Source organism: Zingiber officinale, chromosome 6B (assembly GCF_018446385.1).
Source record: "Zingiber officinale cultivar Zhangliang chromosome 6B, Zo_v1.1, whole genome shotgun sequence".
Classification (NCBI taxonomy): domain Eukaryota; kingdom Viridiplantae; phylum Streptophyta; class Magnoliopsida; order Zingiberales; family Zingiberaceae; genus Zingiber; species Zingiber officinale.
The window spans coordinates 70,595,579-70,739,757 of record NC_055996.1 but is presented as its reverse complement, the minus strand read 5'-3'; the positions used below and the strand labels follow the sequence as shown (position 1 = coordinate 70,739,757).

Sequence of the window (144,179 nt, the reverse complement as noted above, 5' to 3'; positions counted from 1 at the left end):
AGTTAGTTTCTTGTTACAGAAGTCAATTTTCCAACAAAATCCTCATACTCCCCATTTCATAGTGTTCGATTGTTCCTGTGTCGTTCCAATTTATCAAGTACTTCTCTCTACATGTAGAAATAGAGTCGTAATTCTTAAAAATTAAATAAATCAATTGTAAGGTCAAAGAATAACAAACCCTGAACACCTGTTTCATGTAGAAAATTTCAAACCCTTTCTTGTGACTTTACTTTTTCATTATTCTCATGTAACAATCAATGATTTCCCCTCTAACTGGATTACAAAATAAAAAACCACAGAATTTGAGTCCACCGAGTACCACATTATCTTCCTCCCACACAACAGCACTATCAAATATGAAAATTTATTTTATATTACACTAGAAATAAATAAAATTTCAGAAAAAGGAACCATATACAAGATTAACATCAACTTATCTCGAGAAAGATACTCTGTTAACATTTTTCGCTCTTCATCCGTTGCTTCTTCATGTCCACAAAAATCTGCTTTTCTCTAAATTCATTCATCACATCCTCAATAGCATTCCTTCATATTTTAGGTGTGTTGGTGTCTTCCTACGTGGGAGATAGATTTAGGAACATAAGAAAAAAATAGAAACATGGTTAGCAACAAATAAATAAAATTAACTCTATTTTACTGATTCCACCATTATAGTGTCAATGAGCGATGCTAAAACCTCATTGCCCACCTTTCTCCTACGTTTTGGCGTTGTACTTGACGACATAACAAACATTTTAGCCTTTTTTTTAGCACGGTCTACCCTTGTCATTACAGTCATTGCAATAGACAACGAGAAATGATTGGTCTTGCGCGTGACTAGTGAACTACCAACAATGCTCCCTGAGTCGCTTTCATCATTAGTCCTTGCACAAAATGCTCTGCTGATATAATATTCTTTTCCATAGGCACTTCAAGAAACTGATCAATCACATTCACCATCAACCTTAACTTCAAATATCTTGTTCTTTATTCTCCAACTGATATCTTCACTAGATTCATCTTTCTCGTTGCTTTTACACTCACTCGTATTACTTTCACATTCAATCTCTGGCTCATGCTGTGACTCACCATCAATGTATTTTGTTATTGATCCACTATTCCACCAACTTGTACCATTAATGATTCTGCCACACTTTGTACATTCTGGGACTTAAAAAATTTGATTCATGTAGTAAATAAATGTTTTGTCAATTTCATTTAACAAAATATTTAATTATTCATAATATTACTGAAAAGCATCCTCGATTTTGATGAAAAATCTTCATCTGAAAATGGTACGATGAACAACACTTTTTCACAATTAAATATAAATGGTCACTGATCATATTTGAATATATCTATTAAAAAATATGAACTTACTTTAGTATAGTCAATGCATTTCAATAACTTCTCAAACGAATCAGCTTTTTTAGGTATCTTATTTTCACACTAACGGAGCAATCGGGGAGAAGTACGTAGAGAACGCAGAACTCCAAAAGAAGGAATTTTTTCATATAGTCATGCCTAAATAAATAAATATTTTAATATAACAATACAAAACATAATAAAAGTATACTTAAAAAACTCACCATCAAACTAATAGTTGAACCATCTAAATACTTCTTTCTTGGAACATTTTCTTCACCCTTTCCAATATATTTTGAAATTTGGTAGTTCAAAAATCTATATGTCTCATCTCCCCATGAATAAGCAAAGAAGGTTGTCAGGTCATCAATGTATGACATAATGAATCGAGGTGTTGAGCAGTGGCCAACAGGAAAAATGATACAATTAAACACAAAACAAATAAACATCCTAATAAAATCATCAACATCTGAGTTATTCTCTGATCCAACTAAGGAGGGAAGTCTCTCATAGATCACAATTCTGCTAATATTGTCAACTTTTCTTGAGAAATGCCAAGCTACAACTTTAGATTCTAGATTGACATCTAGATCAACTAGTTGCCCTGAATAACGCAATCCAAAAACTATGGAAAACTCTAGCGATGTAAAGGGAACAACAATATTTTCACCAAACACAAATGAACGAGATTGCAACTGGAATCTTTTTAAAATTAGATCAACTCTAGAATTGCTGATGGGCAATTTGAGCATCTTCAGCCATGTACTAAGTGGGGTGTTTTCAATACTCTTTTTTTTTACTTATCACTCATTTTTGGGTCGACTTTAGCCATTACAAGTCTAAAAAAAGTTGGCGAACAACGCAATAGAGCTTTTTTAGCGCTCTTAACCTCCTTAACTTCTTTGCTACTCTTAACCTCCTTTGCTTCTTTGCTAATCTTAACCATCTTTGCTTCTTGCTTCTTTACAACCCTTAACCTTCTTTCCAACCTCAAATTATCATTTCTTAAATTTCTTAAATTTTTATACCATTTCTACACCAAAAACATAAAACAAATATCCAACACAAATTTAGCATTCAGATCATAAAGTAAACATTTGCATACTTACAAAAAATAAACATTCAATTTAATAGAAAAAATTAAATATCTAAACATGAACAATTTACCAATTGAAGAACTTTAACTCCCCCACTTCTTGACGGTTGATACTATACTAATGGAACTCATTTCTCACATTAATCTAGACTAATCTCTCTTAAAACATTTATTATTCAATTGAAGAATTCATAGGTTTATAATAATTAGATACTTCATTTATCTATAAAAAGGATACTAAAATGTAAAAAAAAACCACCACCAAATAGCACAAAATATTGCACAAACCATACAATGACCTGTTGAAAATCGAGAAGTCAAAAAATTCAAACAATAACCAACAGCAAACAAATAATGTAATGTGAAAATCGAACAAAATGGGACTAATCGATCAAAACTGCAAATAGCGAAGAAACTTACTATTATTTGAGGTGACTGGTGACTTCAACTCTATTTCTTTCGTCGTTTGCTTTAGTCTCCTCATCAATGGGTTTGGTCGGTCAGTGGATCTCGACGATAAGAGCTTTACATTGTCATCGGTGGGGATTAGCGGACAAATGACTTTATTTGGTTACGGTTAGAGCTTTTCCTTCGTAGGGATGGATTGATGGATGTGGCTGTGAAAGAAATGGGGGAGAGGTGAGGATCGACATGCATGGTTAGGGTTAGGGCTTTTCTTTCACATTTATGTTTGATGGATGTGGTGGGAAAGAAATGGGGGAGAGGGAAAGGAATTAAGGAGGGGGTAAATTTGTAAATTGATGTATTAGGGAGTAAAAAGAAAATTTTGGGAGTGTAAAATAAGTTTTTTTTTTATAGGGGGAGTGGACATAAAGAGATATTTATGAACGGGGATTTTCTATAGTTTACCGTAATTTTATTTTAAATTCCATCAAAATTAACTAATTATTAATATAGAATTCATATTTTTAATAAAATAGTAAAATACTACTGATGATTATGTTCTTTTTCAATGACAATTTATCAAAAGATGTATTTAGATTTTTGAATTTATCAAAAGATACATGTTATTTTGTTATTTCTCAAAAGATGTACCTTTTTACAGTGCTCTTCCCATTCACCCTCTTGATAAATTTGACTGTTTTTCTTTTTATTCTTTCTGTCATCTCTTCTCTTTCCTCCTATGCATGCAATATTTATTCTCTTTCCTCTTTTTTTTTTCTTTACACTCTTTTGCACGTGGATTATTCTAAAAATATTTTAACACCTCTCGAGAAGGTAAAATAAACAATAGATAGTATATTTGAACTCCTTACTATTGAAGGAATCTGTGTATCCTAGGTTTTAATGTTTAGGTAAAGGTTTATTGTTGTATTTGATATAAATTGTGAGTGTGCAAGATATAAGTACAATAAGGAAAGTCCAAGTGTGATCTTGACAAAGGAGAAAAGCCCAAGGGTGAGTCTTGGCGGTGTAAGTTCAAGCATGTAGTCTTTGCAACGTAAGTCCAAGTGTGACTTGGCAATGGATGAAGTCCCAGAGGCACGACCTCTTGGCAAAGGAAGACCCGACAATAATGACAAGGCCGATGGAAGCTCCGAGGGATGCGAGGCTAATGAAGGGGGCTAGAAGGCTAGATTTAGGTTGTGCGGGCAAAGATGAGTGTATGAGAGATTGTACTCAGGGTAAAATCCTAGGTTTAGGGTTTTACTGGAGCAGTTACTGCAATAGTACTGTAACAATTGATTGGTATTTTCATCAGTCAACTGGTAGCGAACAGAATGCCTCTGTTCGCTCAACAAATGTGGTTCAGTCAATTGGTGTTTTCATCAGTCGACTAGTATTGAGTCGTTGGTCTGTAATGCTTGAATTCCACTTACGACTAGTCGATTGGTATTTTTACCAGTCGACTAGTGGCATGAAAACAACTTAGTGCTTTCCTTCCGAGCTCTATTAAAGAGAGCTCGGGGTGCTTGGGCATGTTTGACAAAATTAGTGGTGGTTAACCCTAATTAGAGTCTACAAGTGCTCGGATGTCTTTTTCTCTTCTTCATGGACTCTAAATAAATCTTGTCGTTTCTTCTCCAATGTCACATCTTACCACAAAAGTAATATGAGTCCTTTGGAGTTAGCCAGGTCAGTTTGTTTGTTTCCATAGTTGAGCACAAAATCAAAGAAAACATCCTAAATCTAATAATCTAGAAATATATAATCGAGCATGTTTAAGAAAGATGATTTTATTTCGTAAATGTAAACAATTTACATATAAATACGAAATCCACTTACTTTTCGAATTCAACAACCCTTACTATGAATTCGGGAGATAGAAGGGTTTCTCCAAGTGGCTGATATCCACTATAGATAAGAATAACCTTGACTTTGGCCAACAAGTCATTCTTAGTTATAGCGGTAGGTAACAAGTTTACCGATTGCATATCACTTATATGCAACTATCACATTATGCTAGCAACCGATTGATTTTCGCATAAACATCATATTGTTAACACATTAACAAGTATACATCAAATTCATATCACCCAACTTCACTTTTATCCACATTGATCATGTCTTTGACACAACAAATCAATGCTTTAAGTTTAAAACTGACCCATTAATTATGAGAATGTATCTCTATGATTTGAACATATTTAATTTCAGGTTGAGCTTGAGTTTGACTAACAACTCAAACAAGAACTTAAACTCTGATTCTTACCATATTAACGGATGGTGTATGTTTTAATATTTTGATATAAGAGATTTAGGTCTCATCATCATCATACAAATCTACTAACTACATGACATCACATGAATGACATAAATGATGACATGACACATCGCACATATGACATAGCATGACACATTATACATATAACAAGATCTAATCACATCGCACACATGACAAAATCTAATCATATCATAATTAATGTAGGCATAAAATATGACATGAACATGACATAAATTTACATATGTTATAATTTTATTTTAGAAATAAAAATATATTATAAATCTGATTCTAATAAATCAAGATTTATCTAATTAAATTAAGAAACTAATTTCTAAATTTAATTAATATATCTTATTTAGAATCTTTCTATCAATTAAGAATATTTAATTATTTTAGAAATAAAATTTTAAATTAATTTCCTAACAATTTAAAAAAGACTTTGAGTAATAATCCTAACGAGTGGTCATAGGGTATACGTCTCCTCGCAAGAAGCGGTGAATTCTCTGTGGATTATCCAAACACTTTCGGATACTTCAACTTATACCCAATCATCCGGGGTCTACACCTCAATGAGATGCTTACTTAAAATGTCAAAAGTATAAGCTTCCATGACCAAAGTGACTTATATACCTCAAGTCGAAGGAAACTTACACTCGAGTTGCAGTAAGAGTTTCATTGACATATTTATATATGTAGAGAACCATATGAAGTCTTATAGCAGGTCACTCCAATAAACTAGTTACCATAACTAGCATCCACATTTAACTCTCGACATCTCAATGTCTCTAGCCTGTGAGAAAATACATGCTTGGTCGAACAAAGTAGTATAACCCGTGCTAGTTTATCAAAATCGATGATGTCCAAACTCATCAATTCATCGACTAAGGAATATTTCAATACATTCATAATTGCACATCAAGAGATACTCACAAGTTGTGATCCAATCACAAATTCTCTCATAGTACATGAATTTAAGATTCAATCATACACATAAAGAATGTGCACCCAAATAGTGAATATATATTTATCAAATAAATAGTAAAAAATCATAAGCCGATTGCTTTAGGACATCCCTCAAAATCCAACATATGTATCATATCAGACCCAACGTTGGCCTAATATGATTTCATATCAGGCCCGAATCATATTAGGCTCAAATATCAGGCTTACGTTTTAGCAATTCTTCTTTATTATATTTTAACACCTTTGAGAAGCCAAAATAAACAATAAATAGCATATTTAAACTTCTTGTAATTCCAGAAATCCACAGGAACTGAAATGGATATAATCTGAGATCTCTAGGTCAATTAGTGGATTTTGATCGAAACCCACTATTAGACTTAGAAAGTTCCGATTGCATCTATTTCAGTTCCTGTGAATTTCTGGGATTATAAGAAGATCAAATATGCTATATATTATTTATTTCGACTTCACAGAGGTGTTAAAAATATAATGTAATAAGGAAGAATCGTTTGGGCCTGATAACGTGGAGAATTTTGATGATTCTTTCATATTATATTTTAATACCCTCGACAAGTCGAAATAAACAATGGATAGCATATTTGAATACCTTACAATCCTAGAAATCCACAAGAACTGAAATGAGTGCAATCGGAGTTCTCTAGGTCCATTAGTAGGTTTTGGTCAAAACTCACTGATGGACCTAGAGAGCTCCGATTGCACCCATTTCAATTTCTGTGGATTTATGGGTTTACAAGGAGTTCAAATATGTTATCCATTATTTATTTTGGCTTCTCGAAGGTGTAAAAATGTTTCCGTAATTTACCAAAAGATCTATTTAGATTTTTGAATTTACCAAAAATGAATGTTATTTTGTTATTTACCAAATGACATTTTTTATAGTGTTTTTCCCATTTTACCCTCCTCACAAATTTGACTGCTTTTCTTTTTATTTTTCTATCATTTATCTCTCTTTTCTTTTCTCCCATGTATGCAACATCTATTCTTTTTCCTCTCCTCTTTTTTCTTTCCTCTCTTTTGCACGTCGATTCTTCTAAAAATATTTTAACACCCCCAAGAAACTAAAATAAATAAGGGATAGCATATTTAAACTCCTTTGCAACTCCATAAATTCACAAGAACTAAAATGGGTGCAATTGAAGCTCTCTAGGTCCATTAGTAGATTTTGGTCAAAATTCATTAATGGACCTAGATATCTCAGATTATATCCATTTCAGTTCCTGACCAAAATCTACTAATGGACCTAGAGAGCTCTGATTGTACTTATTTTAGTTCCTGTGGATTTTTGGAGTTGCAAGGAATTCAAATATTCTATCCATTATTTATTTTGGCTTCTCAGAAGAGTTAAAATATAAAAAGAAAGTCATAAAATTCTCCACATTGGGGCTGATATTCCGACATTGGGCTTGATATGATTCCATATCAGGTCCACAGATATGATATGATGCATATCAAGTCCAACATGAAAATTTTTGATGATCCTTGCTTATTACATTTTAGCACCCCTAGAGAAGCTAAAATAAACAATGAATAATATATTTGAACTCCTTGCAACTCAAAAAATCCACAGAAATTGAAATAATTGAAATCTACTGTTGGACTCAGAGAGGTTCGATTGCATCTATTTCAATTCCTATAAATTTCTGGAGTTACAATGAGTTCAAATATACTATTCATTATTTATTTCAACTTTGCAGAGGTAATTGTTCGTAGAGGTGTTAAAATATAATGTAATAATGAAGAATCGTTTGTGTCTGATATAGAATCATATCATACCCAAATCCACTAATAGATCTAGAAAGTTCAGATTGTACTCATTTCAGATTTTTAGAATTACAAGGAGTTCAAATATATTATTCATTGTTTATTTTAATTTCTCGAAGATATGAGAAAAAGAAGAAAAAAATGATAAAAAAAATAATCAAATTTATCATGAAGATAGAATAAGAAAACTACTATTAATAAAAATACGTCATTAAATACCTCATAAGTAACATACGTTTTTGTTTTTTTTTTTAAATTCAAAACTTAAATATACCTTATGATAAATTACCCAATATTTTTTCAATGCAGCACTGTAACAGTTGACGATAATGATGGCCGGAAAAAGTAAAATGAAAAATAAATGCGCCAATCTTAAAGTTAAATATATCCTTTGAAAATTCCCCATTCCAGTTTGATAAAATCCATAACGCATGATAAATGCCTGTGGCGTTTTATTAATCACAAATGTACCAGAAAGATCTTAAATTAATTAATAAACTTTAAATATTTTTCTTATATGCAAACAGGACGGCAGAATCCACAGACATCCTTTTCATCTCGACTCACAAACCATCCTTTTCATGTAAAAATCTATAGAGATGCAACTTACAATTAGTAGACAAACCAGACGCCATCCAATTAACAAAACGTAAACACTTTCTAGTTCCTCATTAACATGCATAAATCAACAACAGAGTAGAACACCTGAAAATTAACACAGCGTACGTAGCTTGCAAGTCTAGTGCATCTTCTTCTCCTTCAATGGAAGTCTAGGGATCTTGCTCATGACCTTGGCATCGAACAAAGCATACCGCTTCTTTAGTTCAAACATGCCTTTTTCGGCGTACGCGTCGAGCTTGTCTTCGTACTTCTCGTAGAGAACTGGCACAGTGTGGAGTGCCAAGAATACTGATTGATGTGAATTGAAGGATCAGATGTAGAGTACTAGTAGACGAAACAGATTGAACATGGAGCACTTACGTAGGTAGAGCAGTGTCAAGAAGTTCAACGAGGTGCCAACGATCGACAGCAAGTAGAGTCCGGCGATCACCTGCAGCGAACGGTTTTTTGTTACTACAAAATGCCTTGGGAAGTTATCATCAAAGAGGAGAACTTACAATGATAAACTTCTTTAGACCCCGCCCAAGCGCAATCTCCCTGAGAACAGCGAAAGCTCTGTTGATCTCATTCCTCACGGCGAGCGCGACTCTCACAGTTTGGTCCTCAGGTATCCTCACCTCTGGAATGTGAGGCGGAGATCTGAAAATGAAAAAGGAAATAAGCAAACAGTTCGCTGGTGAACTGAGACCAGAGGAGAGCTCCAAGTGCAGCAAAAGAGTTCTTCTACTTGTTAATAAACGTCAAGGCCTTCGACCACAGGAAGAGCATGAGCAAAGAGATGATGAGGCCATGGGAAATTAAAGGAAGTAGATGGTAGCCGACGAACTCGAACATAACCCAAATAGCAGTGGCATCAACGAGTATTCCAGCTGAGATCTTCTTATCCCTCCATAGAATCAAATTAGCAGCTAAAATGGAACGCTATAAATCAAATTGATGAAGCAAAGAAACAATTGTTTACTCAGGACAATGAAATGACCTATGGCGTCCTTGAACGAAAATTTTAAAATGGTTTGCCTTGAACGATGCAAAATACGATCGAGAATTCACAGCCGAAGTAGAAAAGTACACGAGTCCTCTTGGCATGGCGTCGTTCTCTGACGCGCTCCCCACATATCGTATAATCCCTAAAAACTTTCCGCAACTGGAAACCCAGCCATTATTATACTAGCAACGAGCATAGCGCTGCCCCTCGAAGCAAATAAACAACTACGAATCAAGTGCAGATCCGATCTACACGATTTCAGACAAAATTTCTGCCAAAAAAATCCAAACATCGACGAATTCTCGCCCAAAAGAAGACAAAGAAATTAGATTTTCGAAGGAAAAAGTACGATGAGGATACCAAAATGAGTTGGATCGAAAGGTACCTTGGCCACCGCCGAGGACGTGGTGAACGGGCTTCTCCCTGCCGAAGAGGCGGAAGACCTTGGCTTTCTCAGCGGACGCCGACGGCTCCGGCCTCTCCTCCTCCGTCCCCGAATCGAACTCTAAGGAGGAAGGCGAATCTCGCGGCTTCACCTCGATTTGCTCCGCCTCACTCGGCTCCTCGTGCTCCGCCATGAACGATGAGTTCCTCTCTCTCACAACTCGATCTCTTTGTCCTTCTTCGCCGAGTGATAAGAAGAGTCCGCGGGTTTAGTTTTGTAATAGTTCATTCGAATGCCAGATGGAGCGGGAGAAGGAACCAGGGCCCCCGAATGAAGACGCGTGGCGTCCGCAGGCGCACGACGTCGGCTGCGTGGCAAATCGAAACAAAAGCAGAGAAGAGAAGGTAGGTGATTTTGAACCGCCCTGTCTGGTCCGCGGCCAGTTCGATTTAGCTCCGGAATTTGGTTGGACGTTAGATATGGGTTGAAACTAACTCATTAACATTCTCTTAGCCCATGTCTTGATGTCTCGCTAGAGCTCAATTCAAAGGTTAGAGAAGTTCTACGGCAAATAATAATAATAATAATAATAATACAATTAAAAGATTATACAAGCATAATATAAATTATAATAAAAACTTTTTATAAAAATATTCACCTGAAAGAATAAGCAGACGCACGCATTTGAGTCAGCTGAATAACAAGCAAGAGCATAACCCTACTGTGAAGAATAAGTCACCTTGGAAACAAAAACATTACAACACAATTTATGGGTGTGAAGTAACAAAAAAAGATTACTTCCAAAGGCTCAGATTCTGGAAGAACGGCACTAATGGGCAAAAGGTATCATAATTCTTGAGATGGGCCGCCCGGAGATCCATCGGTACAGAATACTTCGAAGTAATGTAAGTTGGTTGGTGCCAATGTGAGACCTTAAGTGACAGGTAAATATGTTATCCGGGTATCAGAGATAAATAGGACTTAAACCAAATCCATAGTCGAGAGAATGGGATAGGATCAGTTTAGAATCTTGCCTTGCGATATGGCTGTGCCATATGAAAGAATCCCGTCGATGAAATTATATACAAAGGATGAAGCATTGCGAGGATTGAAGAAGGTTGCTTTTGTTGGTGGATCAGGATGAGTTCAGCCTTGTAAGGCTAGAGTAATCACCCACATTAGCGATGAAAAGGGGATCCATCTCCTCCACGGGTTTTGACTGATTGCTCGCTTGCTCCAGCTCATTTGTTAGGTCTTCCATAGTCTTCTTCAAGTGCGTTCTGTCCATGTGCCCTTCAGACATGGAAATGCCGACCATTGTGATCTTTGGAAGAAGGGGATTCTGTGGTGGTTTGCTCGTAGCATCCATTCCCGACCTAGGCAGAGTTGAATTCATGATCAAAGATTTGACAAAGATGGGGACCAAAAACGCAGAAAAGAAACAAGAACAATGTCTAACCTTGGATTCAAGTTCACATGCTCATCAAGATTTTTCTGTTCCTGATGTTGTCTTGTCCAGGGATTTTGAAACAATCCATGGAATGGAAATTTAAAATTACTTTGATTTGACGATTGATCATGCGTTCCTCCTTGTAGGTCATTATGTAAACCAGGATCATTATGTAAAACAGGATCTGGAGCCCCAGGTTGCTTCTTATCAGAACCTTCAATCCGCAAAGAGGACCTAGCAGATGAAGTGGCACTCCTGAAAATATAAACAGTCATAAAAATTAAAAATCAATATATGCTGCGGTATAGTAGCTAAGATCACCAAGAACTCTTGATGTAAATATGAGAATTACCAAGATCAGATGAATGTAACAAAGAAGAGTTCGTAGGTAGCCTAAGTTATAACTAATCAGAGTTTCAACCCAGCAATTTGTTTTCCCAAGTTAAATTAGTCCTAAAAGAAGACAATTAAAATCCACAAAAATCTCATGAATCAGCATGAGAGTTTTCAGGCGACTAAAATAATCACATTAAATTCACCATTACCTTTTGTACCGAACATTTCAACACTAGTATAGATATAAAAAAACCACATAATTACTGTTAAAACAGGAACACGGGGCTACTTCATTTCTCTATCAACATCATCATTAAGCATACCTAAAAATTGTATAAAAACAATTCCACATTTGGGTGCAACATAATGTATAAAAAAATTGGCAGAATAATGAAAACAACTCCCACTTAGGATACCACATAATCATTTGTTAGGAAACTAAGAGCAGATCAAGAACCACTACTATCCATCTAGATGGCATAACGGTTAGCCTACGAATAATTTACATCGGCTGGCTGAATTGTCAATTAAACCACAAGCATTCCTGAACAACTTGACACACAACCAAAATCAATGCTTGATGACTAAAAGCAATCCTTGTTAGAACCAAGGTTTAAATACTCGACTTGTGCTGAAATTTTGGTTCTGGACCGGAATGATACAATTTCGATTTCGTATCGTGCCGATATGGTTTTGATATTTTTTTAAATATAAAATATATTAATTAAGAATAAAAACTAATCTAAATATTTAAAATACAAAAATGAAATATATATATATATATATATATATATATAATTTTACTATTTGAACAGTTTTGCTCGCGAGACGAGTCTGCCACAGCTGCGAGGCTCGCACGATGAGTCCATCGCAGTTGCGGGGTTCAGGCGACCACTGCAGGGCTCGGGCGACCGCCGCCGGGCTCGAGCAACCGCCGCGAGGCTCGAGCACCACGGCTGAGGGGCTTGTGCGACAAGTCCACCGTGGCCACAAGGCTCGCGCGACAAGTCCTCTGCCGCCACGGGGCTCACGCAACACCTCCTCCGCCACTGCGGGGCTCATGCGATGCCTCTGAGGCCAGCCGTGGGCCTCGAAACCTCTGGAGTGTCATTGCCGATTTCGGTCTGTGGGCAGAACAGTAAGTTCTGTCCATTTTGCAGGGCAGGAAACAGTTTTTTAAACCATGGTTGGAACTCAAAAACTAATGCTCATCAACAATGGACTCATTAATCTTCATCCACCATCTGATGAGTTGGAAAATCTCAACCTTATGACTAAAATCAAATAATAAAAAACCAATAATATGGAAAAAGTCAACTCCAGCAAACACGGTAAGTCAGATGGGAAATCTCAGGAAAATTGGTAGCTGTAAAATTTTACCATAAATCAGCATAAACATATTTCTTGTCCTTCAATTTAAAAATTAAATTGTCTCAAAAAGTGATCCACTAGCTATCTGTACAAAAGTATAATGAATTTACTGTTTCATACACAAATGATTAAACCAATTGATGACGGAATATAGAAACAAAAACTGTAACCGAGCTACAAAACAAGGATAGGGAGATGGTCTAATGTCTGTTGTTTTCATTTAGTAAAACTTATTTTGGTAAAGGACATAAATTACCATTTCAAATGAAAATAATTGTGCCTTAAACTTTCATGGCATTGATGTCTTATATGTTGTTTAAATACTAAATACCAAATCTACAAACCTTTCTTCAAATGAGTCCACCAAGTAAGGGAACTTTGGCTGAATACCAGTGGCTTTCCTCAACCACCTGTTTCCTAAAAGCACTTTATCAACAACATCAAGAAGTTGAATCTCCGCAGCTTTTGATATGACACTTAGTGGTATTCCATATTGCCCCATTTCATCCATCATTTCTTGAACCTATAAAAGGAAAGGTACAGATTTCATATATTTGAGCATCAATTCAAGAGTTCCTTATTTAAATAAATACAAATTAATCAACAATGGAAGCACCTCTGGAGGCTCAAATAAGCTATCACTGTATTCCTCAATTGCATCTGCTGTCAAATTATCATCAACAGCATCTCGGCGTCGTTTCTTGTGGCGATTTTGGATCATAGTATGGAAGTGTTGATCAATTGAAGCTTCAAGAATATTATCTAGTAAATTTTTGTCGAAAAAATATGGGATGTACCTGGAATTATGAGCACGCAGAGTCAAATCAGATATTGAATCCATGTAGAAGAAAATGTTAACAGTAAGAAAAATGTGGAAGTCAATAAACCTAGGTGACACCTGAAACAAATTAACATTGACACATAAGGTTCATAGATCTGTCATCAGAGTTTGTGAAGCAGTAGCACGATTATTGAACAAGTTCAAGAGTTACCTTTTATTATAGATTCCTAACCAACCATTTCTTTTTCCCTTGCAAAGAAGTTTCCATGAACATATCCAGTTAAGCCAACTAGAATAAGATCAGGTGAGCTATAACCTAGTGAAGCTCCAAAAACCAAAGGATTGTTTACTATTCCAATTATGTAATATTCAAATCCATGTCTAAGCTTATGGCTTATGGTGTAATAACAGTCAATAGAGTAAAGACACACTTATCATCTGCAGAAAGGAGAACCTCACAAATCTTAACAAGAGTAAATAATTTAAGTGCATTTAGTAAACATGGGTCATGTAAAGCTACAATTGCACGAGCTGGACTCAAAAGTAGAATTACATAATACAAGAAACAACTGCCAATCTATGTTACTCGGTGTCATTATTCTCAATAAGAATGATGATTATGATTGAATACATATATTGCTTCAATAAAATAGAGAGGATATATTTGGTAAAAAAATCAATTATTAACCAATAGGTATTAAAGCCCTTACTTTGTTTCCCTAATAGCCAATTATCGAGAGGATTACTGGGCCAGAATCAGATTTAAGCATACTGGAATATCTTAAACTAGAATATTAAGCAAATCTCCGTACATGCTAAAAAAATTAGAAAGCAGATTATGCTGCTGTAAGCTTATGTAGCAATTCACTAATCTAATGTAAAATTGGCTTTTAAAATGAAAGAATAGAATTAAGCTAAAACAAACAAAATTGAAAATATGACTAATCACAATCTCAACAAGCTCTATGTGCTTCTTACCACTTTAGTCCATCATTTGTTGCTATAGCAATATTTAAATTATGGGCTGTAAAAACAGGAACGCCATCAACCTTTCTTCTGCCATGTTTTCTAGGAATTTGCTTAAGCAGCTCATTAGCCGCCTTTACCTGAGAAAAATGCAGATTGCTAACTGATTATGCATAATCTTTAATAAAAATAAATAAATATATCTGTTACCTGTTTCTGGTTAGGAACAAACTGGAACATATGTGGTTTTTCCTGCAAATGGATGCTAAAACCTCAAATACAAATAAAAAAAACAAAATAACATCTCAAATAGTAGAATAGGAAAACAAAATTAGAATATATGACAAAAGAATTGAATTCTGAAGTAGGTCAGAGTAAAGGCATGATGTGGATGCTATATACAATTAAAAATGATTTTCACATCAATGCAGCTCCAAATTTCATCAAATAGCAGCTATTTGCAGTTAAATCTGACAGAAATACTAAACACTCAATAATTAACATAAGACTGAAGAATATATAAACAATTTAGGCCAGAGTTCTGAGGGGGATTAAATACAACCAACAACATTTTTCAGCTTATAATATAGTAACTATTGCATTAAATGAGAAATAGGTAGCACCAGTTAATCCAGTTCTGAAAATGAATAGATCTGAATTCAGATTCGATACAGCTAATTCAGATTTAGTAGAATGTGCATCCTGTCTACTGTATATAAACATGGACTTAGATTCAAATGTCAACAAGCAAGTAAGATATGCAGACAACATTTGTATCAGCAGAATTATGTAACATGGTACATTTGAACCAATTCAGAATACAATGAAAATAACAAAAACTAATAAAGGTTTAGACTTGTGCATCACAGAGGCAAAAGTGTGAAGCTGATTTTATGAATTAATTGAAATCCTCACCTTCATAAACCAAGGTTAAACGTAGGTTTTCTGTCAATAGCACTTACAGCACAATTATTCTACTGGCTCAATGATCAGTCACGGGACAGTCTTAGCCTACTCTAGGAATGGAATCATAAAGAGAAAAATTCAGTATCTATGTATTTTGATTTAGTAGAACATACCTTGAAATGCTCATATGCTACATCAAGGCGGCAAGCACCCACCATACCAGTTGGAACATTGAGGTGTTTAACATACGAAACTAGAAAAAAGAGAAGTACGTCAGATGGTCCTTCAAACGGTGGAGGAGAATATCGGCATGTGCATACTTTTAGTCACTTGTTCCAGTTTCTTCCCTTACCTGCATCACCTAAATCCATGAAAAATCGGAAAACGGGACCTTTTTTATCTGAGCCAGTAATCGACTCTAGCATTTTTTTGATCCACGCAGGAGCTCTGCACAGAAAATGATAATTGACATGACGATTAAAATATACCAAATGATGACACATTTTTCCTTCATGATAGTGCGAAAAGTAGAATTATTCTTTCATGAATTAAATATATACCATTATTTTATCACCAAAAGAGTAGAATTGTTCGATGATAATTGGTAAAAATGACTTCGAGGATCAAAATTGCTTCCTGACCATAAATCCTAAAGTCGTGAAGTGATAGAGGAAAGGGAAAGTGTTTGACCTGTTTGTGAGGAAAGGGATGTCGAACCGAGTGGTGACCGCCATGAGGCCATTGCCGGAGGGATCAAGCATGCTAAAGACCTGTCCCACGAAAGCCGGCCCGCCTCCACCCTTGGAGCTCGACACCAACCCCTCAATCCTCACCCCCGAAGCAAAGCTCCTAATAGCCGAGCCCGACGGCGACGTTGTCCCCTGGTTCATGGTTCCGTGAGAAGAAGATCCGGAAGCCGGGAGGAGAAAGGGCAAGGTCATGGAGCGAGATCCGTTCGTCCGAGACGAAACGGGGGCCGTCACTGCCTTCGCTGCCGGGGTAGCGTTGAAAGGGGAGAAGGGGAGGAGGGAGAGGACGCTGGCGGCGAGGGAGTGCGCTGAGGTAAAGAAAGGAGGAGAGTCTCCGCAACGTGGTCGCTCAGAAACGGATGGGGCCATCGCGGAGGCCGCGGGATCGGCGGGCACTCCGACGATGAGTCGACGCCGTCGTCGGGCGGAGCAGGGGAAGTCACGGGCGGTGGGATTCCTCGGCTTCGCACACAGCTTTTGCTTTGGATTTTATTGGGCCACGGCCCATTTAGAGGAGACTTCAAGTCACTTCATCCAGTGGAAAATTAATTAATCAAAAAATTAAATACTCTTTTTACTTAATGTTATTGTCACAAATTTTAATATCACGTAATTATTTTTTCTAAAAAAATATATATTGAACAATTTATATTTATATTTTATAATAAGAATTTTAAAAGATTATAGTGATATCTCAAATATCAAATAAATAAGATATATTGAATTATAATTAGCAAAAGTATCATAAGTGATCACTATAAAAAGTATAGCAACTAATATATTAGCTTTATATTTTAATTCTATAAGCCTTTAATAAATATATAATATAAATGTCCATATATTTTTAATTAGAATTTTATTGATAATTTTGATAAATTTATTTCTTAAAGGTATATTTTGGGACACTTGTTAAAATGCACAGACAATAAATGACAAAACATAATAGTCTTTGATCGTTTGAAAAATGATAGAGATGATATGCTAAATATGATAGATCAACAGTTGATTTAGATAAGATTCTTTACTTTACGGAGAGGTTCCTTTTTAATCTTGTGCACACATAGATAAGTCAACAAAATATCAGTGCCTAGAAATTAAGAAGAATCCTTGGCGAAAACCCTATGACGCTTAAGTTTGTATCAGTCTGGATGGGTGAATGAAGAACAGTAAGGAATATGCGCTTGAGAGTAGAATTCATATGTTCAGTGAATGTATCCTGTCAATGAAGAAGTCCTTTTATATACCATCTCTCATAACTTTCACAATCATAAGATGGCAAACTGTGTTAGACATTGTTAGATAAAGGAAAATATACAATTTGGACAAATGCAATAATTGTCCAAAGAATCTTCCGTTCATCCATACGTATGTCTCTTTTGTCGTTTATAGCTTATGCCTTTACTGAGGTTGTTGAAGGAATATGCTGTCATAAGTGGTCGGCTGATAGGAGACACAATAATCCTTGAAAAAGGTTTCAACAGAATATTCTCTGACTATTGTGCGTTACACAAGAGACGAAAGGGTTCGTCCCTTTCGCTGCCGCAAACGGCAGTTTGCTGGAAACGCCAAGGAGACGAAGGGGCGTCCTTTCCCCTTCGTCTTCCTCAGCCTTCTTATTAAAGGTGCGTCCAAGCACAGATCCGGGGCATGAAAAAGGAGAGGTTGATGCGAAGGTAATCAGCGAGACTGAGGCACGAGGTGATCAGTGAGCAAAGAGAGAACGTCTAGGGACGAGATTTGGTTTGTGGAAGAGTCCGAGAAGGTTCCGTGTGGTGATCTTCTCGGCGACAGCAGCAGCGACGTCTCCTGCGGTTCATTGGCAACTTCATCGACCGGCGTCTTCAGTTGCGGTTCTTCGGGAGATCAATGTGAGTGTTTATGGTTTCCGCATTATTATTTTAATTACTTCGTTTTAGTTTTCATGCTCTCAAAACTACCAACAATGGTATCAGAGCATGTATAGTTTTGAAAGTATGGAAATCGATGCGAAAAAGCTCGCGTTTTTTCTTCTTCTGTTGCGAAAAAGAAGATAACGCAGTGCAATTGAATCGATTAAACAATCGATTCAAAAATCGCATAGATTACTTGATCGATTCATGGATCGATTGAACAAGAATTAAAAAACACGAACAGTGCACATTTTGTTGTTTTAATCGATTACTCAATCGATTCATGCATTTTGAATCGATTGAGAAGGAAAATGAATCGATTAGGTTCACGGGACAGTGAATGAATCGATTCATGAATCGATTAGAGAAAAAAAAAATCACGATCGTTTTCTTTGGCGAAGCTATTTTTGAATCGATTGAATGAGTTTTTGATCGATTCGAAAATGCTGTAGTGAACAGTGTGTTTTGTTTAAAAAAAAAACAATAAAATCGTGTTCGTTGCATGCAACACTGTTTAAAGATTTAATTAATTATTATTATTAATCTGATAAATAAACAAGTGCATGAGTTAAACTTTAATTAAATATATTTATTAATTAATTAAATACATAAGAAAATGTATTATTAATTAATAAATATATATTTAATTAATTTATGGTTCAATTTATCAAAAATGGAACCAGACCAACTTGTCCAATCAAATCCAGGTCTGATTTAAATTATTGATTGATTTAGGCAGACCAATTTGATTCAATGATACCTAAAGCTGGTTTAAATTATTTATTGGTTTAACCAGTCCGGTTTATTATTGAATTAATTGGGTATTCTTGATTACATAAGTTGGGCTGATCAAATATGACCGGATTAGTTCCGTTGTGTCAAAATTTGATCAGAAACATTGGATTTGTTCTAATGAGTCAGACTTAATCCAATGGGCAATTGGATGAGTCAAACGAACCTGAGTTTGATTAATAAGTCTGTGATTGACTCAAATGGGCTTAAATGAGAATAGAACATATGTCCAATTAGATTAGTTCTAATGAGGACAATAGACTAAGTTTAACATCCAGACTCCTGATTGACCGGTCTAATGGGTCAGTCGACTTAAACTCCTGAAAATTGAGAAGATTTATTTTTCTTGATTTATAATGATGGTATGCCTGTATAAATTGAATTAAACTGGTTTTGTACTGGTTAGTCGGTTTTGTACTGACTTATTTAAATTCAATTTTTCAGATGGCACGGACGATTACCTCATTGACTCGTCGTGAAGTGCGGCGAAACCAGCTCTGAGAGGAGATTCAGGAGATAGAGTATAAGTCTGCTTATGGAGTTGACGGACATGTTAGACGGCTGGATAGACTATTTTGGAAACTTGAGCAAGAAGAGTTTCCAGTCCTGGACAGTTATAGGATCTGGGCATTGATGCATTCATTGCCAGAGTATCCCAGGATAATAGCAGACTATGTATGGGGGCATCATCAAGGGCGTGTCACATATTCAGTACTGTGTGAGGAACTACTTCACCATATGGGTGAAGAAGTGTTGGTTGCTACCCGAAAAACCTATAGGTTCCACTGTAAAAAAATTTTGTACAAAGGTCTGAACCTTTTCCTAGCTACCATGTGTTCTTTTAAATTAAATTTTGGATCGCCTGTGGAACTTAACACGTTTGATCCAAAACTTAATCTATTTGTTCTTTTAGGTTTTGACTTGGATCTCCTGCGGAACTTAACACGTTCGACCCAAGTCTCCTTAAGTTATTAATTCCATTAAATATTAATTTCCATAATTGGTTCCCAGTACTGACGTGGCGAGGCACATGGCCTTCTTGGATATGGGAGCAACCACCACCGACTAGACAAAACCTTTTATAGAAAGATAATATTTAATTTCCTAAAATAACTTTAGGTTAACCAAAGAGAACAATCAAATCACAAGGAAAAGAAAAAAAACAAATGAACACAACTTCGAAAAAACATATTCGAAATTCTAGAACGTAAGCATCTTGTATTTGGTATTATTTCCATAAATAACTAGCATGATGCGGAAAGGAAAAATTACTAGTTATACCTTGTAGTAAAAACCTCTTGATCTTCTACCGTATTCCTCTTCTAACCTCGAACGTTGTATGGGCAACGATCTTCCGAGATGAGAAACCACCAACCACCTTCTTCTCCTCCAAGCAAGGTTCGGCCACAAAGGAAAAACTTCACCAAGGAGGAAAACCAAAATACTAACCAAGCTCCAAGAGATGCTAGCTTTCTCTCCTTCTTCTTCTTCTTCTTCGAGTAGTATCCGGCCACCACAAGAGCTCCAATGGAAGAGAAGGGTTCAGCCACCACAAGAGGAAGGGAGGGAGAGGATGGCCGGCCACACCAAGGAACAAAAGAGGGAGAGGAATAATAGATGTTGTGTCTCATGAAGGCACCCTCACCCCTTCTTTTATATTCCTTGGCCTAGGCAAATTAGGAAATTTAATTACAATAAAATTTCCTCAATTTCCTTGACATGATTTAATTGAGAAAAATAAAATAAAATTTCCCAAATTACAATCTCATGGCCGGCCACATCATTGGAGAACAAATTGGACAAGTTTTAATCAACAATTAAAACTTCCTAATTTGTTTCCGGAAATTTTAAAAAATAAAATTTCTCTTTAAAATCTCTTCATGGTTGATAAAAGGAAATTTCTATAATTTTAATTTTATCAACATGTGAATAATTTTTAAAGAGAAAATAAAACATCTCTCCAATCTACAAATAAGGAAAGAGATCTAATCTCTTTCTTTAATCTTTTGTAGATCTTTTACAAGAGAGATATTTTAATTTTAATTCTCTTTAAATTATATCTTCCACATAATAATAAAAATTAAAATTAAATTTCTTTTTTAATTTAATTTGGCCGGCCCTACTAGCTTGGGTTCAAGCTAGGGTCGGCCACCCAATTTTATACCTAGGCCTACCCTAGCTTGTTCCCAAGCTAGCTTGGCCGGCCCCTATTGGGTGGGTATAGAAGGTGGGTATAGGTGGGTATAGAACTCTATAAATAAGAGGCTACGATAGGGACCGAGAGGAGGAATTGGTTTTGGTCTCCCGATAAAATTAAGCATCCCGCGCCCAACACACAACTTAATTTTATCAATGATAATTCATTCCACTAGAGAACTATCATTGAACTACCGCACCAATCCCAAATTACATTTTTGGGCTCCTTCTTATTATGAGTGTGTTAGTCTCCCTGTGTTTAAGATATCGAATGTCCACTAATTAAGTGAGTTACTGACAACTCATTTAATTAATATCTAAATCCAAGAGTAGTACCACTCAACTTTATTATCATGTCGGATTAAGTCCACCTGCAGGGTTTAACATGACAATCTTTATGAGCTCCTCTTGAGGAGATTATCAACCTAGTATCTCTAGGACACAGTTTCCTTCTATAATCAACAACACACACTATAAGTGATACCATTTCCCAACTTATCGGGTTTATTGATTCATCGAACTAAATCTCACCCATTGATAAATTAAAGAAATAAATATCAAACATATGTGCTTGTTATTATATTAGGATTAAGAGTACACACTTCCATAATAACTGAGGTCTTTGTTCCTTTATAAAGTCAGTATAAAAGAAACGACCTCTAATGGTCCTACTCAATACACTCTGAGTGTACTAGTGTAATTATATAGTCAAGATAAACTAATACCTAATTACACTACGACCTTCTAATGGTTTGTTCCTTTCCATTTTAGTCGTGAGCTACTGTTTATAATTTATAAGGTACTGATAACATCATCTTCTGCATGTGACACCACATACTATGTTATCTACAATATAAATTATATGAACAACTACAAACAAATGTAGACAATTTGACCAAATGTGATTCTTTATTCATAATGAATGTTTACAAAGCTTAGGCTTTCAGTATACACTCCAACAATCTCCCACTTATACTAATGACTAAGCTGCCATATCTTCTACCATACATCTGATTCTCATTCCTCCACATGCCGATCAAAAGCTTTGAAGGGCCTTAGTGAAAGGATCCGCCAGTTATCGCCGATGCAATCTTGGCGATGACAACTTCTCCTCGCTTCACGATATCTCGTAGGTGGTACTTACGCTCTATATGTTTACTTGCCTTATGAGCTCGTGGTTCCTTCGAGTTTGCAATTGCATCGCTATTATCACAATAAATTGTGATGATTTTGGGCAAATCAGAATCACATCTAAGTCCATTAGAAAGTTCCCGAGCCATACTGCTTCTTTAGTCGCCTCGAGGTGCTACATACTCGACTTCCATGGTTGAGTCCGAAACGTATTAACACTCCTCCATGAAATGGCTCCACCTCCTAAAGTAAACACATAGCCCGATGTAGACTTATCATATCCCTATCGATTGGAATCCCTGTAACCCACAGGGAGCAGATCGTCCGCTTGGTAAACTAGCATATAATCTCTAGTCCTTCTCGTGTACTTTAATATATGCTTTACCGCATCCAATGTCCTTGTCCAGAGTTACTCGATATCTACTGACCATGCCAAAACAGATATCAGGTCTCGTACATAGCATTGCATACATTAGGCTTCCTACAGCCGAAGCATAAGGAACTGCTTTCATGTCCTCTATCTCTTTCGATGTCTTTGGAGACATCTCTTTAGATAGAGTTACTCCATGTCTAAAAGGTAAGAAACCTTTCTTGGAATCCTGCATGCTAAAATGAGCAAGGATTGTATCTATATATGAAGCTTGGGATAGACACAACATTCTTTTCTTACGATCCCTTATAACTTTGATCCCAAGAATGTGTGCACAATCTCCTAAGTCCTTCATATCAAATTGTTTGGACAACCATACCATTATGTCTGATAATACCTTGACATTGTTGCCAATTAACAAAATATCATCTACGTATAGTACAAGAAATACCACCACGTTTCCGTTACACTTCTTATATACACAAGACTCATCCGGACTTTGAATAAATCCATATGACCGGATTACATCATTAAACCGGATGTTCCAAGATCTTGAAGCTTGCTTTAATCCATAAATGGACCGATTGAGCTTGCACATTAGATGCTCTTTGCCTTTTTCAATAAATCCTTCTGGTTGCTTCATATGGATGTTCTCTTCAAGACTTCCATTAAGGAAAGCTGTCTTGACATCCATTTGCCAAATCTCATAATCCATATGAGCAGCAATAGATAAGAGTATCCGGATAGACTTAAGCATGGCTACCGATGAAAAGGTTTCCTCATAATCGATTCCCTCTTTCTGAGTGTACCCTTTCGCTACAAGCCTAGCTTTGAAGGTTTCTACCTTCCCGTCTGTCCCTCTTTTCCTTTTGTAGATCCACTTGCATCCAACGGCTTTTACACCATCAGGTGGTTCTACAAGCTCCCAGACCTTATTAGAGTACATAGACTCTATTTCAGAATTCATTGCCTTTTGCCAAGATGCTGCATCTATATCTTGGAGTACTTCGTCATATGTTCGTGGATCAGGTTCATGTTTACCCGGGATCAAGTCCGAAGACTCTCCCAAAAACATGAATCTTTCAGGCTGCCTTACAACCCTCTCACTACGACGAGGCACTGTCTGTGGTTGTGTATCTTGTGTGACACGTGTTGCAGTCTCTTGTGGTACTTCATTTTGTACTGTTGGTACTGAAGTAGACATGTCCTCTCTAAGTTCTTCTAAAACAACTTTACTACTGGGCTTGTGATCCATTATATAGTCTTCTTCTAAAAACTGGGCATTGATGCTAACAATGACCTTCTGGTCTTTAGGACTATAAAATAAACCACCTTTCGTTCCTTTGGGATATCCTACAAACACGCGAACTTCTGTACGAGATTCTAACTTATCAGCATATGGTTTCAGCACATGTGCTGGACTACCCCAAATCCGAATATGTCTTAGACTGGGTTTTCGCCCATTCCACAATTCTATGGGAGTAGAAGAAACTGATTTAGAATGTACTAAGTTCAGAACGTATACTGCTGTTTCCAGAGCATATCCCCAAAATGAATTTGGTAATTCTGAATAACTCATCATCGATCTAACCATCTCCATAAGAGTCATATTCCTTCGTTCTGCTACACCATTCTATTGGGGTGTTCCAGGTGCAGACAATTGGGATTGAATCTCAGCTTCTGATAAGTAATTCCTAAACTCTCCTAAGAGGTATTCGCCACCACGATCAGATCGTAGTGTTTTGATACTTTTACCTAATCGTTTTTCCACATCAGCCTTGTATTCTTTGAACTTATCAAAGCACTCGGACTTGCGGCGCATTAGGTAAATATATCCGTATCTTGAATAATCATCTATGAAAGAGACAAAATATTCAAAACCTCCTCTTGCCTGGACAGACATAGGACCACACAAATCAGAGTGAACCAATTATAACACTTCTTTGGCTCTATACCCCTTGGCCTTAAAAGGCCTCTTGGTCATTTTACCTTCCAAGCAAGATTCACAAGTTGGAAAATTTTCCAACTCTAATGAACCCAAAAGTCCATCGGCTATAAGCCTCTGAATCCTACTTAAGTTAATATGACCAAGCCTTAGATGCCAAAGATATGCTTGGTTCATTTCTGAAGGTTCTTTTCTCTTATTTGAGTTAGAAGATGAATTATAAATTTCCATGTTTTGCTTTGTGGAAGAAATTGGATTTAAAGTATACAAATTGCCAACTAATGCACCAGAACAGATAATCACTTTATTTCTTTTAATAACTACATCGTTACTGAAAGAAACTGAATATCCATCTAAAAATAGTTTAGAAACTGAAATTAAATTCTTTCTAAAACTGGGTACATAAAGACAATTTCTTAAAACCAAATTTTTATTTCTACTAAAAGATAAGTAGACGTCTCCCACTGCAACAGCTGCCACTTTAGTAGCATTGCCCATGTAGACGGTAATCTCCCCTTCAGATAGTCGTCGGGTTTCCTAGAACCCCTGCAAGGAATTGCAGACATGATCAGTGGCTCCCGTATCTACACACCAGGTGCTGGTAGATAACACCGCTAAACATGTTTCAACAACTAGAGCATGAGATATACCTTTGTTTTGGTTCTTATGAGGACAGTCCGCCTTCCAATGAAGCACTTGCCCTTCGGCTTCTTCACTCCAGCTTTAAATCTCATACTCTGAGATTTATTCACTTTCTTTGCTGAACCAGATTGTTTCTTCTTCTTCTTTCCTCTCGGTTTAGAAGTAGAACCATTTTCAGCATAGTAAATTTGAGAATTGTGACGAAATAATCCTTCTGCCGCTTGAAGTTCTGTCAGTAGTTCCCCTAATGAATAAATCCTCTTATTCATATTATAGTTTAGGCGGAACTGCTCAAAACTTCTAGGTAGCATTTGGAGGATCATATCGATCTAGGTTTCCCCATCAATTTCTCCTCCAAGGATCTGTATCTCGTTCAGATAAGTCATCATCTTTAAGATATGATCCCTTACAGGAGTACCCTCTTGCATGGTGACTGTCATTATCTTTCTCATAGCTTCTTATCTAGAAGCCCTATCCTGATGACCAAAGAGTTCCTTGAGATTGTTCATAATATCATAAGCTGTTGGTAAATCTTTATGCTGATGTTGCAATACATTTGACATTGAAGCCAAAATGTAACACCGCGCCATCTCATCTGCCTTTACCCATCTCTTATGATATTCAATCTCCTCTTGGGTAGATTCACTAGTGGGTGCATCAGGACAAGGTTCAGTCAGTACAAATTTATAGTTTTCAGCAGTCAGAACAATGTCCAGGTTCCTTTTCCAATCTATGTAATTAGGTCCAGTAAGTCTATTTTGCTGAAGTATGATGGACAGTGGGTTGAAAGTCATCCTAAGAATCACAAATAACTTTTGGTCAGAACTCTAAATTTAGAATAATATTGATTCCTCAAACAATACTATTTTAAATTAACCAACACCTCATCACACCGTGAATTTTGTATGCCACGTTAGTGTGGACGTATACAAATTCAATATTTGTAAAAGGAGGGTTTTAACCCATTAATTTTATTATCTTGTCAACCTAACTTTTTGACAAATAAAATTAATAGTTGGTATTCTTTGGTCACACAAATAATAATAGTGACTCCGTTGGGGAGGATACTATTAGATGTGTCTAAGTGTGTACCATTACTTGACACTAAGTCCATTAATAAGATTATGCCCCTTCCGTTGGGGAAGAACACACGCTCTTAATTAATTTCCTATAGTCATCCAAAAATGGAAGTCTGTTCTAGTGATCCACAAACAAGCTCATCCGTTATGGAGGAAGGCACTCAGAGCCAACGCGCAAGCTTGTTTGCATCACTTACAAACCAGTAATGGAGACCATGAGATTTATTTAAAAATCCCTCTCCCACTTAGTTATTTATAAATGAGGAATTTTAACTATGCTAGCCTACTTAATACTTGTAAACTAACATGCACACACAGTACAATATAAAAGCAATAAATAGAAAATTTAATTTTCAACTATTATGGCTTTTATCTCTAATTGTCCTCCGTGTGTTATCATCCCAAGCTGCTGCCATATTTGGCCACCGCCTCCGGGTCTAGCTATCGCATCCATCTTGCTCCTAGTTCCGCTGCGCCTCTGGTCCTTAGAAGGTTCCACGCTTTGCAAGATTCGATCCGCGACATAAATAGAATTTTACATTTTGATCCTATATTCCATAAAAGGAATGTACATGTATCTAGATCAAAAATAAAATCCTAATAAAAACTAAATACAGCTCCTGCTTTATTTAAATACAATCATGCACACATATCTTAATGCCCTTGACATGTCCAAGGGTCCAATCACACACATAATAACTAAAAGGCATAATAGTTGGATCCTGCATCCACAAAGTTAGCACATCCTACTATTATCCTGCCTAAATTATGTATGACATGTGCATAATTAAACTAAATACCAAATACACAGAGGCAAAACCCTAGCTCTGATACCAATTGTTGGTTGCTACTCGGAAAACCTATAGGTTCCACTGTACAAAAATTTTATACAAAGGTCTGAACCTTTTCCTAGCTACCATGTGTTCTTTTAAATTAAATTTTGGATCGCCTGCGGAACTTAACACGTTTGATCCAAAACTTAATCTATTTGTTCTTTTAGGTTTTGACTTGGATCTCCTGCGGAACTTAACACGTTCGACCCAAGTCTCCTTAAGTTATTAATTCCATTAAATATTAATTTCCATAATTGGTTCCCAGTACTGACGTGGCGAGGCACATGACCTTCTTGGATATGGGAGCAACCACCACCGACTAGACAAAACCTTTTATAGAAAGCTAATATTTAATTTCCTAAAATAACTTTAGGTTAACCAAAGAGAACAATCAAATCACAAGGAAAAGAAAAAAAAACAAAAGAACACAACTTCGAAAAAACATATTCGAAATTCTAGAACGTAAGCCTCTTGTATTTGGTATTATTTCCATAAATAACTAGCATGATGCGGAAAGGAAAAATTACTAGTTATACCTTGTAGTAAAAACCTCTTGATCTTCTACCGTATTCCTCTTCTAACCTCGAACGTTGTGTGGGCAACGATCTTCCGAGATGAGAAACCACCAACCACCTTCTTCTCCTCCAAGCAAGGTTCGGCCACAAAGGAAAAGCTTCACCAAGGAGGAAAACCAAAATACTAACCAAGCTCCAAGAGATGCTAGCTTTCTCTCCTTCTTCTTCTTCTTCTCCGAGTAGTATCCGGCCACCACAAGAGCTCCAATGGAAGAGAAGGGTTCGACCACCACAAGAGGAAGAGGAGGAGAGGATGACCGGCCACACCAAGGAACAAAAGAGGGAGAGGAATAATAGATGTTGTGTCTCATGAAGGCACCCTCACCCCTTCTTTTATATTCCTTGGCCTAGGCAAATTAGGAAATTTAATTACAATAAAATTTCCTCAATTTCCTTGACATGATTTAATTGAGAAAAATAAAATAAAATTTCCCAAATTACAATCTCGGTCACATCATTGGAGAACAAATTGGACAAGTTTTAATCAACAATTAAAACTTCCTAATTTGTTTCCGAAATTTTAAAAATAAAATTTCTCTTTAAAATCTCTTCATGGTTGATAAAAGGAAATTTCTATAATTTTAATTTTATCAACATGTGAATAATTTTAAAGAGAAAATAAAACATCTCTCCAATCTACAAATAAGGAAAGAGATCTAATCTCTTTCTTTAATCTTTTGTAGATCTTTTTACAAGAGAGATATTTTAATTTTAATTCTCTTTAAATTATATCTTCCACATAATAATAAAAATTAAAATTAAATTTCTCTTTTAATTTAATTTGGCCTGCCCTACTAGCTTGGGTTCAAGCTAGGGCCGACCACCCAATTTTATACCTAGGCCTACCCTAGCTTGTTCCCAAGCTAGCTTGGCCGGCCCCTATTGGGTGGGTATAGAAGGTGGGTATAGGTGGGTATAGAACTCTATAAATAAGAGGCTACGATAGGGACCGAGAGGAGGAATTGGTTTTGGTCTCCCGATAAAATTAAGCATCCCGTGTTCGCCCCGAACACACAACTTAATTTTATCAATGATAATTCATTCCACTAGAGAACTATCATTGAACTACCGCACCAATCCCAAATTACATTTTTGGGCTCCTTCTTATTATGAGTGTGTTAGTCTCCCTGTGTTTAAGATATCGAATGTCCACTAATTAAGTGAGTTACTGACAACTCATTTAATTAATATCTAAATCCAAGAGTAGTACCACTCAACTTTATTATCATGTCGGACTAAGTCCACCTGCAGGGTTTAACATGACAATCTTTATGAGCTCCTCTTGAGGAGATTATCAACCTATTATCTCTAGGACACAGTTTCCTTCTATAATCAACAACACACACTATAAGTGATACCATTTCCCAACTTATCGGGTTTATTGATTCATCGAACTAAATCTCACCCATTGATAAATTAAAGAAATAAATATCAAACATATGTGCTTGTTATTATATTAGGATTAAGAGCACACACTTCCATAATAACTGAGGTCTTTGTTCCTTTATAAAGTCAGTATAAAAGAAACGACCTCTAATGGTCCTACTCAATACACTCTGAGTGTACTAGTGTAATTATATAGTCAAGATAAACTAATACCTAATTACATTACGACCTTCTAATGGTTTGTTCCTTTCCATTTTAGTTGTGAGCTACTGTTTATAATTTATAAGGTACTGATAACATCATCTTCTGCATGTGACACCACATACTATGTTATCTACAATATAAATTATATGAACAACTACAAACAAATGTAGACAATTTGACCAAATGTGATTCTTTATTCATAATGAATGTTTACAAAGCTTAGGCTTTCAGTATACACTCCAACAAGAAGAGCCTGAAGAGTCTGAAGAGGACCAGGAGATGCTCAAGGAAGATCCAGAAATGGATCTAATGGAGAATCCTGAAGCTACCCCATCTGAGATTATCCCAAATGAGTCTAGGTTAATAGGGATAGTGTTGGCTGCTATACTAGTGTTTGTCCTAGTGGGAGCAGTGCTGGCCTATCTAGTTTATTAGTGTTCTATTTGCTGTCGTTATGTACGAGCAATGTTAGCTCATCTAGTTTTTGAGTCATGTAATAATTTCTGCTATTTTGTACGAACAGAATTATATAATAAAAGTTATGTTATATGTTAACTAACTTGGAAATGATTAGTTCATTTCATGATATGATTAGTTCATATAAAATGATTTGTTCATTAGTTGGGATATGTGTAATATAATTGATTAGTGTTGATTAGATTAGAACATACAAATGATGAGTGGAAACAATGTTATCACTTGATTTTGTAAACTAACTCTAATTTACACTAAGTCAATAAATAGTTGCACATATATGAATTACACTGAAATAATAAATAATTTGTTTATTTATGTAAATCATGGCAACTAAAAACATCATAGCTGAACTCAATAAGGGTGAGAAATTATATGGGGATAACTACAAAATCTGGCACCTCAAGATACAATATGTTCTTGAGGAACAAGAAGTTCTGGAGGCTGTAAACCAAATTATGGAGGAACCGGTTGATGGTTCTTCAGCACAGCACAGACGTGACCTTGATGCCTATATAAGGCATGGAAAAGGAAGGACTCCATTGCTAAGGACATATTGATTAGTTCAATGGTGGATGACCTGGTATTTGAGTATGAGTCATTACCATCGGCTCATGCAGTCTGGGTAGCCCTTAGAGAGAAGTACAGTGGAGTCGGTCTGAGTAAGCTCTGTCAGCTAACTATCAAGTTTGATAGTTGTAAAAAGCGCTCGAATGTTACCATGGCCCAACATCTTAGGGAGATGGGTAACATGATTCGAGAGCTTAAGACTGCTGGTTATACGTTGACCGATGAACAACAGGTTCAGGTAGTTATCCGTTCCCTTCCTGATTCTTGGGAAACGATGAAACAGAACCTGACCCATAGTGAGAGTATCAAGACTTTCACTGATGTCTCACGCCATGTGGAACTTGAGGCGGAGAGGATTGAATCCGCAAGGATTTCGGGTCAAGCTTTTGTAGCTGAAGGTTCTGATTCCAAGAATAAGAACAAGTGGTTCAAGAAAGGAAAGGGGAAAGGAAAGGAGAATAATGTTGTTGCTGCGAAAAACCAAATCAAGAAGAAAGGAAAGAAATATGGACAAAAACCTAAGAGCAGGTTGACTTGCTTCAAATGTGGCAAGAAGGGCCATTTTGCTCGGGATTGTACTGAGCCTAAAAAGGTAGATCCATTTTTGTCTTCTTTCCATGAGCAATATGTTGCGAGTACAGTGTTGTTAGCTGATTCGTATCCTTTGTGGATTGTAGATTCAGGAGCAACGAACCACGTAGCTCGTGATCGAGCTACATATGTAGAGTACCGTCGGTTACTAGCTGGCAACAAATGGATATATGTAGGAAACAATGCAAGAATTGAAGTCAAAGGAATTGGCACTTGCAAGCTCAACCTACGTGGTGGAGGCACCTTGTTTCTACATGATGTCCTATACGCTCTTGAGATTCGACGGAATCTGGTTTCCGTTATTTGTCTTCTTGATTTAGGTTACAATGTAAATTTTTATAACCGTTGTGTCGAACTTCGAATTAACTCTGTGTTAATTAGATATGGTTATGTAACAAATGATTTTATGGTTCTTGATGTAGAATCAAATAATAATAGTTGTTTTTCAAACATTGCTCTTACTAGTAATGTTGATGTTAATGATGAAATTTAGCATGCTAGATTGGGACATATAGGACAAGAACGAATGAATAGATTAGCTAAGGAGGGCCTTTTAGGCACTCATGCTAAGATTAACTTGTCTATATGTGAGCATTGTCTTGCTGGAAAGACGACTAGGAAACCATTTGGTAAGGCTATTAGGGCTGATTCACCATTGCAATTAATTCATTCGGATATTTGTGGTCCAATGAATGTGAAGGGTAGAAATGGGAGTTCTTATTTCATTACATTTATCGATGACTTCACACGTTTTGGTCATGTGTATTTGATTTCTCATAAATCTGAAGCATTGGATTGCTTTATTCGTTACTTGAACGAAGTTGAGAATCAATTGGAACGTAAGGTTAAAACCTTGCGCACTGACCGTGGAGGAGAATATTTGTCTGATCAGTTCAAGACAATGTGCAATGAGAAAGGGATTATTAGACAGCTAACTGTCCCTGGAACTCCACAGCAAAATGGGGTTGCTGAAAGAAGAAATAGGACTCTTCTTGAAATGGTTACGTCTATGATGGCGCAGGCTAATTTGCCAATCTCCTATTGGGGAGATGCATTATTAGTTGCGGCCTATATACTTAACAAAGTGCCTTCAAAGTCAGTTCCATCTACCCCCACATGAACGTTGGACAAGCAGAAAGCCGGATTTGAGTAATCTGAGACCTTGGGGGTCAGCTGCCTATGTTCATGATAAGACTCACGAATATGGAAAATTAGGACCCAGAGGTAAGAAGTGTATCTTTATAAGGTACTCTGAGACTTCTAAGGATTATGTTTTTATTGGTGAGCGACAAGATGGAACCATCTCTGAGATAGAGTCAAGAGATACTACTTTTCTAGAAACTGAGTTCCCAACACGAGGTGAAGTTGATAAGACAATTCCTCTATATGAGATAGAGGAGGAGGATAATGTTCCTTTATCAACAAATCAGGAGATGTCTGAATCTAGTCAACCGAGTGGGAGTAATTTGTCACTAAATGAGTCAGTTTCTCAACAGTCTAACCTTCGAAGAAGTAGTCATCAGATTATTCCTCGGAGAATGTTTGATATTGAGAATGAGGCATTGATGGTTCTCCCAGTTGATGACGAGGAACCTCGAACAGTTGAGGAAGCTTTGAGAAGCTCAGTTAGAAAAGAATGGAAAATTGCAATGGATGAAGAAATGGAGTCAATGAGGAAGAATCAAGTTTGGGATTTAGTCGATCTTCCTCCGGGCCAAAGGGCTATTGAGAATAAGTCAAAAATATCAATCAACAAATCAACCATCAACTATAATTGGATAATTTCTAAGCAAAAGTCCAACCAAGATTCCTTGATTGGAATATATGAGTAAGATCAAGGAACCAATTACACATGAATTATGTAATGGTGTTCCCCATACTCAATTAATGTCTCTTCAACCTAATTATTCAAGGGATGCATGATACATTTTGAATAATTTGGTTGTTCCTAGCATCTCACCCCATTTCTAGCAAACAAAAATATTTTGTTAAACCTTATAGTTTGTGTGAGATGTTCCCAAGTTGCCCAAAATCATTCCCAATTACTCTAGTCATTTTAATAGTCCTTATTGATCATGGTGTAGTTCTAATGACCTAAGGAGCCAAACACATTCCCAATTCCCTCCTTAAATGACTAAATTCATTCTCCGGAAGGGGTTTGGTGAAAATATCAGCTAGGTTTGACTTTGACTCCACATATGTGAGCACAATGTCACCCCTAGCTACGTGATCTCTAATAAAGTGATGACGCACTTCAATATGCTTGGTCCTTGAATGATGGACTGGATTTTTAGTTAGGTTGATCGTGCTAATGTTGTCACATAGCACTTGTACACCCTTATAAGAAAGTCCATAATCCTCTAGGGTGTGTATCATCCACAACAATTGCGATACACTCTCTCCCATGGCAATATATTCGGCCTCGGTCGTGGAGAGAGCAACACAATGTTGCTTCCGACTTGACCAACTAACTAAAGATGAACCTAAAAATTGGCAACCCCCACTAGTACTTTTCCGATCCAATTTGCACCCAGTATAGTCGGAATCGGTATAGCCTATCAAGTCAAAAGACTCTGTACGAGGGTACCATAGACCTACTCGAATTGTGCCCTTAAGGTATCTCAATATTCTCTTAACTGCAATTAAATGAGATTCCTTGGCACAGACTTGATATCTAGCGCACATGCCCACAGCAAAAAGTATGTCTGGTCGACTAGCTGTGAGATATAGAAGACTACCAATCATGCTTCTATATTGCGTTAGATCAATTGGTTTTCCACTCTCATCATTGTCAAGGCGAGTGCTTGTCGCCATTGGAGTGGACACTTCCTTAGAGTCACTCATATTGAATTTTCTAAGCATCTCTTGAATGTATTTTGCCTGATGGACATAAATTCCATCTCGAGTTTGTTTGATTTCAAGTCCGAGGAAGAATGTCAACTCTCCTACTAGACTCATCTCAAACTCACTTTCCATGTGAGAAATGAATTCATTCAAATAACCCTTGTTATTTGAGCCACAAATTATGTCATCGACATATACTTGGGCTACAAAAATGTTTTCACCATCTCTACGCAGAAATAGTGTTGGGTCTATTTGGCCTCTTACGAAACCCTTTTCTAGTAAATATGTTGACAACCTTTCGTACCAAGCTCGTGGTGCTTGTTTAAGCCCATAAAGTGCTTTCTTGAGCTTGTACACGTGGTTTGGAGCTTCGGTACTTACAAACCCCGATGGTTGTTCAACATAGACCTCTTCTTTAATGAAACCATTTAAGAAGGCAGATTTAACATCCATTTGATAGAGCTTGAAACCTCTATGTGCAGCAAAAGCTAGCATCAAACGAATGGACTCTAATCGGGCCACGGGAGCATAAGTCTCATCATAATCGAGCCCTTCGACTTGACTATAGCCCTTGGCTACAAGTCTTGCCTTGTTTCTTACAACTTCTCCCTTTTGGTTTAACTTGTTTTTGAAGACCCATTTAGTTCCAATAATGGTGGTCTTTTTCGGTCTAGAAACCAAGTCCCACACTTGGCTCCTTTCAAATTGACCTAATTCGTCTTGCATAGCTATGATCCAATCAGGATCGTGCAATGCTTAATCAACTAGTCTTGGTTCAATCTCTGAAATCAATGCAACTTCATTAGACTCATTTCTAAAGAATGACCTAGTCCTAACCCCTTGTTGGATATCTCCCACAATTTGGTCTTGGGGATGACTAGTGGTTATCCTAGATTGTCTTGGTGTTGGTGGTGCCTCATGAATGGTCTCACTAGGCACAGGCAAGGACTCAATATCAGGCAAGGGATCAACCGGAGCCCTTTGTTGCCTTTGCTCATCGTCATCAGAGTCAACCTCGACTCTTTCTTCATTTTGATCATTCAAACTTAGATTTCTAAGTTCAAGTTGAATTTCTCCTACATCCCTTGATTGTTCATTTGATTTAGGGATTTCTTCAAAAGCTATATCAGAGGACTCTTCAATCAATTTAGTCCTATTGTTGTAGACTCGATAGGCTTTGCTGGTGAGCGAGTACCCGACCAGTATCCCTTCATCAGCCTTGGTGAAAATTTTCCAAGATGGTCCTTGGTGTTCAAAATAAACACCTTACAACCAAACACCCTAAGATGTTTAATTGTAGGTGGTTTCCCAAACCAAAGTTCATGAGGAGTCTTTCCTAAAAACCTATGTATCAGGATTCGGTTTTGCACATAGCAAGCTGTATTCACAGCTTCAGCCCACAAGTAACTCGGTAGTGAGTACTCATTGAGCATGCTTCGTGCAGCCTCTTGTAAGACTCGGTTCTTTCTCTCCACAACCCCATTTTGCTGTGGGGTCCTTGGAGTTGAAAACTCATGTCTATACCCTTTTGCTTGACAAAATTCTAAGAACCTATGGTTTTGAAATTCACCACCATGATCACTTCTAATGGTTTTAATTGTTGTTGATTTTTCATTTTCAGTTCTTCTACAAAAAGAAATAAAAATATATATGGTTTGATCCTTAGTTTTCAAAAAGAAGGTCCATGTATATCTAGTAAAATCATCAATAATTACTAAACAATATCTACTACCATTCAATGAAATAACATTGTTACAATCAAACAAGTCCATATGTAATAAGTCTAAGGCAGTAGATGTACTCACAATGCTTTTACCTTTATGAGATGCTTTTGTTTGCTTACCCATTTGACATGCATCACATAGTTTGTTCTTTTGGTACTTGATGCTTGGTAAGCCTCGTACTAGTCCTTTGTTGGCCAACTTCCGAATGTTCTTCATGTTTACATGTGCCAACCTTCTATGCCAAAGCCAAGACTCTTCTTCTTTTGACATGAAACACTTAATCAAAGCATTAGTAGCACTTTTAAACGATACTTGATAAATATTATCAACCCTTGTGCCTACTAGTACCGTGTCAAGTGTGTCAATGTGTTTAACCAAACATTGACTTGAATGAAATTCAATTGTGTAACCCGTATCACACAATTGACTGACACTTAGGAGATTAAAAGTCATCCCCTTGACTAGAAGAACATTCTTGATGTGGAGACATTCGGATATATGAATGTCTCCAACCCTATAACCTTAAGACTACCATTATTGCCAAAAGACACATTACCTCTATTTTTATTTTGTATGGTAGAGAATAGTGACTTGTCCCCTGTCATGTGCTTGGAGCATCCACTATCAACAAACCAAGTTGATAGACGCTCCCCCTCGACCAATGCCTACAAGACACGAAAGACGGATGTTTTAGGTACCCAAATTCTGGGACCTAATGCATCTACAATGAGAGACTTAGGCACCCATGCCTTAGTCACCTTCTTCCTAGTCTCATGAACCCTAGAAACATGTGTTCTATGAAATTGGGTTCTTGACACTAAAGAAATAAAGCTAGACTCCTTAGGTTGGTATCCTAATCCAGCCTTGTTGTAAACCGCCCTTTGGGCATTTAGAATCATGTCTAAGGTCTTAGAGCTGGTTGAGAATTTCTCAAGCATTTTCTTGAGCTTCTCAATTTCACCCTTCAAGGTTTTGTTTTCATCCTCTAGGGCCTCTTGATAAAGGTCATCGACCTCATCTTCCCTAAGGGCCCTTAATTTCTCTATTTCATCTTTTAGCAGTTTAGTTTCTGTTTTTTATTTTTTAAGGGAAGTAGACAAATGTGCAATTGTTTTATAACACTTTTCTAAATGGGGAGATGTTACCTCTTCATCATCCGAAGATGATGAAGTCGCGGCTGAAGAGCTTGAGTCCTCACTCTCGGACTCGGACTCCTCTCTTGCCATGAGGGCTAACTGCCATGTACTCTTCTCCCTCTTCTCTTCCTCAGATGAACTTGAAGAAGACTCATCCCATGTAGCTTTTAGAGCCTTCTTCTTCTTGACTCTTTCCTCCTTCTTTTTGGCTCGTTCCTCCTTCCTTTTTAATTTGGACACTCGCTCCGATAGTGTCCCTTTTTGCTGCACTCATAACATGTAACATTAGTTTTGTCAATATTTTGTTCACTAGGTTTACCTTTCCCTTTGTATCTTCTGCTCCTTCTCATGATTCTTCTCACGAAGTTGGCCATCTCGCTTGATGATGATTCACCTTCATCATCGGACTCGGAGGAGGATGAAGATGAAACAATTTCTTTCTCCTTCTTCTTTTCTTTCTTCCTTCTTCCCTCCTTGCTCTTTTCTTCTGCAACCAAAGCAATACCTTTCTCTTTTTGCCCTTTGTTAGCAAGTTCATGTAATTCCATTTCACAAAAAAATTCATCTAACTTAACAATGGAAAGATCCTTGGATACCTTGTAGGCATCCACCATAGATGACCACAAGGCATTCCTAGGAAAAGCTTTTAGAGCATACCTTACGAGGTCACGGTTTTCTACTCGTTCATCCACCGAATGGAGACCATTGATGATCTCCTTGAACCTTCCATGTATCTCACTTACAGTTTCATTTTCCTTCATGACAAGGTTCTGTAGTTGGTTTAGGAACAAATCCTCTTGGCGATCCGAGAGTCTCGAGTCCCTTCTTGGAGCTCGATGAGCTTGTTCCATAGATCCTTCGCACTTGTGAAAGGACCAACCTTGACAAGTTGATCCTTGGCTATCCCACATTGCAAAGTGACAACCGCCTTGGCATCGGCTTGTCCCTTGCGAGTTTGCTCGATTGACCATCTCGATGAGTCAAGTTCCTTACCTTCTTCATCCTTTGGAGGTGAGAATCCCTCCTTGACGGAGAACCACATGGAGATATCGGTCTTGAGGTAATACTCCATGCGGCTTTTCCAGTATTGAAAATCTGCTCCATCGAAATAAGGTGGACGGTTGGTGCTGAGTCCCTCCTTCATGGCCATTGTTTAGCTCTTTGGGTTGTTAAGCCGTAATGAAGAGCACCAGGCTCTGATACCACTTGTTGGGATCTTAGATGGCTAGAGGGGGGTGAATAGCTCCTTTAAAAACTTAAACGAAAACTTCTACACAGATAATCGTTAGCACAGCGGAATTGGACAACTAAAGGAGAGAAAAAACACAAGCACACTAACACTAGGATTTACGAGGTTCGGGGATAACTTGCCCCTACTCCTCGGCGTGTCCGTAAGGTGGACGACTCCTTGATCTTCGGTAGATCGCACCCCGGATAAACTCCGGCTAAAGATCCTCCTTCTCGGTGGAGTAACCTCTCCACAAAGATCACAAGAGTAGATTTGAAAGTGAAGCACAATTACTTACAGAGTGTGGCTAAAGGATTGAACAGTTTAACTTACAGCCACGAAGCAGAAAAACAACGACAGGAGGAATCAGCCAAGAGCTCAACAAAAACGCACAGCCTCTTGCTTGAACGACAGAGAGAGTTTTTCCAGACTGTTCGCGATCCTCTCCTCTTCCTCCTTCTTATTTCTCTGCTTTCTTCACTGCGTTTGCCTGCATCGAATCACTGCAAACCAGTAGCGTATCACTGTCGCCAAACCAGGCGTCGCCAATCACGCTTCTTCCTCATCTGAACTCACACCAATACCATCCTTGGTCTTCACTGGTGTCTCTGAGCTCGAACCAATAAGGAAGAGTCAAGCTGATCGCAACCAGTGAGCCAACTGAACAAGCCAGTGAACGTTGACCCTTCTTTTGCACAATTTGCAGCGATAACCAGTAGAAAAACCATTTTGTTTTATTCCTTTGATAGTCATTGATTTGAATTCAAACATCACCATGGTACCTGCAGCCTGTAACCAGAAAAAAACTCACAAGCAGATGTTAGATCAGATGCATCAGAAACGAGTCAGAAATCTCAGAGAAGTAGCAGGAGACATGCGACATCACTGTGGATCGGTCAGCAGACCGATCCATAGGTTTCTGGACCGATCAGGAGATCGGTCCGGGAAGATCCTAATCGGTCTGTGGACCGATCAGACTATGTGTGGATCGGTCCACAGACCGTTCCACGCTTTCTCAGCGTTTCTGATCACTTCTTTCTGATCGGTCTGTAGACCGATCAGATACCCCACAGAATGCTTCTGTGTGGTTACTGATCGGTCCACAGACCGATCAGTTAACCCACAGAATACTTCTGTGTGGTTATTGATTGATCCACAGACCGATCAGTTAACCCACAGAAAGCTTCTGTGTGGATCCTGATCGGTCACCAGACCGATCAGATAGCCCACAGAAAGTCTGTGTGGTTACTGATCGGTCACCCGACCGATCAGTGATCTTGGAGTATCACTAGATCGGTCTGCAGACCGATCCAGACGACCAAGGTATCACTGGATCGGTCTGCAGACCGATCCAATGCTACCGAGTGAGTTTTGCAGCTTTCCAGCCCGAAACCCTGAGGTCTTCCTGGTCCCGAGACCGAGCTACCGAGCCCTCTCTGACCTAGTCCGGAGAACAAGCTACCGAGCCCTCTCTGACCTCATCCGGTCCAGAGAACGAGCTACCGAGCCCTCTCTGACTTCGTCCGGTCCAGAGAACGAGCTACCGAGCCCTCTCTAACTATTCCGTGCCAAGTCACCATACTTGGACTTTTCCCGTGCCAAGCTCCCTGCTTGGACTTTTTACCAGATGTCTGGTCAACCTTGACCCATCTGGATTTCCCTTGCCTGACTTCACTCACCAGGACTTTCCCTCCCAACTGATCAACCTCGATCAGTAGTCATTCTGAGTTAAATTAATATCTGATACAAACTTAAATCAGTGTCAACATCAAAACAACAGCCAGGTCAGACTGTATCAACACTTTCCCCTTCGTCTTCCTCAGCCTTCTTATTAAAGGTGCGTCCAAGCACAGATCCGGGGCGTGAAAAAGGAGAGGTTGATGCGAAGGTAATCAGCGAGACTGAGGCGCGAGGTGATCAGTGAGCAAAGAGAGAACGTCTAGGGACGGGATTTGGTTTGTGGAAGAGTCCGAGAAGGTTCCGTGTGGTGATCTTCTCGGCGACAACAGCAGCGACGTCTCCGGCGGTTCATCAGCAACTTCATCGACCGGCGTCTTCAGTTGCGGTTCTTCGGGAGATCAATGTGAGTGTTTATGGTTTCCGCATTATTATTTTAATTACTTCGTTTTAGCTTTCATGCTCTCAAAACTACCAACACTGACAAGTTGTTAGGATTCTCTACTCATATTACTGTCTGAGTATATCCCGACTAGCCTATAAAAGTCGTCTGTTTTTATGTCTGTCCTCACGTTAAGCTGCTTAGTTATGTTCTAGGTGTTTTGGAAATCCATTTGATAACTTGTGCATGTTGGGCGTATAATAATTTGGAGGTAAAAATGTACCTTAAATTATGGTCGAATTTGTAATGGAAACTATCTTACCTTTGTTCATATAAGGGGTGGGCATAGAACTCTATATACCCGCTTGATTTTATTATCGACTGGATACGATGTATTGTCGTGCAGAAACCAATAGGGACAATTAGTAATATGCTTGACTGGGCATGTATAGAGAGGCTTGTACGGAGTAAGGAGTTTGACCCTTCTCTCGCCCGACTCTATGACTAGCCGATTATGAGGTGAGTCAGAAATTCCGATTGATCTATCCTCGGCTATTGAATGATCATACATGTTATCTTATCGATTCAAGAGGAAAGCATTAAACCCCTTAGGTTTGATCGACTTGAGAGTCAGTCGGTCTAACCCCTTAGGTTCGACCAGTTTGAGGGCCGACCGATCTTAGCCCGAGTGGTCTGTAGTCCAGTTACACTGGACCCAAGAATCTTAGCGCTAGACGACTACCCAGACCAAGTAAGGAATATTCTTTTCCATTAATTTTAATTGGCACATCATCTTGAAGGTTTATTCGTTACAACATGTATCAACCTTAAAAAAAAAAAATCGATCTAAAAAATAAACCATAATATATACAAAATTAATAAGAAAATACAAATTAACACGTTGAATTTAATGTATAAAATTTATGACATTAAATGAATGTTTATGTAAGATTTAACCTTTTTCTTTTTTGCCACAAATAAATTGATACTTTTCTTCGTTAAATAACTTTATAGATACGTTTCAAAACTTACATCCTTAGGCAATACCTTTCTTGTCCCTACATTCTTTGATTTAATATACACTATCTAAAATTAATTAAATATTTATTTTTAAAATAATGAATTGTAGCTAACATTCAATATCTGTAATTTTAAAAATGTAAATTTTTCTAAAATTTAGTTTTTAAGAAAACTAACCCTCGCTCATTTTTCAAAAACACCCCAAAAATTATCTAGACTATGATTCCTTGAGAGGAAAGAAAGAGGATAAAATTTTGAATTTATAAAATTGAATGTTAAAAATTGGAAAACATAAAATTGCACTTAAAGCATTTTTCTTAGCAGAAGGGTCATGAGAAAAATGTTTCCCCCAAATGCTTGTCTTTCCGTTGTAGGAAACAAGCCCTTAAATAATTGTTCATCCATGACCATAACTTCATTTTGAAGCTTATTCTCCATTACAAATATGAATGGAGATTCAACAAATGAAAGCTTAATGTACAATCTGTTCAAACAATTACGGTATGCATTGGCTCTCACCTTCTCTTTTGTCATCGTCCTCATCTGCGCCCTCGTCATTTGTCGGCAAATGATACATTGTTCATACAAGCTTAATTATCAAACACTAACCTTCTTTTGTCGAACAGAGTTGAACTGATGATGACTTATTCCAAATGCAACAATCTAGAGAACAAATGAGCAAGGCAAAAGCTAACATTGTGTTCGTGATGGCGGTCGTGACGCAACCAAGAGTTGCAAAACAAGAATGAGCTGAGTAACCGATCAATGACGCAACCAATATCTGTAAACAAAAGTACAAGAGGAGGAGATAGCATGGACAAAGCAACTAGATATAGCAAAATATCCAGATGGCTTAGCTGCAAGGAAGCAACAGATGAAAGGTCACAACCAGGTAGTACTTTTTCGCAAGCTATTTCACAAGAACAGTTGGTAACTTGTATCAAAATTATGCGAAAACTCACCACTACACGCAATTTTGTTACATAAATGCTATATAACAACTAATTGGCATGTAAGTCGAATTTGGCACAATTTTGACACAAAAATTTGTCAAATGAATAGTAGAAAAAAGTTATTTAGTATAATACGTGAGACGACACTTGAATTGGGTTTCTTTTTATAATACGAGGATCCAACTCTGAATTCTTAGTTAACAAGAGCCATATCCGGTGAGGAAATAACAACTAAAAGTAATCCCACAGAGAAACTCACAAAGCAAACAAAATTCATGAAATCAAAGAATATATGGAGGACTCAAACCTTCTTATAGAGCAAAAATCAAGGCCAATTCCTGTGAAAGATATAATGTTTTTTTCCGAAAAACTTGAGACAACTTCTAAAAATTTAACAAACTTGTAAAAATTTAAAGCCACAAATTCTAAAGTCCAATCTCTGATTTTGAACAGCAATGTTACTAACTTTGTCTGAGAAGTATCTAAATGATTGCATGCAGGCAGCAAGAGGCAAATCTCAGGGAGACAAACTACAGATTCTAGAGGAAGAACAATTGATTCCATGAGATTCTAAGGAAAAGTTGATGCATGGGAGATGGCTAAATTGGATAAAATAAGAAAAAGGTAGGTTATTAGAACTTTATTATCAATTAAAAAAAACGTTCATCAGAACTGCTTTGCAGGTATGAAAAGATGAAGATTACTATTCTTGAATGGGAGAGCAATAAGAAGTCCAAAGCCAAACAGCATTTGGAGCGAAAACAGGTTAGCAATTACTTACTTTTCTTTACCATCATTGTCATCATCATCAGGTCGTGTCATCAGTTGGCTTCTTGGTCTGAATTTTGTAGGGGGATCCGGATTCTGGAACGCAGACAAGCAAGAGCATTGAGTGAATACCGTGATGAGGTACTGAGGATCGACAAATTTGCTGAGGAAGCAAAAGCCATTATGGAGGAAAGGAAGAGAAATGATGAGCTGGTGGTGTTGGAGAAAGAGAAGAGGATGAGATCCATGGGGAGAGTTCCACGTCGATGCTTGTGTTTCTGAAAATTTAATCAACAGAGAAGAAACTCACAGCATCAACACAAGTTACAGGAAATTTGCTTGCAAACATGATATCGATATTTGTATGAAGAATACTAACATCTCCTCTAACTTGATATGTATTTGCTTTAGAGTACAAGTTATCTAACAAAAGAATATAACAATGCAGTAATCAGAGACAAACTTTAATATCTAGCTCCTCTGTACTGGAGTGTTTGATATTGGATATCGCACTCATATCCGAGTAAATACATGAGACAAAGAGTTTGCAAGAAATTAGAGTTTGAACACAAAACACAGGAAAGCTACAAAAGGATATCTTCATGCTTGTAGAGCAGAAGATAGTCCCAAGTTCTTCTGTGAGTTGATTAGGGATGTCAAGAACCGAATTCAAATAATAAATTGAATCAAGTCCATCTGAAAAATTGATTTCCTAGATTTCAGGTTGGATTTTAGAGATGATTTTTTTATATAAAACCGAAATTAATTATATAAATCTATAGTTATAAACAATTATATACTATATAGTTATTATTTATACAGTGGCAAAGAGTCACAAAAATAAAAATTGATTGTATTTTCCCCACATTATAAAATGGCTAAGATTTTGAATAACTTGGCAAGATTAAAATCCCAAAGAAGATTCATAAAACATGGAAAAACAAGAACTGAAATCAGAACTAACCTGACCGAATATTTAGGATTCAAGGATTTAAGTCAGGTTCAGACACAATCAAGAGTCAAATAATATCGCCAATGGAAAAAACTTGACTGCAGAGCCAATTAATATAAAACCAATGGAAAACACTTGGCTATACCTTTGTAGGGTGACTTGCATCTGGCATTCAATACTAAGCCTAGAATCTTCCTTCTTATATTTGGAAATCAATCACACAATCATAGAGCTTCTCAGCTGCTTCAATGGTGCATAATATACCATATGGTTCTTTAGTTTTGCCATTGGCTAAACATTTGTGAGATTTTGTAAGGGTATTCTCCTTAAAGATTCCTTTGTGTGGGACATGATTCTTTGCTACAGCATATGGTGCAGGACTGCTCGTCAAATCTGTTTGAGAGGACAATAGATGACTAAGTTGGATATGAATTTGTAAAACAAGCATTAGTTGCTGAAAACTAATTTCTCTAAATATAACTAGAATTTCATAGACCAAAACAGGATCTTCCATGCATAATAGCAGGCCTTTTGGTTATATCTTATTTGCCTTCTTTCTTTGCATAAGTTCTACCAATGAAGATTGAACCATCGCAACTGATGCATTGGGACCACAAATAAATTTAAAAAAAAAAACACATTTCAACCATTTCTTGTTCACAAACCCAAGTAGCTAATGATATTGTTGCTGCTGTTTAGGGTTTTGGGATCAAATTCCACCTTAATGACTTGGGTCGGTTTATCCTTCACTTGCTCTATAGAGAAAGGATCTTACTTTGTTCATGATCTTTCAATATCCTGATTCCTGTTACTCACTTTGCTAAATTGCTTAACTTCTCCGGACAATGAACCATTAACATTGATAGTTTTTTCACATCAATATGCAGGATCTTACGGACTCAGTTTTTTAATTCCTTGGCAAGTTTCATGCTTTTATGCAATATTTTCCTTGATAGTTTTGAGGCTCAACTTTTTGTTGATAGTCCAATACTGCAGCATGAGCTATACTACAAATTTTTACAAAAGCATGGGCTAAAAGTTTGAATCTATCAATTGTCATTGATAAGTAAATAAATAACTAAGAATCATAAACAAGCTATAAGTACACACGCATATCATACTACAGTAATATATATACACAAACTGACAAAGTTCAGGCATTGAATAGATTACTAATGCTATGTGCAATAAAGACCAAAACATTCATAAAATTGAGTGTCGAGAATAATAATAAAAAAGCCATATTACCTCTAAGAGTACTTGATGTTGCTTCTTTTACATTGTGTAGGTTGTTGCGTGTCACACATAGCCAGGAGTGTTTCCTCTCATGCTCTTCTTTTATTGAGATTGGAATATGCCAATGGCCTCTCTCATTTTCCTGATAGTTCCAGAAAAGCAACCTTGCCTATTATGGCTACATATCTTTAGGAATGTTTATTTTTAATCGCAATAAAAAAAAAGGCAGCCCGGTGCACGAAGCTCCCGCCATGCAAGGTCCCGGGGAAGGATCCATTGTACGCAGTCTTACCCTGCTTTTTTGCAAGAGGTTGTTTCCAAGATTCGAACCAGTGACCTTTTGGTCACATGGCAACAACTTTACCGTTGCACCAAGGCTACCCTTCATTTTTAATCATAATCATAGTAAATAATGACTTAATTGCTAGGCGAGTGTACTCCAATCACATCTTAACTTTTGAATCCTTATCCTAGTCTTTAATTTCATCCCATGATGCTTGCATATTAAGATCATATTTACCTTCCAATATCATGTGTGCATAGGTAGCGTATTAGAAGACAGATCCTACAAATGATGTGGACAATACTACCACATCATTGTGTTTCAATAATGTTCATCATTGAAAATGAATGCACCTACAACTTCTCAATTAATTAAGCAATAAAACATGCTAGTTAAAGATTCTTTAACTCTGTTATTACCTTTTCTTGAAAATTTCTAACTATTAACTCAGTTACTGAAGCATACCTGAATAATAATAGAACATGGAGGTGGCATATGAAACTCCAAACTTCCATTATGGAAAGTGAAATGCACCTGTCATAGGGGCAAGTCATGAGTGACACCTTCACAATGAGATTTAAAATTGTTTCTATTATCAATAATATAGTTCCCTGCTAGGTTATCTTGGAGATGTATCAGAAATTTGAATAAGAAATAGCATACCCTGTCTTGTCATATTACAAGAGTGGAAAAGTGAAAAGAAAAGGCTAAAAGGATGTATGCATGAAAATTTCACAATATATAAGATTTCACATCCACAAAATCATGCAACGTCGATTGCAAATGTACAACTAGGAACAATTTGTAACCCATGTATTGAGGTTTCTTTTCCTTTTAAGATTTCATGATATGTCAATAGCATTTATTAAAGAATATCAGAATTCAAATAGTTCAGGAGTATTTATATTTACCTGATGTCTTTCTTTCCATCTTGGAATGAAGTTATTGCCTAAGACCTGGAATGTGTGGTCTCTCATCTCGTCATTTGTCACAATAAGGCATTTAAATTTTATAGCTGCATATAACCAGTACCTGGACAATATGTTATTATCCATGATAACATACTTTTAAGGAATATCAGATAATATCTTAAGAAAGGATAATATCTTAAAAGAAGATAGAAACATTGAGAAAGAAAACTTTTCGACTCCATATTCTCCATGTCAGTGCTAGTAAATATGTTGAAATAATTTGCTTTTCTCCAACAATACTGAGTTATGTCAGGCAATGTCCTTGTTCTTTCTCTAATTCGTTATTTTAATGCATGACATACACAACTTTTAAATATGTTGAAACAGTTTGTATTCTGTATTAATCAGATAGAATTCCATGTTCTTTAACAGTGAACTTTAAAAAAACCAAGAAAAGAGTAAAGCCCGCACCAATCATCATTAGATCCAGTAGGAGTTTCATAAAGCGCATCTGCATTCTTCCATTTCTCCAAATACTTCATGTTCATAGGATCTTTCATCTTGTTTCCAATGAGTCGTTTATTATGTACAATAATAAGTGGGCATCTCTTCATAGGTAGTTTCTGCCGTATGGCATTAACAACAGCACTGACCTAAAGGGGGAAAAAAAAACTCAAGAGGAAGATTAATACAACAGGAACACTAAATAAAAGCAAAAGTTCAAAGTATATTTGTCAACATTTTCTTGATGCACACCTTATTAACTGAGAACCGCTTCTGACTATAGAGAGCAACATTTGCTGCATCTACAACAGCTTCAAAAGGGCCATAGTAGTCCAACCATTTCTGTAATAAAAAATCGAGTTGTTAGTAACAAAACAAAATCATGCAAATTGCTGGTGAAAACAATTAGACATAATTTCGAAAATTGCAATTGACTGAGCATTATAGTCAACATTTTGCATGTTTGAAATGCATGAACTAAATACTCTCTCCACATTACTGGACAGTGATTTCAGGAGGAAGATCATACTTGAAACTTCTGAAAATTTGAATTCCTTTCTCTCTTGTTGGCCAGTGATGCAACAGACTTGGCAAAGCTTTCTGTCTCAACTGGATCAAGATCGATGGTTGCCAATTTGTGACCACAAGACATGCAGACACCATCTGGATCTACTGATGTGTGTGCCACACTCCATTTCCCTTTACCGAGCCAACCAAGCCCATGCCACCCCCCTCCACCATTCTCAATTGCCTCTGCTAATTTTTTCACATCCCATTTCCTTTTCCCCAGTCTTGACGCAGTCGAACTCTTGAACCAAGCCTCAATCAGCTCTGCTGTGGATGCAGAGACCTGTCTCACATTAGTTCTAAGCTTGTGTAGCAGGTAATACACCTTGTCACCTCTGCGAGCCGCAATGCTAATTCTTAGAAGTGCTTCCAACTCTGGTTCTTCAGGTTGGATGCCATTTTCCGACATGTGAGCTTCAACTTCGAATGCCTTATCAATGTCGCCTCTGTTGCAGAAGGTGAACAATGCAGGACCATACGACCGCACCCTTGCAGTTATACCCAAAAGCTTCATTCGCTTAACACAATCAAAGGCCATGTCACCATCGTCCATGGACATTGCTATTCGAGCCACAGATGTTAGAGCTGCTTCGCTCATGGCAATCTTCTCCAAGCACATTTTTTCATATATCTCAAGTCCTCTGGTTCGAGCATAGTCTCTGATGTCATCGCTTACTAGAATCGGAACAGAAGCTCTTCTACTTCCTTGGTCTGCATCTGCAACCAAATCTCCATCAATATGCCAATCTGGATCGGATTTAGAATTAACACTACCACTTTTAGCAGGATGAACGATGCCAACCGCCGCAGAAGAGCAAAGGTAAAGCAGCACATTGTAGTGGTACTGCTGCAATTTTATTCCTTGGCCGACCGCGGAGTCGTAGACGGCAATGGCTTCCATGACATCACCAGTTTTGGAGCAGGAATCCAGCTTAATTTTCATCTGCTTTCCAGAAACCCTAGCCTCGGATATCTTGCCGTCCTTCTTCATCCACCTGTCGACTCCATTTTCACTCACGCTTCTCGCCAAAGGTTCCGCCTTTTCACCTCTCGGCCACAAATTACCCTTCCTAGGTTTAGGGATTGCATACTCCACAAGAATCTTCTCCTGGGGCGGCCGTTCTCTGTGAAGTGCTCGATGCTCGGTGTGGGCTCCATGAGCGTTGGCGCAGGAAGAGAGATCGGAGAAGGCGTGGACGACGGTGGGGGTGAAGGGGGACGACAAGTGGAGGAAGAGGAAGCGGGCAAAGAAACGAGCTTTGAGAGGGAATCGAGACGGTGAAGTGCAGAATTCCACAGAGAAGGAAGAAATGAGGAAGTCGCTATGCACGGAAGCCATGCAGCGACGGAGAGACTTCAAAATGGAAGGATAAGATTCTTAAAACAGATTTATAAATATAAATATTCACATAATATTTTGTTTCACCCTTGAAAATGATTCCTTTTTAAAAATGCCCTCTAAATTGGAAGGTCTCGAAAACAAAGGAATTTTAAAAAAAAATCAGGAAATAAATTATGAAATACTAATGATATTTTTGCGTTTTAGAAGGTAAAGAAAGGAATTTTATGTTTTTTAATTTTTTCCGTAAAAAAATAAAAAAGTTTTTTTTATTTATCATTAAAATAATATTTTATTCTGCTACCATATAAATAACTCAATTTTGATTATATTAATAATAATATATTATAACAACTATAAATATTATAACGAATATCTTGGTTCTTGAACGATAAAGTTACAAGTCAATACACAAATTCTTCTTTAAATATTTTTATTGATAAACAATATTATTAGAATAAATCAATAACTTTATTATTTATAATTCAAACAATGTTATAAGGCGCTAAATAATCATTCTAAAAATTAATACTTTATTTAATCAAATAATTACATAGTCACTTAACTAGTAGCTAGCCCAAAAGTAAATTAACATAACTAACAACTTAACAAATAAACATAGTGATTACTAAAGGACCTTCAAGATCTCTTCCGCACCAGATATAGTGAATTCTCCCCCTTCTTCAATGTTCGCAACTGTCACCACAAGGTTGTCGACGAGAAGAGCAAACCTTTGCGATCGAGTGCCCAAACCCTCATCGGAGAGGTCCAATTCCAACCCAAGGGCACGAGTGTAAGTGCCTGAACCATCAGCTAGGAATTTGACATGCCTGTTATCAGGATACGTCATAGCCCATGCCTTCATCACAAATGGATCATTAACTGCATAGCAAGAGATAGAGGAGTTTATGGATTTTGCTATAGTTTTCTAAAATATAACAGTAACTCATTGATAAATTTGGCCAGAAAGATACTGAAAAGTTTTGCCACAAAAATTTTGTAGTAACAAGCAAATTGATAAATTGGAAATTGAAAAAAAAAACTCAAATAAGAAGATTTGTAGAAGTCGAAGGCCAATGGGAAAACAAAAATACAAAAAAGAGGGGGAAATTACCGCTGATGAGGAGGATCTCGTCGACGCCTTTGGATTTGAGTTCCTCCGCACTTTCAATGAAACCGGGGAGATGTATCATGCTGCGAAAGCCAAAAGGAGGTAAAATCATCTCAGAACCAACGAGGAAGCACCAATGAACATGATAAAAAGGAGATTAAGCATAATTCATAATCAAGCGTCGTAAACGCAAGTGCTAGTGCGAGATCTTGATTAGCCGATACTATTTTCAGTGATCCGACGAGTAGATTCAAAAACACCAAACAAAGTTTTGCATTCGCATAAAACGAAAAGGAAAGGAGCTCGACAAGAAGCAACGTTATTGATCTCAAAGGATCTTTCCTTGTCTGTGAACGATATGGTAACGAGATTCAGGGAAAAAAACTTGAAAAGTTTGGGTATTATTCAAGTAGAACACCCAAATGTGCAATCCAAAAGGGTAGAAAAGCAGATCATTGCCGTAGAGAGAGAAAAAGGAACTCGCATAAAACTTTTAAAAAGTGCAATCTAAAAGCAGCATTAACGACGTGTGTGACCGATCTGATCGTAAGATTCGAAAAAATCTAGAAAAATTTAGGGGTTTCAATGAGAACCCGAAAGTAAGAGATCCAAAAGGGCGGAAAAACAATATTCTTGCAAAAGAAAGCGAGAGACAACGGGGATTAATGACATCGATTTGGACGGCTCGAGGAGAGAAGAAGAGTGAGAGAAATTTACCTGCAAATGGGTGTGAAAGCTCCGAGGACTGCGAAGAGGGCGACCTTCTTGCCGGCGGCAAGCCAGTGTACGGAGATCATCTGCAATTGGTTGCTCTCATCGAACCAAGCCAATTCTCCGTCCGGGAGAACATCGCCGACAGTGATCGAAGCCATCTCTCTCTGCGGAGTAGTGGAGGTAAAAGATGATGTAGCTTCTTTTCCTTATAAAGTGATGGGATTAATAGATTTTTCAACAATAAAAATACCCTCAAGTTTTTATGGAAAAAAATCTTTCCGTTTCAACATAATAATATGGTAACATTTAAAAATAAAAGGAAATAAAGGAGGACTTTTTTGCAAAATAGCAAAATTGTCCATATAAGTCAAAAAAATCACAATTAAAGAAAAGAAAATTATTTTTATTAAGAAAGGTATTGAAAAAACATATGGATTAATTTTTTAAGTGAAAAAGATATATATAAAAATAAAGGAAATATTTTATTTTTACTTATTTTTATTAAGTTAACAAATTTTTAGAGAGAGCATCCATTTTGGTTCCCTTTTTTTTCATAATTTGAATTAATAATTTATAAGAATTACCTTTGTAATTTCATACTAATTTTAAATTATTGAATTATCTTAGTATCGCAAATTAAATTAAGTTAATATTTTTTTTCCTTTTTTACCATTAAAATAATTTTAAAATTTATTAATGATTTTAAAATTTATTAATAAGTTTCTTTAGTTAGAATTAACAACACTCTTACCGATGATTATTCATATATTATATTAATATGTGTACACATTATTACATATTCAACGCATTAATTAAATAAGAAATAATAATATAGTCAAGTTATTTTGGAAATCTATCGTCCCTGAACACTGATATATGGCATTAAAGGAAAGAAAATTATTTTTCTTAAGAAAGGTATCGAAAAAAACATATGGAATAATTTTTCAAGTGAAAAAGATATATATAAAAATAAAGGAAACATTTTATTTTTACTTATTTTTATTAAGTTAACAAATAGAGAGAGCATCCATTTTTATTCCGATTTTTTTTTATAATTCGAATTAATAATTTATAAGAATTATTTTTGTAATTTCATACTAATTTTAAATTATTGAATTATCTTAGTATCGCAAATTAAATTAAGTTAATATTTTTTTTTCCTTTTTTCCATTTAAAATAATTTTAAAATTTATTAATGATTTTAAAATTTATTAATAAGTTTCTTTAGTTAGAATTAACAACACTCTTACCGATGATTATTCATATATTATATTAATATGTGTACACATTATTACATATTCAACGCATTATTAAATAAGAAATAATAATATAGTCAAGTTATTTTGGAAATATATCGTCCCTGAACACTGATATATGGCATTAAAGGAAAGAAAATTATTTTTCTTAAGAAAGGTATGGAGAAAAACATATGGAATAATTTTTCAAGTGAAAAAGATATATATAAAAATAAAGGAAACATTTTATTTTTACTTATTTTTATTCAAGTTAACAAATCTTTAGAGAGAGCATCCATTTTTATTCCGATTTTTTTTTCATAATTCGAATTAATAATTTATAAGAATTACTTTTGTAATTTCATACTAATTTTAAATTATTGAATTATCTTAGTATATCAAATTAAATTAAGTTAATATTTTTTTTCTTTTTTTTCACTTAAAATAATTTTAAAATTTATTAATAATTTTCTTTAATTAGAATTAACAACACTCTTACCGATGATTATTTATATATTATATTATACATATAATATGTGTACACATTATTACATATTCAACGTATTATTAAATAAGAAATAATAATATAGTCATTAGTCAAGTTGTTTTGGAAATATATCGTCCCTGAACACTGATATATACCATTAACACCGATTTCGTTTTTCCGCAATCTAACGTTGTATTGTGATATAACGTTTTAGCGGCTTTGACGAACTGTCGCATCGCATTAGGGTTCCTGAACACTGATATATACCATTAACACCGATTCCGTTTTTCCGCAATCTAACGTTGTATTGTGATATAACGTTTTAGCGGCTTTGACGAACTGTCGCATCGCATTATCCTTTGATCCGCTTCGAGATGAAGCTGAATCAGCTCGAGGGCCTCCTTGGCACTCTTCAGCAGTTCTCCCACCCAAAGGTTCTGTGTTATTCCTAGCAATTGAGTGATTCCATCACTCGTTTACTGATTTGTGCTCCTTTGATGGATTTCTTTGGAATAGAAATGGGAAAGGTAATACCTTTCTTTGTTGATTTATTGGGAGATGATCTTTGTTTCTGGCTGCGCAGATAGAATTGGAACAATATCCCACAGGAATCCAGCTTAATTTTCATCTCCTTTCCAGAAACCCTAGCCTCGGATATCTTGCCGTCCTTCTTCATCCAAAGGTTCCGCCTTTTCACCTCTCGGCCACAAATTACCCTTCCTAGGTTTAGGGATTGCATGCTCCACAAGAATCTTCTTCTGGGTCGGAGGTTCTCTGTGAAGTGCTCGATGCTCGGTGTGGGTTCCGTGAGCTAGCAGTGGCACTGGAAGAGAGATCGGAGAAGGCGTTGACGACGGTGGGTGTGAAGGGGGGCGACAAGTGGAGGAAGAGGAAGCGGGGAAAGAAACGAGCTTTGAAGGGGAATCGAGATGGTGGAGTGCAGATTTCCATGGAGAAGGAAGAAATGAGGAAGTCGCTTTGCAACGAAGCCATTCAGCGACGGAGGGACTTCGAAATGGAAGGATAGGATTCTTAAAAAGAAATTTATAAATATAAATATTCACATGATATTTTGTTTCGCACCTTGAAAATTATACCCTTTTTTTAAAATCCCTCTAAATTGTAAGTTCTCGAAAACAAGGGAATTAAAAACAAAATCAAGAAATAAATTATGACCATAATACTAATGATTTTTTGCATTTTAGAAGATAAAGAAAAGAATTTTATATTTTTTTCAAGATTTTTAAGGGTAAAAAAATAAAAAGGTTTTTTTATTTATCATTAAAATAATATTTTATTCTGCTACCATATAAATAACTCAATTTTGATTATCTTAATAATATTATATTATAACAACTATAAATATTATAACGAATATCTTGATTATTGAAGAATAAAATTATCAAACTGCTCTTTAAATATCGATAAACAATATTATTGGAATAAATCAATAACTTTATTATTTATAATTTGAATAATGTCATTTGGCGGCGCCAAATAATTATTCTAACAATTGATACTTTATTCAATCAAATAGTTGCATAGTCACTTAACTAGTAGCTAGCCTAAAAGTAAACTAACATAACTAACAACTTAATAAATAAACATAGTGATTTCTAGAGGACCTTTAGGATATCTTCCGCACCGGATATAGTGATTTCTCGCCCTTCTTCAATGTTCGCAACTGTCACCACTAGGTTATCGATAAGGAGAGCAAACCTTCGCGATCGAACACCCAGACCCAGATCAGAGAGATCCAATTCCAGCCCAAGGGCGTGAGTGTAAGTGCCAGAACCATCAGCTAGGAATTTCACATGCTTGTTCTCAGGATACCACTTAGCCCATGCCCTCATCACAAATGGATCATTAACTGCATAGCAAGAAATACATGAGTTCATGGATTTTATTATAGTTTTCTAAAATATAGCAAGAATTCATTGTTTTACAATTTCATATATTAAATATAAAAAAATTATTGTTTTGGTTTTAAATTTATCATCCAAGGCAAGAATTCATAGTTTGTAATGTTTTTCAAGAGTTACACATCTGGGAATACAAGCCAGAAAGATACTGAAATTGATAAATTGGAAATTGAAAAAAAAACTCAAATAAGAAGATTTTTAGATGTCGAAAGCCATTTGAAGAACAAAAACATACACAAAAGAGGGGGAAATTACCGCCGATGAGGAGGATCTCGTCAACGCCTTTGGATTTGAGTTCCTCCGCACTCTCAATGAAACCAGGGGCATGTTTCATGCTGCGAAAGCCGAAAGGGGGTAAAATCATCTCAAAACCAATGAGGAAGCACCAATGAACAAGACAAAAAGGAGATTAAGCATAATTAAAAATCAAGCGTCGTAAACGCAAGTGCTAGTGCGAGATCTTGATTAGCCAACACTATTTTCAATGATCTGACGAGTAGATTTAAAAACACCAAACAAAGTTTTACATTCGCATAAAACGAAAAGGAAAGGAGCTCAACACGAAGCAACGTTATTGATCTCAAAGGATCTTTCCTTGTCTGTGAACGATATGGTAATGAGATTCGAGAAAAAAAACTTAAAAAGTTTGGGTATTATTCAAGTAGAATACCCAAATGTGAGATCCAAAAGGACAGAAAAGCATATCATTGTCGTAGAGAGAGAAAAAGGAATTCGCATAAAACTTTTAAAAAGTGCGATAAAAAAGTAGCATTAACGATGTTTGTGACCGATCTGATCGCAAGATACGAAAAAATCTAGAAAAATTTAGGAGTTTCAATCAGAATCCGAAAGTGAGCAATCCAAAAGGGCAGGAAAACAATATTCTTGCGGGAGAAAGAGAGATACAAAGGGGATTAATGACATTGATTTGGGCGGCTCGAGGAGAGAATAAGAGTGAGAGAAGTTTACCTGCAAATAGGTGTGAAAGCTCCGGGGACTCCGAAGAGGACGACCTTCTTGCCGGCGGCAAGCAAGTGTACGGGGATCATATGCAATTGGTCGCTCTCATCGAACCAAGCCAATTCTCCATCCGGGAGGACATCGCCGACGGCGATCGAAGCCATCTCTCTGTGCGGAATAGTTGAGGTAGAAGATGATGTATTTTCTTCTCCTTATAAAGTGACGGGAAACTTTTAGTTCACCCCCTTCCTTCATAGATTTTCCAATAATAAAGATACCCTCAATTTTTTATGGAAAAAAATATTCCCGTTTCAACATAATAATATGGTAATATTTAAAAATAAAAGGAAATAAAGGAGGACGTTTTTGCAAAATAGCAGAATTGTCCATAGAAGTAAAAAAAAAATCATAATTAAAGTAAAGAAAATTATTTTTCAGAAAGATATCGAAAAGACATATAGAATAATTTTTCATATATATAAAAATAAAGGAAACATTTTATTTTTAGTTATTTTCATTAAGTTAACAAATTTTTAGAGAGCGCATCCACATTTTGCTTCCGATTTTTTTAATTAATAATTTATAAGAATTACGATTGTAATTTCATACTAATTTTAAATTATTGAATTAAGTTAATATTTTTTCTTTTCTTTTTATATTGAAAATAATTTAAAAATTTATTAATAATTTCTTTAGTTAGGATTAGCAGCTCTTATTATTCATATATTATATTACATATGTAATATATGTACGCGTATTATTACATATTCAACGCATTATTAAATAAGAAATAATAATATAGTCAAGTTATTTTGGAAATATATCGTCCCTGAATACTGATATATGCCATTAACACCGATTCCGTTTTTCCGCAATCTAACGTTGTATTGTGATATAACGTTTTAGGGGCTTTGACGAACTGTCGCATCGCATTAGGGTTCCTTTGATCCGCTTCGAGATGAAGCTGAAGCAGCTCGAGGGCCTCCTTGGCACTCTTCAGCAGTTCTCCCACCCAAAGGTTCTGTGTTGTTCCTCTTGTCGTCGAATATGTTCTCTTTTCACTCCCACTCTACTTTATTCCTGGCAATTGAGTGATTCCATCACTCGTGTACTGATTTGTGCTCCTTTGATGGATTTCTTTGGTATAGAAATGGGAAAGATATTACCTTTCTTTGTTGATTTATTGGGAGATGATCTTTGTTTCTGGCTGCGCAGATAGAATTGGAACAATATCCCACAGGACCACATATTGCGTCTCGGTTGCTTTATACGGTATTCATCTGTTCTTGTTGGTTTCCGAATTAGTTTATTGCGAAAAGAACTTGAAATTGATAATGGCAATCGTATAGGATATCAATTTCCTCATCTTCTTTTTTTCTTTATCTATCAAAGGCTTGCACCATTTGGTTGTGCGTCTTGCCCGTTATGGCAGTGCATTTTACAGCTCAGTTTGTTTTTTGAATCTACTTAGAAATTAGAGCTTATCACTCACAAAATTCATTGCTTCTGTTTCAACTTGCCATGTCATTTAGTCTGTTCAATTAAAAAAGGATTGCTTTTTAAAATTCTTCTAATGTATTTCAGTCTCACAATGAATTTGGAACAGTGATCCTCTAGTAATTCCGTCGTTGTTTTGCCTTTTATCTTTGCAGAGATTTTGCTTCCTCAATATTCCATTTTGGTACAGATTTGTTAAATGTTAACTGTTGAGCTTTGGAAAACAAGCACTTGGCAATTCCGGCATCAAAATAATAAAGTTTATCTATTTTTATTTCTAATACTCTGATTTCTTATACTTAATTGTGACACCTACAGTTTGAATGTTGGTTTGGTCTTTAAAATTTTAAAATACTCTGAAAATCCTTTAGGCTGTGTCTCTATAAGAGAAAGAAACAAGAGCAGGAAGGAAACAATTAAGAGTCAGAAAATTGAATATTTCCTTGGAGAAACTACAAAGCTAGGTAGCTGAAGGTCATGGGATAAATGTTTTTCTTTCTCTCCAAATTTATCCATCCAGATCTGGTAGAATTATCCTTGCAACTTCTTGTTTTTGCTTCCAGTCTCCTCTGCCTCTAAGGGCCCTCCTGATATTTCTTTAGTCTTTTGCACCCATGTCCACCTTTGGTAGAAAATGAGGTTATTATAGAAAATTAGTTTTTCCTTCTTACTTCCCTTCCCTCCAACCCAAACACACAACATAAATTTCATTTTTCTTTACTTAAAATTTTAAATCCCTACTTTCTTCTTTATCCTCTGTTGTATTTTCTACACTTGAGCTAACATACCCTTTAGATGTTTTGATGGATGAATATGGGTAATGAGGAGATAGTGTGGTTGTTAGCTTCTATAATTCATTCTGATTGGCTCATTGATTCAAAATAGTGGTTGGATATCTTGCTTTCATAAGCTAAGTGTTTTATTTAATTTCTAAGTAATGTGCGTTAATTTGGGAGGATCCTTTTGTATGTTAAGATGATAGTTTTAATATTTAAAGCAGTTAATCCCTAACAAGTTCAGTCCATGCAAGTTTTGTTGATATATCTTGCTTTTGGGTTACTTTTTTCTTTTTATATTTTGTTGATGGTGAATTCCATTAAATCCCCTTACGATCTATTACTTCAATTCGTTGCTAATCAAATTATCCAGAACTACTTCTAAGAACAATGTTTCTATATTTCCTTTTTTTCATTATTTTTAACAGGCAGAAAATACATATGGAGATAGATATAAGTGGCAAGATTGTAGCTGATTTTGGTTGTGGTACATTAGGATTAGCAAGTGCACTTTTGGATGCAGAGTAAGCATCACTTCTCACATGTTTGCTAATCTCTCACACTGAATTCAACCTTTTAATTTGGTGCAAGCTTTTAATGACTTACATTGTTAAATATTTTTTTCATTATATATTGAAATATGTTGATAGAATATAGTTTGATGGTTCTGATTGATATATCTATTTGATAATGCATATGACTTCTGTTACATGCACAGGCAGGTCATTGGCATTGACATCGATCCCCAATCTCTAGAGATTGCTTCAGAAAATGCTGTAGATCTGGAGGTAACTTTATTTATATTCTAAAGTTGTAATATGTCATCACTCCTTGCAATGACATTTTGGTACTTGGTTTCATGGTTTGTGCAGTCTGAATTCTAAACAAATAAAAGAATGCCTACTAATTTTAGAGGTGACTAGCTAAAGTGTGTATTAAATGTGATATAAGTTCTAAATTTTCAATGTTGGAGATTGTAAGAAACTGATTTGGGATCTTCTGTACTAATTGATTCAGAATGCTTTCCATTATGAATTTTTTTCCTTTCTAATTGTCACTATCAATTCCTTATTTTACCCATTTTTGTTTTTCGTGGGTTTACATATCACATGTGCAGAAAAAGGCTAACTCGAACCTTTTGGTTAATATATGTTGATGCAGCTGGAAATGGATTGCATGCAGTGTGACATTAACAACTTCAGATGCAGCATTAACGACGTTTGAGACCGATCTGATTGCAAGATACGAAAAAATCTAGAAAAATTTAGGAGTTTCAATTAGAACCCGAAAGTGAGCGATCCAAAAGGGTGGGAAAATAATATTCTTGTGGGAGAAAGAGAGAGACAAAGGGGATTAATGGCATTGATTTGGGCGGCTTGAGGAGAGAAGAAGAGTGAGAGAAGTTTACTTGCAAATTGGTGTGAAAGCTCCGGGGACTTCGGAGAGGACGACCTTCTTGCCGGCGGCAAGCCAGTGTACGGGGATCATATGCAATTGGTCGCTCTCATCCAACCAAGCCAATTCTCCGTCCGAGAGGACATCGCCGATGGCGATCGAAGTCATCTCTCTTTGCGGAGTAGTTGAGGTAGAAGATGATGTAGCTTCTTCTCCTTATAAAATGATGGGAAACTTTCAGTTCACCCCCTCCTTCATAGGTTTTCCAACAATAAAGATACCCTCAAGTTTTTATGGAAAAAAATCTTCCCGATTCAACATAATAATATGGTAACATTTAAAAATAAAAGGAAATAAAGGAGGATTTTTTTGCAAAATAGCAAAATTGTCCATATAAGTCAAAAAAATCATAACTAATGGAAAGAAAATTATTTTTATTAAGAAAGATATCGAAAAAACAAGTTAATATTTTTTTTCTTCTTTTTTTTACATTGCAAATAATTTTAAAATTTATTACAAATTTTCTTTAGTTAGGATTAGCAACACTCTTATTAATATTTTGTTTCACCCTGATACGGTGATAAGAAGAGGCCCATCTTGGGAAAGGTCATCGCCACAATGAAAGTCAATGTGCGGTTAATGCTCCCTATCATATGCTGGGCGGGTGAGTGGTTCGTCCGATCGAGATATGAAAGGCCCGATTCGACATCGTCACTAGCCCGGCCACGAGCCGCTCAAGATGGGAATGAACGCCAAATGTTTGCAGAAGCAAGCCGAGCGGCTACCCCGCTTGGCCTTACATCAATACTCAGATCAGCAGAGTATAGTCATAGTCGAGCAGACCACGCATGAACAACGCTAACACAGCCGAGCGGCTATCCCGCTCGGCCAAAGTGCACGCATAGCAGCCAGATAGTGGAAGTATCGGCCGAGCGGTTACCCCGCTCGACCAAGTAATATATTCAATAGCTAGACAACGGAGACTCCAGCCGAGCGACCACCCCGCTCGGACCTGCAATGAACAATACTGGGACAGGGAACTTTTAGCCGAGCGACCATCCCGTTCGGCTGAGCAACAGACACCAAGGGATTTCCTTCAACATCCTTTTGGGAGTTAGTGCCGTCAATGGGCGGCATGGTCAGGCAGAAGATCGTACGGTGGAAGCTTTCACTTTCATTTCAGAGATATGCTCGACCCGTTAAGGTACTATGTCAGGGACACTTTACTGACATGTTTCTTCAGGGAAAGTTTGGGATTGCGTGCCCGCTTTAAGAAGCATGTACACACGCTACAGGAGCCCTATATAAAGGGGGGGGGGTCCAGTCATTGACGGAGGTATGCTTTTCTCACGATCTCTACAATTGCGCTATAATTTTCGTTGCTTCTTGCTTCGCCGAAAACTGACTTGAGCGTCGGAGGGCCATCGCCGGGGATCCCTTTCCTGGCTCAGCACTGACGCTGCTTGTGTTACAAGCAGGATCAAAGTTCATAGGAGGTCAGTAGGAGTGCCACGTCCTCAGCATCCACTTCCCCAACTTTCAGACAGGATCATATTTGGCGTCGTGGAACGTCACCTGAATCCGAGCCGAGGAAATGGAAGATGCTGGATGGCTAACCACCGTGACACTCATGCAAGAGGAGTTAGAAATGCTCGTGCAAGCATGAGCAGCAAAATGATGTAGCAGCAGCAACAGCAAGCGATAGCCGATCCTCTAACACCGCAACCAGCGACCTCAGCGGCCGATCGGCGAGCAGGGCAAGAAGACCGAGCGGAATAGCTCTCCGTATGGGGACAGAACAGAAGGCCGACCGACACCCAAGGGGAAGCGCCGCCTGCGCCAATCCCCTTCCACCGGGCTCTGTTCCAAACCCCCTCGGAGATAGCCCAAGCGCATCAGGAGCGGGGATCAAAGTCTAGCTAGGTCGGCATGCCGACCGGATAGCTGAAACGAAGTCCAGCTAGGTCGACGGGCCGATCGGATAGCTGGCACGGAGTCTAGCTAGGTCAACGGATTGACCGGATAGCTGGCACAAAGTCCAGACGGGCTGACCGGATGTTTGGCAAAGTGGTAATATAAGGTAAGTCACTGGAGGAGAGTGACTTAGTGAGGATGTGTTCCCCGTTTGAGGGAACTGGGTGTCGATCCAACTTAGATCCATTTTGAAAATCTAAGTTCAGATCGTGACTAGATTCTGGTCTCGAGAAGACAGAATCTAATTACTACTGTGTTTTCATTATATTTGTGCTAATTTTTGTTTTGCAGGGTAGTATAATGTTTATTGGCTCGGACTAATCTTTTTCTTGCAGGAAAAAACTATTGCTGGAAAAAGTGGTCCGGGCGCCCGAAGGGGGCCTGGCCCTCGGAAGGGATCCAGGCGCCTAGATCTGGTCCAAGCGCTCGGAATGCAAAAGTTTATCTCGTCACAACATGGAGTGCGCTGATTGGCTGGGTCGACGTCACGGTCCAGGCACCCCGAGCTACCTATATAAGGAGCCCTCCACCTAGAGCAAATACAAACAACTTCCTTCTACGATTACTTTGTTGTGCACTGCTCCTGCGATGCTGCGAAACTCCTTTGACAACCTGCAACTTAAATTCATTTCCCTTGTTGTTGGTATTCTTTTCAAATTCTTGTACTAAATTGTGTAATACTTTTACGAATTATTAGTGATTGTCCAATGAAAGCACTCCCACGTGCGGACCTTGGAGTAGGAGTCGACGAAGGCTCCGAACCAAGTAAAATTGATTTTATTAGCGTTGTGTTTATTTTTCTGTTTCCGCTGCTTACTCGATAACAAATTTCGACGATCGTTATTCACCCCCCTCTAGCGAACTTTACGATCCAACACATAGTGATATCTCAAATATAAAATAAATAAGATATATTGAATTATAAATGTATAATATAAATGCACATATATTTTTAATTAAAATTTTATTGATAATTTTGATAAATTTATTTCTTAAATGTATATTTTGGGGTGATCGGATCCTCTATCCCAAAAATCTTCTATCATCGTATTCCACTCATCACCCCAGCCTACCGTCGGTGGCCTCTAGCCATCGGCCCGATCAGGAATATACCCTAGGGGGAAGGTGAACCCAGGGGGATCACCGCCGACACGATTGACATTAAAATCCGACTGAATTTGAGTAGACTTTAATTTCCTCCACCGTCGATCTAAGCCCTGCTCAAATTCGACCAAATTCCTATGGTGTTGATCGAGCCAGTAGTCGGAGGTCGCCGATAGTGGATTGGGGCAATGAGTGAAATACAGGGACAGAGAATTTTAGTGACAAAAGATCCGATCTCATTTTAACACACCTGTTAAAACACAATAGTCTTAGAAAAAACTCGAGCTAAAAAGTAAATCATAATATATACAAAATTAATAAGAAAATACAAATTAACACATTGAATTTAATGTATAAATTTTATTTTAAAATTTTCTAAAATTTAGTTTTTAAGAAAACTAACCCTCACTCACTTTTCAAAAACACCCCGAAAATTATCTAGACTGTTATTCCTTGAGAGGAAAGAAAGAAGATAGAAATTTGAATTTATAGAATTGAATGTTAAAAATATTTTTAAAAATTGGAAAACATGAAATTGCACTTAAAGCATTTTTCTTAGCAGAAGGGCCATGAGAAAAATGTTTCCCCCAAATGCTTGTCTTTCCGTTGTAGGAAACAAGCCCTTAAATAATTGTTCATTCATAACTTCATTTTGAAGCTTCTCCATTACAAATATGAATGGAGATTCAGCAAATGAAAGCTTAATGCACAATCTGTTCAAACAATTACGGTATGCATTGGCTCATTGGCTCTCACCTTCTCTTTTGTCATCTTCCTCATCCGCGCCCTCGTCATTTGTCGTCAAACGATACATTGTTCATACAAGCTTAATTATCAAACACTAACCTTGTTTTGTCCAACAGAGTTGAACTGGATGATGACTTGTTCCAAATGCAACAATCTAGAGAACAAATGAGCAAGGCAAAAGCTAACATTGTGTTCGTGATGGCGGTCGTCGCGCCTGCATATGCTATTAGATTGATAGAAGAAGAGTTGCAAAACAAGAATGAGCTGAGTAACCGATCAATGACGCGACCAATATCTGTAAACAAAAGTACAAGAGGAGGAGATAGCATGGACAAAGCAACTAGATATAGCAAAATATCCAGATGGCTTAGCTGCAAGGAAGCAACAGATGAAAGGTCACAACCAGGTATTACTTTTTCGCAAGCTATTTCACAAGAACAGTTGGTAACTTGTATCAAAATTATGCGAAAACTCACCACTACACGCAATTTTGTTACATAAATGCTATTTAACAACTAATTGGCATGTAAGTCGAATTTGGCACAATTTTGACACAAAAATTTGTCAAATGAATCATAGAAAAAAGTTGTTTAGTATAATACGTGAGACGGCACCCGAATTGGGTTTCTTTTTTTAATACGAGGATCCAAACTCTGAATTCTTAGTTAACAAGAGCCATATCCGGAGAGGAAATAACAACTAAAAGTAATCCCACAGAGAAACTCACAAAGCAAACAAAATTCATGAAATCAAAGAATATATGGAGGACTCAAACCTTCTTATAGACCAAAAATCAAGGCCAATTCCTGTGAAAGATATAATGTTTTTTCCCGAAAAACTTGAGACAACTTCTAAACATTTAACAAACTTGTAAAAATTTGAAGGCTACAAATTCTAAACTCCAATCTCTGATTTTGAACAGCAATGTTACTAACTTTGTCTGAGAAGTATCTAAATGATTGCATGCAGGCAGAAGGCGGCAAATCTCAGGGAGACAAACTACAGATTCTAGAGGAAGAACAATTGATTTCCATGAGATTGCAAGCAAAAGTTGATGCATGGGAGATGGCAAAATTGGATAAAATAAGAAAAAGGTAGGTTATTAGAACTTTATTATCAATTAAAAAAAAGTATATCAGAACTGCTTCGCAGGTATGAAAAGATGAAGATTAATATTCTTGAATGGGAGAGCAATAAGAAGTCCAAAGCCAAACAGCTTTTGGAGCGAAAACAGGTTAGCAATTACTTTTCTTTACCATCATTGTCATCATCATCAGGTCGTGTCATCAGTTGGCTTCTTGGTCTGAATTTTGTAGGGGGATCCAGATTCTGGAACGCAGACAAGCAAGAGCATTGAGTGAATACCGTGATGAGGTACTGAGGATCGACAAATTTGCTGAGGAAGCAAAAGCCATTATGGAGGAAAGGAAGAGAAATGATGAGCTGGTGGTGTTGGAGAAAGAGAAGAGGATGAGATCCATGGGGAGAGTTCCACGTCAATGCTTGTGTTTCTGAAAATTTAATCAACAGAGAAGAAACTCACAGCATCAGCACAAGTTACAGGAAATTTGCTTGCAAACATGATATTGATATTTGTATGAAGAATACTAACATCTCCTCTAACTTGATATGTATTTGCTTTAGAGTACAAGTTATCTAACAAAAGAATATAACAATGCAGTAATCAGAGACAAACTTTAATATCTAGCTCCTCTGTACTGGAGTGTTTGATATTGGATATCGCACTCATATCCGAGTAAATACATGAGACAAAGTAGAATATAGAAAAAGAGTTTGCAAGAAATTAGAGTTTGAACACAAAACACAGGAAAGCTACAAAAGGATATCTTCATGCTTGTAGAGCAGAAGATAGTCCCAAGTTCTTCTGTGAGTTGATTAGGGATGCCAAGAACCGAATTCAAATAATAAATTGAATCAAGTCCATCTGAAAAATTGATTTCCTAGATTTCAGGTTGGATTGTAGAGATGATTTTTTTATATAAAACCAAAATTAATTATATAAATCTATAGTTATAAACAATTATATACTATATAGTTATTATTTATACAGTGGCAAAGAGTCACAAAAATAAAAATTGATTGTATTTTCCCCACATTATAAAATGGCTAAGTTTTTGAATAACTTGGCAAGATTAAAAACCCAAAGAAGATTCATAAACCATGGAAAAACAAGAACTGAAATCAGAACTAACCTGACCGAATATTTAGGATTCAAGGATTTAAGTCAGGTTCAGACACAATCAAGAGTCAAATAATATCGCCAATGGAAAAATCTTGACTGCAGAGCCAATTAATATAAAACCAATGGAAAACACTTGGCTATACCTTTGTAGGGTGACTTGCATCTGACATTCAATACTAAGCCTAGTATCTTCCTTCTTATATTTGGAAATCAATCACACAATCATAGAGCTTCTCTGCTGCTTCGAAGGTGCATAATATACCATATGGTTCTTTAGTTTTGCCATTAGCTAAACATTTGTGAGATTTTGTAAGGGTATTCTCCTTAAAGATTCCTTTGTGTGGGACATGATTCTTTGCTACAGCATATGGTGCAGGACTGCTCGTCAAATCTGTTTGAGAGGACAATAGATGACTAAGTTGGATATGAATTTGTAAAACAAGCATTAGTTGCTAAAAACTAATTTCTCTAAGTATAACTAGAATTTCATAGACCAAATCAGGATCTTCCATGCATAGTAGCAGGCCTTTTGGTTATATCTTATTTGCCTTCTTTCTTTGCATAAGTTCTATCAATGAAGATTGAACCATCGCAACTGATGCATTGGGACCGCAAATAAATTTAAAAAAAAAACACATTTCAACCATTTCTTGTTCACAAACCCAACTAGCTAATGATATTGTTGCTGCTGTTTAGGGTTTTGGGATCAAATTCCACCTTAATGACTTGGGTAGGTTTATCCTTCACTTGCTCTATAGACAAAGGATCTTACTTTGTTCATGATCTTTCAATATCCTGATTCCTATTACTCACTTTGCTAAATTGCTTAACTTCTCCAGACAATGAACCATTAACATTGATAGTTTTTTCACATCAATATGCAGGATCTTACGGACTCAGTTTTTTAATTCCTTACCAAGTTTCATGCTTTTATGCAATATTTTCCTTGATAGTTTTGAGGCTCAACTTTTTGTTGATAGTCCAATACTTGAGCATGAGCTATACTACAAATTTTTACAAAACCATTGGCTAAAAGTTTGAATCTATCAATTATCATTGATAAGTAAATAAATAACTAAGAATCATAAACAAGCTATAAGTACACATGCATATCATACTACAGTAATATATATACACAAACTGACAAAGTTCAGGCATTGAATAGATTACTAATGCTATGTGCAATAAAGACCAAAACATTCATAAAATTGAGTGTCGAGAATAATAATAAAAAAGTCATATTACCTCTAAGAGTACTTGATGCTGCTTTTTTTACATTGTGTAGGTTGTTGCGTGTCACACATAGTCAGGAGTGTTTCCTCTCATGCTCTTCTTTTATTGAGATTGGAATATGCCAATGACCTCTCTCATTTTCCTAATAGTTCCAGAAAAACAACCTTGCCTATTATGGCTACATATTTAAGGAATGCTTATTTTTAATCGCAATAAAAAAGGTAGTCCGGTGCACGAAGCTCCCGCCATGCGGGGTCCCGGGGAAGGATCCATTGTACGCAGCCTTACCCTGCTTTTTTGCAAGAGGTTGTTTCCAATATTCGAACCAGTGACCTTTTGGTCACATGATAATAATTTTACCGTTGCACCAAGGCTACCCTTCATTTTTAATCATAATCATAGTAAATAATGACTTAATTGCTAGGCGAGAGTACTCCAATCACATCTTAACTTTTGAATCCTTATCCTAGTCTTTAATTTCATCCCATGATGCTTGCATATTAAGATCATATTTATCTTCCAATATCATGTGTGCATAGGTAGCGTATTAGAAGACAGATCCTACAAATGATGTGGACAATACTACCACATCATTGTGTTTCAATAATGTTCATCATTGAAAATGAATGCACCTACAACTTCTCAATTAATTAAGCAATAAAACATGCTAGTTAAAGATTCTTTAACTCTGTTATTACCTTTTCTTGAAAATTTCTAACTATTAACTCAGTTACTGAAGCATACCTGAATAATAATAGAGCATGGAGGTGGCATATGAAACTCCAAACTTCCATTATGGAAAGTGAAATGCACCTGTCATAGGGGCAAGTCATGAGTGACACCTTCACAATGAGATTTAAAATTATTTCTATTATCAATAATATAGTTCCCTGCTAGGTTATCTTGGAGATTTATCAGAAATTTGAATAAGAAATAGCATACCTTGTCTTGTCATATTACAAGAGTGGAAAAGTGAAAAGAAAAGGCTAAAAGGATGTATGCATGAAAATTTCACATCCACAAAATTATGCAACGTCGATTGCAAATGTACAACTAGGAACAACTTGTAACCCATGTATTGAGGTTTCTTTTCCTTTTAAGATTTCATGATATGTCAATAACATTTATTAAAGAATATCAGAATTCAAATAGTTCAGGAGTATTTATATTTACCTGGTGTCTTTCTTTCCATCTTGGAATGAAGTTATTGCCGAAGACCTGGAATGTGTGGTCTCTCATCTCGTCATTTGTCACAATAAGGCATTTAAATTTTATAGCTGCATATAACCAGTACCTGGACAATATGTTATTATCCATGATAACATTCTTTTAAGGAATATCAGATAATATCTCAAGAAAGGATAATATCTTAAAAGAAGATAGAAACATTGAGAAAGAAAACTTTTCGACTCCATATTCTCCATGTCAGTGCTAGTAAATATGTTGAAATAATTTGCTTTTCTCCAACAATACTGAGTTATGTCAGGCAGTAGTCCTTGTTCTTTCTCTAATTCGTTATTTTAATGCATGACATACACAACTTTTAAATATGTTGAAACAGTTTGTAGTCTGTATTAATCAGATAGAATTCCATGTTCTTTAACAGTGAACTTTAAAAAAACCAAGAAAAGAGTAGAGCCCGCACCAATCATCATTAGATCCAGTAGGAGTTTCATAAAGCGCATCTGCATTCTTCCATTTCTCCAAATACTTCACGTTCATAGGATCTTTCATCTTGTTTCCAATGAGTCGTTTATTATGTTCAATAATAAGTGGGCATCTCTTCGTAGGTAGTTTCTGCCGTATGGCATTAACAACAGCACTGATCTAAAGGGGGAAAAAAAACTCAAGAGGAAGATTAATACAACAGGAACCCTAAATAAAAGCAAAATTTCAAAGTATATTTGTCAACATTTTCTTGATGCACACCTTATTAACTGAGAACCGCTTCTGACAATAGAGAGCAACATTTGCTGCATCTACAACAGCTTCAAAAGGGCCATAGTAGTCCAACCATTTCTGTAATCAGAAATTGAGTTGTTAGTAACAAAACAAAATCGTGCAAATTGCTGGTGAAAACAATTAGACATAATTTCAAAAACCGCAATTGACTGAATTTTATCGTCAACATTTTACATGTTTGAAATGCATGAACTAAATACTCTCTCTGCATTACTGGACAGTGATTTCGGGAGGGAGATCATACTTGAAACTTCTGAAAATTCGAATTCCTTTCTCTCCTGTTGGCCAGTGGCTTTCTGTCTCAACTGGATCAAGATCGATGGTTGCCAATTTGTGACCACAAGACATGCAGACACCATCTGGATCTACTGATGTGTGTGCCATGGAAACAGACCGATCGGGCAGGTCGGAACGTGCAAGCCATGGATTACAGTAAACGAATGCAGGTCAGGAAACAGACCGGTCGGGTAGATCGGAACGTACAAGCTATGGATACCAGCGGATTGAAGCAGGTCAGGAAACAGACCGATCGGACAGGTCGAAACGTGCAAGCCATGGATTACAGTAGACGAATACAGGTCAGGAAACAGACCGGTCGGGCAGGTCGAAACGTACAAGCCATGGATAGCAACGGATTGAAGCAGGTCAGGAAACAGACCGATCGGGCAGGTCGGAACGTACAAGTCATGGATAGCAATAGATCGAAGCAGGGCAGGATGCAGACCTAAAGTCTAGGCACTTTTGGGCAAACAAGCCAAGGAATCGCAACTGCTCGTCAGAAAATGTCAGAGAATCATCAGTGTGTCAAGGAATATGCTAACAGTCGGTGATCATTCCAACTTCGGTTCTATCGCCAGTCTATCAGGAGAAGCCACGTGTCATTCACCGCCAGACAAAGCCTGACAGCCGACATTCCCTGACACTTGCCAAGTCCCAGAAGCATCAGTTGCAATATAAAAAGGGATGCTTTGTCCCTTATGCGGGTACGCTCACTCGTCATTTCTCACTATTCTTTACTTTTTCGTCCTTTCTCTGTGTTTTCTAGGGAAAAAGTACCTGACTTGAGCGTCGGAGGGCCTGACCCGGGGACTTTTTCCTTGGTTTCTGGTCTCTAACGACTCGTGGGCTCGTCTGAGTGTGCGCAGAGTAGCAGCGTCATCGTCCTGGTCATCATCCTTCGTCAGCCGCTCGTGTAGACCTTTCCAGGGGGTACCAGGTAGATCCGACGCCTCGGCAACTTTCCGACAACTTCCAGTACATCAATGCATGTCTCCGTCCGACTCAGCTTCCAGACGAGATCAATATATATTAATATTAGATAAAAAATATTGATATTAAAAAATAAAAATGATGATATAGCTTTAATATAATATTTCTCTAATCTATTTTATACTAAAATAACTAACAACTATACGATTTGTAATTCTCTTGTAACCTAAAGTATACGTAGAAAAATAATTATTTAATATATTTTTATTTTTATAATTTTTATCATTTTTAAATAATTTTTAAAATTAATTGATAATAATTTTGAATCGTATCAAATTACGCGCCTTTTTATTATTTTTTTTAGGTTTTCTTTTATATATAAATCTTCCCGCAGATTGGTGAGAGTGAGAGTGAAAGAGTCAGAGCGGCCGGCGACGATTCCTTGAATTCTTCCGACGACGTTTTGCATGACGACCTCCTCGCTCGACCACTGGCGGGGCTTCACTACAAAAAAATAATAATTTAGGGACGAAAGTTTGGGACGAAAAATTTTCGTCCCAAAATCGCAACAATTTTGACGACAAACACAAAATTTGATCCAAATTAGAAACGAAATCTGCAACAAAATATTTTCGTCGCAAATTCCCAACGAACATTATTTTCGTTGCAAAATTCATCCCAGATTCTGGGACAAATCCAGGATTCGTCCCAAATTCTGGACGAATCTAGAATTCGTCCCAGATTCTGGGACGAATCCAGGGTACGTTCCAGAATCGAAATATATTTCAGAAAAAAATGAAAAAAATGGGTCAAAATCTGGGACGAATCTTGGATTCGTCCCAGATTTTGGGACGAATCCAGGATTCGTCCCAGATTTAAAAAAATTAAAAAATAATAGAAAAATCATTCGGAAGGCATAAATATGGACATAATGATCTCGAAATTTCATGAAACAAGTTTCTATGGATTCCTAATTTTCTCATGATCATAAAATATCCTAAATTTGAAATTTAATCTAATAAATTAAGTGTGGTGATTTTTTAACATGAATATGACCTAATTTGTAATAAAAAATTCACCGCACTCAATATAATATGTTAAAATTATGGATGAAGATATTTTTAAGATTATAAGAAAATTAGGAACCTATAGAAACTTATTTCATGAAATTCCGAGATCGTTAGGTTCATATTTAGTGAAACATAGATAGTTTAGTATTAATTAAGTATGTTAGCGTTTAACACATGCTTGAATATGTGTTTAAAACTAAAAATATAGATCTACAAATGTCAGAATTTCATGAAACAAGAGTCTATAAGTTTCTTATTTTCCCTTATTCATAAATATATCCTCTTCCTTAATTTTAAAATAATATATTGTGTTTCGTGTTTTTTTACCTGAATTAGGTCAAATTCGAGTTAAAAAATCACCACGCTAAATATATGAGATTAAAAGTACGGATGAGGGTATTTTTAAGATCATGAGAAAATTAGGAACCCAAAGAAACTTGTTCCATGAAATTCCGAGATCGTTAGGTCCATATATAGGCCTTCCGAATGATTTTTCTTTTAATTTTTATTTTTCTTAAATTTGGGACGAATCCAGGAATTCGTCCCAAAATTTGGGACGAATTTCTGGATTCGTCCCAGATTTTGGGACGAATCTGGAATTCGTCCCAAATTTAAAAAAATAAAAAATAAAAGAAAATTTATTTGGAAGGCCTATATATGGACCTAACGATCTCGGAATTTCATGAAACAAGTTTCTATGGGTTCCTAATTTTCTCATGATCTTAAAAATATCCTCATCCAAAATTTTAACCTCATATATTTAGTATGGTGATTTTTTAACCCGAATTTGACCAAATTCATAATAAAAAATTCACCGCATTTAATATATTATGTTAAAATTATGGATAAAGATATTTTTAAGATCACGAGAAAATTAGAAATCCATAGAAACTTGTTTCATGAAATTCCGAGATCGTTAGGTTCATATTTAGGCCTTCCAAATAAATTTTCTTTTATATTTTATTTTTCTTAAATTTGGGACGAATCCTGGATTCGTCCCAAAATCTGGGACGAATCCAGGATTCGTCCCAGATTTAAAAAAAATAAAAAATAATAGAAAAAACATTCTGAATGCCTAAATATGTACCTAATGATCTCGGAATTTCATGAAACAAGTTTCTATGGATTCCTAATTTTCTCATGATCATAAAAATATCTTAAATCTGAATTTTAACCTAATAAATTAAGTGTGGTGATTTTTTAACATGAATATGACCTAATTTGTAATAAAAAATTCACCGCACTCAATATAATATGTTAAAATTATGGATGAATATATTTTTAAGATTATAAGAAAATTAGGAACCTATAGAAACTTATTTCATGAAATTCCGAGATCGTTAGGTCCATATTTAGTGAAACATAGATAGTTTATTATTAATTAAGTATGTTAGCGTGTAACGCATGTTTGAATATGTGTTTAAAACTAAAAATATAGATCTACAAATGTCAGAATTTCATGAAATAAGAGTCTATAATTTTCTTATTTTCCCTTATTCATAAATATATCCTCTTCCTTAATTTTAAAATTATATATTGTGTTTCGTGTTTTTTTACCTGAATTAGGTCAAATTCGGGTTAAAAAATCACCACACTAAATATATGAGATTAAAATTCCGGATGAGGGTATTTTTAAAATCATAAGAAAATTAGGAACCCAAAGAAAATTGTTTCATGAAATTCCGAGATCGTTAGGTCCATATTTAGGCCTTCCGAATGATTTTTCTTTTAATTTTTATTTTTCTTAAATTTGGGACGAATCCAGAATTGTCTCAGATTTTGGACTAAACTATTTGCGATGAATTTTGGGACGAATCTGAATTCGTCCCAAATTTAAAAATAAAAATAAAATTTATTATGAAATATATATGGACCTAGAGATTTCGGATTTCATGAAACAAGTTTCTATGGGTTCCTAATTTTCTCATGATCTTAAAAATATCCTCATCCAAAATTTTAACCTCATATATTTAGTATGGTGATTTTTTAACCCGAATTTGACCAAATTCATAATAAAAAATTCACCGCATTTAATATATTATGTTAAAATTATGGATAAAGATATTTTTAAGATCACGAGAAAATTAGAAATCCATAGAAACTTGTTTCATGAAATTCCGAGATCGTTAGGTCCATATTTAGGCCTTCCAAATAAATTTTCTTTTATATTTTATTTTTCTTAAATTTGGGACGAATCCTGGATTCGTCCCAAAATCTGGGACGAATCCTGGATTCGTCCCAAAATCTGGGACGAATCCTGGATTCGTCCCAGATTTAAAAAAAAATAAAAAATAATAGAAAAATCATTCTGAAGGCCTAAATATGTACCTAATGATCTCGGAATTTCATGAAATAAGTTTCTATGGATTCCTAATTTTCTCATGATCATAAAAATATCCTAAATCTGAATTTTAACCTAATAAATTAAGTGTGGTGATTTTTTAACATGAATATGACCTAATTTGTAATAAAAAATTCACCGCACTCAATATAATATGTTAAAATTATGGATGAATATATTTTTAAGATTATAAGAAAATTAGGAACCTATAGAAACTTATTTCATGAAATTCCGAGATCGTTAGGTCTATATTTAGTGAAACATAGATAGTTTATTATTAATTAAGTATGTTAGCGTGTAACGCATGTTTGAATATGTGTTTAAAACTAAAAATATAGATCTACAAATGTCAGAATTTCATGAAACAAGAGTCTATAATTTTCTTATTTTCCCTTATTCATAAATATATCCTCTTCCTTAATTTTAAAATTATATATTGTGTTTCGTGTTTTTTAACTGAATTAGGTCAAATTCGGGTTAAAAAATCACCACACTAAATATATGAGATTAAAATTACGGATGAGGGTATTTTTAAGATCATAAGAAAATTAGAAACCCAAAGAAACTTGTTTCATGAAATTCCGAGATCGTTAGGTCCATATTTAGGCCTTCCGAATGATTTTTCTTTTAATTTTTATTTTTCTTAAATTTGGGACGAATCCAGGAATTCGTCCCAAAATTTGGGACGAATTTCTGGATTCGTCCCAGATTTTGGGACGAATCTGGAATTCGTCCCAAATTTAAAAAAATAAAAAATAAAAGAAAATTTATTTGGAGGGCCTATATATGGACTTAACGAAACAAGTTTCTATGGGTTCCTAATTTTCTCATGATCTTAAAAATATCCTCATCCAAAATTTTAACCTCATATATTTAGTATGGTGATTTTTTAACCCGAATTTGACCAAATTCATAATAAAAAATTCACCGCATTTAATATATTATGTTAAAATTATGGATAAAGATATTTTTAAGATCACGAGAAAATTAGAAATCCATAGAAACTTATTTCATGAAATTTCGAGATCGTTAGGTCCATATTTAGGCCTTCCAAATAAATTTTCTTTTATATTTTATTTTTCTTAAATTTGGGACGAATCCTGGATTCGTCCCAAAATCTGGGACGAATCCAGAAATTCGTCCCAAAATCTGGGACAAATTTCTGGATTCGTCCCAGATTTTTGGGACGAATCCAGGATTCGTCCCAGATTTAAAAAAAATAAAAAATAATAGAAAAATCATTCTGAAGGCCTAAATATGTACCTAATGATCTCGGAATTTCATGAAACAAGTTTCTATGGATTCCTAATTTTCTCATGATCATAAAAATATCCTAAATCTGAATTTTAACCTAATAAATTAAGTGTGGTGATTTTTTAACATGAATATGACCTAATTTGTAATAAAAAATTCACCGCACTCAATATAATATGTTAAAATTATGGATGAATATACTTTTAAGATTATAAGAAAATTAGGAACCTATAGAAACTTATTTCATGAAATTCCGAGATCGTTAGGTCCATATTTAGTGAAACATAGATAGTTTAGTATTAATTAAGTATGTTAGCGTTTAACGCATGTTTGAATATGTGTTTAAAACTAAAAATATAATTCTACAAATGTCAGAATTTTATGAAACAAGAGTCTATAAGTTTTTTATTTTCCCTTATTCAGAAATATATCCTCTTCCTTAATTTTAAAATAATATATTGTGTTTCATGTTTTTTTACCTGAATTAGGTCAAATTCGGGTTAAAAAATCACCACACTAAATATATGAGATTAAAATTCCGGATGAGGGTATTTTTAAGATCATAAGAAAATTAGGAACCCAAAGAAACTTGTTTCATGAAATTCCGAGATCGTTAGGTCCATATTTAGGCCTTCCGAATGATTTTTCTTTTAATTTTTATTTTTCTTAAATTTGGGACGAATCCTGGATTCGTCCCAAAATTTGGGACAAATCCAGGAATTCGTCCCAAATTTAAAAAAATAAAAAATAAAATAAAATTTATTTGGAAGGCCTAAATATGGACCTAACGATATCGGAATTTCATGAAACAAGTTTCTATGGGTTCCTAATTTTCTCATTATCTTAAAAATATCCTCATCCATAATTTTAACCTCATATATTTAGTATGGTGATTTTTTAACCCGAATTTGACCTAATTCATAATAAAAAAAATTTGCCGCATTTAATATAGTATGTTAAAATTATGGATGAAGATATTTTTAAGATCACGAGAAAATTAGAAATCCATAGAAACTTATTTCACGGAAATCCGATATCTCTAAGTTCATATTTAGTGTTTCCAAATCATTTTTTTATTTTTTTTAAAATTTTTTATATTCTGGGACGAATTTTGGAATTCGTCCCAGATTTAGGGTCGAATTCTGGAATTCGTCCCAGATTTGGGGACGAATTCCTAGATTCGTCCCAAAATCTGGGACGAATCAAAGATTCGTCCCAAAAAATAAGCAATGGAAAGAAATTTTTTAATTTATAAGTTAACCCTAAATCTCCTCCCACCCATCTGCCCCTTCACTCATCCCTTCACTGCAACTCTTGCGGCGGCTGATTCCTTCCCGATCGGCTGCGGCACAGGTAACCCTCTCCCTTCTCCCTTCTCCCCTCTTCCCTCTCCTTTCTCCCACATCTGCCCACTTCTTCTCGCGAGGCCGCGGCTGGCCTCGCCTGGCCGCGCGTGGCCTCGCCTGGCCGCGCGTGGCCGCGCGCCGCGCGTGGGGTCGCCTTGCCGCGCGTGGCTGCGGCTGGCCGCGCGTGGCCGCGCGTGGGGTCGCCTGGCCACGCGTGGCCGCGCGTGGCCGCGGCTGGCCGTGGCTGGCGGCAGTTGGCCGCGAGTCGCCGCTGCTAGCACTGATGTCGCAAGATTTGGAATGGTGGAGTACTGATCTGTGAAATTTAGGGCTTCATTCTTGTTTGTTAACAAAGAAAAGCACTGCAACTCTTGATCACTTAGATGTCAATGACCAATGATCTGTGAAATAGGGTTTAGGGCTGTTTTTGGATAAAGATTTGTAGTTCTTCTTGTATATAGATGTACAGTTTAGGGGTGTGGAAGTAATAAAATCTCAACTACACTAGGGCAAAATTTTGATACTAGGGTTTCGAATCCTAAATGTATGGGGAGCTCCAGTATACCATAGGTATAAATTTACCTTTGATTTTCTGTGTACTGATCCTCTTTATCATTACAAATACTTGTAGGATAGTTTTTAGATTGGAATTAATTAATGGAGGGACAAATTACAATAGAGTTGACATGTTTTTTTTTCTTTGATACAAAATTCAAAGGGTGCTCATTATTATTATTATTGTTAAAAAGATTTTCTTTTAAAGAAAAAAACAGAAGCGACCCTATTCTATTTTTTATCTCAAAAATATCCTTATCAAAATATTTTATTTTTCATCTAAAAAATGTCAATTCTGATCCACAATTGCTCTAATATAGAGAGTAATTTTGTTTTTTTCCAAATTTTGTTCCATTAAAATATTATTATTTCAATTTAATTACAATTGCTTCAACTCTATTAAAATTGTTAGAATAATACTATAATAATTGATAATGTTGCTTGTGCAGGTTTCAATTTGGCATGATCTCAGTGTAGTTGAAGACAACTGTATTTGTTCACATCTTTTCGGTATTTCTAAGTTCATTAATATGCATTTAATGATCTGTATATAAAGTTAGCTTTAAATAATTATTTTATAGTTGATTAATTGTATTTCTTCTTTTTGATAAGCTTTTCTTTGTTGTTTTGTCTTCAATGATAAGATTTATTTCTGTTAATAATGTTTAACTAAATAGCTGAATTCAGGTAAAATGCAGAATGAGCGAAGTTGGATGTATAACAAGAATTCAAGTATAATGCAGAATGAGGAAGAGGAGGAGGAGGAGGAGGAGGAGGAGGAGGATGATAATCATAATGATGACTTTAATTTTTGACGATGGGTAAGTTTTGTTAGCTTATTTAAAGAAATTTCCCATAATTATGTATGATGATTATTTGTCTCATGTTTACTGTTTTACACATTAATCAATGGCTTGTTAACTTTTCTAATTTTTATTTTAATTAATATTGTCAATTTGTTTTTAACAGGGTTGGTGAGGCGAACTAAAGGTCCGAGAAAAAAAGTAAGTATTAAGTAACATGTTAAACTTTTAATTTTATTTATTTATTTATTTATTTTCTAATTGCTTTTAATTTATTGAAATTTATTACTACTGCTTTATTAGTTCAAATTGCAAATTATGATTAGAGTTTACCTAACAACCAAGTAACCATGATTACTAAAACACTTGTATCACAAAAAAATTAAGTTTAATTAGTTTGTGTTTTCTTCATTTGAGCTATTTTCATATGTTAGGAAATTTTAAGAATATCTTTCATGCTCTCCATGTGATCACATGGACATAGAATATTTGTAGCTATTGATTGATATGGTGAAATAGGTATTATTATAACAATTTGATGTGCCATTTATATTAGGTTGTATCATATTTACGATGTTTTTACTTAGCTTCAAGATACTTCTTATAATTTTATGACATGGATGGTTCATATCGTTGGTAAATAGGACATTTATTTGAATGTTTAAGGAATTTCACAGTTATGTCTTGTTTCCAATCTTTCTTGTTACATGGGCATTTCGTATTATATTTATAATCTTTCTTGTTACACATGATCTGGTTTATTTGTTTGTTGTTATGTAGGCAAAGGAGATTTGAAAGGGTGCAAAGCTTTTGGGCAGACGAAGATGACTTGATGTATTTTTAGTTTATTTACCTCCTTGGATGGATGATGGACTTATATAACATTTGATTGTTGAACTTTATAATATTTTCTAGAAGCTTGAACAAGATAGATCTTGTAAAATTTGTTGAGATCTTTATATTTGTTGAATTATGAGTTGATCGAGTTCAATTATTACTCTTGTATGTGAAATTAAGATGTGTTGAATGTATATAAATGTTATTTGAATTTGGTGTTTATGTATCTATGGATTGAATTGCAAAAAGAAATTTAATCTGGAAAAAAAATTTAGTATTAGGGACGAATTTCGCGACGAAAACGATTTGTTCCCACTCTATCGTAATTGTATCGAAAATTTTGCAACAAATTTATTATTCGTTGCAAAATTAGGGACAAATTTGGCAACAAAAAACATTTGTCACCGAATTCGTCCCCAAATTCGTTGCAATATTAGGGACAAACTTAGGAACAAAAAATAATTTGTCACTGAATTCGTCCCCAATTTTGTTGCAAAAATAGGGACAAATTTGGCAACAAAAAATTATTTCCTCCGAACTGAATTCATCCCCAAATTCGTTGCTAAGTTTGCAACAAAAAAATTATTCGTTCCTTTTTTGCGACAAATTTGGGGACGAAAATTTTATTCGTTGCCAATTTTGTCCCCAAATTCGTTGCTGAATTTGCAACAAATCATAATTCGTTCCAAAAGTTGGCATCAAACATTTTGGGACGAAAAAATTTTCGTCCCTGATTTCGTCCCAAAAAATTTTGCAACGAATTTTTTTGTAAAATTCGTCCCAAAATGCCTTATTTTTTGTAGTGCTTCTTCCGGGAGTTCGGCGACTCGGATATCTTCGACGTCATCCGTCGATCCATACGCGTCGCTGCCTCCGATCACCCAGACGAGTTCAAGGGCCGGCGGGATGAGATTGCACAGATGCTATTCTCCGCGCCTCACCGCGTCGAGAAGGCCGACGATGGCCGCGGAAATTCGGTCGAACCGATCGATGTCAAAGCGATCGAGGAGGATGACGACCGTGGCAACGCCGTCAAAGCGATCGAGGATAAGAAGGATGATGGTCGTGGCAACGCCGTCAAAGTGACCGATGTCAAAGCGATCGAGGAGAGGGAGGAGGACTCTGGCCGTGTCAACGTCGTCAAAAGCGTTGGAACTTTATTACCGTCGTTGACTCCGTCTCCATCCGAAGAACATAAACCTGCAGATGTCGCCGTCGATTAAGAAAAAGCAGATACGATGAGCCGAGAAACCTGGAAGGTGTCTGTTTCAGAAAATGGCAAGATTCTTCTTAGAAGACAACTCTATGATCCAACGAAGCCATCGGAGCCACGGAGAACATCGAACCCTCCAGTACCTAGCAATCAGGAGTTCCTTCGGGCATTCACAGAGGATCAACCTGCAGAGACTCCTCTAATTACTCCATCCACAGGACATCCACAAGGCAGATTTCAGAGAACATCCAGTACAGAGAATAAACCTGAGATTGCTGTTGCTTAACCTGAGCCTCCCAGATTACTACCAAACATACCTCTAGATGTAAGTTCATCAGCTGTTATAAGTTGTTTCTAGCTTAATTTATATATAATTATATTTGTTATAACAATTCGATCAAATGTCTTAATCAGGATGCATTGCTTCGATCTAAGCTGGAAATCTCAAAGCGCAAGCTTCGCGAAGGCTACTAACAAACTGAAAACGGTATGCTGGATATATTCAACTAATTATTTATTTAATTTCTGTGCGAATTGAGTGTTTGATAATGTCTTGATCCTGAAGGAAGATTAGTGACATATATATTTACTTGATAATCCTGTCCGAAAGATGAATCAACGGACGCTGGGCACGTGGCGCTCTCTGAGTCGCTGATGTAGATCTCCGACGGGTCGTACGAACTTCAGGCGAACCTGCACAGAAGTCGGGACAGGAAGGGGTTCCCGGCGGCGACCCTCCGACGCTCAAGTCAGGCAAAGCTCGACAGCAAGAAAGTGGCTCCCAGAATTGTAGAACACGTACCTCCGGCGAAGTATAGGCTCCTTATATAGAGCGGTGAAGGAGCTCACGCACACCTACCGAGGCAAATACGTGTCCTCAGCCCATTCTTCGGTATGTGTTTGTCAGAAAGCTTACCTGACACCATACTGCTACAGTCCGGGCACGTCTTCGATGGGACAGCAGAACACCTTGTCGCCAGATTTGGAGTATGACCTAGTCATAGAGCATGACAGCTGTCAGAAGATGTTCCTTGTCCTTCTCTCCCTACTCCATGCCGGGGCGTCCGGCCGGCTGGCACTCACCTCCCGTCCGACCGGCCGTCACTCACATCACATCCGGCCCCCCATATGCCCCCAAATGCCCTAGTATGCTTGGGAGATCCTCGATAATGTGCTATGTGGGGACTGTTCGCAGTATGCTACCTTATGTTTTCGACCGAGCGTGTCATCCGCTCGGCCCTATGATCTTGTACCATGAGCGTCGGGGCCCAACTTCCTGCTAGGGCGCCTTCTGCCAGTTAGACACCGGTCGGCCGGCCGGGCGTTAGACCCACCCATATCCGGTCGGCCACCTGGCCATTTGACTTCCATGTGGCGTTGACTCCCCAGAACGGGGGTCCCCTGTTCTTACCGCCGGATCACTTGCCTCCCCTTCAAGTCTAGTCGAAGGAGGCGATCAGTCCGACTGACTGGACTGCGAATCTAGCCGGGCGGCGCCTTCGTGGTATTATCCTCCGCTCGGCCTACCACAGGGATGGCCTTAAGGTTAGTCAACAGCCACATTCCTTGAACTTCCTCGTAATCTGTGCTAATCTTCAACATTAAGGCTGAGCATGCGCTCATTAAATGCTTCGAATGACTGAATGCCACGTGGCGCACTGTCGTCATCGTACGGCGGCGGCGGCGTGGTGCTTTGATGGGATCAAAGCGGCTCGAAATGGACGGTGCGATGCACACTTTGATTCCCGTGACCTGGATCCAACGGTGGAGGCCGCCCGGCCTCCGCCCTATAAAATCTTCGTTTTCTCCTCCGTCGCCTTACTCCTTCTTTCGCGTGCTCCCGGTTAGCCCTCGCGTTCTAGAGCTCCGGCGATCGTGTTCTCTTGCTTCCGTCGATCTCAGGTGCTCTTCCTTCGATCCTCCTTTTTCTTGTAAGATTCTCCTCTTTTCTTTCTCCTTTCCAGTGCTTTCTTTGCCTTTCTTTCCCCAGTTTTCGCTTCCAGGGTACTTTTTTCGCTTGTTGTCGTCTTTCTTCTGCCTTTTTGCCTTTTTGATTTCTCCCGCTCAGACCATGGCTAGTTCTTCTCATCCTGAAGACCAGTCTCTCGGCCCATGGTACACTACCATGCAGTCACGATTCGACCAGCGTGACTTTGATGTTCTGACAGATAATTTTGAAATCCCCGCTGACTTTGAACTTCTTTTAGCCGGTCCCTCCGCTCGGCCACATAGGCCGCCGCGCGGAGCTTTCTGTGTCTTCCCCGACCAGTTTACTGCCGGTCTGCGTTTCCCTGTACATCCTTTCATTATAGATGTTTGTAACTTTTTTGGTGTTCCGCTCGGCAGTCTAGTACCCAACACTTTTCGCCTTCTCTGTGGGGTTGTCGTTTTGTTCAAAATCCACAACATCCCCCTCCGACCGGACAGTCCGAGCCGGGCACCTTCATGTTCCAAGCTCGGCCCAGCCTAGTCTTCTTTAACAAACTGCCTTCTTCCAATAAACATTGGAAGGAGTATTTTTTCTATATTCGTATGCCCGATCAGGCCAACTTCCGGACCAAGTGGCAGGTCGACCTACCCCCTACTCCTGAGCTGAAGAAGTTCAAAATCCGACCGGACTACCTCCATGCTGCAAATATGCTAGCCGGTCTGAGGCTCGACATCAATAAGCTTCTTCACGAAGGAGTGATGTACATATTTGGTCTGAGTCCCATACGGACTCCTCTTCCGAGCGGCTTCGGTAAGAATTTTACTTGCGCGTTTTCTTTGATTGCTAACTGATTTTTCTCCTTTCCTTTATAGCGGACATCGTCATGAAGTCGGTAATGTCCGGCATTCTGAAGAGAAAGGCGGCGGTGCTCGAAGTCGCGGCCGCCAAGGAGATGGAGGCTCTCGGTATCCAGCCGGTCGGCTCGCATGAAGAAGAGAGCGGGACACATGCCGGGGAGTCGACCGCTCAGGCTTCTCTCCCCGAGCCAGCGGTTGGAGCAACCATCAACCAAGAGCCTTCCGCTCAGGCTGACGACTTAGCTCTGGAAGAAGAGCAGCCTCTCCCCAAGAGGCGCCGAGTGGAGACTCCCGTCCGTTCGGCCACGTCTGCTGTTCAACCCTCCGCCCGAGCCACTGCAAGTGCTCGAGGAAAAGCTCCGGAGGTCGAAGCCATTTCGTCCGATCGGACTCCTTCAGAATGGGACGACCCGGTGGCCCCTATTGAGGCTGTTCCAGTCAGCACTCTTCCGCCCTCTCAACCAGTCAAGCGTTCAACCATCCATTCTCAGTTTTCGGCGCCGACCTCTGATCCTCTACCGGATGCTGATCGGACGACCCCAGGTCATGGCCGCACAATACGAGTCACTCTTCACCTTCCCACTAAAGAGCTGCTGCCAGAGGCCGACCAACCGACAGCGCCCGAGCATACCATCACTCTGAAGGGCCCACTAGCTGAGATGTGGGCCGACGCTCGGGCACGCGTCGCACTCATCCCCCTCCGAAATTTGGCCAATAGTCATATGCAGCAGGCCACGGGGGTAAGTTTATTTTCTCCGAGTTTTGTATGCATTCCTTCCGATCAGCCAATAACAACTTCTCTCCTATCAGAGATGGGTGGAGGAGATTGCTGTCTCCAACCGCCTGACTTTAGTAGATGAAGAACTAAGACAACTGAAGGCTACAGTCGGTCCGTCCGGCCCTCAAGGCCCCTCATATTCTGAGCTGCAAAAGGAGCTGAAGAAAGCTCAAGATCTGTTGGCGGCCGAGCAGAAAAAGACGGCCGATCAGGCCCATGCCTTGGCCGAGTCCGAGCGACAAGTCAAGTCGCTCGACACGAAAATAACTTTGGCCACCACTCGAAAGAACACGGCCATTTCCGACTTGGAGAAGAAGAACGTGGAGGCTCGGGGCCTGGAGCTGAAGGTAAAGGAGCTGATGGAGCAGCTTGATAGAGAGAAGGCGGGCCGCTCGGCCGACGCGGACAAACTTCAAAATCTGAAGGATTCCCTTACTGCCTCCCAAGCGACCCTCAAAGAATATCAAGAGGCCGAGCCGAGTCGGGTCGCTGCCTTAAGACAGAGCTACATCCGCTCGCCTGAATTCTCGGAGAAAATCTGCGAGCGGATGTACACAGCCTTCGACTTGGCTATGACCGCCACCACCACGTATCTGAAGTCTAAGGGTCTTCTTCCGGAGTCCACTACTATTCTGGCCGGCGATCAAGTGGCGCTCCTGGACAACATCCCCAAAGACCTTTATAATTACATTGAGTAGACGTCTTTATATGTAGTTAGGCCGCTAGGCCAAAAAATGATCTTTTTTTTTTGTACTTAGGCCGCTCGGCCTAAAGTTTTAAGTTTAATGCAATATTTTCCTTTCGCGTACTTTGTCCTTTTGCTAGGTAATGTGTGTTGTCCGATGGCCTATTATCAGATCTCTAGCATCCGAAAGGGATTTCTACGAAGTATTTGGCGTGACCCTTCCGCTCGACTAAATATGTAATATTCCGCTTTGATAGCAGAGGTCGCTCACTAGAAGCCGATAAGTGCCTTTGAGCTCTGAGCCGAGCGGAACGTAGAGTCGGTCGAACGATATTGACGGTGAGTTTCTCGGACACTTGCAGTCCTTTTGTATTGCCTTCTTCCGCTCGGAATATTTATAAACGCCGGCTCGTTTCTCGATATTTAACGTCGGAGCTCGACGGTCTTCCGCTTGGAGAGTTTATAGACGCCGGCTCATCTCTCGATTTTTAACGTCGGAGCTCGACGGTCTTCCGCTTGGCGGGTTTATAGACGTCAGCTCGTCTCTCGATTTTTAACGTCGGAGCTCGACGGTCTTCCGCTCGGAGGGTTTATAGACGCCGGTTCGTCTCTCGATTTTTAACGCCGGAGCTCGCGCCTTCCGCCGGAGGATTTATAGACGCCGGCTCCCTCGATTTTAACGCCGAGCTCGACGGTCTTCCGCGGAGGGTTTATAGACGCCTGCCTCTCATTTTTAACGCCGGAGCTCGACGGTCTTCCGCCCGGCGAGTTTATAGACGCCGGCTCGTCTCGATTTTAACGTCTGAGCTCGACGGTCTTCCGCCCGGAGGGTTTATAGATGCTCGGCTGCGACATTTCCTGAGCTCGACGGTCTTCCGCCGGAGGGTTTATAGACGCCTGCCTCGATTTTAACGTCGGAGCTCGACGGTCTTCCGCTCGCAGGGTTTACAGACGCCGGCTCGTCTCTCGATTTTTAACGTCGGAGCTCGACGGTCTTCCGCTCGGAGGGTTTACAGACGTCGGCTCGTCTCTCGATTTTTAACGTCGGAGCTCGACGGTCTTCAAGGCTAACTTTAACCCTGTCGTTCAGCGAAACAATGGGCCATCCTTAATCGTTTTTTGCTTCCTGCCTTATAAATACATAGGCGACCAAAGTACATACGAAATTACATTAGCGCACCTCTCATCCCGCTCGGTACGGCTGGAGATGATTGGCGCTCCATGGTCGATCCAGCTGTCGCCCGTCTGCATCCTCCAAATAATAAGCACCTGAACGAAGCTTTTCGATGATTTTGAAGGGGCCCGCCCAAGGAGCTTCCAGCTTGCCAACGTCGCCGGCCGGCTTTACTTTATTCCAGACAAGATCGCCGACCTGAAATGATCTGGGGATTACACGCCGATTGTAGTTTTGCTTCATTCGTTGACGGTACGCCATTAGCCGGACGGACGCCTTGGCTCTCTTCTCATCAACCAAATCCAGCTCCATGTTCCTCCGCTCGGCGTTGCCCTCATCATAATTCTGGATCCGGACGGACTCGACACCGACTTCGACAGGAATCACCGCTTCGCCGCCGTATACCAGATGGAAAGGCGTGACGCCCGTTCCTTCCTTTGGAGTCGTTCGGATGGCCCATAGGACGCCCGACACTTCATCCACCCAACTTCCTCCCAAATGGTCGAGCCGAGCGCGCAGAATACGTAGAATTTCCCGATTGGCCACTTCGGCTTGACCATTGCTTTGGGGGTATGCGACGGACGTGAAGTGCTGCTCGATGCCATAGCTTCTGCACCAATCTTCGAGCAACTTTCCTGTGAATTGCCGCCCGTTGTCGGAAATAAGTCGACGAGGGATGCCGAACCGGCAGATGATGTGCTGCCAGATAAACTTCTTGACCTTCTGCTCGGTGATCTTGACTAGCGGTTCGGCCTCCACCCACTTAGAAAAATAATCGACCGCTACCAATAGAAATTTCCGCTGCCCAGTCGCCATGGGAAATGGACCCACAATGTCCATTCCCCATTGGTCGAACGGACAGGACACAGTAGCTGCTCTCATTTCTTCTGCCGTTCGGTGTGAGAAGTTATGATACCTTTGGCAAGAAAGGCACATCGACACGGTCCGAGCGGCGTCTGCTTGTAAGGTTGGCCAGAAGTATCCGGCCAGCAGGATCTTCTTGGCCAACGATCGTCCGCACGGATGCCCTCCGCATGATCCTTGATGTACTTCCTGGAGGATGTATGCTGAGTCTTCCGAGCTCACGCATTTCAACAGCGGGTGAGAGAAGGCCTTCTTGTATAATTGATCTCCAATGAGTGTGAACCGGTCGGCTCTCCTCCTTAACAGCTGGGCTTCATCCCGATCGGACGGTGTGACGCCTGAGCGCAAAAACTCCATGATGGGTGTCCTCCAGTCGCTCGGAAACGTGAGGCCCTCCATCCGGTCGACGTGCGCCACCAAAGATACTTGTTCAATTGGCTGCTGGATGGCGACCGGCGTTATTGAGCTTGCAAGTTTGGCTAACTCATCAGCCGCCTGGTTCTCTGTTCGGGGTATCTTTTGGATAATAACCTCTCTGAAGTCGGCCTTGAGTTTTTCAAAGGCTTCGACATAGAGTTTGAGACGAGCATTGTTAATCTCAAAGGTACCTGTGAGCTGTTGAGCGGCCAACTGAGAGTCTGAATGCAACATCACCCGTCCGGCTCCTACATGCCGGGCAGCCTGTAAACCGGCTATAAGGGCTTCATACTCTGCCTCATTATTCGTAGCTCTATAATCAAGTCGGACGGATAGATGCATCTTCTCTTCTTGGGGAGACAACAATAATACATCAATACCGCTCCCGAGTCGAGTGGACGATCCATCCACAAATATCTTCCACATGGCTTCGGGCTCTGGCCTTTGCACTTCGGTGACAAAATCGGCCAAGGACTGCGCTTTTATCGCCGAACGAGACTGGTATTGAATGTCGAATTCGCTCAACTCTGTCGTCCATTTGATGAGCCTTCCGGACGCTTCAGGACTCAACAGCACTCTTCCCAATGGACTATTCGTCCGGACGATGATTGTATGAGCCAAGAAATAAGGACGGAGGCGCCGAGCGGCGAGGACCAAAGCGAAAGCCAACTTCTCGAGCCCGGTGTAGCGAGATTCAGCATCTTTTAAAACATGGCTCAGAAAATATACAGGGTCTTCTCCACTCGCTCTCACTAGTGCCGAGCCGACTGCTTGCTCGGTTGATGACAAGTAGATACAAAGCGGCTCGCCCGCAGCTGGCTTGGCTAGTACCGGGAGAGAGTTCAAATATGTCTTCAAGTCTTCGAAAGCCCGATCGCATTCTTCGTCCCAGTGAAACTTAGCGGCTTTGCGCAAGATTTTGAAGAAAGGTAGGCTCCGGTCGGCGGTTTTAGAGATGAACCTGGACAGAGCAATTATCCGACCGGTCAAGCGCTGCACTTCCCTTAGATTTTTGGGAGGCGGCATCTCTTGTAGAGCTTTCACCTTGCTAGGATTTGCTTCGATACCCCTCTCGGTCACTATGTAACCCAAGAAACGTCCGCCTTTTGCTCCGAACATGCACTTCTGAGGGTTCAGCTTAACTCCGTATTTCCGCAGTGTTCGGAAAGTCTCCTCCATGTCTTCGAAGAGATCAGCCGCTCGGACGGATTTGATGAGAATGTCGTCCATGTATACTTCCAGATTTCGCTCGATCTGCTCTTTGAATACTTTATTCATCAAGCGTTGATAAGTGGCTCCCGCGTTCTTCAGTCCAAACGGCATTACATTATAGCAGTAGGTGCCGTCGGCTGTAACGAAGCTGACTTTTCTTGATCTTCTGGGGCGAGCGGCACTTGATGATAGCCTTGATAAGCGTCGAGCATACATATCAGCTCGCAGCCCGCGGTGGAGTCCACCAGTTGATCGATCCGAGGCAGAGGATAAAAGTCTTTCGGGCATGCTTTGTTGAGATCCCGAAAATCTATGCACACTCTCCACTTGTTGCCCGGCTTGGATACTAATACTACGTTCGCCAGCCAGCTCGGGAACTGTACCTCGCGTATATGACCAGCCTCCAGAAGCTTCTCAACCTCCGCCCGGATGATGGCATTTTGCTCGGCGCTGAAATCCCTTTTTCTCTGCTTCACCGGGCGAGCGTCCGGTCGGACATGTAGCTCCTGCTGCGCTATGCTTGGTGAAATTCCGGGCAGCTCATGCGTCGACCAGACGAAGACATCACAGTTTCTCTGGAGGCATTTGAGCACTTCCTTTTTCTGGTTGGCCTCCAGATCGGACGCAATGAAGGTCATGGCCTCCGATCGGGTCGAGTGAATCTGCACTTCCTCTTTTTCTTCATAGATCAAAGATGGTGGCTTTTCAGTGATAGCGTTTACCTCGATCCGGAGCGTCTTCCGAGCGGAATTGGCTTCTGCTCGAACCATCTCGACGTAGCATCGCCGAGCTGCTAGTTGATCTCCCCGTACTTCTCCTACTTTATCCTCCACGGGGAACTTGATCTTCTGGTGGAAGGTGGAGACGGCCGCTCGGAACTCGCTGAGCGACGGTCGCCCCAAAATGACGTTGTATGATGAGGGAGAGTCGACCACCACGAAGTTTGTCGTCCGCGTCCTTCTGAGCGGCTCCTCTCCCAATGAGATAGCCAGTCAGATCTGTCCGACCGGCTGAACTTCGTTGCCCGTAAACTCGTAGAGGTGGGTCGTCATGGGCAGCAGCTCGGCTCGATCGATTTGCAGTTGGTCGAAGGCTTTTTTGAATATGATATTGACCGAGCTCCCTGTGTCAATAAAAACTCGGTGGATAGTGTAATTGGCTATTACCGCTGTGATGAGGAGAGCGTCGTCATGAGGCACTTCGACTCCTTCCAAGTCTTTGGGTCCGAAGCTTATCTCGGGTCCGCTCTCCCTTTCCTGACTGCAGCCGACTGCATTGATTTGGAGCTGCCTGACGCTAGCCTTCCTTGCTCGGTTCGAGTCGCCTCCGGTCAGACCACCAGCTATAATGTTGATTTCACCTTGGGAAGTGTTGTTTCTATTCTCTTCTTCCCGAGCGGACGGTCTGGGCCGCTCCCTGGACATCCGAGGATTGTCTTCACGCCTAAGAGTATGCTGCCGTTCGGGGGTCTGTCTCTGTCGGCGATCAGATATAGTCCGATCGGCTCCGTGAGTTCTCTGTCGCCTGTCGGACGATGGTGATCGACGGCTGCCACTCCGGGGAACGGGATGGGCGATCAGGGGAAGACTCCGATAATCTCTGGTATTGTGCGTGTCCGTCCGGTGGAATGAGCAGAACATGGGGGTCCACTTCTTTTTTGGCTTGGGCCGCTCGGCTGCAACTTCTTGGACATGGGACCTAACATGGGGGGAGCGGATTGCTTCGGACCTTGGTCCTCTTGGTGGCTGATGAGCATTGTGCGGCTTCCGCTCGGCCGGAGGAGCCCACTCGGTTGGAGTTTCCTTTCTTCGGGCTGCTTGGGCTTCCTCCACATTGATGTATTCGTTGGCCCGATGCAGCATATGATCGTAGTCTCGGGGCGGCTTCCGAACGAGCGAGTGGAAGAAGTCCCCGTCCACGAGGCCTTGTGTAAATGCATTCATCATTGTCTCTAAGGTGGCTGTTGGAATGTCCATGGCCACCTGGTTGAACCGCTGAATATAAGCTCTGAGCGGCTCTCTTGGCTCTTGCTTGATGGCGAACAAGCTGACACTCGTCTTCTGATAACGCCGACTGCTGGCAAAGTGGTAGAGGAAGGTCGTACGGAAGTCTTTGAAACTTGTGATGGATCCGTCCGGCAACCTCCGAAACCACCGTTGAGCCGATCCCGAGAGAGTGGTAAGAAAAACTTGACACTTAACCTCGTCTGTGTATTGGTGAAGGGTAGCGGTATTGTCGAACTTACCCAAATGATCATCCGGATCGGTGGTCCCATTGTATTCACCGATCGCCGGGGGCACATAGTGCTTTGGCAAAGGGTCCTTCAAGATGGCCTCTGAGAACTGACGATTGACCCGCTCGGGCGAGGCATCCGCTCGGGGGGCTTTACCTTTTCTATTATCCCGCATTGGTACTTCATCTGACGAAGAGCCTCTATCGCGATTAGTTGCTGCGGCTTCAGGAGGAGTGCGGAAGAGAGCTCGATGGAATGGAACCGTGGCCTGTGGTGCTTCCGCTCGGCCACCTGATGCTGATGTGGCTTGCTGCTCAGGCCGCTCGGCTGGTGCCTTCTGTTTTTGTTCAACAAGCTTAGCGACCCTCAACTCGATCAGAGCGTCAAGTTCCTCCGTGGAAAGCGTCACCGTGTGCTGTCGTCCAGCCTCGTCCATTGCTTCCGTTCGGATGCAGGAGTGTTCCCACATACGGCGCCAAATTGATCCTGCCTGAAAGATGAATCAACGGACGCTGGGCACGTGGCGCTCTCCGAGTCGCTGATGTAGATCTCCGACGGGTTGTACGAACTTCAGGCGAACCTGCACAGAAGTCGGGCCAGGAAGGGGTTCCCGGCGGCGACCCTCCGACGCTCAAGTCAGGGAAAGCTCGACAACAAGAAAGTGGCTCCCAGAATTGTAGAACACGTACCTCTGGCGAAGTATAAGGCTCCTTATATAGAGCGGTGAAGGAGCTCACGTACGCCTACCGAGGCAAATACGTGTCCTCAGCCCATACCTCGGTATGTGTTTGTCAGAAAGCTTACCTGACACCATACTGCTACAGTCCGGGCACGTCTTCGATGGGACAGTAGAACACCTTGTCTCCAGATTTGGAGTATGGCCTAGTCATAGAGCATGACAGCTGTCAGAAGATGTTCCTTGTCCTTCTCTCCCTACTCCATGCCGGGGCGTCCGGCCGGCCGGCGCTCACCTCCCGTCCGGCCGGCCGGCACTCACATCACATCCGGGCCCCCATATGCCCCCATATGCCTTAGTATGCTTGGGAGATCCTCGATAATGTGCTATGTGGGGACTGTTCGCAGTATGCTACCTTATGTTTTCGACCGAGCGTGTCATCCGCTCGGCCCTATGATCCTGTACCATGAGCGTCGGGGCCCAGCTTCCTGCTAGGGCGCCTTCTGCCAGTTAGACACCGGTCGGCCGGCCGGGCGTTAGACCCACCCATATCCGGTCGGCCACCTGGCCATTTGACTTCCACGTGGCGTTGACTCCCCAGAACGGGGGTCCCCTGTTCTTACCGCCGGATCACTTGATATATGCAGCAAAAAGGTAGCGAAGGATACAAGTAATTCAACCTCGAGCAGCAATACCCAAGTGTTAGGATCAATGATCGCGGCTAGAGAGGGGGTGTGAATAGCCGCCCCAAATCGTTCGTTTCTTTCTACAAATCAAGGTTAGCGCAGCGGAAATAACTAAATAGAAACGCAAAAAGGAAAGATCAAACCTCAAACTCGAACTCGACGATGTAACGAGGTTCGGAGATGAAACTCCTACTCCTCGGCGTGTCCGTAAGGTGGACGAACCCTATCAATCCGTCGGTGGATGAGTCCCCGGAAAACCGGCTAATAAGAACTCCTTCTGGGTGGAGAAACCTCACCACAAACTCTTGCAACAGCAAGATCAGAGTACAAGTACAAGAAGCACAGCAAGATACAAATATAAAGATGAATGTAACAACTCTTGCTTGCCTTCTCGTCGTCGACTCAGATGAAGCACCAACTTCACAGTAATCACAACAAGAAACCGATCAAGGAAGCTCACGCGAAGCTTCTGAGCTCAAGAAAGCTCAAGAGCACAACTTTCGGAAGAACATGCTCGGCCCGAGGAGGAAGAAGAAGGAAGTGGCGAGGAAGTCCTCGATCTCCTTTATAACTCGACTCAACCCGACCGCACTGCCAAGAACAGAAGAGAAGACTAGCCAGGAGCCATCGGCTGCACCGATCGTGCATCACCCGATCGGTCTGGTCGATCTGACGGCCGTGGGGACCGATCAGCGCTGATCGGCCCCTGCATCGATCAGAAGCTTCAGCAGAGTTGCCCAACTCTGCAGCAGACTCGATCGGTCCCGGACCGATCAAGCTCACTGATCGGTCCCCGCATCGATCAAGAAGCTCACAGAGGCACACTGATCGCTTTCTGATCGGTCTCCAGACCGATCCAGGTCTTGGTTTTTGCCCAAACCAATATCCGGTCAACCTTGACCTCTTGGTACATCATGCTTAGCATCCGGTCACTCCCTTGACCTGCTAAGACTCCCCACCAAGTGTCCGGTCAATCCCTTTGACCCACTTGGACTTTTCTCTTCGTGTCAAGTATCCGGTCACTCCCTTGACCTACTTGACCTTCTCAACACCAGATGTCCGATCAGCCTTGATCCATCTGGATTTTTCCTTGCCCGGCTTCACTCACCAGGACTTCCCAATTGCCTGGCTTCACTCACCAGGACTTTCACCAACTGCCTGGCTTCACTCACCAGGACTTTCACTTTCACCTAGCTTCACTCACTAGGGTTTTCACTTGGCTTCACTCACCAGGATTTCCAACTGCCTGGCTTCACTCACCAGGACTTTCACTTTCACCTAGCTTCACTCACTAGGGTTTTCACCTGGCTTCACTCACCAGGATTTCCAACTGCCTGGCTTCACTCACCAGGACTTTCCCACTGCCTGGCTTCACTCACGAGGACTTATCCGTCTGCCTGGCTTCACTCACTAGGACTTTCCACATCCGGTCCAGAGAACGAGCTACCGAGCCCTCTCCGACTTCCATCCGGTCCAGAGAACGAGCTCCCGAGCCCTCTCTGACCACAGTTCGGAGAACGAGCTACCGAGCCCTCTCCGACTTCCCATGTGCCAAGCTTCCATACTTGGACTTCTCCGTGCCAAGTCTCCATACTTGGACTTTTCCCGTGCCAAACTCCTTGCTTGGACTTTTCACCATGCCAAACTCCCTGCTTGGACTTTTCCCATGCCAAGCTCCCTGCTTGGACTTTTCCCGTGCCAAGCTCCCTGCTTGGACTTTTCCGAGTCAGGTCAACTCACCTCGGGTCAACCAGGTCAACCTTGACCACGGGTTGCACCCACAATCTCCCAAGTTTGTATCCTTGTAAAACATCAAGATACAACTTTTCTGTTCACGTCAAACATTGTCAAACATAACTCGTCAAACATCAAAACACAACTCGAGTCAAGTCAACTCGAGTCTGGTCAACCAGGTCAACCTTGACCTAAGGTTGCACCAACACCAAGGACTGCAATAAAAAGCCTTGCCTGTTTAAGACCTTGGGAACTTGGCTGAGATAAATTCTATCGATCTTTCAAGCTGCATGCCACAAGAACTCCAGAGATAGGCTACACTGATTTTCTCAAGCTGCTTCAGGTGCAAGCTCCTCCAGTTGCTCGCCAACTTCAGCACGTGAAGTTTTGATGTGTACAGGAACCACATCCACACCACTTACAGCAAACTAATTAACTAGCTATTTGGTTGTTTCTTTTCGAACATGTATTGTAAACTTCGACACCCCATCATCAATATTGGATGATATTTTTTCAATATCAGCAAGGTGAATCCAAGAGACGTTTATAGTAATAAACTAACTAATATAACCAAATAAGTACAAACATGGGATCAAAGTTTATTTTGCACATCTAATAAATCAGCAAGGCATAATAAGCACGAGGAGAAGCAAAGAACGTTTGAATTTGTTAGAGAAAGACAATGAGAAGAAAACAAGTGTGGCAACGAGGCATACCAAAGAGTACTAGAACGCTAACAGGTTCTGGCATAACGTCATAAACAATCCCAAGTAGCCAACACAAACCCACTTGATGGAAGAGAAGGTAATACATGAGTATTTAGTAATCTTCTGGGTTTTCGTCATCGTCAGCACCTTCTGCCCCAACCTCCTCGTAGTCCTTTTCAAGGGCAGCCCCCAAGTCCTCTCGTGCTTCTGAGAACTCACCTTCTTCCATTCCTTCACCGACGTACCGGCCAGTGAACGAAGGCTCGCTTAGCATACATGAGGTTAATTTGTGATCGCTCCTTGAAAACACCTCAGCAACAGCAGTGTTGTTGCTGATCATGCACACAGCTCGCTGGACCTTGGCTTGATCGCCTCCAGGCACCACAGTGGGAGGCTGGTAGTTGATGCCACACTTAAACCCAGTAGGGCACTATACAAAATATAGCAACCAATCGTCAATTGTAAAGTAAAACATCAAATTTTCATCTTAGAGAGTACTGCAAAACTCTCATGAACACCACGATGTAACAGAAAACTCACCAATCAACAAACCGAACTTTAGAGTGCAGCTAGATCCCTGATCGGAAAGCATGATCATAAACATGGTATGGTAGTAGAAATTCTTGTAGATGTAATGAGAAAGTCACTTGGAAGAAACAAAGAATAAAACTGCCATCCAGACTACTATGGTCCTTGCAATGGTTAACAATGTACTCTGTTTGATGGCGGCTACAATCCCTATCGAAGCAAATGCAACAATCTGCAGAGATAACTCAAGGACCTTATAAGGCTACACGATCATGTCAACAATCTGCAGAGATAACTCAAGGACCTGATAAGGCTACACGATCATGTCTGAAATCAGTGAAAACTGAACCACTAGTAAGCTGACATCAAAGTTCACTAGAAGAAGACTCCGAACCATGAACACCTACAAACTCATGAAGTAGGAAGGGAAAAGAAGCGTTAGTAAGCAAGCCAAGGGGTTCCTGGCACGACCACTCCAACGCTCAAGTTAGTGAAGTGGAGGAAGATATGGAAGATGAACCGTAAAAGAAAATGAGATGTGCGCAAAGTCAAAATAATTAGGACATTAATTCCTTTTATAATTAACAACACACCATATAAACAGTACTATCTCCCAACTCATCGGGCTTATTGATGTAACGAATAAATCTCACTCATTGATAAGTTAAAGAAATAAATACTAAGTATACGTGCTTGTTATTATATTGGGATTAAGAGGACGCATATCCATAATAACAGAAGTTTTGTTCTTTTATGTAGTTAGTACAAATCAAACAACCTCAAACGGTCCTGCTCAATACACACATAGTATACTAGTGTAATTTTATAGTCAAGACAGACTAATATCAAATTACACTACAACCGTTCCAATGGTTTATCTCAATCCATCTTGGTTGTGAGCTACTATTTATAATTTATAAGTAACCGATAACATGATCTTCTGTGTGACACCACACATCATGTTATCTACAATATAAATTAAATGGACAATTGCATTGACATATATATAAATATAAAATGCAAACATTTGACCAAAGTAATTCTCATTTCAAAATATTTTAAAACAGATGTTGATACAAAAGCTAGGCTTATAGTATACATTCCAACATACGTTGCATCGCCAGTCACCTTTTGAGGTCTTATTCCATCGACCTCCTGACTATGGTTTTCTTCTCACCTTTGATTGTGCTAGTTATCCTCTGACTCGGCCTTACAATCGTCATAAACTGGATTTTCGGTCTGTCAAGTGTGTATTCCTTGGATACGGTGATACTCACAAAGGATATCAGTGTCTTTATCTACCTACAGGCCAAATTTTTATCTCACCATGTTCATTTTGATGAGACATCATTTCTTTTTGTTGCATTACAATCCTTGATGCCCTCTAACTCTATGCCATCAGTATCGACTGCATTGCCTCCTTCAGAAGTCTCTATTTGGTCTTCTATTGCCCTAGAGGACTCTTCACCTCCACCTTCTGATCTTTTGGCTACTTCACCTAACTCCAGTTCAGATATTACTGACTCTTTATCCCTTACACCTCCCTCTGCTGCATCTACCAGAGGACCTCTCAAAGCTCCGGCTTGCTCCTTACATCCTATGGTTACTCGTGCTAGATCAAAAGTTGTTGCACATATTGTCACTACGGAGTATTGTGAACCAACCTATTTTACCATCGCCAACAAAGATCCTGTGTAGCTAGACGCCATGACTTCTAAATTCAGTGCCCTCATTCAAAATGGCACTCACTTGTTCTCTGTACATCTACTCAAAATATTGTTGGTTGCAAGTGGATTTTCAAACTCAAGCGTCGATCTATGGCACCATCGAGCATTACAAAGTTCGTCTTGTTGCCAAAGGTTTTCGCCAACAGCCTGATATTGACTATGTTGAGACTTTTAGTCCTATCATTAAACCCACCACATTACGTACAGTTCTTGCTCTTGTTGTCACTCAAGGTTGGCCCATCCATCAACTTGATGTTAGGAATGCATTTCTCCATGGGACCCTTCATGAGGAGGTTTATATGTCTCAACCACCTGGCTTCACACATCCCGACTTTCCTATTCATGTATGTAAACTTTGCAAGGATATCTATGGTCTCAAACAAGCTCCTCGGGAATGACATGTCACACTACGAGAATCTCTCCTCTCCTTGGGTTTTAAGGAATCTAGGTCTGACTCCTCACTATTCCTCTATCACTCAACTCAGATAACTTCCTATTTGTTGGTTTATGTTGATGATATTATATTCACTAGCAATTTCTCCTCTCATATCTCTGCTACGCTTGCTTAACTGTGTGAGAGGTTTCCTCTGAAAAACCTAGGCCATCTTCACTATTTCCTCGTCATTGAAACTACTCACACCCCTCAAGAGCTTTTTCTCTGTCAATCTAAATATATAGCAGATCTTTTATCTCGGGCTCATATGGACCATGCCAAGCCCTTACATACCCCAATTGCCTCTGGCTCCTCTCTCTCAACATGATGGTGATCCTTTGCCTGAGCCTCACGTATATCAGAGCATTGTTGGTACCCTATAGTACCTCACCGTCACTAGCCCTGAGATTGCCTTTGCGGTTAATCAAGCATGTCAGTTTATACAGTCTCCTACTTCTTCTCATTGGGTGGCGGTCAAACACATTCTCTGATATCTTCGGCACACTTCATTTCATGGCCTTCTGATTCGGCCATCTATATGTCTTGGTCTAACAGTGTCCTCCGATGTTGATTAGGTCGGTTGTACCGATGATCGTCGCTCGACTATAGGCTATTGCATCTTTTTTGGTGACAATCTCATTTCATGGAATTCCAAGAAACAACATGTTGTCGCTCAATCCAGTACTGAGTCTGAATACAGGGTCCTTGCTCATGCTACTGCTGAACTATGTTGGGTATAATCACTTTAACATAACTCCGAGTTCCTTTACCGGACCCACCGATCCTTTGGTACGACAATATTGGTGCAACATTCTTAACTGCTAATTCGGTGTTTCACGCACGAACCAAACGTATTGAGATTGACTTCCACTTTGTTCGTGAACGAGTTGCTTACAAGCTACTTCGGATACACTATATTTCTACCTAAGATTATGTTGTTGATATCTTCACAAAGGGCCTCTTGTCACATTGATTTACTCTTCTCCGAGACAAACTCACAGTGTGTGCCTCCCCGTTTCGCTTGAGGGGGTTGTTAGACATAAACATAATAATTCAATGTTCCAAGATCAATAACAACCATAATCAGATCAGAAGAATCATGTTAGAGATAATAATTCAATACTCTAAGATCAACCACGATCGTAATCTCAGATCAGGTGAATCACATCAGCTCCACAAAATCAATCAAGCATTAATATTTGACTATGATTCCATAAATATATAATTATTCTCTAATTTTAACATAGTTTACTAAATACTCAATTACCATAACCTTGTGTATAAATATAGATTGTAACCTATACAATTGACATAGTAAAAATCCTACAAAATTCTTCTTCTCAATCATTATTTTTCTTTAACTTCAATTGACCTAACACAACTTTGACCCCTATTCAAAAAAATTGTCATTTTTTTGGATCATGGAATAATAAAATAAATTAAAAAATAAATGAAATGGGATGAATTAAGATGATTATTTGTAAATACGTGATTATTTTAATTATATAAATTATATATTTTTCGATCACTCGGAAGGAACAAAAGAAGTATATTTTTTTTCTAAATTTTTTTTGATATTTAGTGGACCTTTCTAACCAAGACGAAGTTTGACCATTTGTAAGAGGAAAAATGAATTGGTCTTATAAGATTCTAAAGAAATTCTTTGATTTTTTCAAAAAATAGATATTTATGCATCTGCTTCCCATATTCATTTCGTTTTACTATCAAATATATAAAAATAACTAAAAAATATAATTTATGTGATATATATATATATATATATATATATATATATATATATATATAAATATTAGATAAAAAATATTGATATTAAAAAATAAAAATGATGATATAGCTTTAATATAATATTTCTTTAATCTATTTTATACTAAAATAACTAACAACTATACGATTTGTAATTCTCTTGTAACCTAAAGTATACATAGACAAATAATTATTTAAGATATTTTTATTTTTATAATTTTTAAAATTAATTGATAATAATTTTGAATCGAATCAAATTACGCGCCTTTTTATTATTTTTATTATTATTTTCTTTTAGGTTTTCTTTTATATATAAATCTTCCCGCAGATTGCTGAGAGTGAGAGTGAAAGAGTCAGAGCGGCCGGCGACGATTCCGTGAAAATTGAAAACGAGAGAAAGGAGAACGAGATAGGAAAGATAAAAGGTAAATTGAAAATTTGGTTCGTCTTTTTATTGCAAATTTGAGTATAAGAAAGAGTAATGGGAAATATGACTCTGATATTATATAAAGAAATAAAATTTAATAGAAAATAGATAAAATAATATAATTATTGATTACTTTGATTTAATTTGTACATAAAAAGATAATATAAATATATTATAAATTCTATCAATTAACTGAGTAATAAATAAAAAAATATTATAAAACTTGGTCAATTAATAGAATAATAAATAAATAAATAAATAAATAAATAATCTTAATTTTATTTTAGTATAATTATATTGAATGATGATCTTTTATTATATTTCCAATTGAAATCAATTAAGCCCATGCCACCCCCCTCCACCATTCTCAATTGCCTCTGCTAATTTTTTCACATCCCATTTCCTTTTCCCCAGTCTTGACGCAGTCGAACTCTTGAACCAAGCCTCAATCAGCTCTGCTGTGGATGCAGAGACCTGTCTCACATTAGTTCTAAGCTTGTGTAGCAGGTAATACACCTTGTCACCTCTGCGAGCCGCAATGCTAATTCTTAGAAGTGCTTCCAACTCTGGTTCTTCAGGTTGGATGCCATTTTCCGACATGTGAGCTTCAACTTCGAATGCCTTATCAATGTCGCCTTTGTTGCAGAAGGTGAACAATGCAGGACCATACGACCGCACCCTTGCAGTTATACCCAAAAGCTTCATTCGCTTAACACAATCAAAGGCCATGTCACCATCGTCCATGGACATTGCTATTCGAGCCACTGATGTTAGAGCTGCTTCGCTCATGCAATCTTCTCCAAGCACATTTTTTTCATATATCTCAAGTCCTCTGGTTCGAGCATAGTTGTGATGTCATCGCTTACTAGAATCGGAACAGAAGCTCTTCTACTTCCTTGGGCTGCATCTTCAACCACATCTCCATCAATATGCCAATCTGGATCGGATTTAGAATTAACACTACCACTTTTAGCAGGATGAACGATGCCAACCGCCGCAGAAGAGCAAAGGTAAAGCAGCACATTGTAGTGGTACTGCTGCAATTTGATTCCTTGGCTGACCGAGGAGTCGTAGACCGCAATGGCTTCCATGACATCACCAGTTTTGGAGCAGGAATCCAGCTTAGTTTTCATCTCCTTTCCAGAAACCCTAGCCTCGGATATCTTGCCGTCCTTCTTCATCCACCTGTCAACTCCATTTTCACTCACGCTTCTCGCCAAAGGTTCCGCCTTTTCACCTCTCGGCCACAAATTACCCTTCCTAGGTTTAGGGATTGCATACTCCACAAGAATCTTCTCCTGGGGCGGCCGTTCTCTGTGAAGTGCTCGATGCTCGGTGTGGGCTCCATGAGCTGTGGCGCAGGAAGAGAGATCGGAGAAGGCGTGGACGACGGTGGGGGTGAAGGGGGATGACAAGTGGAGGAAGAGGAAGCGGGGAAAGAAACGAGCTTTGAGAGGGAATCGAGACGGTGGAGTGCAGAATTCCACGGAGAAGGAAGAAATGAGGAAGTCGCTATGCACGGAAGCCATGCATAATATAAATTCAAAATGGAAGGATAAGATTCTTAAAACAGATTTATAAATATAAATATTCATATAATATTTTGTTTCACCCTTGAAAATGATACCTTTTTAAAAATCCCCTCTAAATTGGAAGGTCTCGAAAACAAAGGAATTAAAAAAAATCAGGAAATAAATTATGACCATAATACTAATGTTATTTTTGCGTTTTAGAAGGTAAACAAAGGAATTTTATGTTTTTTTCCCAGATTTTTAAGGGTAAAAAAATAAAAAGTTTTTTTTATTTATCATTAAAATAATATTTTATTCTGCTACCATATAAATAACTCAATTTTGATTATATTAATAATATTATATTATAACAACTATAAATATTATAACGAATATCTTGATTCTTAAACGATAAAATTGATAAAATTACGAGTCAATACATAAATTCTTCTTTAAATATTGATAAACAGTATTATTGGAATAAATCAATAATTTTATTATTTATAATTCAAACAATGTTATATGATGACGCTAAATAATCATTCTAAAAATTAATACTTTATTTAATCAAATAATTACATAGTCACTTAACTAGTAGCTAGCCCAAAAGTAAACTAACATAACTAACAACTTAACAAATAAACATAGTGATTACTAAAGGACCTTCAGGATCTCTTCCGCACCAGATATAGTGAATTCTCCCCCTTCTTCAATGTTCGCAACTGTCACCACAAGGTTGTCGACGAGAAGAGCAAACCTTCGTGATCGAGTGCCCAAACCCTCATCGGAGAGGTCCAATTCCAACCCAAGGGCACGAGTGTAAGTGCCTGAACCATCAGCTAGAAATTTGACATGCCTGTTCTCAGGATACGTCATTGTTAGGATCTTTCGTACGGCTAGAGAGGGGGGTGTGAATAGCCGCCCCAAATCGCTCTCGTTTCTTCCTACAATTAGGTTAGTCGCAGCGGAAAATACAAAGAAACGAAAGAGAAGAAAACCAAACCTTAACACGAGGATGTAACGAGGTTCGGAGATTAGGGCTCCTACTCCTCGGCGTGTCCGTAAGGTGGACGAGTCCGGTCAATCCGTCGGTGGATGAGTCCCCGGAGAACCGGCTAATACAATATACTCCTTGTGGGTGGAGAAACCTCGCCACAAACGTTTGCAACAGCAAACAAAGAGTACAAGAGCAGTAAGAAAAGCAATACAATATGAATACAATCGCACTCTACCAATTGCTTGCTTTCTTGTCGACTGGAGGTGAAGCAGCAACTTCACGCGACGCCTACAACAGCAGGAACCCAGCCGGAAGCTCACGCGAAGCTTTGGAGGAGCTCAACAAAGCTCAAGCACAGCAGCACTTAGAACAGCAAGAAGGAAGAAGGAGATTTTTTCGCACAGAAGATGCCTCGATCCTTTATACCTGCGAAGAAGAAACAGCGAAGAAACTAACCGTTGTGTCGCAACGGCTAGAACCCTGATCGGTCTACAGACCGATCAGCCTAGGCGCATGAGGCTTCTGTTTGTCACCTGATCGGTCCCCAGACCGATCAGGTGTCGCGATCGAAGCCCTGATCGGTCTGTGGACCGATCAGGGAACCTCCTGATCGGTCCATAGACCGATCAGGCTTCGGCTCCTCACGCCACTGATCTATTCCTGATCGGTCTGCAGACCGATCAGGCCATGGGTGGATCGGTCAGCAGACCGATCCACGGTTTTCTTCTCGCGAGGTTCCTGATCGGTCTCCAGACCGATCAGATTGCAATCAGTGAGCCACTGATCTGATTCTGATCGGTCACCAGACCGATCAGTATCACTGGATCGGTCACCAGACCGATCCAACTCCTCGGTTTAGAGTGCCCTCTCTAACCTAGTTCGGAGAACGAGCTACCGAGCCCTCTCCGACTCCATATGCCAAGCTTCACTCACTTGGACTTCTCAACACCAGATGTCCGATCACCCTTGATCCATCTGGATTTTCCCTTGCCCGGCTTCACTCACCAGGACTTTCCACCTGGCTTCACTCACCAGGATTTCACACTGCCTAACATCCCAGCTAGGACTTTCTCATTCACCTCGCTTCACTCACTAGGATTTTCACCTGGCTTCACTCACCCGGATTTCCACTCTGCCTCGCTTCACTCACCAGGACTTTTCCGTCTGCCTGGCTTCACTCACCAGGACTTTCCCTTGCCTGGCTTCACTCACCAGGACTTCCCAACTGCCTAACATCCCAGTTAGGACTTTCCACTGCCTGGCTTCACTCACCAGGACTTTCCAACTGCCTAACATCCCAGTTAGGACTTTCCACTGCCTGGCTTCACTCACCAGGACTTCTCCGTGCCAAGTCTTCATACTTGGACTTTTCCCGTGCCAAGTCTCCATACTTGGACTTTTCCCGTGCCAAGCTCCCTGCTTGGACTTTTCCAGTGCCAAGTCTCCATACTTGGACTTTTCCCGTGCCAAGCTCCCTGCTTGGACTTTTCCAGTGCCAAGCTCCCTGCTTGGACTTTTCCGTTGCCAAGTCTCCATACTTGGACTTTTTCCCGAATCAGGTCAACCAGGTCAACCTTGACCTACGGTTGCACCAATAATCTCCCAAACATCTATTCTTGTCCCATATCAAGAATAGAACTCTCTCACGAGTGTCAAACATCAACATGCAACACAACTAGGTCAACCTTGACCTAAGGTTGCACCGACAATCTTCCCAAGTCAAACATCAAAATACAACTCGAGTCAAGTCAACTCGGGTCAACCAGTCAACCTTGACCTAAGGTTGCACCAACAATCTCCCCTTTTGATGTTTGACAAAATCATAATCAAGTTAGGTTAACCCGATAACCAACTTAGGTTTTCCAACCATCTTCCAATGTCCAATGTTCTTTCCTTGAACATTCTCTGACATTCTCCCTTAGGTTAACCCGATAACCTAACTTGGGTTCTCTAATAATTCTCCCTTTGACACACATCAAAAATATTCCAATGTTCTTCCTCGAACATTCCTTGACAAACTTCCCCTAGCTTAGGTTAAACCGATAACCTAACTTAGGTTCTCTAATAATCCTCCAATGAACACTCTCCCCTTTTTGACACACATCAAAAAGAATAAGGAGGGTATCAAGGTCAAGAGTTTCTTCCTAATGAAAGTCCCATACCTTTCATTGAAACTCTTATTTTCCCCTTGATACTAAGCTCAACAGTCCACTTAGTGATAATCCCATATCACTAATCCTTAAAAGTCTTTTGGAGTAAAAACTCCCCCTAAAAGTCAACTCCCCCTTGACAATTAGGTAAAACTCCCCCTCAAGGTCAACTCCCCCTTGACCATTGCACCAACAATGTCTTAGAGAGTTCCAAACCTTTAGAAATCCAAAACACCACTTCCATAACTGAAATTTCAGACACCAGCTGAAAAATCAGAAATTCGGCACGCCTTGATCGGTCCCCAGACCGATCAGAAGCCCCCTGGATCGGTCCCCAGACCGATCCGTCCTTCACCAGATCGCATCAAGCTTTCTGGATCTTACTGGATCGGTCTGCAGACCGATCCACAACACTCTGGATCGGTCCGCAGACCGATCAGAGCTTCCCTGGATCGGTCCCCGGACCGATCCAGACACTGAAATCAGAATTTCTGATTTCCCCTTCCGGAAATTCAGAAACTCCTAATAAATTCAAGAAAATTCCAAAAATTACGAAATTTTGAGGATACATTCCTCATATCATACACTACCATGGAAAAATAATTTTCTATGAAAATAGTTTCCATTTTCAAATCTTGATACAAAGTTCAAAAACTTTGAAATAGTTCAAGTTTTAACTCAACTTTGTATCACAATGTTCAATGATGAATGCTATCACTAGGAAAGCTTCATCAAGGTTTTTCAAATCAATTTTAAAATGCTTTTAAAACCATTTGAATTTAGGACCATAATCTTAGGGCTAAATGTACATGACTTGTACATAAGCTTTCCCTATGATCCTTAATTTCTTGAATTAGGGTCATCTAGGTACAAGGACAATGCACCTTGATCCTAACTCATTATCCTAATATCTCACACACATCTAAGGTGTATCAAACCACATTCAAGTCAATTTGATGTGAGATATGGATTAAGGTCAACTTAGGCTAAGTTCTCATGCATTTTCTAAACACAAATTTGATCTCAATATCAAAATGTGTTTTTCATCCTTAAATCAATTTCATTGATCATTAATGCAAGAGATGATGACATGGCATAAATTAATAACATAAGTGAAAGCATGTGCCAATGTCATGATGTCATGGCATAAAGTTTGAAACGAAACTAACACATGACATATAGATAACCTAAGCATTATCATGACATTTCAAATGATAATAAAATAAGTATGATGTCATGGCATGGCATATGGCAACCAATCATGGGAAGTTAGCACAAATAAAATACCTAAATTCCCTATCTAAGTATCCTTAGCCTTAGCTAACTTAGAATCTAACCCTAGATTGCCCATATATCCCTTAGAGAAAACCAAAATCCCAATTATGGTATTTCTCTAGGTTTTCTTAAATTGTGCCAAATAAGATTGAAATCGATATTTTTCAAATATGGCACAATTTACTCTTTAAGGAGTAACTAGTAATTCTATTTCATTTTCAAAGGTTAACAAAACCTTGAAAATGCTCCTTGAGTGTCAATTTCCTCAAAGTTGGGTTAACTACCCTTCTTATTGGAGTTGACACTCTCTAACCCATCTATGGGGTAGAGAAGATGCTCCTAGGAACCCAATACCTATTAGAGCTCATTGGGTTCACTAAGTATTCACTAGGGATAACTTCCCTAGCAACCCTCCTAATGACCCTCTTAGGCTTTGAAGCCTTGGTCATTTGGGTCTCATCAAGGTCAACTATAGGGGTGACTCCCCTTGTAACCTTGGTAATGGTCTTCCTAGCCCTAGGTTTTGTTCCATAATTGAATGGAACATTGTGATAAGTGGGCTTGACCATTTGGGACTTAGGTTTGTGACCCAAACCCTTTTTGTCCTTGGACATTGGTTTTGACCCTTAAACCCTAGAGATGACTTCTCCATGTTTTTAAGAGCCTTTTCTAAATTATCAAGTCTTGACCTCAAGACTTGATTCTCCTTCTCTAGTACCTCAATTTTTGATTTGTCATTTTTCTTTTAGGCATTCCTAGGCATGTGTCTAGTTGATTTGGGATTCCTACCTAGGTTCTCCTTAACCTTAGATGAGGTAATTCTAGGGTTGGCTTTCCTAGTGTTATCCTTATCTAGGCTCACATGTTTGGCACCTAAGCATGTGTATCGATTTCTAATGTTATCATGCTTATCATTATTGACTAGTGCAATAAAATTTCTAGCATGCATCTTACTAGTATTGCACGAATGAGACTTAAATGATACCTTAGGGTTTGCCTTAGCTCCCCCTATAGAAGTGCTCGGTCTCTTGCCCTTGTGAGGTTGCCTCCCCCTCGGACAATGACTCCGATAATGTCCCCTTCGCTTGCATTGGAAGCACACCACGTGCTCCTTGCCTTTGCGTGGACTCCGGCTCCCTTGACTTTTGGTGCCGGTGGAGTCTTCCTAACCCTCCTTGGACACTTACTCTTGTAGTGCCCATGTTTCCTACACTCAAAACACATTATGTGTAATTTGCTTGAAATCACAGTGTTTGAGTTACCTAGGGTTGTGGATGGAGATGAGCTTTCTTCTTCAACCCTTCCGGAGGTGGAAACTTCTTCTTCTTGCTCCGAACTTGAGCAAGAGGAACTCTCCTCCTCTTCTTCCTTGGATGTTGAGTAGCCCTCAACTCCCAATTTGCTCCCTCCATGATGTGAGCTACTTGGCTCACTAGGCTCCTCTTCATGGCTTGAAGTGAAGCTCTCCTCATGGTACTTGGCCAAGTTATCCCACAATTCCTTGGCATTGTTGTATTTACCTATCTTACACAAAATATTAGTAGGTAATGAAAATTCAATTGTTTTAGTTACCTCATTGTTGATCGTGGATTGGTGGACTTGTTCCTTCGTCCACTTGTTCTTCTCTAGAGGCTCTCCTTCTTTATCCATTGGAGGAGAAAACCCTTCTTGTACACAAAACCAGTTCAACATATTAGTCCTAAGAAAATACATCATCCTTACCTTCCAATATGTGAAGTTGTCGTTGTAGAAGGGTGGAATCGTGATGTCTTCTCCGAATTGATCCATCTCTAGCTTTGCTCCCACGGGTGTTGATCCGATGAAGAGCGGCCTCGCTCTGATACCACTTGTTAGGATCTTTCGTACGGCTAGAGAGGGGGGTGTGAATAGCCGCCCCAAATCGCTCTCGTTTCTTCCTACAATTAGGTTAGTCGCAGCGGAAAATACAAAGAAACGAAAGAGAAGAAAACCAAACCTTAACACGAGGATGTAACGAGGTTCGGAGATTAGGGCTCCTACTCCTCGGCGTGTCCGTAAGGTGGACGAGTCCGGTCAATCCGTCGGTGGATGAGTCCCCGGAGAACCGGCTAATACAATATACTCCTTGTGGGTGGAGAAACCTCGCCACAAACGTTTGCAACAGCAAACAAAGAGTACAAGAGCAGTAAGAAAAGCAATACAATATGAATACAATCGCACTCTACCAATTGCTTGCTTTCTTGTCGACTGGAGGTGAAGCAGCAACTTCACGCGACGCCCACAACAGCAGGAACCCACGCGAAGCTTTGGAGGAGCTCAACAAAGCTCAAGCACAGCAGACTTAGAACAGCAAGAAGGAAGAAGGAGATTTTTTCGCACGGAAGATGCCTCGATCCTTTATACCTGCGAAGAAGAAACAACGAAGAAACTAACCGTTGTGTCGCAACGGTTAGAACCTCGATCGGTCTGCACCGATCACCCAGGCGCACGAGGCTTCGCTTGTCACACCGATCGGTCCCGCACCGATCGGTGTCGCGATCGAAGCCCCGACGGCCTCGGACCGATCAGAACCTCCCTGATCGGTCCATGACCGATCAGTGCTTCGCCTCACGCCATCGATCTAATCTAGTGACACATAAGACAGTGGATCGGTCGCAGACCGATCCACGGTTTTCTTCTCGCGAGGTTCCCGATCGGTCTCGCATCGATCGATTGCAATCGCGAGCCATCGATCGATTCCGATCGGTCACCGCACCGATCGTGGCAAACGAGATCCGGATCGGTCACCGCATCGATCCAACTCCTGTTTAGAGTGCCCTCTAACCTAGTTCGAGAACGAGCCACCGAGCCCTCTCCGACCCATATGCCAAGCTTCACTCACTTGGACTTCTCAACACCGGATGTCCGATCACCCTTGATCCATCTGGATTTTCCTCGCCCGGCTTCACTCACCGGGACTTTCCACCGGCTTCACTCACCAGATTTCACACGCCTAACATCCCACTTAGGACTTTCTCATTCACCTAGCTTCACTCACTAGATTTTCACCGGCTTCACTCACCAGATTTTCCAACTGCTCGGCTTCACTCACCGTGACTTTTCACACCCTCCTTCACTCACTGGACTTTCCCTTGCCGGCTTCACTCACCAGACTTCCCAACCGCCTAACATCCAGCTTAGGACTTTCCACCGCCTCGGCTTCACTCAGACTTTCCAACCGCCTAACATCCCAGTTAGGACTTTCCACCGCCTGGCTTCACTCACCGTGACTTCTCGTGCCAAGTCTTCATACTTGGACTTTTCCCGTGCAAGTCTCCATACTTGGACTTTTCCCGTGCCAAGCTCCCTGCTTGACTTTCCAAGCCAAGTCTCCATTGGACTTTCCCCGTGCCAAGCTCCCTGCTTGGACTTTTCCGTGCCAAGTCTCCATACTTGGACTTTTCCAGTGCCAAGCTCCCTGCTTGACTTTTCCGTAGCCAAGTCTCCATACTTGGACTTTTTCCCGAATCAGTCAACCAGGTCAACCTTGACCTACGGTTGCACCAATAATCTCCCAAACATCTATTCTTGTCCCATATCAAGAATAGAACTCTCTCACGAGTGTCAAACATCAACATGCAACACAACTAGGTCAACCTTGACCTAAGGTTGCACCGACAATCTTCCCAAGTCAAACATCAAAATACAACTCGAGTCAAGTCAACTCGAGTCGGGTCAACCAGGTCAACCTTGACCTAAGGTTGCACCAACAATCTCCCCCTTTTTGATGTTTGACAAAATCATAATCAAGTTAGGTTAACCCGATAACCTAACTTAGGTTTTCCAACCATCTTCCAATGTCCAATGTTCTTTCCTTGAACATTCTCTGGACATTCTCCCCTTAGGTTAACCCGATAACCTAACTTGGGTTCTCTAATAATTCTCCCCCTTTTTGACACACATCAAAAAATATTCCAATGTTCTTCCTCGAACATTCCTTGACAAACTTCCCCTAGCTTAGGTTAAACCGATAACCTAACTTAGGTTCTCTAATAATCCTCCAATGAACACTCTCCCCTTTTTGACACACATCAAAAAGAATAAGGAGGGTATCAAGGTCAAGAGTTTCTTCCTAATGAAAGTCCCATACCTTTCATTGAAACTCTTATTTTCCCCTTGATACTAAGCTCAACAGTCCACTTAGTGATAATCCCATATCACTAATCCTTAAAAGTCTTTTGGAGTAAAAACTCCCCCTAAAAGTCAACTCCCCCTTGACAATTAGGTAAAACTCCCCCTCAAGGTCAACTCCCCCTTGACCATTGCACCAACAATGTCTTAGAGAGTTCCAAACCTTTAGAAATCCAAAACACCACTTCCATAACTGAAATTTCAGACACCAGCTGAAAAATCAGAAATTCGGCACGCCTTGATCGGTCCCCAGACCGATCAGAAGCCCCCTGGATCGGTCCCCAGACCGATCCGTCCTTCACCAGATCGCATCAAGCTTTCTGGATCTTACTGGATCGGTCTGCAGACCGATCCACAACACTCTGGATCGGTCCGCAGACCGATCAGAGCTTCCCTGGATCGGTCCCCGGACCGATCCAGACACTGAAATCAGAATTTCTGATTTCCCCTTCCGGAAATTCAGAAACTCCTAATAAATTCAAGAAAATTCCAAAAATTACGAAATTTTGAGGATACATTCCTCATATCATACACTACCATGGAAAAATAATTTTCTATGAAAATAGTTTCCATTTTCAAATCTTGATACAAAGTTCAAAAACTTTGAAATAGTTCAAGTTTTAACTCAACTTTGTATCACAATGTTCAATGATGAATGCTATCACTAGGAAAGCTTCATCAAGGTTTTTCAAATCAATTTTAAAATGCTTTTAAAACCATTTGAATTTAGGACCATAATCTTAGGGCTAAATGTACATGACTTGTACATAAGCTTTCCCTATGATCCTTAATTTCTTGAATTAGGGTCATCTAGGTACAAGGACAATGCACCTTGATCCTAACTCATTATCCTAATATCTCACACACATCTAAGGTGTATCAAACCACATTCAAGTCAATTTGATGTGAGATATGGATTAAGGTCAACTTAGGCTAAGTTCTCATGCATTTTCTAAACACAAATTTGATCTCAATATCAAAATGTGTTTTTCATCCTTAAATCAATTTCATTGATCATTAATGCAAGAGATGATGACATGGCATAAATTAATAACATAAGTGAAAGCATGTGCCAATGTCATGATGTCATGGCATAAAGTTTGAAACGAAACTAACACATGACATATAGATAACCTAAGCATTATCATGACATTTCAAATGATAATAAAATAAGTATGATGTCATGGCATGGCATATGGCAACCAATCATGGGAAGTTAGCACAAATAAAATACCTAAATTCCCTATCTAAGTATCCTTAGCCTTAGCTAACTTAGAATCTAACCCTAGATTGCCCATATATCCCTTAGAGAAAACCAAAATCCCAATTATGGTATTTCTCTAGGTTTTCTTAAATTGTGCCAAATAAGATTGAAATCGATATTTTTCAAATATGGCACAATTTACTCTTTAAGGAGTAACTAGTAATTCTATTTCATTTTCAAAGGTTAACAAAACCTTGAAAATGCTCCTTGAGTGTCAATTTCCTCAAAGTTGGGTTAACTACCCTTCTTATTGGAGTTGACACTCTCTAACCCATCTATGGGGTAGAGAAGATGCTCCTAGGAACCCAATACCTATTAGAGCTCATTGGGTTCACTAAGTATTCACTAGGGATAACTTCCCTAGCAACCCTCCTAATGACCCTCTTAGGCTTTGAAGCCTTGGTCATTTGGGTCTCATCAAGGTCAACTATAGGGGTGACTCCCCTTGTAACCTTGGTAATGGTCTTCCTAGCCCTAGGTTTTGTTCCATAATTGAATGGAACATTGTGATAAGTGGGCTTGACCATTTGGGACTTAGGTTTGTGACCCAAACCCTTTTTGTCCTTGGACATTGGTTTTTGACCCTTAAACCCTAGAGATGACTTCTCCATGTTTTTAAGAGCCTTTTCTAAATTATCAAGTCTTGACCTCAAGACTTGATTCTCCTTCTCTAGTACCTCAATTTTTGATTTGTCATTTTTCTTTTAGGCATTCCTAGGCATGTGTCTAGTTGATTTGGGATTCCTACCTAGGTTCTCCTTAACCTTAGATGAGGTAATTCTAGGGTTGGCTTTCCTAGTGTTATCCTTATCTAGGCTCACATGTTTGGCACCTAAGCATGTGTATCGATTTCTAATGTTATCATGCTTATCATTATTGACTAGTGCAATAAAATTTCTAGCATGCATCTTACTAGTATTGCACGAATGAGACTTAAATGATACCTTAGGGTTTGCCTTAGCTCCCCCTATAGAAGTGCTCGGTCTCTTGCCCTTGTGAGGTTGCCTCCCCCTCGGACAATGACTCCGATAATGTCCCCTTCGCTTGCATTGGAAGCATACCACGTGCTCCTTGCCTTTGCGTGTCGGGACTCCGGCTCCCTTGACTTTTGGTGCCGGTGGAGTCTTCCTAACCCTCCTTGGACACTTACTCTTGTAGTGCCCATGTTTCCTACACTCAAAACACATTATGTGTAATTTGCTTGAAATCACAGTGTTTGAGTTACCTAGGGTTGTGGATGGAGATGAGCTTTCTTCTTCAACCCTTCCGGAGGTGGAAACTTCTTCTTCTTGCTCCGAACTTGAGCAAGAGGAACTCTCCTCCTCTTCTTCCTTGGATGTTGAGTAGCCCTCAACTCCCAATTTGCTCCCTCCATGATGTGAGCTACTTGGCTCACTAGGCTCCTCTTCATGGCTTGAAGTGAAGCTCTCCTCATGGTACTTGGCCAAGTTATCCCACAATTCCTTGGCATTGTTGTATTTACCTATCTTACACAAAATATTAGTAGGTAATGAAAATTCAATTGTTTTAGTTACCTCATTGTTGATCGTGGATTGGTGGACTTGTTCCTTCGTCCACTTGTTCTTCTCTAGAGGCTCTCCTTCTTTATCCATTGGAGGAGAAAACCCTTCTTGTACACAAAACCAGTTCAACATATTAGTCCTAAGAAAATACATCATCCTTACCTTCCAATATGTGAAGTTGTCGTTGTAGAAGGGTGGAATCGTGATGTCTTCTCCGAATTGATCCATCTCTAGCTTTGCTCCCACGGGTGTTGATCCGATGAAGAGCGGCCTCGCTCTGATACCACTTGTTAGGATCTTAGATGGCTAGAGGGGGGTGAATAGCCTCAAATCGCTCTCGTTTCTTCCTACAATTAGGTTAGTCGCAGCGGAAAATACAAAGAAACGAAAGAGAAGAAAACCAAACCTTAACACGAGGATGTAACGAGGTTCGGAGATTATGGCTCCTACTCCTCGGCGTGTCCGTAAGGTGGACGAGTCCGGTCAATCCGTCGGTGGATGAGTCCCCGGAGAACCGGCTAATACAATATACTCCTTGTGGGTGGAGAAACCTCGCCACAAACGTTTGCAACAGCAAACAAAGAGTACAAGAGCAGTAAGAAAAGCAATACAATATGAATACAATCGCACTCTACCAATTGCTTGCTTTCTTGTCGACTGGAGGTGAAGCAGCAACTTCACGCGACGCCTACAACAGCAGGAACCCGGAAGCTCACGCGAAGCTTTGGAGGAGCTCAACAAAGCTCAAGCACAGCAGACTTAGAACGGCAAGAAGGAAGAAGGAGATTTTTTCGCACGGAAGATGCCTCGATCCTTTATACCGCGAAGAAGAAAAGAAACTAACCGTTGTGTCGCAACGGCTAGAACCCCGATCGGTCTACAGGACCGATCAGCCTAGCGCATGAGGCTTTTTGTCACCGATCGGTCCCGCATCGATCAGGTGTCGCGATCAAGCCCCGATCGGTCGTGGACCGATCAGAACCTCCCGATCGGTCCATAGACCGATCAGCTTCCCTCACGCCATCGTCACTGATCGGTCGTCCGCACCGATGGTGGATCGGCCGCACCGATCCACGGTTTTCTTCTCGCGAGGTTCCCTGATCGGTCTCCGCATCGATCAGATTGCAACCGCGAGCCATCGATTCGATCGATCGGTCACCGCACCGATCGGCAAACGCAGATCACCGGATCGGCCACCGCATCGATCCAACTCCTCGGTTTAGAGTGCCCTCTAACCTAGTTCGGAGAACGAGCCACCGAGCCCTCTCCGACTCCATATGCCAAGCTTCACTCACTTGGACTTCTCAACACCGGATGTCCGATCACCCTTGATCCATCTCGATTTTCCTTGCCCGGCTTCACTCACCAGACTTTCCACCGGCTTCACTCACCGTGATTTCACACCGCCTAACATCCCGCTTAGGACTTTCTCATTCACCTAGCTTCACTCACTAGGATTTTCACCGCCTCACTCACCGGGATTTTCCAACCGCCTGCTTCACTCACCGTGACTTTTCCGTCTGGCTTCACTCACCAGACTTTCCTTGCCTGGCTTCACTCACCAGACTTCCCAACCGCCTAACATCCCAGCTAGGACTTTCCACCGCCTCGGCTTCACTCACGGACTTTCCAACCGCCTAACATCCCAGTTAGGACTTTCCACCGCCAGGCTTCCTCACTCAGACTTCTCCGTGCCAAGTCTTCATACTTGGACTTTTCCGTGCCAAGTCTCCATACTTGGACTTTTCCTGTGCCAAGCTCCCTGCTTGACTTGCCAAGTCTCCATACTTGACTTTTCCCGTGCCAAGCTCCCCGCTTGACTTTCCAAGCCAAGTCTCCATACTTGGACTTTTCCACATGCCAAGCGGACTTTTCCCCGCCAAGTCTCCATACTTGGACTTTTTCCCGAATCAGGTCAACCAGGTCAACCTTGACCTACGGTTGCACCAATAATCTCCCAAACATCTATTCTTGTCCCATATCAAGAATAGAACTCTCTCACGAGTGTCAAACATCAACATGCAACACAACTAGGTCAACCTTGACCTAAGGTTGCACCGACAATCTTCCCAAGTCAAACATCAAAATACAACTCGAGTCAAGTCAACTCGAGTCGGGTCAACCAGGTCAACCTTGACCTAAGGTTGCACCAACAGTCATAGCCCATGCCTTCATCACAAATGGATCATTAACTGCATAGCAAGAGATAGAGGAGTTCATAGATTTTGCTATAGTTTTCTAAAATATAACAGGAATTCATTGTTTTACAGTTTCAGATATTAAATATAAAAAAATTTATTTTTTGGGTTTTAAATTTATCATCTAAGACAAGAATTCATAGTTTGTAATATTTTTTCAAGAGTTGACACATTTGGGAATACAAGCCAGAAAGATACTGAAAAGTTTTGCCACAAAAATTTTGTAGTAACGAGCAAATTGATAAATTGGAAATTGAAAAAAAAAAACTCAAATAAGAAGATTTTTAGAAGTCGAAGGCCGATGGGAAAACAAAAACACAAAAAAGAGGGGGAAATTACCGCTGATGAGGAGGATCTCGTCGACGCCTTTGGATTTGAGTTCCTCCGCACTTTCAATGAAACCGGGGAGATGTATCATGCTGCGAAAGCCAAAAGGGGGTAAAATCATCTCAGAACCAATGAGGAAGCACCAATGAACATGATAAAAAGGAGATTAAGCATAATTTAGAATCAAGCATCGTAAACGCAAATGCTAGTGCTAGTGCGAGATCTTGATTAGCCGACACTATTTTCAGTGATCCGACGAGTAGATTCAAAAACACCAAACAAAGTTTTGCATTCGCATAAAACGAAAAGGAAAGGAGAACACCCAAATGTGCGATCTAAAAGGGCAGAAAAGCAGATCATTACCGTAGAGAGAGAAAAAGGGACTCACATAAAACTTTTAAAAAGTGCAATCTAAAAACAGCATTAACGACGTTTGTGACCGATCTGATCATAAGATTCGAAAAAATCTAGAAAAATATAAGGGTTTCAATGAGAACCCGAAAGTAAGAGATCCAAAAGGGCGGGAAAACAATATTCTTGCGGGAGAAAGCGAGAGACAACGGGGATTAATGGCATCGATTTGGGCTGCTCGAGGATAGAAGAAGAGTGAGAGAAATTTACCTGCAAATGGGTGTGAAAGCTCCGGGGACTGCGAAGAGGACGACCTTCTTGCCGGCGGCAAGCCAGTGTACGGAGATCATCTGCAATTGGTTGCTCTCATCGAACCAAGCCAATTCTCCGTCCGGGAGGACATCGCCGACAGAGATTGAAGCCATCTCTCTCTGCGGAGTAATGGAGGTAAAAGATGATGTAGCTTCTTCTCCTTATAAAGTGATGGGAAACTTTCAATCCCCCCCCTTCCTTAATAGATTTTTCAACAATAAAAATACCCTCAAGTTTTTATGGAAAAAAATCTCCCCGTTTCAACATAATAATATGGTAACATTTAAAAATAAAAGGAAATAAAGGAGGACTTTTTTGCAAAATAGCAAAAATGTCCATATAAGTCAAAAAATCATAATTAAAGAAAAGAAAATTATTTTTATTAAGAAAGATATCGAAAAAACACACGGATTAATTTTTTAAGTGAAAAAGATATATATAAAAATAAAGGAAATATTTTATTTTTACTTATTTTTATTCAAGTTAACAAATTTTTAGAGAGAGGATCCATTTTGGTTCCCTTTTTTTTTTCATAATTTGAATTAATAATTTATAAGAATTACCTTTGTAATTTCATACTAATTTTAAATTATTGAATTATCTTAGTATCGCAAATTAAATTATGTTAATATTTTTTTTTTTCCTTTTTTCATTTAAAATAATTTTAAAATTTATTAATAAGTTTCTTTAGTTAGAATTAACAACACTCTTACCGATGATTATTCATATATTACATATTCAACGCATTATTAAATAAGAAATAATAATATAGTCAAGTTATTTTGGAAATATATCGTCGTCCCTGAACACTGATATATGGCATTAAAGGAAAGAAAATTATTTTTCTTAAGAAAGGTATGGAGAAAAACATATGGAATAATTTTTCAAGTGAAAAAGATATATATAAAAATAAAGGAAACATTTTATTTTTACTTATTTTTATTCAAGTTAACAAATCTTTAGAGAGAGCATCCATTTTTATTCCGATTTTTTTCATAATTCGAATTAATAATTTATAAGAATTACTTTTGTAATTTCATACTAATTTTAAATTATTGAATTATCTTAGTATCGCAAATTAAATTAAGTTAATATTTTTTTTCTTTTTTTTTTTCACTTAAAATAATTTTAAAATTTATTAATAATTTTCTTTAATTAGAATTAACAACACGCTTACCGATGATTATTCATATATTATATTATACATATAATATGTGTACACATTATTACATATTCAACGTATTATTAAATAAGAAATAATAATATAGTCATTAGTCAAGTTGTTTTGGAAATATATCGTCCCTGAACACTGATATATACCATTAACACCGATTCCGTTTTTCCGCAATCTAACGTTGTATTGTGATATAACGTTTTAGTGGCTTTGACGAACTGTCGCATCGCATTAGGATTCCTTTGATCCGCTTCGAGATGAAGCTGAATCAGCTCGAGGGCCTCCTTGGCACTCTTCAGCAGTTCTCCCACCCAAAGGTTCTGTGTTATTCCTAGCAATTGAGTGATTCCATCACTCGTTTACTGATTTGTGCTCCTTTGATGGATTTCTTTGGAATAGAAATGGGAAAGGTAATAACTTTCTTTGTTGATTTATTGGGAGATGATCTTTGTTTCTGGCTGCGCAGATAGAATTGGAACAATATCCCACAGGAATCCAGCTTAATTTTCATCTCCTTTCCAGAAACCCTAGCCTCGGATATCTTGCCGTCCTTCTTCATCCAAAGGTTCCGCCTTTTCACCTCTCGGCCACAAATTACCCTTCCTAGGTTTAGGGATTGCATGCTCCACAAGAATCTTCTTCTGGGTCGGAGGTTCTCTGTGAAGTGCTCGATGCTCGGTGTGGGTTCCATGAGCTAGCAGTGGCACTGGAAGAGAGATCGGAGAAGGCGTTGACGACGGTGGGTGTGAAGGGGGGCGACAAGTGGAGGAAGAGGAAGCGGGGAAAGAAACGAGCTTTGAAGGGGAATCGAGATGGTGGAGTGCAGATTTCCATGGAGAAGGAAGAAATGAGGAAGTCGCTTTGCAACGAAGCCATTCAGCGACGGAGGGACTTCGAAATGGAAGGATAGGATTCTTAAAAAGAAATTTATAAATATAAATATTCACATGATATTTTGTTTCGCACCTTGAAAATTATACCCTTTTTTTAAAATCCCTCTAAATTGTAAGTTCTCGAAAACAAGGGAATTAAAAACAAAATCAAGAAATAAATTATGACCATAATACTAATGATTTTTTGCATTTTAGAAGATAAAGAAAAGAATTTTATATTTTTTTCAAGATTTTTAAGGGTAAAAAAATAAAAAGGTTTTTTTATTTATCATTAAAATAATATTTTATTATGCTACCATATAAATAACTCAATTTTGATTATCTTAATAATATTATATTATAACAACTATAAATATTATAACGAATATCTTGATTATTGAAGAATAAAATTATCAAACTGCTCTTTAAATATCGATAAACAATATTATTGGAATAAATCAATAACTTTATTATTTATAATTTGAATAATGTCATCTGGCGGCGCCAAATAATTATTCTAAGAATTGATACTTTATTCAATCAAATAGTTGCATAGTCACTTAATTAGTAGCTAGCCTAAAAGTAAACTAACATAACTAACAACTTAATAAATAAACATAGTGATTTCTAGAGGACCTTCAGGATATCTTCCGCACCGGATATAGTGATTTCTCGCCCTTCTTCAATGTTCGCAACTGTCACCACTAGGTTATCGATAAGGAGAGCAAACCTTCGCGATCGAACACCCAGACCCAGATCAGAGAGATCCAATTCCAGCCCAAGGGCGTGAGTGTAAGTGCCAGAACCATCAGCTAGGAATTTCACATGCTTGTTCTCAGGATACCACTTAGCCCATGCCCTCATCACAAATGGATCATTAACTGCATAGCAAGAAATACATGATTTCATGGATTTTATTATAGTTTTCTAAAATATAGCAAGAATTCATTGTTTTACAATTTCATATATTAAATATAAAAAAATTATTGTTTTGGTTTTAAATTTATCATCCAAGGCAAGAATTCATAGTTTGTAATGTTTTTCAAGAGTTACACATCTGGGAATACAAGCCAGAAAGATACTGAAATTGATAAATTGGAAATTGAAAAAAAAACTCAAATAAGAAGATTTTTAGATGTCGAAAGCCATTTGAAGAACAAAAACATACACAAAAGAGGGGGAAATTACCGCCGATGAGGAGGATCTCGTCAACGCCTTTGGATTTGAGTTCCTCCGCACTCTCAATGAAACCAGGGGCATGTTTCATGCTGCGAAAGCCGAAAGGGGGTAAAATCATCTCAAAACCAATGAGGAAGCACCAATGAACAAGACAAAAAGGAGATTAAGCATAATTAAAAATCAAGCGTTGTAAACGCAAGTGCTAGTGCGAGATCTTGATTAGCCAACACTATTTTCAATGATCTGACGAGTAGATTTAAAAACACCAAACAAAGTTTTACATTCGCATAAAACGAAAAGGAAAGGAGCTCAACACGAAGCAACGTTATTGATCTCAAAGGATCTTTCCTTGTCTGTGAACGATATGGTAATGAGATTCGAGAAAAAAAACTTAAAAAGTTAGGGTATTATTCAAGTAGAACACCCAAATGTGAGATCCAAAAGGACAGAAAAGCATATCATTGTCGTAGAGAGAGAGAAAAAGGAATTCGCATAAAACTTTTAAAAAGTGCGATAAAAAAGTAGCATTAACGACGTTTGTGACCGATCTGATCGCAAGATACGAAAAAATCTAGAAAAATTTAGGAGTTTCAATCCGAATCCGAAAGTGAGCAATCCAAAAGGGCGGGAAAACAATATTCTTGCGGGAGAAAGAGAGATACAAAGGGGATTAATGACATCGATTTGGGCGGCTCGAGGAGAGAATAAGGGGAAATTTTTTAAAATAGACATAAACAGTAAAGTTATTACAAAATTAGGTAAAATTAAAACTTTTTACCAATCTAGGTGAGAGGACTTCATATCCGGGATTTAAATCCCGGTTCTTATTTTTTTAAATTTTCCTTATATTCCGGGATTTAAATCCCGGATATGAATGAATTACCGGGATTTAAATCCCGGTAATTGTTTTTAATTTTTTTTACAAATGGTTTCTTTTTTTCATTTGGTTAAGTTTTATTTTTTTAAAAAAATTTAAAATCGTAATAATTGTTTATAATTTTTTTTACAAAGCTAATTTGTTTTATTAACAAATGTTTAAATAATAATAATAAATTATATTTATATTAATTAAATATATTATAAGTTATATTAGAAAATAATTTCAATAAACTGAAAATAAAAGATATTATGAGATTTAGCAATATAAAATTAATAATTATAATTTTTTTTTAAAATAAAACTTAAGCAAATGAAAACAAGAAATCATTTGTAAAAAAAAATTAAAAACAATAATCGGGATTTAAATCCTGGTAATTCATTCATATCCGGGATTTAAATCCCGGAATATAAGGAAATAAATTAAAAAAAAAAGAACAGGGATTTAAATCCCGGATATGAAGTCCTCTCACCTATATTTGTAAAAAATTTTAATTTTACCTATTTTTGTAATAACTTTACTGTTTATGCCTATTTTAAAAAATTTCCCGAGAATAAGAGTGAGAGAAGTTTACCTGCAAATAGGTGTGAAAGCTCCGGGGACTCCGAAGAGGACGACCTTCTTGCCGGCGGCAAGCAAGTGTACGGGGATCATATGCAATTGGTCGCTCTCATCGAACCAAGCCAATTCTCCATCCGGGAGGACATCGCCGACGGCGATCGAAGCCATCTCTCTGTGCGAAATAGTTGAGGTAGAAGATGATGTATTTTCTTCTCCTTATAAAGTGACGGGAAACTTTTAGTTCACCCCCTTCCTTCATAGGTTTTCCAATAATAAAGATACCCTCAATTTTTTATGGAAAAAAATATTCCCGTTTCAACATAATAATATGGTAATATTTAAAAATAAAAGGAAATAAAGGAGGACGTTTTTGCAAAATAGCAGAATTGTCCATAGAAGTAAAAAAAAAAAAATCATAATTAAAGGAAAGAAAATTATTTTTCAGAAAGATATCGAAAAGACATTTAGAATAATTTTTCATATATATAAAAATAAAGGAAACATTTTATTTTTAGTTATTTTCATTAAGTTAACAAATTTTTAGAGAGCGCATCCACATTTTGCTTCCGATTTTTTTAATTAATAATTTATAAGAATTACGATTGTAATTTCATACTAATTTTAAATTATTGAATTAAGTTAATATTTTTTTCTTTTCTTTTTATATTGAAAATAATTTAAAAATTTATTAATAATTTCTTTAGTTAGGATTAGCAGCTCTTATTATTCATATATTATATTACATAGGTAATATATGTACGCGTATTATTACATATTCAACGCATTATTAAATAAGAAATAATAATATAGTCAAGTTATTTTGGAAATATATCGTCCCTGAATACTGATATATGCCATTAACACCGATTCCGTTTTTCCGCAATCTAACGTTGTATTGTGATATAACGTTTTAGGGGCTTTGACGAACTGTCGCATCGCATTAGGGTTCCTTTGATCCGCTTCGAGATGAAGCTGAAGCAGCTCGAGGGCCTCCTTGGCACTCTTCAGCAGTTCTCCCACCCAAAGGTTCTGTGTTGTTCCTCTTGTCGTCGAATATGTTCTCTTTTCACTCCCACTCTACTTTATTCCTGGCAATTGAGTGATTCCATCACTCGTGTACTGATTTGTGCTCCTTTGATGGATTTCTTTGGTATAGAAATGGGAAAGATATTACCTTTCTTTGTTGATTTATTGGGAGATGATCTTTGTTTCTGGCTGCGCAGATAGAATTGGAACAATATCCCACAGGACCACATATTGCGTCTCGGTTGCTTTATACGGTATTCATCTGTTCTTGTTGGTTTCCGAATTAGTTTATTGCGAAAAGAACTTGAAATTGATAATGGCAATCGTATAGGATATCAATTTCCTCATCTTCTTTTTTTCTTTATCTATCAAAGGCTTGCACCATTTGGTTGTGCGTCTTGCCCGTTATGGCAGTGCATTTTACAGCTCAGTTTGTTTTTTGAATCTACTTAGAAATTAGAGCTTATCACTCACAAAATTCATTGCTTCTGTTTCAACTTGCCATGTCATTTAGTCTGTTCAATTAAAAAAGGATTGCTTTTTAAAATTCTTCTAATGTATTTCAGTCTCACAATGAATTTGGAACAGTGATCCTCTAGTAATTCCGTCGTTGTTTTGCCTTTTATCTTTGCAGAGATTTTGCTTCCTCAATATTCCATTTTGGTACAGATTTGTTAAATGTTAACTGTTGAGCTTTGGAAAACAAGCACTTGGCAATTCCGGCATCAAAATAATAAAGTTTCTCTATTTTTATTTCTAATACTCTGATTTCTTATACTTAATTGTGACAGCTACAGTTTGAATGTTGGTTTGGTCTTTAAAATTTTAAAATACTCTGAAAATCCTTTAGGCTGTGTCTCTATAAGAGAAACAAACAAGAGAAGGAAGGAAACAATTAAGAGTGGGAAAATTGATTATTTCCTTGTAGAAACTACAAAGCTAGGTAGCTGAAGGTTATGGGATAAATGTTTTTCTTTCTCTTCAAATTTATCCATCCAGATCTGGTAGAATTATCCTTGCAACTCCTTGTTTTTGCTTCCAGTCTCCTCTGCCTCTAAGGGCCCTCCTGATATCTCTTTAGTCTTTTGCACCCATGTACACCTTTGGTAGAAGATGAAGTTATTATAGAAAATTAGTTTTTCCTTCTTACTTCCCTTCCCTCCAACCCAAACACACAACATAAATTTCAATTTTTTTTACTTAAAATTTTAAATCCCTACTTTCTTCTTTATCCTCTGTTGTATTTTCTACACTTGAGCAAACATACCCTTTAGATGTTTTGATGGATGAATATGGGTAATGGGGAGATAGTTTGGTTGTTAGCTTCTATAATTCATTCTGATTGACTCATTGATTCAAAATACAGGTTGGATATCTTGCTTTCATAAGCTAAGTGTTTTATTTAATTTCTAAGTAATGTGCGTTAATTTGGGAGGATCCTTTTGTATGTTAAGATGATAGTTTTAATATTTAAAGCACTTAATCCCTAACAAGTTCAGTCCATGCAAGTTTTGTTGATATATCTTGCTTTTGGGTTACTTTTTTCTTTTTATATTTTGTTGATGGTGAATTCCATTAAATCCCCTTACGATCTATTACTTCAATTCGTTGCTAATCAAATTATCCAGAACCACTTCTAAGAACAATATTTCTACATTTCCTTTTTTCATTATTTTTAACAGGCAGAAAATACATATGGAGATATAAGTGGCAAGATTGTAGCTGATTTTGGTTGTGGTTGTGGTACGTTAGGATTAGCAAGTGCACTTTTGGATGCAGAGTAAGCATCACTTCTCACATGTTTGCTAATTTCTCACACTGAATTCAACCTTTTAATTTGGTGCAAGCTTTTAATGACTTACATTGTTAAAAAAAATTTTCATTATATATTGAAATATGTTGATAGAATATAGTTTGGTGGTTCTGATTGATATATCTATTTGATAATGCATATGACTTCTGTTACATGCACAGGCAGGTCATTGGCATTGACATCGATCCCCAATCTCTAGAGATTGCTTCAGAAAATGCTGTAGATCTGGAGGTAACTTTATTTATATTCTAAAGTTGTAATATGTCATCACTCCTTGCGATGACATTTTGGTACTTGGTTTCATGGTTTGTGCAGTCTGAATTTTAAACAAATAAAAGAATGCCTACTAATTTTAGAGGTGACTAGCTAAAGTGTATATTAAATGTGATATAAGTTCTAAATTTTCAATGTTGGAGATTGTAAGAAACTGATTTGGGATATTCTGTACTAATTGATTCAGAATGCTTTCCATTATGAATTTTGTTCCTTTCTAATTGTCACTATCAATTCCTTATTTTACCCATTTTTGTTTTTCATGGTTTTACACATCACATGTGCAGAAAAAGGCTAACTCGAACCTTTTGGTTAATATATGTTGATGCAGCTGGAAATGGATTTCATGCAGTGTGACATTAACAACTTAAGATGGAGAGGTAATTCGAACCCAAGATCTCATTTTCTATGTGCAAAGACGCAATGTTTTCATTATCAAGACACCAAATAGACTTTATATTCTTTTGTTTCTGAGTATATATTTGTGGAACTTTACTATGTTGTAAATATTTGAAATTATGAGATGCATCTGAAATGATTCACTCAGGTGAGAGGATCAATTCATTAACTTGTCAGCCAACCAGTTTTTATCCCAGAATGCATAAATCCGTGAAATTCCGCCCATGACGACCGGTAATGGCCGGTCCCAAGTCCGGATAAAGGAGGAGGGTTGCGTTTGGTTGCCCGCCAACGTCAAAACTATGATAAATATTCAATGAATGCATAAATCCATGTCCATATTAGCCATTCATCTAAGGTTATATTTCTTCATTAGATCACCACTAGGTTTTGTGGACCTATTTGCAGAAAATGCTTTTGAAGGCTAGTGGTGAGATAACACTATCACATAAGCCCTTTCCAACCTCAACATTCCTAAGGTAGGTCCATTCTAATAACAATAGAGATGGTTTGCTTGGATGAGAGAATTGATCTGTCAACTTGTCAGACTCGACCAGGATCCGAAAGGCTTAAGTCCACATCTAAAGTTATAAATTAGCCTACATAAAAAAAAAAGTGAGACTCTTTCCTCCATTTCCTTAGGCAGAAACAGAGGAACCGAAGCAATTGGCAGGTGGAATTGATTCACTGCCATGCTACAATCTGCTTCAACCAAAATCTAGCAGAAAGACACGAGTTGGTCAGAAGTCTCCTATTTAAAATCATGTTGAAACATAGCCTGGATCTTTTGGTACATCGCCACATGAAAACAGTGAAGAAAAGTTTGTTTGTTGAAATTCTTTCTTTCTTTTCTTATTGGAGAAATAAACATAATAGACATCTTAAATGACTGTTGCAGATCATTTGGTGGACACTGTTGTCATGAATCCTCCTTTTGGAACTCGAAGGAAAGGATCTGACATCGAGTTTCTTGCAAAAGCTTTGAAGGTAAAGACTGTTCTTCTTGCATGCATAGTTTAGTTAGCAATGATTTGGTTCCTCAAGTTCCTTGCTGATTCTCCACAGGTTGCTTCCTGTGCAGTCTACTCTTTGCATAAAACTACCACCAGAGATGTAAGTTGCTTTCTTTTGCATTCTTTTGGGCTTGCTAAAATTAAATATGCTGCTTCTTATGTCAATAGTACTTTCTCTTCTCCTAGTTGAGAGATTCCTTCAATGGATCTAAAATTGTCATACACATTATCATCTGATGCTTTATAACGAGTTTTTACTGTGATAGCGTGTTTGGATTTTGGAATTGAATGAATAAGGAATGGAATACCTATTCCTAGGGAATGAAATAGACGATAGATATATTAGGAATGAGTTATCCTTGGTTTGGTTTATGAAATGTAATAAACTTAGAATTATTCGTGTTTGGCTTGTGGGAATGTTATAATAATTTTAACAATGCTAAAATTTCTATGTGAAATATTTTCTTCATTCATTTAGGTCACACAATCTAGTCCAATTGATATATTTTGCCTGTAGGCGCAACCGGCTCATTACCCTCCAGTCTGAGCCCTCCAATTTAATTGAGACCCACTCAACCTGCCTAGCTCACCTGCCAAACCACAGCTTAATTGGCCACCCTACTTACTCTCATCGGTTCAATAAGCCCAATTCACTGTTTTTCCCAACTTGATCCAACCGTGTGTTATATCTTATTTGTTCATATATGTTTTTTAGAGAGTTAAATAAGTAAGAATATATATTCTTGAAAAATAAGGCAAAACTATTCCTGCAATAGAGTGAACTCATTCATTAGTCCAACAAGCACCACTGCTCATTTGGCTTTCACTCCAATAAAGCCCAATTGACTCTTTTTGTGCTAGTGGATCGAATGGTGCACTCTTCTCTACTCATTCTTAAGATATATATATATATATATATATAGAGAGAGAGAGAGAGAGAGAGAGAGAGAGAGAGTTAGAACGTGTATTCTTGAAAAATAAGGCAAAATTATTCACAGAATTAGATTGAAAAATAAAATTATGAGGAATATGAGAAATCTCAATTCCATAAAATTTGGTATTCATCTTTACAAACAAATACAGAAATACTTCTGTCTAGAATAAAATAGCTATTCCCATGCATTATAGTTGTTTTGGCTATCCCTCTAAAATGGTCTCATTTATTTGTGGTGAATAGTTTATAAAGAAAATTGCCGTTCGAGATTTCAACGCCAGAACTGCGGAAGTTTTATGTGAGGTATTCTATTTAGTGAATATTCTTGTGATATATAACCTTGGCTATGTTCATTACCAAAGGTTTTCAGTTCTTGAATGGTTGGTCTGATTACTTGGATGGAAAATACGAGGAAGAAGAGGGAAAGTAACTAAAAGATGAACACGAATGATTGAGTTAATAATATACTTTTGTGATCTTTCCCTCCTCTCCTCGCATCTTCGATCCAAGTAATGGAGATGGATCTTTGTGCATGCTCCTGTCCTCCGCATTAATATACTTTTTTAGGGACAAGTAATTATGTTTGTTGGTATTGTAGCTGCGGTATGATGTGCCACAACTTTACAAATTTCACAAAAAGAAAGAGGTGGATATTGCAGTAGATCTCTGGCGCTTCGTCCCAAATGCCAACCAAGCACTGTAGTCAACACTCCTCAGGCCAAGCTAGAGCACATAAAAGTCAACTCACCTCTCAAGATTGACCTTGTTGTAGAAGTCAGAGAAGCCTCTTTGAAGAGAACAAAATGCCATGATCTCTCCCCAAACCATGAATCATTCGAACAGTTTATTTTATGCATGAGTACTCCTGTGACTTTTTTTTTTGTGAAGTGTTGTCTGTTTTTTCATTTCTGTTTGTAGTTAAGCATACCAAATTTGTATAAGATTTAAGATATTAGGAAGATTCTTCATAATGGAATAGATCAGATCGGTGGGAAAAATGGAATCATTAATATTGACTATTTTAAAATATTCGAAGGTAACCTTTTTTTTAAATATAAAATGAGAGATTTCTCCGGCTTGGATCGAATAAAATGACGTGGTCGAATCTTACTGGTTCCTTTACCAAATTAATTTTATGAAGGATTGGAAAGCGTGCTGAAATGGATGGATAGTGTCGGTGGTTTTTTTTTTTTATGTTTTTCATAAAATAATAGAGAAGACGTAAAAGAAATAAAGAAGTAAAAGAAGAATAATAAAAATCAAAGTTAATACGTTATTTTTATTTGGTTTGGAGTTTGTAGTGATTTCTAATTTAAAATTTACACTTATTGAGAATTTATTTTGGGCAATCTATTAAAATTTTAAATGTTTACATAATTAGTTTGAAATGAAAGTATAAGTGAACTAAAATTAATTATACCGACGACTTTGAAATGGAAGCTCGTACGTAGTCATTGTCGGGACAACGTTTAGGAGTCGTGGAGAGCTTTTCGGAACAGCGTGCAAGAATGGAACATGTAGAGAGTTGTTGTCGCTTGTATTGAAGTTTTATACAAAGGGCTGGTCGAATAGGACTTTTATGGAGCGTTGAAGGCACCTTCAGCCTTATCTGAGGTGTCTCCAAGTGTAAATAGAATCTCTTAAGCTTCGGTGACGATAAGTTGCGAGGACTGTGACCATTATCTACTTGAGGGCGCCTCTGCCGCCCTCTAAGACGCCTTCCATGCACTCCAGGACGCCTCCCCGCAACGAAAACTTTATCCCCAAAGTTCATCTTCTCGGGGGAGCCTCCGCCCTATCCAGGGTGCTTTCACGCAACTCTGAGGCTTCTCCATGCATCTCTAAGGCGTCTCGAGCACTGTTCACCAAAGACTAACTTATGCATTTTTACTCCTGCAAAGCATGTTACTCCAAATACAAAAAGATACCATACAAAATAGAGTTAGCTATCCGGTTCTGACTTTCGGATTTCCAGTGAAATCCTAGGACGAACTGGCGCCTACTGTTCTATCAATGGGGAACGCGTTATCACCTACTCCTTTTAGGAGAGTTACCTTTTGCCAAACATTCGTTTGGACTTTTGCTTAGCATCTGACTTGACCTTCGGGACTTTCGCTAGACGTCCGATCCTCTACCCGCCTAGACTTCCGTCTAGTGTTCGTGACCCCCAGGGCTTCCCCCTGATGTCTTGATTTGCAAAATGCTCAATCCCATGATTAGGACTTCGTGCCTAGTCCCTTGACCAGGACTTCGTGCTCAGTTCCTTGACCAAGACTTCGTTACTTAGCCTCAACTAGAACTTGCCTACATACTCAGGTAAACTTGTTAGATCACAACATAACTTAACTTTGAATCCATCCTTTGTCATTATCAAAACTAGGTTTGATTAGCTAGTACTTCCTGTTGGGATATGCCCAATGTGGTGTATGCTAAAAATACGTTTCATAAACATGCACAGCAGAAGACTTAACGATAAATAAACTAATTTATTATATCACACACATCACATGAATGCAAGATATAATCGCGCAGACAAAGATCATAAAATAAAATGAAATTGATTAACAATTATTCTTAAGATACCTTACGGATGACCTGTAACGAGAAGGACATCAACCTTTTGTGACTTTATCGAACCTCACCTCTATTCATATCCACGTCGAACTCTTCAAGACAACTCCAAGAGAACAAGCTTCACCTTGGAAGGTACTAGCCACGAGCGAAGGAGAAGAATTAAGAAGAAGAAGAAACACAAAGAAGAACTTTTCCTTCTTTGATGGCTCATGGCAACAAAAGAGGAGGACCTCTTGTTGTGGTTGGTGGCAAGAGAGAGGGAGAGGAGGAAAGGAGTATTGGGTTTAGGTTTTCTAAAAATCTAATCAAGTTAATAATAAATTGTGTATTAATTTTTTCTTAATCATATCAATATATAGTCCTCTTTAATAAGTTGGATTAGAAATGCCAAATCCAATCCATTATGCCTTAATAAAAAATTAGCTCATTGACCCTTAGTTTGGTTCACAATTAAATCAAATTGGTTCATAGCTAAACTAAATTGGTTCATGACTAAATCAAATAAGTTTCAACTTTTTCATAAGAGATGTGACCCATTCATGCTTCTGTTCCGATAAATATTTCCATATATGTCTCATGTATGATCCAACCACACATTTATTTCTTGATATGAGAATTCTATTCTCTAACTTGTTTTATGTCTTTTAGAGGCTCGTAGTGCGTGTGACCTAATAGGTTATGATTTATCTTGGTCATCCAAAATTAACTACTTAATTATGTAATAGTTATGAGTGACATCTAGTAGTGCATCATGATCTCCAATTAACAGGAAAATCACAGTTGATCTCAGAACTAATTCTGAACTCTTTAGCAGTTACAGTGAGTCATGCCTCGCTCCTTTCATTTATCTTATATCCACTTGGTTCAGGACATGGTCTATGTGTTTGCCCCCACTAGACTGACCACGTCACACCTATCCCAAGTAATACTTCCTTATTCTACAGATTCAAATTACTCGTACATGTGTACAAGATTCTTATACTCTTAACATGTGATGTTTTGACCAAAGACTTTGAGTAATAATCCTAGTGAGTGGTCATATGGTATACGTCTCCTCGTAAAGAGTAGTGAATTGTTTTTGTAGGCTATCCAAACACCTTCGGGTACTTCAACTTATACCCAAGCATCTCGGATCCACACCTCCAAGGAGATGCTTCCTTAAGATGTCAAAGTATAAGCCTCCATGATCAAGGTGACTTGTATACCTCAAGTCTAAGGAAACTTGTACTCGAGAGAACCATATAAAATCTTTCATCAGGTCACTTTAATAAACTAGTAACCATAACTAGTATCCACGTTTAACTCTCGACATTCTAATGTCTTCAGCTAGTGAGAAATAGCTACTTAGCCAAACTAAGGAGTATAACCCATGCTAGTCTTACAGAATTGATGATGCACGAATACACCAATTTGACGACTAGGGAAATTTCAATATGTTCATAATTGCACATGTAAAATTAATCACAAGTTGTGATCGAATCATAAATTCTCTCATGCTATAAATTATATTGTGGACATTCAGTAAATGAGTTTAATACCAGTGGCGGATCTAGGAATTCAATCATGGAGGGGCGACCGCGATCTGAGCGCGGTGAATTTTTTTTGAACAGTTAATAACTTCTATGTAATTAAAAAATATTTTTTTAAATAACTTGCATACAAGAGAAAAAGGTACAATATTATGAAAAGAAACTCGTACAATAATATTAAAATATTAAAGCAGTCTACTAACGAATACGTGACAATTGCATTCTTCGAGACTCCATGTTCTGAAAATGCTGTAAAATTGGCTCATTGTCGATAGTATTAAAAACATCTTTCTCGATATAGACTACCAAACTATCATTCATCCATTCATCTCCAATTCTGTTTCGCAAATATGTTTTGACAATATTCATTGCCGAAAACACTCTTTCAACGGTTGCAGTAGCAACTGGAAGAAGTAAGGCTAGGTTAATCATCCGATAAACCAAAGGAAATACACGGTTCTTCATTGTTTCAATCATTTTCTTTGCAAGAGCTCCCAAATCTGAAATGCCTTCAAATCGTTCATTTGATCTGACGTCATCAATATATGTTTCAAGCTCTTGTTCAACCAACATACGCTCATTCCAAGAAAAATCATCCTCATAAAAATGAGCTAGATGCACTAACTTCTGTACATCAAATCTAGAGACCGAGTTCCTAGGATCAAGACATGACATATAAATCAACAAATCTGTAGTTGTTTCAGAGAAACGACTATCCATCTCCTGTAGAATAATATCGATAACTTACAATTTAAAAATCAAACAACAAAAGTAAAAATTAATAAATATGTTACTGTTTAAAAGAATTTAATTGACGGTAAACAAAAAAAGAATTATGAAGTTACTGTTGGATCGAAAAGAATTTAGATATCTTCACAATAGCATGATATTGCCCACTTTGGGCCTAGGCCCTCATGGCTTTGCTCTTGGACTCTCCCCAAAAGGCCTCATGCCAATGGAGATATCTTTTCTCTTATAAACCCATGATCTTTCCCATGTGTTTCCAATATGGGACTATGTTTGCAACCTTGCAACCCCAACAATCCCCCCCTCAAACAAAGGACCATAGGCTTCCCACGTCCGATCCTCGACCCACCAGGTCTTCCTGTCCCTTGGTCCACCCGACCTCTTGATCCGAACATAGGAGCCCCCACTTTCTTTGTTCGAGGTCAATATTGTACCCACATGACTTAATCAGATCATAGCTCTTGTGCACAGTCGGCGGTTAAACCTTCTGAAAGTCCAGGCTCTGATACCACTTGTTGGATCGAAAAGAATTTAGATATCTCCACAATAGCATGATATTGTCCACTTTGGGCCTAGGCCCTCATGGCTTTGCTCTTGGACTCTCCCCAAAAGGCCTCATGCCAATGGAGATATCTTTTCTCTTATAAACCCATGATCTTTCCCATGTGTTTCCAATATGGGACTATGTTTGCAACCTTGCAACCCCAACAGTTACCTCACAAAAGATTTCAACATGGTAGTAGTGATAAAAATTAACATTTTTTCCATCTCTCTTCAAACGACTACGACTGTTGATGTTATCTGTCATATTAATTATTTCAATGGAATGAGTGTTACAAAACTTCTTCACATCCTCAAGTAAAATATCCCATCCAGAATCTCTCAACTTTTGCAATTTGCATTTCACATTATTAATCAAACGCATCGCATTCACAATATTTTGATCTTTCTCTTGTAGAACGATTGACAAATGATTTGTGATTGCCAATATACGTTTCATCAATAATAGAATAAACACAAATTCATACCTCTCCATTCTTTCAACCAAAGTTCTACTTAAACCCTTAGAAGAACGATCACTATCATCAATCAAATTTTGAAGAACCTCTATAACAGATGGCCACATTTGTTCAATACGACATAAAGTTGAATGATGAGACCCCCATCGTGTATCTCCAGGTCTAGCTAGACTAGTTTCTTGGTTTAGTCCTCTACCAGAACTAATCTCTCCTCTTTCAAGAAGTTTAACTTTTCTGTCATGTTCAAGTTGTCGAAATTTGTCGGCCCTTTTGCAAGATGATGCAAATGTGCTCACAATCGAACCAACAATCCACATGAAATCACAAACATATTGATTTGCTTGAGCAACAACTACAACCACTAGTTGGAGTTGATGAGTAAAACAATGAACATATAATGCATACAAATTTTCTTTCATTATCAGTGACTTTAAGCCATTAAATTCTCCAGACATATTTGAAGCACCATCATATCCTTGACCCCTCAATCTCGCCACTAACAAATCATACTTAGCAAATAAAGAGTCGATTGCCTCCTTTAAACAAGCAGCTGTAGTTGTTGCAACATGAACTACAGTCATAAATCGTTCAATCACCTCTCCATGTTTGTTCACATATCTAATAACAATTTCCATTTGCTCTTTCACTGAACAGTCACGAGCCTCATCAAGTAGTAAAGTGAACCACCTATCTCCAAGATCAGCTAGAATAGTATTTGTGGTCTCAACTGCACAAGCATTCACCAATTGCTTTTGAATTTTTGGGGAAATCATTTGATTATTTTCAGGTGCATTCATTCCAACAACTGCCACAACTTCTGGACACTCTGAGCTATACCATTTGAGCAATTCTAAAAAATTTCCTCTATTGGATGATGTCGAAGACTCATCATGTCCCCGAAAAGGCAATCCTTATAACAACAAAAATCGAATTACTTTTAAAATGGAAGTCAAGCGTTTGTGATAAGCAACTTCAAGCTCATGTTTCCCTGATGAAAATGAATATTCCACACTTTGTTTTTGATTCTTGAAACCCTCAAACTGTATTCTTGCCTCATTGCGCACACTACCAACTCCACCTACATGCTCATTGAATATTTCAATTGTTTTTTTTTTCCAATTTATAAAACCAGATCTCGTAAACACATCATCTCCTCCAAACCCTATATTACTAGGTCTAAAAAGATAACACCAGAAACAAAAGGCTGCATCCTTTGAAACACTATACTCCAACCAATCACGGTCTTTAAATCAAACCTCTCTGAAACATCTATTGTCTTTACCCATTTTTTTCTTGGAAAATTATGGCCTCGAGGTTGACAAGGGCCCATAGCAACATATTCTTTTCAAATACGATCTCTAGCACCAACATCATACTCTTCAATCAATTTTCGTAAACCAGGATCAACAACAATTTCTATTTCACTACTCAGATTTTCAATATTTTCAAATAAAATTTGCGGAGGAGGAGGAGGTGGTGGTGGTTGTGGTGCAAGAGTAGACTCTTCATCCGGAACACTAGACGATTCAATTGAACTCCTAGGCCTTTTTGCAAAATATTTCAACATTTTCTATAAATTATAATGTATGGGAAAAAATTATCAACATAAAGTAATGTGAATAATTTAACAATAACATAATTAAATTATTTAACATCATTCATCGACACAATTCTTTTAAAAAAATAAAATTAATTTAGCATAAATTATCAATATTCAAAAATTACAATTAACTAACAACTAATAAAAAAACTAATTACATATTCAGAGTTTATAAAAAACTAAATTACAAATTATCCAACCATTAAATATATAAAATCTAAATTTTTAATTATCCAACAATCAAGTATAAAAAGCAACTAAACATTTAAACAATTACAATTTTAAATTATTACTTGTATCATAAATTGTAATAAAGAAATAATCAAACAATTATTAAAGAAATAAAATAAAATAAAATAAAATCTACTTACTTGAAGGCCGAAGGCCGAAGGCTGAACTTCGCCGCTTTGGTCGGCACTCGGAAGAGGCTAGAGAGGGGAAAACAGCCTTTGGGCTCAGGACTTTACGGCTTCGCCGCTTTGGTCGGCGCTCGGGAGAGAGAGAGAGAGAAGAAACAAAGGGCAAGTCGGCAAGATGCCAAGATCACAAGGGTAAAGCCGTAAAGGTTTTGTGAGCGGCGTCGCGGCGGAAATAAAAAAACTCGAGCAGAGATAAATAAAAAATCTAAAAAATACACCTTTATATAATTATATATGGAATGAAAACGTGTCAAACAAAAAATCGAGGAGAGATAAATAAAAAGATAAAAAACTAAACCTTTATATAATTATATATGGAATAAAATTGAAAACATGTCAATGTGAACACGCGACTGTATCAAAGGGGACACATGGTTCACAATTAACAAAATGCACTGTTCTTCGTCTCTTCATTTTCTCCGACACCGTTCTATTTTTTCTCTTGCTGCGAATGTGACTGCGATTTTTTCTTCGTCACTGTGAAGAGTTTTTTACCGCCGTGCCCCGATTTTTTTTTTTTGGCTGACGCCGCCCCCTCTGTTTAAGACTATTCAAACATATAATATGCACTCAAATAGTGAATATATATTTATCAAATAAATAGTAAAAATCATAAGACGATTGCCTTTAGGACATTGATTACGACCCAATTTTGTCGCGAATTGGGCATCAAATGATGTAATACCAAACCCCTCCTACGCTAATGTAGCATAGGAATGACTCGGGTCGTCCGCCAACGAAAGCAACGATAGGATGATAAACTTAGGATCGTACGTTATTTCTATTTGTGGGATTTTCAATATGGAAATGGGGTTTTGGATTTTAATTCTAAACCTAAGAAATGAAAAACAGAACAAGAAAGAAACTAATATAATGTTGGAATGAAATCTAACTAAGTGCGAATAATTAATCCACAATGCATTGTCACACTATACTATGGATTGATCATCAACACGATTAAACTAAGAAATGAAATAGCGAAGCATCAAATGAAATCTAATCTAAATAATGAAAGACAATGCAAATAAAGAAACTATATCTATCCTAACTAACCATTGAAGATTTTCCTACATCGCATTGTCACACTACGATACAAGATTATCTATCAATGGGCATAACATGAAATAAAGCATTAACGAAACTAAGAATATAATGAAGCTTAAAACATTAAAGAAACCCTAAGCTAATCTATCCTAATTGCATTCAATCAAAACTAGAACTTAACTAAATTGAAAGAACAAGACAAAACAAGAATTAAACAAACTAAAATGCATCAAATTAAACATAACTCTTAGTTGAAGCAATTCATCGAACACATTGTAGGCGTGAAACTAATTAAGCGTAATTAATGCAATTTAAACATGAAAAATCAAATTAGCTACAAACATTCAATGAAATAACTTCAACACAAGTAAATTTAAACAAAGAACAGAATTAAACTAAGTTATTAATATGAAATAACCTAAGAATTCCAACTACAATCCACACAACTTCTTCCGATACCAACGACTATCTCCGCCGTCACACGGAGACCCGGCTCGGAACCCCCAAAGCCGGTGGACAACGCACAATCTGCTGGTTGCTGCTAGCTGCGACAACGAAGAAGCCAATCTTCCAACGGAGAACCCCTCTGCTGGATCTTGACTGGAAATGAAGATGGAGGTGCTGGAATGAACCGCCGCCGGACCTCCCTATGCTCTGCCGCCTGAACCCCAGTAGGTAGAGCCTTGGAAAAGTGCCGGAGTGTGAGGTCTCACCGGAGAACCCCTCCGGTGAGGTGGAGTTGGTCGGAATCGCCGCCGTCGCTTGCTGCTCCCTGCCGTGTTCTGCTGCCATCGCTGCTGGAAACGGAGAAGAAGAGTGAACTGAGCTGGCCGGCCGGCGGCAGTGAAAGAAAAGGAATAGAGGCCGCCGGCCGGAGAGAAGGAAGGAAAGGGCGGTGGTGTGGGGAAAGTTGACGCGAACCCTAGCCTTGCGGGAAGAAGTCGCGCAATGAAGAGGTCTGGGCTACTGTGCGGGTGAGAAGGAGAAAAGGGTTTTTCTTAATGGGTTTCGGGTTTGGGTTTAAGGAAAAGATCCGTTTGACTTAGATCCGGTTCATTAAGGGTAGAGCTCAAATTGGGCTTCTAATTGGATGAGTTGGGCTTTGTGATTGGGTTTGATTTGGTTTGGGCTCCTTTCTTCTTTGATCTAAAATTAAATTGAAGCTCTAAATGAACCTTGGATGACTTGAGCTCCCAATCAACGGTCTAGATCTTCCAACTTCCTTCCCTACAAATAAGATGCACATTTTTTAGATAAAATATCAGAAAATATAGGAAAAATTATATCAACGCTCCAAATAAATCTAGACTCATAAAGTATGATATAAATACGGAATTAAGCATACGAGAGAGTATAAAATACCAAATATCAGAGCTAAAATAGTGCATCAAAATACAAATTATCAGAAATCTCTCAAAATCTAACACTTTCAACACCAACAATTTTCATCTTTTTTGATTTATGGCAAAACCTGGTTCAAAGTTAAGTAAAAATATAATACTTAAAAAAATTTAACACAAAAGAAAGTGTTTTTAGAGAAGCTTTTAAATTTTCAAAGTAATGATTTTTAAAAATTTTGCTCCCCTTAATTTGACATTCTTCCCCCGAAGATTTTGAAAGATAGCATTTAACTTTGAAAAATATTAACTTAATTTTTAACATTTCATAGTAACTTAATGTTTAATATTTCTTTCAAAATAAATTTTAGAAGAGAGGATGTGTTTGGAAGTTTTGAAACACTCAATTGACTTAGATTAAAAAAATCAAAAGTTTTATAACATTTTCAAGGAGAGAAAAAAATTGAAAGAAAATTACTTAAGGAATTTTTGCAATTTACTAAGCAAGTAAAGGCTAATTTCCTTATTATCCAAGCACACAAAAATAAATATAATTTTTGTTGAAAAAATATTAAAAATAATCATCTATTTTCTTTAAAAAGATATCTAACCTTTAGCTACTACCTGACTATCAAAAGATAGTAGAGTTCACTTGGTTAGTCAAATTAAGTGTGATATCCAAATAGCTAGTTGTTACTTTGATTATTTAACTTAATCAATGTTAATTGGTTATTTTCGCTCAAATTTTATGTTGATCACTGATATAATTAAGCATCTAAAAATCCAGGCAATGCCCTAAGTATCTCATATCATTCTAAGTATTGTCAATACATAACCAAGGTAACCCAGTGTGCTTGTGAGATGTTGGTTACCTAGAACTATAGGTACATGCTTTATAGGGGAAAACTTAAGCTAAATCTAATAGTTCAAACACTAGTAAAAAGGGGAGATTTTTGAAAAAGAAAATAAAAAAGATTTAACCTAGAATTTAAAACCAAGAGAATTTTGAAAGTAACTTGAATTTTTAAAAAATATAAGTTTTGAAAAAGAAAGGTTTAAAGAAGGCATAACTTTTGAATTTTGAAACAGTTAGAACTATTCTACTAAGTACATTTCTAATTGTCTTTTGAGTATGCTAAGCTCATATTCAGGTAAGAGTTTAGTGAAAATTATTGGGACCTTTGTATCTGGCTAGAGGGGGGTGAATAATATTTTTTCGATTTCTTACCTACAACTTGTTAGCGGAAGCAAAAATAAAGGAAAGACAAGAATAAAAACAATAATATAATGCTAACTCTTTGATATTTACTTGGTCTCCATCTCCTTGAGGTGACTAATCCAAGGGTCCACACACACACACATGATCAAGCTTCACTATGCTCTTCTCCTTTTTGAATCAAGCATGAAGGTGAAGAAACCCTTACAAAGTGATCTCTTCCTCTTACAAGATGAAAGAATGAATTTGAGACGAAGAGATTGAGAATATGTAGACTTGGAGATCATTCAGAGAGCATTAAAGGTTAGAATAGAAAGTATATTTCCTTTCAAGCTCCAAAACTAGCTTTTATATTTTTCTTGAATCAGTCGACTGATGTCCACATTAGTTGACTAATGGAATTCAATGACACTTAAGATTTTGAGAGATTTTCTGCCGTTAACATGTAACAGTCACTTACCAATCGATTGATGCTCGGTACCAGTCGACTGACAGTTAGCCACAACTCTCTATTCATTTTAGGATCGGGCATCAGTCGACTGGTACAAGCACCTGTCGACTGATACTTCTTAATATGAGAGTTCAGCAAATTAAGCATGATCCTTTCATACTTGAACCATACCCTTAGCATAGACTTATACCTTCAAGCATCTTCCACCAGCCTTATGCCCTTAGGATGCTTCCGAGCCCATGGCTCCTCATCCTTGCATTTGCCTTCAAGTGCTTCCTTCGGCTATGTCATGTTAAGTTTTCTTTTGCTAAGAGGCCGCACCTCCAAGACTTCACCGCCAAGAGTCATGCTCTGGGACTTCATCCGCCAAGACTACCTTCTTGGACTTTCCTTGCCAAGTCTTCACACCTGAGCTTTCCTTTGTACCTACTTACTCAACATTTATGTTAGATCACCAACATTGCTTAACTTAAACTTATTTAACCAAACATCAAAAGTAAATAATACTTGGAGCAAGATTGCCCCAACAAAAATATCTGCTAGGTTAGACTTGGATTCAACATAGTTTATTACAATATTACCCCTAACTACATGATCTCTTACAAAGTGGTATTTTATTTCAATATGTTTAGTTCTAGAATGTTGTATTAGATTTGTTAAAGTTAATAAAACTAACATTATCAATTAGTACTTTTGTGTTGGTATAATTTAGTTGAAAGTCCTTAAGTGTATGCATCATCCATAGTAGTTGAGTACACACTCTCCCATAACTATATATTTAGCTTTAGTAGTGGATAATACAATTCATTATTGCTTTCTACTATACCAGTTGACTAGACTTTGACCTAATAATTGATAACTATCACTTATACTTTTCCTGTCTAACTTACATCCATCATAGTTTGAGTCAGAATATCTTGTTAGGTCAAAATTAGAAGTTCTAGGATACCAAATTCCTATATTTAGTGTGACTTTAATATATCTAAGTATTCTCTTTACAAAACTTAAATGTGATTCTTTTGCACATATTTGATACCTAGCACACATACCTACTACAAATAAAATATCAAGTTGACTTACAGTTAGGTAGAGTAGGCTTCCTATTGCACTTTTAAAGTGTTTTAAGTCAACTGGTTTACCTTTTGGGTTAGTGTCTATTTTTACATTCGTTGCTATTGGGGTATTAATCTCCTTAGAGTTTTCCATTCTAAATTTCCTAATTAATTTCTTAGCATATTTACTTTGAAAAATATAATTACCTTCTTTGGTTTGTTTTATTTGTAAGCCTAAAAGTTCAGTTCACCTACTAGGCTTATTTCAAACTCATTTTCCATTAACTCGATAAATTCTTTTTAAAAACTTATATTGGTTGAACAAAAAATTATATCATCTACGTACACTTGAGTCATGAAGATGTTTTTTTCTAAGGATTTAACAAATAAGGTAGAGTCAATTTGTCCTTGGTTGAATCCTTTAGAAATTATATAGGTTGATAGTCACTCATACCAGGCTCTAGGTGCATGTTTTAAATCATACAAGGCCTTTTTTAGTTTAAAAATATGGTTTGGGTGATATAGATCCTCAAACCTAGGAGGTTGATCTACATAGACTTCTTCTTTTATGAATCCATTAAGAAATATAGATTTTACATCCATTTGATATAATTTAAAACCCTTATGTGCTACATAGGCCAGTAACATCCTAATGTATTCAAGTCAAGCTATTGGGGCATATATTTCATCATAATTAAGTTTTTCAACTTGATTAAATCCTTTAGCTACCAATCGGGCTTTATTTCTAATAATTTCTCCTTTACCATCTAATTTATTCCTAAAGACCCATTTTATGTCAATAATTGATTTATATTATCTGGTTTAGGTACTAAGTCCCACACTTGATTTCTGTCAAATTGGGATAGTTCTTCCTGCATTGCTATAATCCAATCGGAGTTAAGGTAAGGCTTCTTCTATATATTTAGGTTCAATTTTGGATATTAGAGCTATTTGACTTAGATTTCTATATGATGATTGAGTTCTGATTCCTAGAGTTGGATCACCCAAAATTTGATCAGCTGGGTGATTATATTTTAATGTAATTGTTCTTACTTCAGGATTAATAATTGGTTCTTTTGTTTCACTTATGTTAGATTAAGGTCTAGGTTCATCATCTTCCAAATTTCTAACAATTTGTTCATGGTTAATATTGTTAGGTTGATTATTTTCTACATCAAAGATAATATTAGTTGTTTCTTTAACTTTCTGAGTGTTGTTATTATAGACTCTATAAGCTCTACTAGATGAGAAATAACTTGGGAAAATTCTAATTGTTGATTTAGATGTAAATTTTCCTTAACAATCTTTAGTATTTAATATATAAACTTTACATTCGAATACTTTTAGGTAATTTAAATTTGGGATTTTATTATAATAAATTTCATAGGGAGTTTTATTATAAAATTTATTGATTAAAATTCTATTTTGAATGTAATATGTAGTGTTTTTGGCTTTAATCCAAAATTGGTTGAGTAGGTTGTATTCATTTAGCATTGATCTAGCTGCTTCTTGTAAGGTTCTATTTTTTCTTTCAAGTAAACTATTTCGTTGAGGAATTTTGGGGCATAAAAATTCATGATGTTACCCATTTATTTGACAAAATTCAATAAACTTATGATTTTCAAATTCTCCTCCATGGTCACTTCTTATTCTTTTAATTTTAATATCTTTTTTATTTTCTATTAATTTACAAAAAGTATTAAACTTTTCAAAAGTTTTATCTTTAGTGTTTAAGAATTTTACTCAGGTATATCTTAAGTGGTCATCAATTATTACTAAGCAATACTAGTTTCTACCTAGTGACTTAGTCCTGTGTGAATTAAGCAGGTCTAAGTGAAGGAGTTCGAATATAGAGTTGGTTCGATTTAAGTTAGTTAGTTTGTGAGTTGATTTGATTTATTTTCCTTGTTGCCAAGAATTACAAATTATATTTTCCAAGTATTTTAATTTTGGTAAACCTTTAATTAACTCATTCTTGAAATGAGCCTAAAGTGAGTGTGATCCAATCTTCCATGCCACAACTTGACTTCCTCTTATTGTGTCAGTAGACACTAAAGTGCGGGGCTTAGAAGGTCAATTATATAGATATTATCTTTCCTAATTTCCTTAAGTGTTATTTTAGGGGTTTTAATATTTTTAATTAAGCATTCAAGGTTCGAAAAGGTTACTAGATATCCAGAATCACACAATCAATTGACTTATACTAAATAAATTAAACTTGAATTTATCAACTAATAAAACTTTTCAAATAGTAAGATTGGAACTCAGTTCAATATTACTTATTCTGATTACCTTAAATTTTTCGTTATTGTCAAATGCAACTTATCCTAAGGTCTTGAGTTTTAATTTGGAGAACTTTAATATGTCTCTAGTCATGTATCTGGAGCATCCATTAGGGGTGTAAATGAACCGAGCCGACTCGAAAAATATTTGATTTGTATTCAAATTTATCGGATTTGAGCCAAACTTGAACATGCTCGAACTTTTTTTCGAGCCGAACTCGAGCCCAAATTATATTGTTCAATAGTTCACGAGCTGCTCATGAGCCTCAATATTTTATTAATATAAGTTAAATATATATTAAATAAATAAATTTGGAGCCTATCGAGTACCTATTTTTGAGCAATAATTCGAATATTTTGCGAATATGTTCGAATCTTTTGAGTGAACTTGAACCCGAGCCCTAATTTGAATCGAACTTGAACAAAAATTTTTAAAATTTTCAAACTTCGAATCAAGCTTGAACTTGAATATACCTAGTTGATTTCGAGCTTTAGATTTTTCTGCATATTCAGCTCGATTCGATTCGTTTATACCCCTAACATCCACTATCCAACATCTATTGGTCTAAATCACTATGTTCCTATACAGAAAGTATTTAATTTGGATCCAATTTAAATGGATTATAAGATAGATTGATTGATTTCAACTCCTTGTATTCCATTTCACCCAATCTAGATTATCAATCATGTTACTCCTATGAGTTTTCTTTGTGAGATGAATATCAATGTTACCAGATTTGATTAGATTTTGGTTTAAGTTAAGTTTAAGTTTGATTTTGATTTATTAAAGTTTGAGTTTGATTAAGTTTGAGTTAAGTTTGATTTAAGTTCGATTAAGTTTGAGTTAAGTTTGATTAATCTAATTCTCAATTTTAACCTAAATCCATCTTATTCTTTTCTAGATTTTCAAACATAGAACCTTATGAGTTTTGCGAGATGATTATTAATTTTATCTTTTGAAATTTAATTAAAAATTTAATGATTGATTGATATTTGATTTAGATTCAGGTTAAACCATTAGTTAATTAAATGCACATTTTAGAAATTAGCTTCCAGATTGTGGCAAGGTACAAGAGTCTTCTTGGATATCAGAACAATGACCACTTCTAGACAAAGTCTTTTTAAGAAAGTATATATTTAAATTTTCTATTAAAAAACCTTGGTCTAACTAGTCTAGGATGTGGTGAGGTAAATTTGGTTAGTTTCACTTAGCTAAGTAGACTAAATAGGGTAGGTCTTACCCTACTTGATTCATAGGCCAAGCTTCCCTAACATACTATCATCTCGCCCCACCCTAGTATTAGGTTGAGCAAGTGTCAAATAAGCCTAAGTCCTTATCTAACCATTCTAAATTAAGCAGAAATTAAACTAAGCATGCATATTAAAGCAGTAAATCAAGCAATCAATCAATCAAGTTTATCTAATTACAAAAATAGTTTTCCTATTAGCTCCCACTGGATCATGACCTCGATATGGTCTATCTAGCTAGTGAATTTGACCCTTGAGAATCCAATATTGGTTTAGTCCAACTTGATTATTCAAGCTTAACTTAGGAACTCATGCTTGGACTTGGTTTTTGTTAGGAGATGTCCAATGTGATGTATGCTAAAGCAAGTTTTAAGAGCATGCACAATAGAAGACATAAACAATAATTCCTAATTATTACAACACACACACAACACACATACAAGATACATCTCATATAAACATGATCACATTATAAAATTTTATGAAAAGTAAATTTATGCTATGTACACCTAACGGTTCATTAGCGAACCTTTTAGAGAATATTTTCTAGACTCCTAAGGCAAGCCTCCCTCAGAATCAACAAGAAAGTGACCGATTGATGAGGGGTGGAATTGGAATCAACCAAGCGACATTTGAAAGCCTCGCCTCTATTCATATCCACGCCGAGCTATTGTCAAAATGACTTTAGAAGTCACGAGTTCCATCTTCGCGAAAGGTACTAGCCTTGCGTACAAAGATAGAGTGATCTGAGAGAACTCCCACGACACGATTTAAAGAGTTGTGTGACATTGAAATCGTTGACACTGAATTCGTCGGCACGAAAATCGTCAACACTAAATTTATCGGCATTGAATTCGTAGGCACCGAATTCGGTGGTTGGAAATGGCTGGTGGTAACTTTTGGGCGACAAGAGCTTGGGCGGCGGCTAGAGAGAGGGAGAGGGAGAAGAGGATGAGAAGAAGTCTTAATCAAATTAGAGTTTTATATCAAAAATGAAATCAATACTCTCTTCTCCTCATAGAGGGTATTTATATACTTCTACATGACTTGGGGAGTAAGTCATCTTCCAAACCCAATAAGCAAAGTCAACCCGATCCATTACCATTATGATTAAGTTTAGTTCAAAACCAAACCATCTTGGTTCATAATTAAACCAAACCCTTTTAGTTTATTATTAAACCAAGGTATTTCATAGCTAAACCAAACCTTTTTAGGTTTATTATCAAACCGTAATGAATCTATATCTCCTACAATCATGGCACATCAGCGCTTTTGTTCTAACAAATATTTTACCATATTTGTCCTTTCCGTTTGGTCCAACTAAACTCTATATCTCTCTTGATTTGAGAATCCAATTATCAAACTTGTTTCAAGTCTTTAAGATAAAATCGTAGTGCGTGTGACCTTATAGGTTCCCGATTATATTGGTTGTCCACAATTAACCATTAATTATGAATTGATCATGAGTGACACCTAGTAGTACATCATGATCTCTAATTGACCAAAAAATCAAATATTGATTCCAGAACTACTTCTAAACCTTTCAGCAGCTACAGTGAGTCATATCTCGTTCCTTTCACTTGTCTTATACCCACTTGGTTTAGGACATGGTTTAATGTTTATATGTCAGTCCCCACTAGGCTAATTATTTCACATCTAGCCCAAATAATACTTCCTTGTCCTGTGGATTCAAGTTACTCGCACATATGTCCAAGAGTACAATACTCTTAACATGTGTTGCTTTAGTCAAAGACTTTGAGTAACAATCTTGACAAGTGACCATAAGGTATACATCTCCTTGCAAGGAGCAGTGAATCCTTTGTTGGCTATTCAAATACCTTCGAACACTTCGACTTATACCTAATTATCTTGGGTCCACACCTCCACGAAGATGTTTGCTTAAGATGTCAAAGTATAAGTCTCCATGATCAAGGTGACTTGAATACCTTAAGTCGTAGGAAACTTACACTCGAGCTACAATGAGATCTTTATTGACATATCTATATATACAGAGAACCATATGAAGTCTTATAGCAGGTCACTCCAATGAACTAGTTTCCTTAACTAGCATCTACATTTAATTCTCGACATCCCAATATCTTCAGCCAGTAAAAAACAACTGCTTGGTTTTACCAAAGAGTATAACCCGTGCTAGTCTTACAAAATCGATGATGTCTGAACTAATAAATTCAACAACTAGGGATTATTTTAATATATTTATAATTACATATGTAGAGATACTCACTGGTTGTGATCCAATTACAAGTTCTCTCATGCTATGAATTATATTACGGACATTTAATAAATGAGTTTAAGATCCAATCATATACATAAGGAATGCACACTCAAATAGTAAATTTCATTTATCTAATAAATGATATAATATATAAGGTGGTTGTCTTAGGACACCTCTCAAATATAACATACTTCAACTTGGCTCAATGTCAATTGCCATGATATCCAATACCATAGGCCTCTACATAATTCTCAAACTCATTTTGAGGTAAAAGTTTCTAAAAAGGATCCGATAGGTTATTTTCAGTGAAATTTTCTTGATTTGTATTTCATTCCTACTTATGATCTCTCTGATCAAATAATTGTTAGGATCGATGATCACGGCTAGAGAGGGGGGTGTGAATAGACGACCCCAAATCTTCGCGTTTCTTTCTACAAACTAGGGTTAGCGCAGCGGAAATAAAAACAAGAAACGAAGACAAGAAATCAAACCTCAATACGCGTCGATGTAACGAGGTTCGGAGATGAAACTCCTACTCCTCGGCGTGTCCGTAAGGTGGACGAAGCCTATCAATCCGTCGGTGGATGAGTCCCCGGAGAACCGGCTAATATATACTCCTTGTGGGTGGAGAAACCTCGCCACAATAACTCTTGCAACAGCAAGATAGAAGTACACAAAATACAAAGAAGAACAAGACAATATGAATGTAAAACAAACACGCTTGCCTTCTCGTCGACTGGTTGAAGCAGCAACTTCACGAGACGCCTACAACAGCAGGAACCCAGTCGAAGAATCTCACACGAAGCTTCGGAACTCAACAAAGCTCAAAAGCACAGCAGCAGCTCAGTAGTAAGAAGAGCAAGAAGTAGAAACAAGAACAGTAGCTCCTCAACCCCTTTTATAACCTGCGAAGAAGACACAACAGAAACTAGCCGTTGCTACGCAACGGCTAGGATGTGGACCGATCAGGCTTCATCCTGATCGGTCCACAAGGGTCCTGATCGGTCACAGGACCGATCAGGCCCTTCCCTGATCGGTCATGGTGACCGATCAGGTCCTTCCCTGATCGGTCCCATGACCGATCAGGGCCTTTCCCTCCTTCTGATCGTCTCCTGATCGGTCTGCAGACCGATCAGGAACTTCACTGTATGCTACTGATCGATCACTGATCGGTCTTCAGTCCGATCAGATAACACACAGAAGCTCACTGTGTGGTTACTGATCGGTCACCAGACCGATCCAGATACCCAGTGTATCACTGGATCGATCCACTGATCGATCCAGAGCTTGGTTTTCGCCCAAACCAAGTCCCAAGCCTTCCAAACCAACATCCGGTCAACCTTGACCTGTTGGTACATCATGCTTAGCATCCGGTCACTCCCTTGACCTGCTAAGACTCCCCACCAAGTGTCCGGTCAATCCCTTTGACCCACTTGGACTTTTCTCTTCGTGTCAAGTATCCGATCACTCCCTTGACCTACTTGACCTTCTTAACACCAGATGTCCGATCACCCTTGATCCATCTGGATTTTCCCTTGCCCGGCTTCACTCACCAGGACTTTCACCTAGCTTCACTCACTAGGGTTTTCACCTGGCTTCACTCACCAGGATTTCCAATCTGCCCGGCTTCACTCACCAGGACTTTCCAACTGCCTGGCTTCACTCACCAGGACTTTCCCACTGCCTGGCTTCACTCACTAGGACTTTCACCTAGCTTCACTCACTAGGGTTTTCACAATTGCCTGGCTTCACTCACCAGGACTTTCCCACTGCCTGGCTTCACTCACTAGGACTTTCACCTAGCTTCACTCACTAGGGTTTTCA

At 38.2% G+C, this 144,179-nt stretch overlaps 9 protein-coding genes, 1 long non-coding RNA gene and 2 pseudogenes across 13 annotated transcripts; 3 read left to right on the top strand and 9 right to left on the bottom strand.

Annotated features, from left to right (window-relative positions):
• Window positions 1-8,324: 8,324 nt before the first annotated feature.
• Window positions 8,325-10,424, bottom strand: LOC121992634 (reticulon-like protein B6). The gene is made up of 5 exons (XM_042547127.1): window positions 9,884-10,424; window positions 9,241-9,421; window positions 9,011-9,152; window positions 8,874-8,943; window positions 8,325-8,801 (listed from the first exon to the last, which is right to left on the bottom strand). The coding sequence occupies exons 1-5, from the start codon at window positions 10,074-10,076 to the stop codon at window positions 8,632-8,634; spliced, it is 756 nt and encodes a 251-aa protein (XP_042403061.1). The 5' UTR covers window positions 10,077-10,424; the 3' UTR covers window positions 8,325-8,631.
• A 157-nt stretch (window positions 10,425-10,581) lies between these two features.
• Window positions 10,582-16,929, bottom strand: LOC121992633. Of its 2 annotated transcripts, XR_006114968.1 has the most exons (10): window positions 16,384-16,929; window positions 16,046-16,140; window positions 15,867-15,946; window positions 14,998-15,039; window positions 14,800-14,927; window positions 13,657-13,837; window positions 13,385-13,563; window positions 11,343-11,588; window positions 10,918-11,259; window positions 10,582-10,815 (listed from the first exon to the last, which is right to left on the bottom strand). XR_006114968.1 is itself a non-coding variant. In XM_042547126.1 (9 exons), the coding sequence occupies exons 1-9, from the start codon at window positions 16,809-16,811 to the stop codon at window positions 11,019-11,021; spliced, it is 1,620 nt and encodes a 539-aa protein (XP_042403060.1). In that variant the 5' UTR covers window positions 16,812-16,929; the 3' UTR covers window positions 10,582-11,018. The 2 variants fall into 2 exon arrangements, 1 of the variants encoding a protein (XP_042403060.1); XM_042547126.1 differs by having other exon boundaries at window positions 10,582-11,259.
• Window positions 16,930-41,471: 24,542 nt separating this feature from the next.
• LOC121992631 (proteinaceous RNase P 1, chloroplastic/mitochondrial-like) lies at window positions 41,472-48,659 on the bottom strand. Of its 3 annotated transcripts, none has more exons than XM_042547124.1 (9): window positions 47,267-48,659; window positions 46,990-47,079; window positions 46,705-46,886; window positions 46,234-46,354; window positions 45,788-45,856; window positions 45,052-45,181; window positions 43,949-44,196; window positions 42,865-43,129; window positions 41,472-41,987 (listed from the first exon to the last, which is right to left on the bottom strand). In XM_042547124.1, exons 1-7 carry the CDS (start codon window positions 48,641-48,643, stop codon window positions 44,003-44,005), a joined length of 2,163 nt encoding a protein of 720 aa, XP_042403058.1. In that variant the 5' UTR covers window positions 48,644-48,659; the 3' UTR covers window positions 41,472-41,987; window positions 42,865-43,129; window positions 43,949-44,002. The 3 variants fall into 3 exon arrangements, with proteins under 3 accessions (XP_042403058.1, XP_042403057.1, XP_042403056.1); XM_042547123.1 differs by having other exon boundaries at window positions 41,472-41,911; XM_042547122.1 differs by having other exon boundaries at window positions 41,472-43,129.
• Window positions 48,660-49,271: 612 nt separating this feature from the next.
• On the bottom strand, window positions 49,272-50,626 carry LOC121992632 (peroxiredoxin-2C-like). Its single transcript, XM_042547125.1, has 3 exons — window positions 50,472-50,626; window positions 49,758-49,837; window positions 49,272-49,525 (listed from the first exon to the last, which is right to left on the bottom strand). Exons 1-3 carry the CDS (start codon window positions 50,624-50,626, stop codon window positions 49,272-49,274), a joined length of 489 nt encoding a protein of 162 aa, XP_042403059.1.
• A 3,180-nt stretch (window positions 50,627-53,806) lies between these two features.
• LOC121990266 (peroxiredoxin-2C-like) lies at window positions 53,807-55,236 on the bottom strand. Its single transcript, XM_042544435.1, has 3 exons — window positions 55,082-55,236; window positions 54,368-54,447; window positions 53,807-54,060 (listed from the first exon to the last, which is right to left on the bottom strand). The coding sequence occupies exons 1-3, from the start codon at window positions 55,234-55,236 to the stop codon at window positions 53,807-53,809; spliced, it is 489 nt and encodes a 162-aa protein (XP_042400369.1).
• A 690-nt stretch (window positions 55,237-55,926) lies between these two features.
• LOC121992630 lies at window positions 55,927-59,132 on the top strand (annotated as a pseudogene).
• A 5,833-nt stretch (window positions 59,133-64,965) lies between these two features.
• Window positions 64,966-98,952, bottom strand: LOC121991103 (annotated as a pseudogene).
• LOC121992629 lies at window positions 75,035-77,535 on the top strand. The gene is made up of 5 exons (XR_006114967.1): window positions 75,035-75,190; window positions 76,188-76,248; window positions 76,426-76,559; window positions 76,708-76,742; window positions 77,322-77,535. It is a non-coding gene; the product is annotated as an uncharacterized LOC121992629 (long non-coding RNA).
• A 636-nt stretch (window positions 98,953-99,588) lies between the features above and the next one.
• Window positions 99,589-113,593, bottom strand: LOC121992628 (peroxiredoxin-2C-like). The gene is made up of 4 exons (XM_042547121.1): window positions 113,439-113,593; window positions 112,830-112,909; window positions 112,447-112,484; window positions 99,589-99,819 (listed from the first exon to the last, which is right to left on the bottom strand). Exons 1-4 carry the CDS (start codon window positions 113,591-113,593, stop codon window positions 99,589-99,591), a joined length of 504 nt encoding a protein of 167 aa, XP_042403055.1.
• A 2,560-nt stretch (window positions 113,594-116,153) lies between these two features.
• On the bottom strand, window positions 116,154-118,311 carry LOC121990265 (peroxiredoxin-2C-like). The gene is made up of 3 exons (XM_042544434.1): window positions 118,157-118,311; window positions 116,715-116,794; window positions 116,154-116,407 (listed from the first exon to the last, which is right to left on the bottom strand). Exons 1-3 carry the CDS (start codon window positions 118,309-118,311, stop codon window positions 116,154-116,156), a joined length of 489 nt encoding a protein of 162 aa, XP_042400368.1.
• A 698-nt stretch (window positions 118,312-119,009) lies between these two features.
• Window positions 119,010-124,599, top strand: LOC121992627 (rRNA N6-adenosine-methyltransferase METTL5-like). The gene is made up of 9 exons (XM_042547120.1): window positions 119,010-119,169; window positions 119,367-119,423; window positions 120,852-120,949; window positions 121,144-121,213; window positions 121,587-121,635; window positions 122,553-122,641; window positions 122,720-122,767; window positions 123,845-123,904; window positions 124,200-124,599. Exons 1-9 carry the CDS (start codon window positions 119,110-119,112, stop codon window positions 124,302-124,304), a joined length of 636 nt encoding a protein of 211 aa, XP_042403054.1. The 5' UTR covers window positions 119,010-119,109; the 3' UTR covers window positions 124,305-124,599.
• A 3,303-nt stretch (window positions 124,600-127,902) lies between these two features.
• Window positions 127,903-130,267, bottom strand: LOC121991102 (zinc finger MYM-type protein 1-like). The gene is made up of 2 exons (XM_042545127.1): window positions 129,302-130,267; window positions 127,903-128,427 (listed from the first exon to the last, which is right to left on the bottom strand). Exons 1-2 carry the CDS (start codon window positions 130,265-130,267, stop codon window positions 127,903-127,905), a joined length of 1,491 nt encoding a protein of 496 aa, XP_042401061.1.
• Window positions 130,268-144,179: the final 13,912 nt, after the last annotated feature.

Bases quoted from the DNA above. Each gene is read 5' to 3' on its own strand.
- LOC121990266 (XM_042544435.1), bottom strand. From the start codon at position 55,236: ATGGCTTCGATCGCCGTCGGCGATGTCCTCCCGGATGGAGAATTGGCT. The intron at 54,448-55,081 runs GTAAACTTCTCT...CGGCTTTCGCAG, and splicing joins GCTTTCACACCTATTTGCAG to CATGAAACATGCCCCTGGTT. The intron at 54,061-54,367 runs GTAATTTCCCCC...CTTGCTATGCAG, and splicing joins CGAGATCCTCCTCATCGGCG to TTAATGATCCATTTGTGATG.
- LOC121992628 (XM_042547121.1), bottom strand. From the start codon at position 113,593: ATGGCTTCAATCTCTGTCGGCGATGTCCTCCCGGACGGAGAATTGGCT. The intron at 112,910-113,438 runs GTAAATTTCTCT...TGGCTTTCGCAG, and splicing joins GCTTTCACACCCATTTGCAG to CATGATACATCTCCCCGGTT. The intron at 99,820-112,446 runs GTTGGTGCAACC...GCCGTACGAAAG, and splicing joins TGAAGGCATGGGCTATGACT to ATCCTAACAATGACGTATCC.
- LOC121992632 (XM_042547125.1), bottom strand. From the start codon at position 50,626: ATGGCTTCGATCACTGTCGGCGATGTTCTCCCGGACGGAGAATTGGCT. The intron at 49,838-50,471 runs GTAAATTTCTCT...TGGCTTTCGCAG, and splicing joins GCTTTCACACCCATTTGCAG to CATGATACATCTCCCCGGTT. The intron at 49,526-49,757 runs GTAATTTCCCCC...CTTGCTATGCAG, and splicing joins CGAGATCCTCCTCATCAGCG to TTAATGATCCATTTGTGATG.
- LOC121992633 (XM_042547126.1), bottom strand. From the start codon at position 16,811: ATGGCCCCATCCGTTTCTGAGCGACCACGTTGCGGAGACTCTCCTCCT. The intron at 15,040-15,866 runs GTATGTTCTACT...ATCCATTTGCAG, and splicing joins TAGCATATGAGCATTTCAAG to GAAAAACCACATATGTTCCA. The intron at 13,838-14,799 runs GTAAGAAGCACA...TCATAATTCCAG, and splicing joins ACAAATGATGGACTAAAGTG to GTACATCCCATATTTTTTCG.
- LOC121992634 (XM_042547127.1), bottom strand. From the start codon at position 10,076: ATGGCGGAGCACGAGGAGCCGAGTGAGGCGGAGCAAATCGAGGTGAAG. The intron at 9,422-9,883 runs GTACCTTTCGAT...GTTCCATTTTAG, and splicing joins CGTCCTCGGCGGTGGCCAAG to CTGCTAATTTGATTCTATGG. The intron at 8,802-8,873 runs GTAAGTGCTCCA...CACATCAATCAG, and splicing joins CTTGACACTGCTCTACCTAC to TATTCTTGGCACTCCACACT.
- LOC121991102 (XM_042545127.1), bottom strand. From the start codon at position 130,267: ATGAATGCACCTGAAAATAATCAAATGATTTCCCCAAAAATTCAAAAG. The intron at 128,428-129,301 runs GTGAAGAAGTTT...ATTATTCTACAG, and splicing joins GGGATATTTTACTTGAGGAT to GAGATGGATAGTCGTTTCTC.
- LOC121990265 (XM_042544434.1), bottom strand. From the start codon at position 118,311: ATGGCTTCGATCGCCGTCGGCGATGTCCTCCCGGATGGAGAATTGGCT. The intron at 116,795-118,156 runs GTAAACTTCTCT...CGGCTTTCGCAG, and splicing joins GCTTTCACACCTATTTGCAG to CATGAAACATGCCCCTGGTT. The intron at 116,408-116,714 runs GTAATTTCCCCC...CTTGCTATGCAG, and splicing joins CGAGATCCTCCTCATCGGCG to TTAATGATCCATTTGTGATG.
- LOC121992631 (XM_042547122.1), bottom strand. From the start codon at position 48,643: ATGGCTTCCGTGCATAGCGACTTCCTCATTTCTTCCTTCTCTGTGGAA. The intron at 46,887-46,989 runs GTGTGCATCAAG...TTCCCCCTTTAG, and splicing joins AGCGGTTCTCAGTTAATAAG to GTCAGTGCTGTTGTTAATGC. The intron at 45,857-46,233 runs GTAAATATAAAT...CCCCTATGACAG, and splicing joins GATGGAAAGAAAGACATCAG to GTGCATTTCACTTTCCATAA.
- LOC121992627 (XM_042547120.1), top strand. From the start codon at position 119,110: ATGAAGCTGAAGCAGCTCGAGGGCCTCCTTGGCACTCTTCAGCAGTTC. The intron at 121,636-122,552 runs GTAATTCGAACC...TGACTGTTGCAG, and splicing joins TAACAACTTAAGATGGAGAG to ATCATTTGGTGGACACTGTT. The intron at 122,768-123,844 runs GTAAGTTGCTTT...TGTGGTGAATAG, and splicing joins ATAAAACTACCACCAGAGAT to TTTATAAAGAAAATTGCCGT.